General features: G+C 37.0%; 2 protein-coding genes across 3 annotated transcripts; one reads left to right on the forward strand and one right to left on the reverse strand.

The window, feature by feature from the left end:
* Positions 1-8,639: 8,639 nt before the first annotated feature.
* On the reverse strand, positions 8,640-31,889 carry HEPACAM2 (HEPACAM family member 2). Of its 2 annotated transcripts, XM_059483819.1 has the most exons (10): positions 31,795-31,889; positions 25,949-26,299; positions 24,558-24,842; positions 18,727-19,023; positions 15,760-15,885; positions 15,654-15,678; positions 15,494-15,531; positions 14,121-14,194; positions 11,896-12,008; positions 8,640-8,741 (listed from the first exon to the last, which is right to left on the reverse strand). In XM_059483819.1, the coding sequence occupies exons 1-10, from the start codon at positions 31,862-31,864 to the stop codon at positions 8,732-8,734; spliced, it is 1,389 nt and encodes a 462-aa protein (XP_059339802.1). In that variant the 5' UTR covers positions 31,865-31,889; the 3' UTR covers positions 8,640-8,731. The 2 variants fall into 2 exon arrangements, with proteins under 2 accessions (XP_059339802.1, XP_059339809.1); XM_059483826.1 differs by lacking the exon at positions 8,640-8,741 and having other exon boundaries at positions 11,892-12,008.
* A 2,503-nt stretch (positions 31,890-34,392) lies between these two features.
* VPS50 (VPS50 subunit of EARP/GARPII complex) lies at positions 34,393-116,162 on the forward strand. The gene is made up of 28 exons (XM_059469364.1): positions 34,393-34,499; positions 36,820-36,888; positions 44,648-44,770; positions 45,372-45,443; positions 49,874-49,927; positions 52,986-53,056; positions 53,468-53,585; positions 53,672-53,707; positions 56,156-56,238; positions 57,825-57,867; positions 60,638-60,736; positions 64,233-64,373; positions 67,464-67,599; positions 71,993-72,090; positions 72,780-72,874; positions 73,512-73,610; positions 76,882-76,972; positions 78,514-78,690; positions 83,100-83,218; positions 84,677-84,783; positions 92,075-92,196; positions 95,423-95,503; positions 107,097-107,245; positions 108,276-108,372; positions 108,505-108,663; positions 111,017-111,138; positions 114,049-114,238; positions 115,427-116,162. Exons 1-28 carry the CDS (start codon positions 34,467-34,469, stop codon positions 115,544-115,546), a joined length of 2,904 nt encoding a protein of 967 aa, XP_059325347.1. The 5' UTR covers positions 34,393-34,466; the 3' UTR covers positions 115,547-116,162.
* Positions 116,163-121,896: the final 5,734 nt, after the last annotated feature.

Raw genomic sequence — 121,896 nt, forward strand, 5'->3', positions numbered from 1 at the left:
TGTTTCATTTCACGGATTGAAATATTGGCATAAAATTGCTTCCATTATATCACACAGAGACTAAATGACAGACCTGAGATTTCAGTTCAGGCATTACCAGATAACACATGTGGTGCATATGGCTACCCACCTAAAGTATATTAAAGGAGGGTTATGTAAATAGTCATTGTAAAGAAATATCCACAAAAAATACTAATATGTGTTACTCAAATATTACACTCTTGCAAAAGATATGCTCAAATCTTGAAGTGGATAGCTGGAGTTTTAGAGGTTCTGGTAACAAGACTGTCATAGTCTCTTATCACAATAGCTTCTGAAGAGAAAAGTCATGCTCTTGCCACATGCTTGGACATTGAATTAACTAACATTTTCATAGGCACATTCTTTGCACAAGATCCATCTCTGCCTCTAAGAGGCTATCCTCTGGTGTTGAACAGCTAGGAGATGTCATTTGTAGTTGCTTTCCCTAGGAGTATCCAGCCTATCCCAGTCTATCACTTTTACTGATACCTTTTTTTAATTATTGTGGTATAGCTTGAATCTTTCCTATGGTGAGTTTTTATTCTCAGTCCACGGCCACCTTGGGCATGGAGAATATTTTTCTACCTTCCTTTTTACCCACTTCTTTGCAGAAGCCCTTTGTCTGTTAGAAGACACTGTATGCTCCTCTGTTTTCTCTTTCCTTGAAAATCTCTTTGTTCTGTCTTACCCCACGAGTCCTATTGTCCCTGCTCTGGCTGCAATCTTGAGAGTCTTCAGACCATGAAGTATCCCTTCCCTTCCCTTCCCTTCCCTTCCCTTCCCTTCCCTTCCCTTCCCTTCCCTTCCCTTCCCTTCCCTTCCCTTCCCTTCCCTTCCCTTCCCTTCCCTTCCCTTCCCTTCCCTTCCCTTCCCTTCCCTTCCCTTCCCTTCCCTTCCCTTCCCTTCCCTTCCCTTCCCTTCCCTTCCCTTCCCTTCCCTTCCCTTCCCTTCCCCACCATCACTCTCCATATCTCCCTCTTGTTTCATCACGTTCTGGTATCTATTTCTCAGCTCATTTTCCTTCTTGCCTAGTCTAGACCCTGCCACAGTTCCTAAATCTTACCAGCCATGCTCCCCAGTTTCCCCTAAGTTCTTCTTAGTGAAAATTTCCCTTTCTTTTACTGCTTGTGAAGGTCCTGCCATGTTCTGTACTTCCAACTCTTTTAAGACCAGGAAGATTTCCCAGTACCTTTAACTCCCATCCCCTCAATGCACTCTTCCAAGAGAGGATTCCTCAGTCCCTGTTCCTGTGCAGGAGTTCACAGTCCCTAAATGTGCAGGGAGCTGCTGACAGAGCACCACAGTGGTTTGGGAAAGTCACACAGCTCCTTGGGCCTCCCTGTCTCTGCTCCTTCCTGCAGACCTGCCTTTGGCTCCTGTACAACCAGGCTGGGTAAGGTTATTCCTCCAGGTTTGTAGACTCAGGACTGACAGTGCAGGGCTGAGCTCTTGGCACTCACCTGGCCCATCAAAGCCCAGATCTGCAACTTCTGGGGCTGTCACCTATGTGTTGACCCTGCTGTTAAATCCTGAGTTTGCACATGCCCACCTAGCCTGCATAGGAATGGCAGTATTTTCTGGCCTTGCAACTTGACAAAATTTGTCTGCCTGTGCAGACAAATTTCCCCTCACATATCCCCTTTTTCTTCTAGCAGAGTGAAGCCTTATTTGAACATGCTGCAAAAAATTCCTGAGCATGCTGGTGGAGTTGTTTAACATAGGCAATACAGTATACTTTTTCCTTGACCTCACATTTGGAGGCTACTGAGCCTTTTGGCATTAATTAGCAGGAAACACATCTGAGGCAGATGTTTGGTGTGGGACAGCTTAGTTTAAAAAAAATAAAAATCAATAAATTCACATACCATGTAAAAATGTATTACAAAGTAGTGGAAAATAGGAGATTCTTGTAAAAAGCAATTCTGTCAGTCTTTTTCTGTGATATATAATTAAATACAGTTCCACACTGTGCAATTGTGATTGTTATTAAACATCTGCATTTACTACTGGACTACTGCTAAAAATACAGTTTTATAACAAGCAAACTACTGTACACAAATAATAAATCTCTATTTCTGTAAACTAAGATAGGCATAGAGTGCAGTGTTTAGCATGTAATACATTGTGCCAGATCCCGAGGGTTATTACTAAATGTCACAGTATTGCAGGCAAAACAGTCTTGACTTGGAGAGTTTGACTTATTTTATTGCCAATTGCAACCTTTAACTACTGATTGGGGTATTAAGAAACCAAGAAGACAAACAATTAAGCAAACATGGGGAAATTCCTTTCTTCCCACCATTCCTCCTTCCCATCACAGCTGCTACACTTTCTCAAACTTGTTGGATTTCCTTGGGCTCCCCTGAATGGCAGAGGTTGGTGGGAGACAGGCTGCTCACCTCAGTGCTGAAGCTGTCTGAAAGATAAAATATTTTTTAGGCCCGTTCTAAACTTTTTTCCTCATTTCTGCATTTGGCTGTACTGTATCTTTCAGACACACTTGAAAAGAGTTTCCAATGGAATCTAGTATTTTTCAGTGTCCCAGCCTCTAATTTAGAATAGAGCTGCAGAATATTCGAATGTACGGTAGATACAACTTGTGGATGGGACTAAGCATGCCAGACCTAAAAAACTTGAAAAATAATTGAAAGTCAAGTTTTGAATTTAATATGATTTGATAAGTCAGATACAAAAAATCAGCTTGCTGAAGTTAAAGGGGAAAGTGTCACTCTAAGATAAACATATGAAAGATGCCCAACACAATTTTTGGTTTTGTTTTTTTTTTTTTTTTTTTTTCCCAGATAAGTATTTGTCTTGACTTTGCAAGACATCCTTACTCCATTAATATTAAAATGAAAACAAGTCATGTAGAAGCTACTTTTTAGCCCTACAATATAAAAGTTGTAGCTTGATCAAGATATCAGTGTTGACATTGGACAGTACTTTCCTGAATAAGAACATATGTTATATTTCGTTGGGGTATGCTATTGTAATGAGGTACCCCAGTCCCTAATTACATTTAATTGTATCTGAGTCACAACATCCTCTGTGACCAGCAGTTTGTACTTTGCCCTGGAACACAGCACAGCATGAGGAGATACATACATGTTATCTTTTTAGGTGGAGCAGGATTTCCAACATGCTGGTATTTGCATTTCATGTTTAACTGAACTATGATAGAGATTTATACTTGAAAGGACTCCTTAGATGTCTAATCCTTTATTTATCTTCTTTGCTCCTTGTCTGTTGTATATTTACCACAGATTCTAATCAAGAAACGATCCTCTGCTTTTTTCCTTATTATTTAATGACACAGCACAACTGTCACTTTTCATTGCAAGGCTGCATCAGTTTCATTTTTTACAATGGGATACTTTTAAATCTGTCTATGAAGTGTTTGGAAACTTCTGCCACAGCTCTCTCTTCTACAAAAGTCTTGTGGTCTCCACAGAAAGGCAGTGACAGAGCTGCTCCTTTGGAAGAGTTGGGCTCATTTCATACATTTAGGAGCCTTTATGAAGAGATACTTGTTGAGAAAAGCATTTCTGTACAAACTGACATGGACTTTTATATTGTCAGCCAGTGTTAAGATTGGGTACTGAACATTGAAGTTTTTAAGAGATGCTTATGAACAAAATTCTGAAGTTTTTTGTGTGTGATTAGGGAATATACTCAAAAATACATCATGATTGACTGTTCAAGGGCATTAAAAAATACTTGGTTGGATGCAAAAGTATTCTCTATTCAGCCATTTATACACCTAGAAAGTAGCTTCTGTTAATCAGGAAGCCTCTTGCAGGACACAGCACTGAGGAAACAGACCCCCTTCAAATGGACATGATCAATTTGCACATCTGTCAGAAAGTTAATATTTACTAATATTGTGTCATTTCCCTTTCTCCTTCTCACTATCTCAAGCATAGCTCCCAGAAACTCCTGCCACATTCTGTGGGAAGCCATTGCCCTCTAGCTCCCAGAAAGATGTATGATATAAATGCATTGATAGTGCCATACTGGTGACAGATTTCCAAAGGAATTGTGCTAACACTGAAGAAAGTCCATAGAAATATCTGATTGTATTTTATGTGAGTAAGGCAAAAAGTAATAAAAAGAATAAAACTACTATGATAAATGCTTTAACCTGAGATCATAAAACAGTGGGACGTTTCCTTTTCAAGGCTCAGCTTTCTACGGGTAAAGCATGGAAGTACATGCACAGTATTGTGCTTGTACTTTGCCATCCTATCTTGCTTAGCTGGCCATGCTTGTTTAAGGAGATGTTTAGTGGAAGTATATATTCTCTTGACAATAACAGGACCTCATTGTGCTTTAACTGCCAGGGACATTTTTGCTGACATCTACCTACTCATCATCTCCCTCCCTGAGTTCACAGAATCACAGCATGTCTGAGGCTGGAAAGCACCTCTAGACATCATCTGGTCCAACTCCTGCTCAAAGAGGGGTCTTAGGAAAATCTCACTCCCTATCTGTTATACCAATTAATTGTTGAAATATAAAATTGTATTAAAATGTTATATTTCTTTAAAACACATGTACAGTTTACATTGGATACTGAACAGTCATGCTTAAGCAAGCAAACTAAAGAACTCCAGCTTATTGTAAGGAGGACAACCTGGTTCCCAAGATAAGGACTCTGCTTCTTGGAATTTTAATCACTGTCCATGAAGAATAAAAGATACTCCTGGGCAACCAAGATAATGCCAGAGTTCTAGCCCCTCTAACATGTGTTTGAAACCCTCCCACCGTCTGTCACTACAGATAAATAAGTATATCAAGACTGACTCTGGGTGCATCTGATCAATAGAGAAGCAAGTGGATGATGACATCATAGAAATGTAGTTGCTTTGCAAAGTTTTACTATGATTGGTAAATATTAGTGTGTGTTTGTTAGGCAGCAATAAGTGAAATGTGCACCTGAATGCCTGCCCTGGTTTGAAGGGGATCCCTCATGCGCATGACTAAAAGAACTATGCTTGTAATTCTATGCTTTGCATCCCAGCTTGTCTCCTTATATGGCATGGTCCAGGGCAAGATTTGGTACAGAGCTCAACTACAGCAGATTGGCCAGGACTGCATCCAGTTGGGTTTATCATATCTCCAAGGATGGAGACTCCACAGCTTCTCTGGGCAGAAGTCTGTGACCACCATGACAGTATAAAAGGTTTTTCTTATATTATGAACATTGGTAACATCTCCCTGAGACATTTCTTCTTCAGGTCCCAGCTCTCTCAACTCACCATTGAATGTCAGATGATGCTCATCATCATTGTGGGTCTTTGCTGGATTGCTGTGGTGTGTCTATGTCTTGGAGAACCCAGCACTGAGCAGGTTTGACTCAGCACTCCAGGTTTGGCTTCAGCAGTGCTGAGGGGCAGGGTCATCTCCCTCAGCCTGCTAGCAGTGCTTCTCCTAATGCTGCCAAGCATACTGCTGTCCTCCTGGATCTTGCTGCAGGCTCCAAAGGACTGTGGAATATACCCTGATGGCCTGTAAGAAGGGGTTAATATTTCAAAGCCATAACAAAGTGTGAGTTGGAGCATTCCAATATGAGCAGTGATGAAAGATGATATTCTTCAGTATTCTTGTTTTGAAATTACTTCTAAGATACATAGTAAGAAAGACTAAGTACTATACACCACTTTGTGATATGGTACAAGTGCTGTGTCTGTTGTTACTGCTCCTACATGTCAGACTTCCAGAGTTTTGGCTTATCTTCCCTATCTTTGATCTCAGGTCTACAGCCTCACTTAATCAAAGAAAGTCATTCTTGACCCTCATCAGCAGGCAAATGAGATGGCAAAAGCCTCCACCAAGAGGAATGGAGGAAAAAAACGAGACAGGATTTTAAAAATTCCTCCCTGTCCCATTTCACACTGCTGTCTCATTATCCTCATCTCATATTTCAACTGCCTAGTGTATGCATCATCTAGTTCAATGAACACACACTCCATTGGGTTTGGTAAAATATGGAATAGATTTTACATCAATAAATGAAAGTTTACCAATCTCTTTTGAAATTTGTGGTAACAGTGAGAAAGAGGTAAGAGTACAATATGCAAAGGTTTTCTATGTCATCCATTAAGCTTCTGTGACATTTCAGAATTGTTTTTTCCTTGTAGTTTATTGTTTTTATACCTCCACCAAACGGATTTCCCCACCAAAAGCAGCTCAATGCACTGTGCAAATTCTGGAACAACAATTTATGCCAGTGTATTTTTGGTTAACAGTCAGTAATACACAAGACACAATGAAACAAAACCAGATGAGAACAATATATTATAAGCAGAAGATGACTTGCCTGTGTTTGCCCTCTGTCTGTTTCAATAACATATTCCTATTTGCAGAGCTAGTTCTGCTGCCATAACTAAAAGTTATTTATGCAATTTTTTTTCTTTCTATAGTAAAATAAATTTCCCTTCCAGTTGAGTTTTTCTCTGTAAATTTTCGTTGTAAGTGGAGAGAAGGAATGTGACAGCCATGACTTGCATACAGGGCCTCTGGGGACATTCTACTTGCAACAGGCAGGTTTTTGTTTCATATTTACAAACCTTATGATGGATGTCCTTTCCAGTGAAAATGCATGGACCCACAGAGCTTTTAGGCATTATGTGATGCATAAGCAGAATTGTTTCATTAAATTTACAGTTATTTTTACAGGCACTTTGCAGAAGTTCAAAAGACTGTTAAGGTGGACTTTTGCATTGGACTAATAAAGTCATCTCACATTATTGACAAATGGCTTAAACCAAAAAAGTTTTCCCCTATGTTATTGAGACATGAGCACAGATTCTGAAACAAAATGTTTTGGGACCTTTAAAATGCACTTAGGCATGGGCTTAAGTGAGCTTAATAGAATGTAGAATGGAGCTGATGTTGACCTGACTTCTTTCCCCACCCCCAAAAGCCTAAAAATGTAAACAACAGGCAGTTATAAATACAGAGGGTCCAGAGTTGGAGAAACAACTTTCTCTTAATTAATCTGCATCTCCTGCCCTGTGGCCTGCAGTGACATCCAATGGGGTAAGATGGAATGATCTCAAGCGCTTCACTAATCAGCATACTCCCTTCAGAGCAATTACAATTATTGCTCCAGCAAGAAAAGGAGGAGAAAAGAGGGTGAAAATCAGACTTTGCAAATCCCAAAGAGCTGTCCTGATTTGAAACACACATGAAGTCAGTTTTGACTGAACAATGGAGGAATTTATAAGGAACTCTTTAAGCTTCTCAGTCTTTCAGAGATCTGCCCAAATGTTTCTACTTAGAGCCTCTGCCTGATGCCTTCATGTCAGATGGCTATTTCTTAGGGAGTAAATCTGGTGAATATGTTATTTTTGAGATCATGTCACTACTACTTGCATGTTTGGGCTTCATGTGCTGCCTCTGTGTAATGCCAAATCCTATTTTCCTCACATGCAATGGTGCAGTTGTTTTCTTCCCTTTTTTTTAGCCTCACAAGATCAGAATGCTGGCTGAAAAACATGCTATTTTTTCCTTGTCTTTGAAAGATGGAGACAGGAAGAATGTTTAGTAAATATGGATTAAGGAGGTATTTTAAATAAGTGCAAATTATTTTTCATAATACAGAGTGCTTTAAATATTATCATACAGCCTGTCTTAAAGGGTGGACACACTGTCTGCTTTCTCATTACTCACAGTTATGATTTTCTGCACACTTAATTGCTCCTGAAGTAACTTTTTTTCCCTCTGTAGATTAATTCAGTTCATATTTCCTCTTTTCCCTGACTGCAGCTAACTGACACCAACTAATAGCTGACCCTGCAGAAATAATAGTGATTTTTCCTGCAGGATTCAGAAGCCAGCTAACAGAAGCTTCTGGAAGAGTATTCTTCTATTTGCAAAGGGACTTGTAACACACTGTTTAAAGAGAGTAAGATTGGTTTCATTTGCACTGGAGAATTATTTTAATGTACAAATAGCCTGAACTTCCTGTGGCTTTTGGAAATAGCTTGAATATAACTTACTCTTGTAGCCAATGAGAAACAGGATCTTCAGCAGCAAATAGAAAACCAATTCAAATGCAAAGGAAAGAGAATTTAATGAGAACACATAATTCTGAATAATATACATATGTACATTTTTGTAACTGCCTGACAGATCTGTTTCTATGCTTGAAAATTATGTCACATTAAATGAATTAAAGAATGACTTTATTTTAAACCCCAAATGTAATTTGCAATCTGACACACTGCATTTATTACTTTTCAAGCCAGTATGGAGGTCTTCTCTTGTGAAAGTCAACCCAAACAAAAAAACCCCTTCTGTTTGCTATTTTTTGCTATTTTTTAAATAAAACAAGCATGGATGGCATCTCGGGCCTGGTTCCTTCTTGTGCTTCTGCTGATTGTTTTTTAGAAAAGGCGTAGGTTTTATACTGAATTTTTAAAGATATCTCTTTGTCTTTTGTATTCGTTGATAAGAAAAAAAAAGAATTAAAATATCCCTACTTTCCCAAAGGAATTATTACTTAAAAAAAACCCCAAAAAACAAAAGGCAATTTGGAAAACCCTAAGAAAAGGGATTTTCAGTCTGAAGAAAAATTGCTATTTCAAGACAAGGTGGCAAAAGCCTTTGCTACTCTTGAAGTTGTTGGCATTTTCTTCAATATATTACAAAGAAGAAGTAGCAAATTTGGTATTTTCAGATGCTTTGATTTCCTCTTCCCGTCTCTTCATATACATCTAGGAAAGAACATACACATAGATATATATAACACTTGTTCACAATGCTGTGTCCACAATGCTTTCTTTTCTTTAAAAGAACTGTAGCAAACATGTAAGGAAACCAGCAGCTCTAAACACAATTCTTCAGCCTGAATAAGATCTGTGGGGACAGATTTGCAAGACACTAATTTTTAAATGAATTTTTAGTATGCGTAGTATGTCTAGTTCTTAAAAGACAGCACAGGTTTTAGCCATAATGACTTATATAGCATCCTGCATTGCTGCTCTTTCTGTACAGACATTTCTGTATCATATTGTATGATACAGTATCACACAGTATGATGATGTATATAGCTGTTCATACTGTATAACAATAATGTACCTGCTAAAGGGTGGTGGTAACCCTGGACTGAGCCAGTGCAGTCCACAGTACAACCCTGTGCTGAAATGCCTGGCAAGGCTTTGTATCCTTATTGCTCTTTAACAGCTGACAGAGGAGAAATCTGTGAAATGGTTAATGATTGATATGAGAGAAACAGTATGGATCAGAGGAGAGGAAGATAATGCAAAATTATCTTTATTTGGAGTGCAAATGAAACCTAAGTTACAAACAGTTTTTAGCGGAACAGTGATGAACTGTCAGTGCTTATCTGTAAAAGCTGGCTAAACCTCTCGCTCATTAACTTTGGAAGACATCTTTGGATTTCTTCCATACGTGGAAGAACCTGTTCAATTTGTCAAAGGATATCTGTTTAATAAATACTGGTGTATGTGACAATCCTGTAACTCCCTGTGACTGTGGATCCCAGGGATGGAGAAGAACAGTTGCCTCAAAATCTGATTTTGTGTTTTCCCTTTGGTTCTTTAGAAGTGCAGAAGAGGTGAGTCTGCAAAACACTTGTGAAAAACAACTAAGGGAAGCATATGAATGTAAAAGTGAAAGCCAGCTATCATCTCACCTTATGTTTTGATTGCAATTAAGTTATAAGCCTGCCAGTCCAAACCCAAGAGATTTAAACAATTTAATTATTTCCAGTAGCCCCATTTTTGATGGGGCACATAAAAAATTTTGTAATTATTTAGACTGTCAAAGGCATACGTGCATGTGTGGATGAAAGGATAAAAAGGCTGATAAAAGCATGACAAAAAGTGGAAAAAGCTATTCCCAGGTGTTAGGCATTGGCTAGTCTGAAAATCTGCTGGTATTGTCACTGGGTCTTCTAAGAGCAAGAGAGAGAACAACAGCTAATTCTAGTGAAGTTACATTGAAAGACAGGATTTGAAAGATTCTCAAACTATAAATCTGAGAATTAACATTGCTTTCGACTGATTTTGCTTTACATATTTATTTTAATAAATTTATGAAATCACAGCAGTTCCATTTAGAAGCACTAGGAATAAGAGTAAAGTGATCACTTAACTAACAAATCTGTTTGGCTCCTGTAATAACTGTTCTTTTGCTTTGTACAAAGAGAGATTCCTGCCATAAACAGAGTGCAGGCAAGTTTTGTATCATTTTTCCTGCGAATATTGCTGAGTATTGTACAGATGACTGTATACTGAGTCTCTGGGATTCATCCATAAGTAACCATTACTTTGCACTACAGGAGTTTGCAATTACTTTCCCAGCTTCATTCTCTGTTCTGTGGTGTTTTCTTTTTGCCTTATACTGAAATGGAAGCATCCTGCTGTAAGCACCAGTATCGACTTAGTCATCCTTATTTATTTATCACTCAGAGTGTTCCTTCTCAGCAGGTCAGGAATTGGAAAATTCATGAACCAGGCCCTTCTAATCTGAGTAGTTTCCCCAGTATCATGATTAGCAGATTTTGTGCTATTAGTGAAAACTTTTTCCTGTTTCCTTTTCAAAATATGAAATATGAAAGGAGCAGAAAAATTGGTTTATGCAAATGAGTCCTTTACAACTACAGAATATGTTTTGCAAAATGTAAGTTGAAATCTGAACTGTCACAGAGTTCAAGTTACCTTTTTGTTGTATTTATTCCTTTTTTCAGAGGGGTCATGTATCAGCAAGAAAGTTGAGAAAGAAGACATGTAAGAGTAAGAAAATATGTACTTTATGAATGGTATTTTTTACATCTGGCTTTAAAAATCTTAGGGTTCAAAGTGAAAAATTCTGAGCAGAACAAAAACATCATTAGTAATTCAGTTGCTTTCTTACTGACCAGCTTGTCTTGACAGGCATGGCTGCGTGTTTACATACATAACTTGGACACACAGTCGAAGACATAAACTAAGATATAAGGACATTTTTTGTAGTGTAAGTACTGCATGGGAATGCAGTCACATAAACATTGTGATTACTCAGCCAACTGATTAGCATATTGTTAAGAGTGTGTATTTTCCTTTTCAACTATAAAAGAAACAGGACACATTAAAAAACCATGGAAAATGAGATATAATAGGCTTGTTACCAAATAAAGTCTTGTGTGCTGTTCTTAATTTGTAAGAAAGACTATATTCACAATAGATTTATGGCAGCTATACCACAGTTACAAAGACTTTAGTGTATTCACCCTCCTTATGCCAGGAAGTGATACACAGGAGGTGATTTGAACAAAACCAGGTCTATGAGACATAAGCACAATGTGCTGTGGCCTTCCTGGTATTGAACTCAGCAAAAATGTTTCTGTGGAGTTCCCAGCCAGGGTACCACACAAGAATGCTTTTGCTATAGAGACATTGCTTACTTAAGTATGTCTGTTAGTATTTCAGTGACTATTTTAACAACCACTGATGATTATTCAACTGGCCAGTTTCAACATTGCAAAAACCCCTGCTCTAACTCTACTTGGCACATGGCTGAGAGGTCTGGAGGCCATGCTACCAATTAAACGGCTTTGATTGAATATTTACCCTATTCAGTAAGAAGTGCTGATGTTTCAGTGCCCTAGTAAATTCAGTGGGAATTTTAATTTGAAGCTGAGTTTGAAGATCTCACTAACAAACCTGGTGTAATGAAACAACAGACAAGTCTTGAGGAAGAGTAGGGGATTGGATAGGAAATGGTGGAGGAATTAAGGTAACTTTTACCTTTCCTTCCATAACCTCTCAGTGGAATCAAAAAAGGGCTACCAAAATGTAAATTGTTCTGGATGCAAAAGTATTTGTCTTTGAGCTACCACGTGAGTGAACACAGTCTGTAACTTACTGTTGGTGGTCTTGTTCTGGCTGCTCAGGAATGTGCTGAATAACTTCATAAACCGTACTTAGCATATCCTGGCCTGCAACAAAGTCAGGGCCAGGAACAGATTGACTTGAAACCTAAAACCAACAAAGTGTATTCCTACTGTAAGTACAAATATGAAAAGATTCAACAGAAATTAAACTGTTAATGTAACTTGTAATTTTTTAAACTTTTCATCAAAGTTTTGCTTGTGGATTGAATAGGAAATCTCTCCTAGTTTACATTTAATTTTCAGTAAGTTCTTGTCACATTAATAGTAAGGCAAGTATTAGTTTTAAATTCATTTAACCCCTTTAAAGATTTAGGATGCAGCTTTTGCATTTAATACAGCAAATGCTTCATATTATTGTACCACAAGTCAAGAAAGGAACATTTAATAAAGAGAAAAGCAGGAGAACAAACAGTAAAAAAGCAGTAAATATTCAGGGCTTGGGTTCAGCATAAAATTCCCACTGGCCCGTCAAAGAGAGACAAATGCATGGAATTTCCATAAATCAAGTAATATTGGCTGTTCAGCACGTTAAGTATATTAATTTCCTCTTATTCGTGACAACAGATTTACCTAGACTCTACATCCATAAGGAATTATCAGTCTTTCTGCCTATACCCAACCTCCAGTTCTTCATTATCTACACTTTCTAATTTTCTCCTTTCTCTGCTGACTAAAATGAATCAGTGGATCAAATACTGGCTTTACCTGCAGTGCTATACATTTGAGTAGCTGAACATAAATTAGTAGAGTTTTTCCTGTTTCTTGAAATTTTACTGGAAGTTATAGTAGATTTCATTGCTTGTACATCCATCCTGTTGTTCCTGGCACTGCTCTCTCCCTCCTGACCTGCTAAGGCCCTGATCCTGCCAGAATGTGATATTGTGATATGATCAGCTTAAGGGATATAGAATCATAGAAGGTTTGGGTTGGAAGTCCCTAAAGATCATCCAGTTCCAACCCCTCTGCCATAGGCAGGGACGTCTTTCACTAGATCAGGTTGATCACAGTCTAATCTGACTCTGAACACTTCCAGGGATGGGGCATCTGCAACTGAGACAACTTTCAGTTGCCTCGCCATCCTCACAAGTAAAGAATTTATTTAATTTAAATATACCCTCTTTAGTAATAAAATAATATTGCAGTGTGCTTAAGGCTGTGATGATCTACGGCCTGATCTCTAAACTTAATAAGCCTCTTACTGGCAGAAACTGTAAAAGAAGCAGTTCAGCTGCTCTATTTTCTAAAAGTCATTTATTTCTGCTGCTGTAAAAGTTTGCCCTCTCCACTAACATTTGCAGTAGCACTTTAGCCCTATTAATGTATATTTCAAACTTCTAACTCCATCAGAGAAGATAAATTAATCTATGGCTGTTTTTTGACATGATGTATTATGAGTACTAATCATAAAAATAAATTAGGTGTGACAACGTGACCCTGTGACCATGCTTTACGAGCTCTCCCTTACCTGACCAGATCGATGCCCTCCAAAGTTACAAGATTACATTGCTGACAATTTTCCCGAGCAAAGAGAATGCCTTTCTTCTCTTTCCTCCCAGTTTTACCATTGTCCCTAAATTTTATGGCTCTGTTTCTGATTTCTTTTTGGTCCTTTTACACTATATCAGAATGGTCTCCAACTGCTATGCAGTAATGTCAGCAAAGACAATGCAAGGAAGCAGCAAATGTTGCAGGACTTCTTTTCTGCTAGCGAAATTTCTATGCTTAACTCCTACCCTACAATACACAAAACCAACCAAATAATTTTGTGAAACACAGCCGAGACGTAGCTTACATTTACACTTAAAATAACTCCCTGAGACTTTTCTGCACTGCCAGGGCTGAATGTTGCATGAGCAGAAATATTAGGGTCAAGGGAGAAAATGGCATCACAATAGCAGGCTTGCCTGTGTGACACAAGTGGCTACTTAACTACCCAACATTACTAATATTCTTCTAATATAGGGTAGTTGAATGAGCTTGGTTATTCCTTATTCATTATGTTGATTATGAAGTACTGAACTAGTAACACAGGAAAGAAAGAGCAAGTACTGGGTGAACACCAGCCATGAATATGGTGTCATGCACACATCCGTAAAAAGCAACAGAAGAAAACCCACAGAAGGATTCTGGTACAGATATTTATTATAATTAGAGAAATAGAAGAGAAACTGTCTATTTATGATGTAAAATCACATACCCTAGAGCCACTGGTAAGATCTGGAAAAGTGATGAACTCATATATCCCAAAATCATCCAAAGCACTTTCATGTCCTAAAGTTAGAACAAAGATTTAAAAAAGAAGATGTAATATGAAACTGGAAAATAATGACTGGCAAGGTATTTTGCCCTAATTTTTTAAACACCTGAACACTGCTTATGTGATCTGCTTTAGACCACTTCCCTGCTGAGCTCCTAAACTGGTGTGGAGTGAGGCAGGACAGCAGCAGAGCTGGTGCTTGGTACTTGGTGATTTCCCACACCTTGGACCAAGTGAGGAGCCTCTTGCTAACCTCAGCAACACTTCTGGTAGAGACATTCATACTCTTCCATATTCTGGAAGGCTAAAATGACCAATTTACTTTCATTTCCCATAGAAAAGAGGCTGAATAAATAAACTCAGCATATCTAAGTGTAGTGAAGCAGTACCATCTGAATGTTTTACAATTCTGAGAATAATAAAAGGGAACATGGTACCTATAGATGTCACGTTATTATTTGGGAGTTCAGATACACCTTGTATTTAGGTGTATTTAGGTGTAGTTAGTCTACCCTCCCACTGTCCAGGAGATGTGAGGCTCTTGGTTGTGTCTTGGGCATCATTCCACATCAAAGGTTACAGCACTAAAACCAATGATGAATTTCCATCCTTTGCTATGATTTTGATGGACTCTCTGTGCTCAGGTGAATGTCCTACCTTCCTAAGCTTCATATACTTCCCTCTAGTTGTGCATGTAGCAGTTTATGGTCTGCTCTGATGCTTTGGCAGAAAGGAATGGGAGTAAAAGTGATATCCTTCCAGAGGATGGCTGGTGTCTGGCATCTCCTGCCTAGGATCAGGTGGGAAGCATAGTGGAGAGAAAAGAGGCAGTGAAAAAAACCACTCTGGGCCCTGATAACACAGAGAAAGGCAGTACAGAATATGATAGAAGGTTATATTTGTATACTGCAATGTCATTAACTCATGATTTTGATAACAACTGATGCCATGAGCATTTTCAGTTGTAATCCTCCTATGGTGTATCACCTCTTACTGCTATCCCACAATAACACTGATTTGTCATATTGGTGACAACAGTGGAATACAGGTGTTCCAGTCCCAGAATACTGGGATTAATAGGTAGAATTCAAGACAGCAGTACATACTGCTATGAGCTCCAGGCATGAGCTAAACCCATGCTGACTTCTCATTTAGGTCTGATCTTAATTAAGCTATCATAGAGGTGTGCAACGCAACATGAAAACACACATTTCTTCCTTTTGTTTTATTTTTTTTCTGTATTTTGTGATGCTCGTTTTCTTTTTCAGGAATGGACTTTGACCTTATGCTCACACTTATTTCATTAGCATTACCTGAAAATGCCTGTGCCTTTCTGTAATCAGCCTCTGCCCTAGAAAACATAAACACATTTCTCAGTTTGACGTCATAAGCCAAGGAAAGAAAATTAATATGATAAAATGCAATTCTCTGGATGGAAAGTACTTTAAGATGTAAGATGAATTGTTTTTCTACCTGCTCTGTAGCTTCTGTTGTATCACTGAAAAGAAGAAAAAAAAAATTATTCTTTTTGCTTCAAGGGTCCAAAAGAAGAGCTGGACTGTGCTTAACTTTTACATACCTTTATGTGGCTGATACTTTTTCCATAGGAATAAAAAGGCCATAGCTAGGATCAAAAATAATGAAATTCCTGTTATTACTGCAAGAGAAGACAAAGATTTTCCTTTCTGGGCCAGCTTTTCCAACCCTGTGACAAAGAAGATGAGTACTGTATTTAGTTCCTTGTTCTTTATAATGTGCTACAATGACACTGAAAAATGCATCTTTTAAAATTATTCTGAAACTAGTAAAGTTGCTTAGAGATAGAAAACAGATGCATAATTTGGGTCTTGATAATGGGTAATATTTATTTTTCCCCACAGATCTGAACTGGAAAAGCAATTATATGCATATCAGAAAAGACTTCAAAGCAGATTAGAGCCTGGAGCTAAATGGAAGTCATTAATGTAAACCACAAATTACAGCATCAAAAAAAGAAAATGTATATTATAACTTGAGGTATAGAGGAACTGAATTACCAAAAAGGAAGTGAGTGAGCAACTTGTGCTAGATTGGAGAGAAATCCTCCTAACAGTTGGGAGCTCTAAAGTAGGAGAAGACAAAAGATCCATTTGATTTGTTGTAAAGATTTTTAGATCACTGACAGTCTGGTTATTTATCAAACTGCATCTGAAAGCAATTAATTATCACAGAATCACAGAGTGAGGCTGGAAAAGACCTCTAATACCATTAAGTCTAACCTATCACCAAAGATCAACATGGCACTAAGCTCTATGTCCAGTCGTTCCTCAAACACCTCCAAGGATGGGGACTCCACCATACTGTTTGTATTTATTTCTAAATATATTAAAAATATTTCTTTCCTTTGCTCAAGTCTTTTTCTGGGATATGCATTAACAGGACTTTTCCATCAGGATATTCTGATACAACACATACACAAATTGCATATAATTACATACCTAGAAGCACATGGAAAACATTTGTAATGAATTTGCAAAGACAAGAATGTGAAAGTTAGGAAATGCCAGACGTATCTGCTTGTGCACTCTTGATTTCCTCCTTTTGCTCTGAATTGTGCAGAATTCATGTAATTAAAGGACAAGGCACAATCAATACAGGTAAATTAATGTTGCATATTTGCTAGTGCCAGATTTATTAGTACTATTAAAATGTGTATTATTCAGCTAGATGTGTTCCCAATAGTCGATGAACTCCTCTGCAGAGGGCTGCTTACATCTACTTAGACCTTTGTGTAATTCACTGGCATTGTGCTGGCTACATGTGCAGTGGTTTTCATGAAGATTAGATATGAAGATTTCTAGACAGATGTGTCCTAAAGATACGGGAAAATAAATCACTGCAATTTCACCAGTTTTTAAAATAGTCCCTTGGTGTACTGCTTTCCTTAGGAAGAAAAAGCCCAAATGCTGGAGAATCAGATGAGTCCTTAAAAATGTTCCTTGAAGTGAGTAATTTCAAATGTAGACTCAATAAATCACATCTCTATAGACATATCAGCACAGAAAACAAAGAAATGCTCTTTGCATGCATCTAACACACTCAAGCTGACTAAGCTTGAAAAGTGAGCAATGACAGGTGTACATGAGATACCTCATCTTATTTTTGAATCTTGGCTGAAAATGGATAACAACTTAGTGCAACTACTGATATAACTGTAACTTATTAAAATAATTGTTTCCTAGATAATTTTTAGGATTAATTAGGCAGCTGTCCATAGCACCATATAGGTGAGTTTCTGTCCCATGGGGAAGTTGTGTAAGGTCTTCTGAAACATCAGAGTTCCTGTTGCTTCTGAAAATGGGGTTTCCAGTATTCTGAATGCCATAGTCTAGCCTCTGTATCTAGGATTATGGGGGTAAGGAAAAGGAATATGGACAATTTTCATAGTCTTTGCTTAGTATGTTTATTCACTTGCAATGTGAATTTAGCCTGAGCAGCATCACCGAGAATGAATTGTGTGTGAATTCATACCTCTTAGAATCAGCCAGTCCTGCTCTGCAAAGTGTAGCCTTGACATCTCCATTTAGTGCTTTTTGAATAAACACTCATCTAAAAGAAAATTGCTCCAGAGGGGGGAAAATATCTTTTTCTATTTTTAAATACACTAGAAAAAATGTTTTGATAAGATGTAAGTAAAATATTTGTAATTAGGAAATCTACTATTTTAAGTGCAATCAACCATGAAGCTGTGGAGTCTTCCCTCCTTTTTGGCCTTTGAAGGGAAATCTCAGCTAAATGTTACATGAACTTCCTGGAGAAATGTCATGTTTATTTCTATAAACACATAGCTCTGACTGCATTTTCTTTCACTAGTAACCACAATATTTAGTTTTTGAGTGTGGTATTCTTACTATGAAATTGCAACCTGTATTCCTCCCAGCATACTAAAAGCCCTGGATTCATGACGAATCAGTAAATAGCCTGAATCATGGACATATCTTCTTGTTTACCAAACTAACAAATTTGTTAGCTCTTTGCTCAGCCCACATGAAATTGCTTTGTTAAATTTTCTAACAGGCAATCTAGTAATTATTGTTGAACATTAATAGCATATGTGCCTTATCTGAAAACACTTGTATCCATCTGTATTGAGAAGAGACATCAGACTTCTTTGATATCTTGTTCTTTGCTCTATGCTTCTGGAGATTTTCTGAAAAACTGCTTTGTTGCTATTGAACACAATCATAGAGGAGCTGAGGTTATACTGTAGGAGCAATGAAGGTATGTGTTCTTCAGAACCCAGCAATCAATCCAGAGGTTCATAAATATGACAAGGAAATTATTTACATGAACATTGTAATAAAATCCCACAAAATTTCAGTGTCTTAGTGGGTTGTGTTCCAAGCTGTGTCACACAGCAAAAACCTTATCCCACAGAATGTCCAAAAGCCCCTTTACCATATTCTTAGCGAGATGTAAATTTCAACACATATTCTAATAACGACTTCCTTTTTCTGGGGCATCCACTCAGATGTTACACTTTACAGCAGTAAGGTTACATTCTTACCTACAGACGTAACAACAACTGTGAAGTGAGTTTCATCTCGTTTCCCAGTCACGTTGTTAAAAGCACAGCACATGTAATCCATTGTCTTCTGGGCCACTTTATCAGATACAACTTCCAGATGGGGTCCATATTTGATTACTTGAGTGCTATTGTCATCCCTTTGAATCCATGAATAAGTATTTGGTGGGTTTGAATCTGCTGAGCAGTCAAACAGTACAACTTGCCCCACGTCCACTGTAAACACTGCCCCTATATTCAGACCTTTGTCTGATTTGACTCTAAGTCCATAAGGTCCATCTGCATTGGGGAAAAAAAAAGAGAAATACAGTGAGAAAATGAAAATCAAAGTATATAATTAAAAATTAATCAGAAGTGTATCTCTAAAGTTAGAATATTTAAGTTAGACTAGCCTTTAGAATGGCTGGTATTCAGTTATTTCAATGAAAAGGCTTTCAGTTCAATAACTGGATCTGTGCCAGGCTTAGCTCAGGCTACACCCACTTAATACTGGTCTAATTGCTGTTTAAGGAAAAAGCATGTGTCTATGTATTTTCAGTATGATAAAAAGAATGAAAACTGAAATCAGTTGGATTTCTATGAAGTAAAGGAGCATGTCTTCTTCAGGAGCATATTTGATTTCTACTTCAAAGCCAAACTTACTGGCATAAGTAATTTCCCAACAAATTTAAAAGTGAACAAATTGGCCTTGTAATGTTATCTTCACTGCAATAATTTACAGTACAAAAATTACTAAGGGAACTAACATACAGGTATAATATTAAGTGGGGTGTGCCTTAGATGAATTCAGAAAAATTTTTCCATAAATGGCTGCCAGAATAAACTTTAACTTTCCCCGTTTTAGTAGGTTTGTACTACTAAATAATATTTTAAATAATTAAATATTTTAAAATACTGAAATAATTACTACTGTAATTATGCTTTTTTCAAGAGCAAGTTATTGTACTGAAAGTTGTTTTTCTGAATATAATTAGAAGAAGCATATGTTGTTCTAAAGTCATGTGTTCATTACTCAAAAAACTGAGCAGATGAGTATTTTTAGTGCAATCTGCATAGGAAAATGAGAAGGGGAACAATATATTTAAATATTATAAGAATATTTCTCATGCTGTTTTTACTCGACCATTTCAGATCATTGGGGCTTTTACATCTTTACACATTAAAATTATTTTTACAGTTACTTAAGTATAAAAATTTATGTAGAGAATATAATAATTAAGTATGCCTTATTAAATAGCTTTTTATAGTTTAAAAAACAAAACCAGAAACCCCTAATAATTTTAATGTTGTTGATTCCCTGAGGACTTGCATGAATAATCAAAAATGCACAGACCTAATATGACAGAGCAAAAGAAGAAAATATATGCAGAGTATTCCTTTGGTAGGATCCCTGAAGATCAGTAAAGCTGTCTCATACACAATGGTGTAGCACAAAACAGGCACAGTGCTGTGCCCATTGCAGACAGTGGAATCTAGTAAAACTTCCACCTTCCTGTGGTTGTCTGGGAGAATTAAATGGGAAAATCCCTGCTACATGAAGCTGCACACTTGTATATTTCAGACTTTATTTCCCACCAGGAAATTCAGGACCATGTTAGAATGTTCTCTAATACACACTTCTATTTACTGTTTGCCTTTTTAAATGAGATTTATTTATTCTTCAAGAACACACCTAAGCCACCAGCACATAGCACAAACCATGCCATTTTGCGTGCACCTCTGTGGTTTTTTTCTGTTTGTTCAGGCCTAGACAAGAGACCACAGATCACCACATATGACCTCAGTTTAGTTCACTTTTAAGTAAATATCTATATTTCACAACATAAACTTGTCAATCTTTTAATTTTCTCTATTTATTTCCTAGGGGTAAGCTTTTTGCAGTCTCATTTTAAGGAATGGCCAACATCATGCATAATATTTTCTTGGGAAATGCAATACAAACTCACTTCAGCATGAATTACTGCTGCTCCAACCTACATTGCAGTGGCCACTCTGAAGAATCATGGCTTTTCTTTTCACAAGTTCTAGATGCTGGGCTGCTTCCTCACAGGCTCTGCAGCTCCTGAGTAATTTGGTTTATTGTCTCCAAGAGCCAGCTGGACCTGTAATGACCATTTCTGTGAAGTATAGACCTATACCCCACTCTTTTGGCTTGGCTGGCCTCACTTGAGTTGCATGTTTCTGTGGAAGGGGAGCTTGTCACAGAGGCTCACCTCTTATGGGTATTTACTTCCCTTTTTTTCAGATCTGAAAGGAGAAGGCATGTACTGGCCTTTGATGTTTTTCGTAAATGAATTAAAGCCCCTCACAAACTATGTATAGGCAGGAATGTTTTTTTTTTTTACTTTTCAGAGCAATTCAGTGGTTCTTCCAATCCAATTCTCCCTTCTTAGGAGAATTCTCTTTTATTTTCACAGGTAATATGACTTAGATAGGTGTTAACAGAGATTATTGGTAAGAATAGCTGACTGGTTTACATGTTGTCCTCACTGTAGTGGGTGGTTTGCCACAGTCTGCAAAAGAATTAGAACTGAGTTCTGCTTTTTTATCAGTATCATAACTGTGCAGCATAAGAGATAACACTGAGAACTATATTTTAATGGAAGCTGCGAGTTGAAAGAAATCGTTATACAAACGCTGACAAACACTGGCTGGGAAAGTAAGTTGGAAAAAACCAGAGGGGTTATCTTAAGAAATAGCCAAATCTTGGCAAAATCTGAAAAGTGACATTCCTTGCTGAAGTCAACACAAGGATTGGGTAACACTTCTGTTTTGCCTGGAGCAATATTTTGCCTCTCCTGGGCATTGTATCCATCAAGGTCTCTAAACAATGGGTAACTAACAGTTATACACAGCTTCAAGGATGATTCTGAAATGTAGGCAATTAACCATTCTCTCACTAGTACTAAGTATATTCTATCTTTTGGAAGGCTTGAGGAAGAAAATTCCACTTAGCCTTCTGAGTTTAACTCCATCAACACAGTACAACAGTGTCTGCTGCAGCCTACAGGAAAGCAGCTTCTTCCAGTCTTGAAATAATTTGTTTCTGAGTCACATTACTGCAATAGCCATGTTCCAGGCTGCATTATCATCATAATTAATGGAGAAGCAGGACAATATTAATAAGACATGAATTAAAAACCATTTTTCATACCCAGTAACAACCCACAATGACAGCCTTCATGGATCCCTCAGCTCTATTTTCTCTTTCCAGTATTGCTCTCTACAGAAGACTGCCTCTTGTCTCAGTAAAACCAGTTAACTAAATGATGTGTAAAAGAATAAATCAATCTTTCTGAGTAACAATTTACTGCTCCATGGGAATATTTCCAATTGCTCCCATCACTATGAGACAGGTGCAGTTTCCAAGCAGATGGCAGGTATTTACCGTGAGCGACCTTTTCTTTATCACCTCCAATAACTCCCCCACAGCAATGACATATGGCAGAGAGAGATCCTGGGGCCTGTTCTGGATTATTATTGACAACTGGGAGCTGGGAGACAAAGTACTTCTGCAGGCAGAGGCTGAACCAAATCAGGTGACTTCATATAGCTCAGGAAGTAAGACCCCAACTCCCATCACTGACTTGGATATAGAGACTTTAAATATCACAGGTATCTGAAGTCTTTCAGCATTGCATTGTTTGCTCTTAATATATTTTTTAAGCTGTTATATTATGCACAAAGCAAACCCTCAGTTCTGATGAAGGACATTCAGAAAATGCATATAACAATAATATTTACACACACAGAAAAAAAGTGACTCTCACAGTTTTTGATAAAGATGTATATCACAACCATTTAAACAGCAGAAGATACAAGAAATGCGGACACTTAAGTAACTTTGAGATTTTAAAATTCTTGTAAACAGTAGGTCAAAAACAGGTTTCTAGTTTAGAACTTAGACAGATTTTTCAATTTACTGAAAAATGCATGCAATTGAGTGAGGAAGAAGGGGGGAAGCAGTAGCAGAGCTGGGACTGAAGGGCACACACGTTGTCAGAGCAAGTGTCCCAGACACCTGCCAGTGCCATCAGTGCTTTGGAGACAATCCCATGTGTAACAGGTCAGAAATTCAAATCTCACATGAGCTGTGCAACAAACAGAGCTGTCTGAAAGGTAACAAGGGTGGCAGATGCTTTTCTAGTCTGCTCCTACTTCATTGCATGGGAAGAGGCTGTCAGGATGGATATCATGTCCCAAGCTCTGTGTAGGTACTCTTTGAAGACAGATCCGTATAAGACCAATTCACACCTCATTAAAGTGAGAAATGCAGTAGAGGAGCTGCATTCATATACCTTCAGGTCTCATTCTTAGGACTTCAAGCACATAAGTGAGCTGAGATTGTGACTCTAGAAAAGCAGGCATATAAAAATGTGCTACCTCGAGGAAAGAATGTGATGGATTTTTTTTTTTTTAATTACAGTAATGATAAGTTAAAGCTCTATCAGTGCTGGTTATTTCCTTGTTTACCATGATTCCTCTGTCTAATGAGATGGAAGCTCAATTAATATTTGCCCTGTTTAGGACTCTGCAACTGCTTCTTCATCTTCAAGTCTGCACTGCTGTCAATTTTATAAGCTCATATCTAACAATGTTCTTGTTAATCTTTTTTAATTTAGGCAGTCCTTTTCTCTTCTCCTGGTGCAGTGTGGAGACCCACCCCCTCCTCCAATACTTTAGATGGAAGTCATCCCCTTATGCAATGAATTCTTCAAGTTATAACAAAAATCTCTGAACAATAGCAGAATAGACAATCAGAAATGAAAGGAGATGAAAGGAGGAGGAGGAAAATATAAGAGGTAAAGATGTAAGAGATGTAGGCTCTGAATACGTTGGTAGTGCAATCATAACAAGTTGAGCATAGGCTGCCTACCAGCTGCCACAAAAGCAGGAAAAAGCTGCTGAGGAAAGCAGGAATGAGCACCAGCCCTTGGCAGGACAGGAATTCAGTTCCAGTCTTTGCTGTGTCCCTTCCAGACTGGGCCATGGGGCAAACTGGCTGTATCTGAATAGGACTGGTGACAAAGTAGGTCCCGGCCTTTCAAATTTCAGCTCTCCTCTGAGAAGGATAATATGACCCCTGAGGACATGAGGATTAGAGCATAGCAGGTGACATATGTGTACCATGTGCTACTTGAAAACAGTGGAGGCACTGGGAATTCCTGACATGGATCAAAATGAGAAGGCTCTAAGATTTATTTTCTAATCAATCTTGATCTTATCAGCAGAAGTTCATGTCTTTTATTCTCTGAAAGGCGTGCCCATTTATTTTTTACTAGCAAATCTCATCCCAGCTCTATTACTCTGTCAAAGTCATTCAGTCCTCCTATTTAATGTCATGAATGAACTTCATTGAGATACTGCCTATCCTCTTTCTGGTGCCATTAATGGAAGTATTAAAAAAGACTGGACTTGAAATGATCTTGAGGAAACCCACTAATACCAGTTCTTCAGCCTGGTACTTCCTGTGCTTAGCTTTTTGATACTATTTGGTGTCTTCATTTATAACAACATTTTCATGTATAATGATCTCATTATTTTTTTCTTTTGAGTCACCATCTGAAGACATCTCTGGAAATTTTGAAGTTTCTATTTGAATTCTGCAATTGAGACTGATCTTTATGACTACACAACACTAAATAATTTTATGATCCCGTCTTATGTTAGAGCTATTACAAACAAGCTCATTTTGAATGCAAGCTCACATACAATGTTGACTCCACTGTTTTCTGCCTGTTTTCATATTTGGAGGCACTCCTTCCAGCAAAATCATTCATACAAAGATAATAATTAATATTTCATATACTCACAATATATGGTTGGTGCAATTATCTCACTTTCCATTGCACTGACAGGGTTAGATACCAGACAGCTGTAATTCCCAATGTCTTCTTTTACGGCAGGAACAATGAGAAGTGTAGCATTGTTTGATGAAAAGATATAATTAGGGCCAGCATGAAGACGCTTCCCATTTTTCATCCACTGGTAAACTACCCTTGTACCTCTATCCACAGTACATTTTAGGGTAATATTCCCTACATACTCCACTACTCCTGAAGATGGTTCAGTATGTACAGTTGGCTTTGTGACTGGAACTGTAAAATAAAGAGATGTGAAGAGTTGTTAAAGTGACAAGCCATTATATAACAGTCTTCATGGTCAAGGTGATTCAAATAGCAACCATCAATCTTTCTCTAAATTACTAATACTTAACCTTTAAGTGTACTTATCTCTTAAATACACTTAAAGGTTAAAAAAGAAGACATATTCTCAGCTGGTGACTGTAAGAATTGTATATAAATAAATAAATATAAATGGTACATAAATAAATAAAACCAGACTGTTTATAATACTGGTAATAGGATGAAGTCTTCAGTCATGTGTACCACGGCCTCTTGCCTCATATACAAGTCACTGAGTCCACAGAAATGAAAAGAGCACAAAGCATGACACTGCTCACCGTGTGTGACCTCAGCACGATGCCAACAGCTTTGCCCACACTGGGCACCACTGAAATCAGGGCAACCTGTCATGAGGATGTCTGCAGATTGGGATGGCTTTCGGAGTTAAATGGCACCTACAACTTTGTCACCTCAAGATGTCATTCATCTCATTCCTTCCAACCCTGAACCCTTCAGTTACAGGATTCCCTCTGTATAATCCAGAAATTACAGAAGCCTGCTGTCATCCTTTTAGATAATTCTTTTCCATTTTTTTTTAAAGTCCCCAATACAAAGAGCAGAGGCTAAAGAGGGAAATTCAGTAAATTTATGAATTCAGATCTGGGCTTCTTTTACAGACTACAGCCACCAGCAAAAGTCAACGGCTCCTCTTTGTTACAGGAGGTAAAGTTGTTCAGGGAAAAAGACTATTTGAAATTCAATGCATCCTCGTGATAGCACAGCAGAAACTTATGAAATCTTATTTTTTGTCTAATGTCTAATATCATCTTAAATGTTTCTATGCCTCTTCAGATTTTTACTTATGATATAGAAACACCAGTCAATATATTAATTTTCTTTAAAGATGACATATTTTTGTATTCCCTCCACCAGCAGTAGAAAAAAACATAATTGTATGCATTTTTTCATGTATGGTTTCATTAAATGAGACACCATTGCAACTGGATACTCAGAACCAGGACTTCAAAACTATAGTAATTTTATTTTCAAAATGAAGATACTATCTTTTACCAACTTACCATCAACAGCTACTTGAATCTTTTGACTTGCAGCTATGGTCCCATTTCCATGGACATTGACTTTTACAATGTAATTGCCTTCATCACTGAGATGCAATGGGTTAATCCTCAAAGATGCATTCGGTGGCATAAGGGTAAACTTGTGCTGGTATTCCAAGTCTGGAATTACTCTTTGATTTACAGAGCCAAGCAAATATTTTGGATTACTTTGAGACGTCTCAAAAAGCCAAATTATCTGGATTTCAGAAGCTGTAGCATTGAAATTGTAGTCAACAGAAAGATGAAGTGGTTGCCCCTCAATACCATGGATGGTATGAGATGGTACTGTCAATTTCAAGGCAGAACAAATCCCTGCATAAAAATGAAAGAACAAACAAATAAACAAACCCAAAACACAAATGGAAACCCCAAAAACTCAAATGAGAAACTTTCACAGTGAAAAAACTCTCTAGGCTAAAACTTACATTTTTTTTGTCTGGTTATAATTCAGTTTATAAGTATGAAAGGGGAAAGAGCTCATTCACCTTGGTGAAGCTGGATCTAACTACAGAGCTCTAGCCTCATATTATACAAAAAGCCAAAGGAAGGATCTTTTACTGATGAAAGTTTGACAAAAATGAGATAATGTACATTTACCTTAATGTATAAAATATGTTCCCTTTAAAATATTTCGTATTTCTAGGTCTTACACTGTCTAACACTCTTGGATTGTAAACTGAGATTTTCTGATTTTTTCTGGGTTGGTTTGGCTACAGAGGAGCTTCTTAGGTACTCTGCCAGTTACACTAGGAAACTGACTGAAAATCTGACAAGCAGCACTTTCATGAATTCTGACTAAAACTATATATAATTATTATTGCTGACTGCTCTGTACCTGTAAGACTAAATTGAAGAAACAATATAAGGCTTGCAAAATTCAAGTATTCTAGTCTTAGGAAATTGCCAGAATTAAGCCCTGCTGTTGATATGCACAAAAGTGAAATTTGCAGCCACATGATAAATTCTGTTTTTTAAGAATTCTGTCTCTGTTATGATGCAAAAAGGCCACTCCTTGGTTAATCACTGTCTTTCCAATACATTTTTTAAAATAATTTTTTCTTGTGCTGGCCTAAGACATATTTATAGAACACTATTAAAGCTTTAGTCTTGGAACTAAGTGATTGATTTTCACATTAACTTTTCCACAGCACTCATGAGAACAGCATTGATGTAAAGAGTTGACATTAATGAACTGACCTCACAACACCATTTTAACTGATAGGACTTTAGAGATGAAGAATTTAAGCCCAGAGAAAATTAACTGCAAAAATACAGACTCATCTTGGATGATCAATTTGAAATATAAAGGATACGATTTTTCAAAATACATATAAAAATATTTTGGTATGTTCAAGATGCAACTCCAACTGACTCTAGTTGCAGGTTTAATTGCTCAGATTTGTGACTGCAGGTGGTAAAAAAAACCCTAGGAAAAAAGCAACCTCTTATAAGCAAGAAATGTAAAAACTGTGATGTAAACAATCCATCTGCTACTGCATAAGAACACACTGGAGACTGAGAATGCAGTGCCCTGGTTAGCATGCAACACTTTCACCATGCACCATCTATCCTTTTCCTGCTAATGATCACTTTTGGTTGGACTTGATGATCCTTGAGGTCCCTCAAACCTGAGATTCTGTGCTTCTTGACATGCTTCCAATTTCCTGTAATCAAAAAGTAACTTCCCAGCTGATGTACATGGAATGTATTTCTTATTTCTACCTGGAAAGAGCTGGGTGGGTAGGGAATAGCAGAAGGAGCAATGTATGAAAAATATGTGACTGTGCTCACTAATATAATGCAGCGTTAACTTTGTTTCTTACATTTCCTACTTTCATCTCATTATTCTTTATGACAGAAATTGTTAAAGATTCCTTTATGTCTAATTTCCTAGGATATGTGACAGAAAAAAAATCAATTCAGTAGCATATTATGGTATCTGTAAATGTCTTTTGGGTTAGAATAATCAAATTTCAGCGCACAGTTGTTTGCCATGAGGTAATGGCAAACCAAACTTGTTGGGGATGAGGGTGGGGACACAAAAAGGGAGTGGTGGTTACAGTGGTTACAGATACAGCAGTAATGCCAGCAATTAATGTCAGAGCTACTCTGGAGTGTGAGTAGTCTGGCTCATGGGTAGCCAGCATGCTGTACAGAATCTGCCCCAAAGAAGTAATTTTGTGGCTGGTTCCCTTTTCATAAAGCTGAGCAATATTACACTCAGCTAAAGATAGCTCGCAGCATTTCTGAGGGCACGGCAGGGCAGCCAAAGGGAAACACTGCAGAATACTAACAGGGAAATACAGAAAGACAGTGAAATCCTTTGACAGAAAGCCTGGAAAACCCCCATTAATGGGGCTAAGGAGGAAGCAGACAGAGGGCTTCAGGCTGCAGGGACTTGAATTTGCAAAGGACTGGCTGGGGTTCAGCTGAGATAGGAGAACAGGGTAAAAAAAAGAGGAAGAGTGTAGAAAAAATGTGGAGTGGCTTGAATGGAGGATACATAGGACATAGATGTTTACATGCTTAACTTTCTAGATTAAAAACCTAAACCAGCTGATGCACATCACATTGAAGCCTGCTCCTCTACCCCTTTAGAAAAGTATTTGTACCCTATTACTCTTGCAATTTTCTGACACTGCACAACCCTTCAAGGCTTGCTAGACTCTGGTTAACAGGACACATTAAGTATTTTGTTGGTTATTCTAACACTTCTCAGATGTTAATATGTTCCCTGACAACATAACAGTATAAATCAGATTTAAACTGCTCTTGTCCACTTGAAAAAGAGAGAAATATGGTAACTCCTCAGTAGAATCCTTTATGAAATATTTAATGCCAGAGATCTATTTATATAACCTACCAATTATATAAATACCCATTTCAATTTTTAGATCAACTGGAATAAAGTCAAACACATCTCTCAAACACAGAGAGATCTGTAATTAAAAGATCTGTCCATATACTTACTCATTTTTTATGTATGATGCCGTTCAATTTTTGGGTTTATTTAGCTGTCAATAGGTGATTGTGTTGTTGGACAATATGCCAGTCAAAGAAGTAGTGCAATCATAAAATATGGAAAACAAAGAATATTTCTCAAAGATCTGTTAATGCAAAAACTTAACATAACCTAAGCAGGTCTTGTGAGCACCAGGATAACTGGGACCACCAGTATGGAAGGTGACAGCATAACAGAGTAATGAAAACAGAATCAGGGCTGGAACTGATTCTGTACCTTCATAGCAGCTAAAACCTGTTGGAATAGAAACTGCAAATTAACTTTGTTCTACTTGATTTACAAAATTTGCTCTGTGTAGTGTCTTGGAAAGATATTTTGACATCTGCAAGTAAGGAAATTCTTTTAGCTGGGACCAGAGGTGGTGAGGGCAGAAAGCCCATTTTCTCCCCAGCCCCTTCAGGAGTGGCTTTGGATAACTCCAGTTCTTGTTGCTCTCTCTGGCTTTGCTGGGGTGATTTTGTGGAGTGCCAACATCCCACAGGAGCTTCCCCATGGCTGGAGGGGTGAGGGAGAAGGCAGGCTGAGACTGGGGCAAGTTATTAGATAATGGTGCTCTGTCAAAGGCAAGGGTTTTACAGTGATGGAAATATTCCAGTCTTAGCAGAGATCATGTCTTCTGCAGTCTGGAATATTCTTTATTGAGAGGGCTATCCTCTCCACCAAAAGTGTTGTCAGGCATTAGAATGGGACACCCAGGGAAGTGGTAGAGTCATCTCCCTGGGGATACTTCAAAGATGCAGATGTAGCACCCAGGAACATGCTTTAATGGAGGAATTTGCAGTGTTAGGTTTATGGCTGGACTTGATGCTCTTTAGGGTCTTCCCTGACCTAAAGGGTTCTATGATTCACTTGTAGTAGACTAATTTTGATTTTTAATTTAAACTGGAGACTGTTATGACTAATCTTTAAATTAAAGTTAATAGCAAAATCAAGCCAATGTGTCAAACTAAATTAATATTTTTCAGGCCCAAATCCCATAACATTCAAGCCTATGCCTACTGCTTCACAAATATAATACACTTTTTTTCCCAAGATGATGAAATTCCAAGATCTAACTTTTGTATAATGATTGTAAGGGCTGTACCACAACGACCTCCATTTGGAGCTCAGTGATCTATGCTTTGCTTCCATTTCACATTTCTATCATCAGTATTAGCAAGCACAACAGAATTGTTGTTGACATAAAACAAGGGCTGCAGTTTTAGTTTAAATAAAAAACTATGACATAACTTTTGAGTTTATGGCATAAACTGAAACCTGCTTAGCGAGATTTTAGGATTCTCAGAATTTAACATGCACATCTCCTTGTCAAAGTGAGTTTGGATTCTCAACTGCTTTTCACCAGTGTTCATTTAGCCCTTCAGCTCTCCTAAACTTGGTGCAAAATGTCACTAGATCAGTGAAATATATATTTTTCCCCCTTTTTACAAGTATGTTAATTTATGGAACAAAAAACCCCAAACAACCCAGATGTAAGGTCCATGTAAGCTGTAATTTCTATAATGGAAAATTTGGGAATATTCTTCCTTAGACTGGGATTTTTCCCCAAGAAAAGGTTCCATTGAGATTTGTTACAGGATTTAATTTCATTTACTGAGGTAAATGACTTTAGTGGCCTTTGTGTCATATCTCCAATGCACCAGATTTCACCATGATATGAAGTATGGGCACCACATTTCCTTCACTAGAAAATGTGTATATCTGGGTAAGGATGTAAGGCTTCATGGTGAATGAACATGTACTCTAAGCACTCTGTTTGCATGACAGTAACTCTTGCAGGATTTTAATGAAATATATCCAATAAAGTGGTAAAGTAGACAAAGCACAAAATCACTGCTTTTTATCAACCAAACATTTTTCATTTTTAAAGAAGAGATCTGATAATCATCATATAAAACATCAATCATTATGAAGCCAAAAGTCTTGAAAAAGTTTTGAGCTCCAAATCAAGGAAACTAGGTGACTCTATAATAAGCTACAACTGTGAGGTTCACAAGGAAGATAAAAGTTATTCCTATACATGAAGGATTAGAGGATGCACTACATTTGTAATATTATGTATTTCCTCAGTTGACATTTACAAAACCAATTAAATATAGAAAAAGGTAATTACAGTAGTTTGTAGAAATAAGCTTATCTAACATTTGATTACAGGATATTTCTGTCAAAGTACATAGAACATCTATTTTTTATCCATTGCATGGATAACAAATGCACACTTACAAAAACTGCACACAGACACCAAACAAACACACTATTAATGGGGAGATATTCTTCAGCTGACCAAAAGCTTAATTTTGTTTCAATACCAATTACATTTAGATGTTACACATAAATTAATTAATAGTAAAGAAGTGAAAAAGAATGTTTCAGGGCTGTCTCAGTAAATTTTTAAACAAGCGTGTAACAGCTTCTGTATAATCTTTAGTTTAGAAACTGTCCAGCCTTGTTAAAAAGAACACACAATGTATATGTTACTCAATAAAATGTAATAGTATGTATTTAATCAATACCCATGTTTTTATATGTAGATTATGTGTATTTAACCAATACCAAGTTTTACATAGAGATTATGTATAGCACTCATTTTTGTTCAGCTGCTAAAACTTTAGCTTCACCAATAAAACAAAGTGCCACTATCTGATAAAAAGCTTTTAGGCTACCTTTCTGAAATCAAACATCTGACAATACAACAGAAACATCTTTAACTTTATAAAGACAAATCTAACAGAACCAACTCACATTTCCACAACGACTACCAAATATAATTCATACTGCATCTTACCTACAAGCAGAAAATATATTTTGCACTGTAAGTCCCAAAAGAAGTTGGCTAAAGGGCTCCATGAAAGCATCCTGTCCCACACAAATGCCACCCTCTCAGCACTGAGCCAGGGCTTGGACCTGCAGCTGCTGGTTTATTTGCTAGGGAAATCAGCAATGAGTTAACAGGTCCTATCCTGTCCCCTGCCTTAGGTGATTTGAATATGTGTATACAAAGAACAAAGGGAGTGGAACACCTGTTAGATGAGGACCCATCTTCATTGCCTCTGACTTTATCATAACCCTTCCCCAGCAGTCACAGCAAATATGACACAGAATGTAATAAATGGGGCACACAATACAAAGTACATTTAATTAATGGAAGTAAGTAAACGCACCAGGTGAACAGATTATACTGTTATTAACTTCCTTTAGTTACAGTTTCATAAAAAGTACTGTGATGCTACATGCTTATTTCAAACTAAAATTAGTATTCACAATATTTTTTCAGAACTTTTAAAATGATAGCCTCTCATTTTCTGTTACAACCCCCCCGTTAAACAGCTGTTAAAGAGCCTAATTTTTTTCTTAGCACTTTCAAGCCCATAACATTTCTGTATTTTTTTCCTTAATATAAGTATAACTCAGCAAAGAGTTAACTCCCTTTACCTAAACAACATGTGATGTCAAGTGCCTATGACACATCTTTGAAATGAAAATCCTATGGCAGGAGTGGACAGCTTACTACAGTTGTTAAGTGCTGATTATTGTTTCTTCTCCATTAACTTACACCAGTTTAAATTAACATTAATGTAGGGTTTGGATTTTGTCCAAAGCTGTCACTCACCATACAAATCAGCAGCAAACTGGACAGACCCTCACAGAGCTGTGTAGTAACAGTTTGCAACAGCAAATATTAGCAGCGACAGAGACGGTTTATCCATAGAAAACCACACAATATTTTTCACTAAACAGCACTTAGGCAGACTATTATGGATTAACAAACATTAGGCTAGACTGCATTCCACTTTGTGCAGGAGCAACTGGTAGGAAGGAGTTGCCTCCCCCTCACTGTGTGCTGGGAGCAGGGGTCCAGCAAGGTGCTAAGCCCCCAACAGAAGAGATAAGCACTCAATTTTTACCTTAGTTAAAGAGAGGTGAAAACACCCTGGTGCTTCCAGGTCCAATATAAGAAATACAAAGGTTATCCCAGGTTAATAAAGCAGAAGTTTAGTGATCCTACCAGAAATATTATCACCACCTGACATATGTCAGGAGATGAAGAGGGTACTTCATGTATTCCCAAAAGCGTTCCATTTTCCTGCCAACCTGAATGTTCTTGTTTGGAAGCTGCTTAATCCACCTAACTGTAGCCTTGATATATCAAATTGCAACCTTTTATAAAACCTAGGTTAGAAATTATTATCAACCTGATTTCACCATGTAACAAAATACTGGTCATAGATTCCAACTAAGTTCTAACTGAAATAATGGGATGTTTAGTACTGGAATAAAACTTGTGTTGGCACTTTAAATGTCCCATATGGGCAAAAAAAAAAAAAAAAAAAGATAAAAAAGGAACAGATAAGCACAGTTATGTTTTTCAATTGCGTCCTGTAATTTCCAACATTTGAATATATTATTGATGTTATTAATATACTGCAAGTTTTTACACAAACTCACACAAATGCATGTGGAAAATGGATTTTATTTTCAGTAGCTTGTGTGAGTTGTTAAATGGCATTTAGACTTAATACAAATAGAAGCAACTAAATTAAAGCAACACTGTTTGCAGCACCAACAATCTGCAAATTTGAGTTATTTTATTAATGAGAAGTAACTTTGTTACATGCTAAACTTGTTAGAGGTTTTCCACGAAACAATTACACGGTATTCCCAATGGCAGCCAGAAGCAATGAGCTCCTGCCAAAGGAAGCAGGGACGGCCCATGGCTCCCGACCCTCCCTTTGCCAGTGTGTGGTTTCGAAGGCACCTGCTCTGACTGCCCTACCGGGCACCAAGCCAGCAGCTGCTGCGGCGCTGGGCAACAGCAGGACCGGGAAACACACGGAGCTGACCTACGTGCCCTGGAGAAGGAAAAAACTCCTTTTCCTACAGGCACAGCCCATGCGCAGGTGGCCTCACCCTCGAATGCTGCCTCCACTTAAGCAAAGACTGTAGGATAAATTCTTTCTTCTCTTGTGCTGATATAAATAAGATTTAAAAGGCTATCTGGTGGGTTTTGGTGTGTGTCTTTTTTTTTTTTTTTGAAGTTACTATCAATACAACTAAATAAGAGTGACACAAGCTTCTTTTGCCCACGCAAAACTCCATCCATCACCCGTGATCAGGCCAGACACGGTCTGTGCATAACGCCCGAAAGAACCCGAGACAGCCCGGAAATTCTCGCCTATTTGTACGCTGTAGCTTGTCTCTACACACAGAACCGCGTTTAATCTCCTGAGCTAAGCACGTCCGAATGTACACACCCGAGCCCCAATACCCAAACACCGCAGCTCCAGGGCCCGCCCTGCCGCCCGCGCTGCCGGGACTTGTAGTCGTGGCGGCCGCTCGGGAACTACCGCTCCCAGGGAGCCGCGGGCGGGCGCGGTCAGGTGGCGCCCAACATGGCTGCGCCGTGCCCCGGCGCCTTGCGCGGCCGCTGAGCGCAGTCGGGGCGGCGGCGGGGCCATCATGCAGAAGATCAAGTCGCTGATGACCCGCCAGGTGAGCGGCTCTTCTCGCGGGGCGGCGGGGTATCGGGCTCTCCTCGGGGCCGCCGTGCCTGCCCGGGCACTCCGGAGAGCCGCCGGTGCGCGGGCATCGCCCTCTGCCCTGCCGGGGAGGGCTCGGGCCGTGCGGGCTCCTGCTGCTCACGCATCCGCCTTGTTTGTCTGCTCCGAGAAATGGAAGCGTGCTCAGGTGCCACAGCGTAGCTCTTGTCACAACAGAGACATCGTTGTTGAAGATGACAGGGCGGGCCCGTGTCAGTTTGCTTTTTTGACATATAATTCTGAGCGCTGGGCTGTGGTTCTGTAACATGGCTTTGTCTGGCAGCAAATGCTTTTGCTCCAAAGGGAGGCGAGGCTGAGAAGGTGCCAGGGACAGATTTTGGTGGGCACACAGTGAGTGTGTGCCAGAGCACTCGGAGTGTGTCTGTCACCTCACTGCTGTCTGCTACTTGTACCGATTGTCTCCAGGATTATGTAGATCTAAGCCTACTTTTGGACCAATATTTTTAAGATTGAGAAGTGTATCAGCAGAACATTCCAGTTATTCCCATATATAAGATATCCCTGAAAATAAGCCTCTTTATTTATGTCTTATTGGAGAACTTAAAAAAAAAAAAAAATCACTTGTGTCACCCACATCAGATATTCTAGATAGTTATAGAAAATCATGGGAAAGTCAGAAGCTTTTTTTCCCCTTGAACTATGCCCTCGGAGTTGTGATCCTTATGCAGGAGGCAGGGCTCAAAAATGAATACTTGTGTGAAAGTGGAATTGCCAGAATAGTGTTCTGTTCTGCTTCAGTAGAGGGTTACAGGGTTCGTTTTCAGCTGGACTGGGAGGAGTGCTGGGAAGCCTGCCCAGTGTGGAGATGATGTTTTCTGCAAATGATAACAACTTAGGCAATTTTCAGTCATTTGAAAGGATTAGGTTCCATTTACTATTTGATAAGTGAAACATTTTATTTCTTCTGGAGGTGAGTCACTAGAACTGCATATTTTTGAGAGGACTTGGGGAAGATTTTGTGTGAAGTATGAGAAATGCAGCAGTTGCTTTGCTTATTTCTTGCTTTGAATTTCTGATGCGTAGAGGTGAGTCATCTTTGGTGGCAACTGCAGAGGGAGGATGTTTTGAAGTGATGTGTGACAAAATCTGAGAATCAAAACCAAAATGGAGAGGTTCTGCATCTTGGGAGGATGAAACAGTTGTAAAATGTAGTAGTTAGCACTGAAATGATGTACAACGCTTTGTCAGTTTCAAAGAATAAATACAAACTTTCTCACCATAAACTGATATAGTAGGTCCTTTTAGAAATATGGGTACCCAGGACCAGAAAGGGGCTTGGAAAAAATACTGTTAACATTGATCACAAGAGAAGGAAGAAAGTCTGCCTGAAACTTTTGACTCACAGGAACACACTGAAGTCTCAAGGGAAGCTGGAGTCAGAACCATATCTGAAACTTGAGTGTGTAGATTCATTTCTGCTTCTGCCTAGGGAGCTGGGAGAAAATATACTAAGCAGCCTGTTCTGTGGTATTGCTGCTTGAAATGGTGAGATGCAGTTTCAGGTTGTCAGGAGAAGTGGGTGCCCCATCCCTGGAAGTGTTCAAGGCCAGGTTGGATGGGGCCCTGAGCAACCTGATGTAGTGGAAGGTGTCCCTTGGAACTGCATGATCTTTAGTTTCCTTCTAACCCAAACCTTTCTATGAAAATTGTAAATATGTTTGATATTCAACAAACATACATGCTATTTATGTGGCTATATGTGTTTTAAGGAGTAATAATTATATAAAGCAGCTAGTGTGGATTATGCAACCTTTTCAGTTCAGTTACACATAGGGAAAGCCAGTCCTAGTAGTGGAATATGGTAAGTAGAAAAATATGCCATAAAGCAGAAATAATCTTGGAATAGAGTAGCTGGCACCTAACTTGAATTCCGCTATTTGATTCCATTAAATCATAAAGTTACTGATACAAAGTATGCTATGTTTTTTGGACACATGCTCATTCTAAAATTTAAGATAACATGTGGACATTGACAGGAGGATGTGAGTGAGTTTGATAAAGAAAATGTTAGTGAACTGTACTGAAAAGGTACATATTGCAGCATAAAACTGGAAATGCTTAGATGTTTGTGGAACATAATTTATATACCGATGGTCTTGCTGAAATGTTGCTAGAATGAGGTCTTAGCCTTCCAGCTGCATGTCAGAGTATTTATTAAGGGACATGTAGATACCTATTCAAAATCAGGTAAGACTTGATTGCAAGATGCATAAAGGAATCAAACTGAACTGATTATTAAAATTATTTTAAAGGGTCTAAGAAGTCCTCAGGAGAGTGTTAATGACCTCAGTCCTATTGAAAACTTACGGATTCCTACAAAGGTATGATACAGCATCCCTCCCCTCCCACTCCCTTGTAGTTTTTCATTTTACAGTTAAATGACAGTTATGTCTTCTTTTTTTCCTTAATACCAGCTTTACTGTTGTTCTTTTTTCAGTTTTATTTCTTGCTGAAAGTCTTTTAGAGTGTTTTAATGAAAGAGCTGTGAGACAACTCCAAATGGATGTGTATGAAAATTTTTTCTTGAAACTTATCACTGGATGCAGATCTTAATATTATTTGGGTTTCTTGCAGGAGTGAATTAAAAAAAAAAGAAGAAAAAAGAAAAATGCCTTTTTGAATTTTACTTTGGAAAGTAGATGCTGCGTGGATGGCCTGTATAGTACTAGTCTGAACATTTAGTTTCTTAATGATTTTGGTGCTCTAAGTATATTTTGTAATTTCATCGTTTTAATCTTCAGCATGTCTAATTAACTTCATGTTCTACTTTAAAAGTTAGATCTTTATAATAGCAGTAGTTTTTGCTATTTTTTTAGGTCTCACTATTTAAATGAAGCCACCTCACTGTCATCTCACAAGTCATGCTGAGTAATCTGTGTGTGAGGGTACAATTGTCACAATAATTGGGTGTTGCTTATTCCCTGTTGATCTGAGGGGAGGATTCACAAGACTTCTGTAGTTGTTGTCTATTATTGTCTGTGAATTTGGTCGTTGCCTTTAAGATACTTAAATTACTGACTTGAATTTAGATGACCTATTTTACAATAGTTAAAAAATCAAACTGAAAGACCCCTTGTGTTTCTTTGTCTAAGTACTCTGTAATATGTTGCCTGTGCTGAGGCAGGTCAGAGAATTAGCATTGCTGTATATTTCAAAAATCAGGTGAGAGTCTCTGAATTGGTACATTATACTTTGTGAAACAGTGGCCAATATATTGATATCAAAGAGCAAAAGTATTCAGTTGCAGCAATGTTGAAAAACCTGTCACATCTCCATTGCTTAAATTTCACAATTGCAGATTCCTGCCACTCCCTGAGCAGACAGATTTTTGCCAAGTTGGCTCTCCAGGTAAAAGCAGATGTAGGGTATCTTGGCTGGATTTCCATTCTGTAATGGTTTGATCTTATATGTCTGATAAGTCTACACTGTATAGCAATAACTGTTTTTATTTAACTCTTGAATCATTAAAGTCTCAAGCTGTTTTGATGACAGAATGGTTATGGTGCTGCACTTTTATCATCACACTTCCACATTCAAGTTGGTGTCTCCAGACTGATTTAGGGCAAATGTTACTGAAAACTTCAAAAGCTGCATTAAAGCTATACAGAAGTATACAGAAGGAAAGGCTGCAGGGTCAGCATTAATTAGGGCCAGTATGAATTACTGGTGAAAGGACAAGCCATTGGTTAGACAACCCTAGGTACAAACCCATGGTTTTTGAGATGAGGAACTATCACACTAGTTTGGAGGTCAAATGGGAAATAGGGAGGACAGGAAGAAGAATCTGCTGACATTCCATCCCCTAAGAGCAAAACCAGCAAAATAGCAAAATTCTTTTGGGTCTTGATATCTGAAAGTTGTTGATTTGCTGACTGTTTGCTGACTGTGGCCAGCATGATGAAGTGATGACTGTACTCAATTTTTATTTTCAGGCAATGAAATTGTTAGGCATTTGGACATTTTTGTGAGTACATGAATGTATTCACTCACTTTAACTGGTACTCCAGTAATTTCTGCAACTATTTTGAAAAAGTTCAATTTTTATCATATGAAGGCAAATCACCAGCAAACTTGTTTAACTTGTTAATACAATCTTATTCAGCCAGCTCACTCACATAGGGAAGTACCTCTGTAAGTGTACAATAGTTTGAGTCTCATAAAGTCTCATAAAGTAGAGAAGCCAAATCTGAACTGCAAGGCTGGATATGACAATTTGCCCAGAGAAGCTGTTGATGCCCCATCCCTGGCAGTGTTCAAGGACAGCTTGGATGGAGCTCTGAGCAGCCTGGTCTAGTGAAAGGTGTCCATGACTGGAACTAGGTAATCTTCAGGATCCCTTCCATCATTCTCTGATGATTCTTTGATGATTCTATGATATCTAGAAGAGAAAGTTGTTTGTAGAAGGACATAGCATCTATTTTGACTGAAATACCTTACTTCATTGGCATACCCTGATTACCCAGGGAAACTAATTCTTTTTGAACCATTCTGTTATTGTTGTTTCCCAAGCTGATAACAGTTTTGTTAGCAGATTCTGTCACAAAAGGTTGAGGTAGATATTTTGCATGCTTGAATTCAAGTGTGTTGGATTAATGGTGAATTGACTTTCAATTAGGTTATGTTTATTTTGATGATAATCAGCTCATATGCAATATATAATGGTAAATAACAGTGAGACTATTTAAAAAATGTTTTTCCTATAGATAAAGGAATGTGGGTTTCTATTTCCCAAGCAGTAGCTGAGTGCTTTTCCGGAGTGCATTAAGTAGCAGTGTGGCTAATATGTGTTCTATGGATAGAACATATCCAACTTTGTTGTTCTCTCCATTAAGAAAGTTGTTTTCAAAGTATAATGTTTGTTTTGGTAGAGTGTGAGCTTTTTAGTAGGTACTCTACACATATTGAATAAAGGAAGATCAAAAGGAGGTTCTGAGCATTTTCTATGAAAGACAGGGAATACCACAAACTTCTCTGTGGTACTGCCTTCCCTGGCTGGGGGAGGGAGGGGCAGGGAGGAAGAGCAAAGTAAGTTTATTGATATAGTTATGCATTGTATTTTATGATATTATAGACATTAATTGTTATATAAAACATATAGAGAAATATTAGATTGTTTTATATATATAGTTATGTATATTGTTATATTGAATATATACTGTTATAATATAATATATATACATTAGATTAGATTCTAGATGAAGGTTCTTCACCCAAGGGTGGTTGAGCACTGGAACAGCTCTCCAGAGAAGTGGTCACAGCACCAAGCCTGTCAGAGTTCAAGAAGCATTTAGACAGTGCCCTCAGGCACATGGTGTGACTTTTGGGGATGGTCCTGTGCACGGCCAGGAGCTGGACGTGATGATCCTTGTGGGTCCCTTCAAACTCAGTGGATTCTGTGATTATAAGACAGATATAATCTCTAAATATATCTTTGTATATAGATAGAATTCAAAGATTGTGTTTGCATGTGTGTATACAGATACATATATAGAAGCTTTATTACTTTTATTTCACAGTGGTGCATTGTTGCAGCATAGCTGCTGATTGAATCTTGAGCACAGCCCTTATCCTTGGATATAGGATTGGATTTTAGCAGAGGTGTTATTCATGCTCAGAATGGAGGGATATAAATCAGCAGCATATTCATTGGTGTGTTTTTGGTTCATAACAGAAAGGGATCAGTATAGGTATAGGACCAATCAGTATAGGGCAGACTTGGCCCCTGGTAACCTCCAGATAAGTGTGCATAGGCTGTTGCTGAGCTTCAGCTTTTAACTAGATTAGAAACTGTTTAGAATTTTTTTTCTCTAGGTAGTATCAGTTAACTTTTTTCAATGTCTTCACTTCCTAGTCTTTTAGGTGATAGTGACTGGAGTACAGAGAGTGTTTGCTTCTACTCCTTACAAGTAATGCTTCATTCAACAGGGAAATATTGGTTTTGCTGCTACAGGCAACATAGCATACAAGGAGAGTGTGATGCACTGGGAAATAGCTGGGTAGACATCTAAAACTTGCTGAACTGCATTTCAGATGAGTTTGCAATGAGATGACTCTTCTGAAATACATTTCAAGGAATTGCCACAGGCTTCTAGACTGTAAACTCCTATTTCCGTAGAACAGGAACACAAAATGATGTGAGAAGTGTGTGGATGTAAGCACTGTGTTTCATTTAGCAATGGCTTCTTGGAGCACGCAAAGCTGTCAGACTTCTTTTTCCTTCTTTCTTTTCCTTCCTAGCTGCTGTCTTTCACTGATCTATTTAGGTGACATAATGAGAGAGGCCTGCTGCTGAAGGTTGCACTAGTGGTAACCTGACAGGATAAATTGTTTTTCTGTGAAAGTATGATCCCAAAGTACTGGGGAAAAAAAGGTGCAGTTTGCACCACAAGTCACACGAGTTTTAGGTAGGAGGTGAGGCCTCTTGCTGAATAAAACTTTGGAAAAATGAGTAGCCTGTGAAACAGTATCTTACCAGGCTGTGTTGGCCCATTATTGATTGAAGAGTTCCTACTGCTGAATGCATATGTTAGCCTGGACAGGTGGATTGAAGTGCATATTGTGGTGTCCACCCTGCCAATATGCTGCTTTTCCTGACCTCCTGTGTATCTATTAATTCTGTTTAGCAATGGCAAAGTTTTCTGCAAGGGTATTATCATGAGATTCCTGCTGTCACAATTTTTGACAGGCTTTTCTGTTCAGAATAGCACTCGGAATTGCTGAATTAACATAAAATGTAAGATGTTAAATGTAAGATGTTAACTGCTGACTTTTTTTCTTTTTAAGGAAGATACTTATATGGCAATAGCTAGACGAGTTTTGGGGTGGAAAAATACTTTGAGGGATTTAATAGAGCTTCTCTCTTTTCTTCTACTAAGTGTGTGAGTACCAAATCAACAGAGCTAAACTGGCCCTTTGCCAAGACCCCTGAAACTGTGGGCTTATTTCTACATAGTAAAATTGTTTTTGTATATGTGATTGAAAGGATGAGGAAAATAGAATATCAGCAAATAAACTTTAGCTAGGGAGAGTTACCTCCTTCAGTGGTGAGTGAATAAATTTGCCTTATTTCAAACTACTGGAGCGTGATGTGCTGAAAGCTGCAGGTTATCATGGCAGAAAGTCTGGTGTCAGATAATGTAATTTATGGGGGAGCTAAAGTTTATCCTGGAAAGTTATAACTAGACTGCTTTTCTAGAAAAAAAATGAACGAGGTAAAGAAAAACCTTGTCATCTAATAAATATTTTCCTGAGTAGTGTTTTGGCAAGAAACACTCAGATGAGTGATCTTTCTGTGACAGAATAAAATGGTTTCTTAGCAATTTTCATAGGCACTCCAACATCAAATCCAGAATATGTGTCCATAATAGCTTGCTTAATATATCTTTAGCAAATGTGAATCACCACTGACCTATGGTATTGAGATACTTTTTCACCAACATGACAAGGTATCACTAGCCAGAATTTCAAATGATCCTAAGCATTTCTTCTTTGATTAGTTTTTCATCTTTTTTTTTCTTTTAGGAAACAGCCACACAGGAACTTGTAGGCAAAGATTAGATGATAAATTCAGTTATTCCATTTGCAGTGGTTCAGTGTGTGAAAAACGCCAATCACTTGTTTTTAAAAGTTATTTAAAAGTTTAATAGTAATAAAATGGTTTTAAAAATAGTAATACAGTTAGAGTAATAATAATTTGGACAGTTTGAATTAGGACAATATGAGACAATAGAAACAAAGAATTATGGATGTCCGGGTACCTTTTTCTGGGCAGCATAAGCCCAAAAAAGGACACGTTAACAAAGGATTAACCCTTAAAACTAATAGCCTGTTGAATATTCATACATCTCATACATGATGCATAAATTCCATTCAAAAAAGGATTCAGTCTGGTCATCATCAGCTTCTTCCTTCTAATCCTAAGGCGCCTTCCATCCTTAGCCAAGCAGGAGGAAGTCAGTTTCTTCTGATAAGAGAACAACAAATTCTTTTTCTCTGAGAGATTTAGGTGTCCTGTGGCTGCTATCTGGTGTGAGTACCTCATTCCTTTCTTAAAAAAATATCCCACTTACGTAGTTCCTATTTTAACTACAAAAGTTACCTTTTAACTACAAGACTACATTTATCATATTATTAAAATATTAATACGGCACTACTAATCAATACAACAAAATACATAGAGTAAATATCTGCGTAGAGCCATATAATAGGTACTTTTCACAAGTGGACCCCGTTGCCTGTCTTGGATAATTTTTAATTTTAGTTTCATATAACTAAAACTCAATGTACTGTAAGATGTGAAACTGATTTACAGTGAGGTGTACATTATGGAGCTACCATTACAGCTATATAACGATATTATTTCCTTGTTTCTCTCGGTGTGTCGGTGCAGTCCATGTCCTTTATTGGCTGGCTGTGGGTTGCTGCGTGCACCTGCTTTGGTGGCAGTGACTGCATCAAGCGTTTCAGGGGGAGACCGGAGGCGCCTGGGCGGGAGAAGGTGGCTGCTGGACAGCCCTTCTTCGGTTCCCCGCTGCCTCCTCGGTGTTTGTCTCCCGTTCCCCGCGGCCCCATCACGGCTCGGAGCCTCCTGGCTGCGGCCTGGCCCGCGGCCCGGCGGGGGCGCCCGAGTACCGCCGGCGGCAGCACCTGGGGCCTCCCTCGGCCTCGCATGCGGCCTCTCGGGGACGCGAGATACACTTGGAACCCGTTTTTCTCTGTGTCTGAGTAGTTGCTTTTTATTTCTTCACCGCCCCACCTTTTCCTTCTTTTCCCTCTTTCCCCTTCCTCTTTCCCTTTCCTCTTTCCCCTTCTTTCCCTTCCTCTTTTTTTCTTGTGAGAAGTATTTCAGCGGTGGTTCCTCTGATGCTTTTCCAAACCGCTCACTTGTGAGCCCTTGGCTGCCTCTTAGTGCGTAGAGAAGCAGTGCCTTGCTGTGTGCTGTAAGGGTCACTTTGTCTCCGAACGTCTGCACATTGACCTTATCTCAGCTGACATGCAAAATAAGCAAATGGGTGGCTGTTCAGTCATTTAATCTAAAATTGGATGCCACACTGGTGAAATAAACCTTTGAACTCTTTGTGATGAAAATACCAGCACCTTGCCCCACAGGAACAGCTCAGCATTGCTGGGAGGCTCAGGGCAATTATGGGACTCTTCAGTCTGTTACATTGCTTCACCAGAGTTTAGTTTCATTATCAAGCAGTTTTATCCATTTTATCTTTACTTTTGATGAAAGAATATTCTAGCACTTCTCCCTTTTGAGGCTCTGATAAAGGATTTTTCATTCTTTTTGTGTGAACGATGTCCAGGAGGTGACCAGTGTTAGTTGTAATGTCCAGTGCAGCAGAGGAAGAGGAGGGTCAGGCTGAGTCCTTGCTTTGCTTCAGCCACTGGAAGCATCTGGGTTGTTGGGGAGGCCTTCCAGAGGAGATCGTGACAGCAAGGAGGGGGATGCTTATTTCTGCAATATTGGCTTTCAGAAGGCTGACAGCACATCTCTGCTTAGACCACTGTGCTAAAATCTGAGAGCTGTTAATCTTGTGAAAAGAAGGCAGATCTGTTCTGGTTTTACCTGTAGAAATCAAGTGTTTAATGGCATATCTTTTATTTCAGTGAATGTGTGGGCTGAACTGAAAAGTTTTGCATTTGTAATGACACTGTCTACCTGTCATTTACAAAGAGAGTTCTTCTGTTTTAAAAAATTCAGGTTTTATTTGTTTTGGTTTTGTGCAATTTTTTTTTCTCCTTCTGGAGAAATAGTTTGCCAGTTTATTTTTAGTTTATTATGAGAATTTCTAAAGGTGAGGAGGAAAAAAACTGGACTCAGCATGCAGTTGGTGCCATAAATCAATGAAGAAGTGTTTAAGTGGCTGCAATGTTGAAGCCTACACTGTTTTTTGAGAAGTTTTAAATGTCTTGCTCTCCCTAATGCAAGCCACAGTGTACTGTACTTTCTGTATTTTGCCATTGCTTCTTGTGTTAATGTTGGAAGTTGCTTTTGGAAGATGTTAGTTTTGTTAAAAGGTCGTTCTTCCTAGGATGTGTTATTACATGATGGAAATTCTGTTTTGTTTTGTGCAGGAGGAGCTCAGAGAACTACATGAAGAACCACCTGATCCTCAGGCACAACAGGAAATAATTAACAGCATTGAAGAAGTTTATTTTTCCAATGACTCCTTTGATATAGTGAAGTATGAGTTAGAGGTAAGCTGCCATCTTGAAAGAAAAAATGGTAACATAACAAAAAATGAAGACCAAAAGTATGCTTGTTTCAATTAGCTTTTTTTTTGTTTCTTAGATCTTGTATGAATACAGCACTGAACTCCCCTAAGTTATCTTGCAGTTGTGTGCAGCTTCTAGCATAGAGTATTGGTGCCTATATATAATATATAGTCTCTTCTTTTAATGTAGTAGAATATGCTTACAGGCATTTTGTAATTTAAACTGAAGTGAAAAAGTCAAGATAGCGGAGGAGACAAATCTGTTCTATATTTTGTGTATTTTTTTACCAAACTGAGAGAGCCATTTTCTGTGATTGGGTGGTTGTGTGCATACATATATGACGTAATATGAAGTAACTTTGAGGTAATTATAATACTACATGAGGCAATTATGATCATATGTTGTATATTTTAACACTAATTGATTTCAGTATCCATCATTTAAAACAATGGATTAATTCTGCAAATTAGATTACAGAAGTCACAAGAATGTTTCTTTAATGAAACTGATTGCCTAGCTAATGCTGTGTGTGAGTTAAAAACATTTAATTTCTTACTGATTTTAATTTATTATTTAAATGCAGAGGCTTCCTCCAGTACTTAGTCTTCAAGAACTGGAAGAGTACAGAGACAAACTAAAACAACAGCAAGCTGCTGTAAGTGAAGTTTTTTCCTCTGTACCATTACACAATTTGTTGTCTTGTCTGTAAGTCTAGCAAGAAGTGTAACTGAAAAAAAATTGATTTCTTAACACATTAGATACTAAGTATTTCTTTTAACATCATGTTGTGTGCCTTTATAGTGGAAAATCATCACTAAATCATACAATCATATGAAATCATGGAAGTAAATCTTAGTGTTAAGTATTGTAACAAAGAGCAAATGTGCTAACTATTTCTTTAGAAACTTGACTTTTTGAATGTTTATCTTGTAATGTTCAACACAGTGCTGAATAGTGGAGTAGTATCTCTTAGAGGGATTCCTGGCAATGTAAGACTTAAAATGTTTTAAAAACTCTCTCCTTGAAGTTGCTGTTTTGTCTTACTTTTCATTTGCCAATATATTAATTGTTCACAAAAGTATTTAGTGAACACTGATAGAGAGTTATTATGTAATAAACCAAATGAAATTAATGAATAGTAAGTATGAGGTATGAGGCAAAATTGGAGTTGCAGCATTTGAAAGGTGCTTGTTATGTTGCAGACTTTAAAATTTTCTATTAATGTATTAATTGTTGTTCCATTACTCTTTTGAGGTGTATAACATGGTGGCATTTGGAGAATATCTGCAAGTGAATTAGAAGTAGTAATCCTAATTCATGTTTCAAATAAATGAAATATATAGGAGAATCTTGCTTTGTTAACAATACATAAAGCAAAGGCAGAAGCCTTAAGCTGCTTTCCCCATAATACACCTATGAAGTTTTGTGAAAGATTAGTGAGAAGTTGAGGAAATGAATATTCCATATTTCTCACCAAGATTTATAAGGAAAGAAGTTGGAAGAGAGTGAGAAGTAGTAATTTTTTTTGGTGTGTTTGTTTGTGTGGTGGTGGTGTTTTTTTTTTAATTTTAAGATGGTGACCTTGTTTTGCAAGGAAGTGCTCTCAAGACTGAGACAACTTCAGTGAGATATGCTGCATAATCCTGATATGTGTTATCAGTGTCTTGGCCATTTTTTGCTTGCAGGATTGGAACTGGCTGCAGCTGAGGGAGTAGTTTCAGGGCGTGGCTGCTGCCAAAACATTTGAACGGGAAAGTGCATGCAGCTAATGAATAATAGGGGAGAGAACTGAGCACAAGGCTTCCAGTAAATATGGCCAGATGTGGCTTTTAGAATATAAACAGGTAAAAAATCTCAAGGCCAAAACCTTTGACAAGAAACATGTGCCCAGTTCCTTCCTCACCAACTTCCCCCAGTCAGGATTTGTCCTTGCTTGTTTCTTTCTTAATTTTGTCAAAATGTTTTTCTGGTATAGGAAGGAATTTCCTCCTTAAGCATGTGCCAAAGTGCTAAAATGTCTTATATATTGTGTTTCATGTCCTTATGTCATATTTTCAGGTAGAGTGTGAGAGACTGTTGCATGTTTGCTTCTCGTGTCTCAGTTGTGATCCATTTACCTTGTGATAGGTCATTTTAGACCTACCTGCCATAAAACATGTTGGTGTCTTTCATGGAAGACAAAACTGTAGAATGTTGTATGTTGTTAGTTCAGTCGTAAAAATATTTTAATGGTGAACAGATTATTAGATAGAGGATTCAAGAAGCCTGTTGACATATTACACAATGGCTCTGCTTTTGCAAAAAACTAAATACTGCCTTTTTCACTTCAATGTCTGTACCTAGAGCTGGCAGAGAAATTTTTAATAATAGTTTGGAGATAATACCACATTCTGAATTTCTCTAATGCAAAGCACTTATATGAGTGTGAATTACAGGTACTAGAGGTCTGATTTTCACCGACTTACTGATTTTGCACAGCTGATCTTGGTCATCCTGTTGTTTTTGGGGTCACTATAGACTTCTGTAGTTTTCTCAATAGTTTTCCATTCCACTGAAAGGATCCCAACTTGCTCAAACATTTTCTAATGTGTGTATCATAATAACTTTAATTTGTAATTGTCTTGTTACAGGCAGTTTGAATTAGAAGGGCATTTTAGTTGTATGTCTGCTAGACTTCATTTTAATTAGCAGTCTAATATCCTTAGCTGTGTTGTTTTTTCTTCAGGAGATGAAATATTTTTTTACTGATGTGATTAAGAAAGAGAAAATTGTTTGTCCCTTCAGGAAACCATGATAACCATGGTCACATTCAGTGCTAGCAGCTGCATTTCAGGATTCCAAGACTTAGCACAATTGTATGGAAGATGCCAAAAGGCGTGTGACAGTTTGGAAATAAATGAAATAACTGGGGATAGTATTGCTCATCTGAAAAAGTATCTGAGAGTTTGGAACCTCAGAAAGAAAATTAGTACCACTAAGTACTGGAAAACTAAAAAAAGTGCCTATGGCAGGTGCTTGTCAATGTTGAGATCGTTATTAGTCAAGGGTAACTGAGGACTGCAAAACAAAAAGTGTAAAAACTGAGAAGAAATGTATCTTTTATTCATGTGTACTGCTTGAACATTGCTTAACAGTACTAGAGCATTGAATAACTAGCAGGTATATCCATGTTCTAAAGTTTTTTACAGGTACAGGACTAGTATGAAGAATATGTTGAAAAAAGAAGGTGAAAATTTCACAGTGCATAGACTGTGGAGTGAACAAAATTTAAGAGCCCCAGGGTCATGTAGGCTTGTGTAGCATTCAGCTTGATATTACCCTATCCTGACCCCTCCTCGCTCTGGAGTGGTTCTTCTGCTGTCCTGCCGAGGAAGGAGTTATTAGTTATGGAACAACTAAAAGATTAAGAACAGCTGAACAGTTTTAAATTTGCTCTGTGGTTCTGGCCTGCTTTTGATATGGAAGGAGGAAAGCATAGCTGGGTATATGCCCCTTGTCCATTGCCCCCTGATGACACTGGAATACTTCAAAGACCATTTATGTGCAAGTGCTCTTCCAGAGGATGGGAATTGAGCTCGTGGAGCCAATATAAGATTGCTGCAGGAATGGTGACTGAAGAGCTCAAATCTGTGCTATGTTTAGGCAAACATAGCAGTCAAGCAGTCAGGTTTACAAAAATCTTTATTTCTCTTTGCCAGTAGTGCATTGTGTACTGACTGTCATCACCAGCTTTATTTTATTTCCATTTCTGAGAGTATTATTCTCCCGAAAGAATATAGAGCAATACCAATATTTTCTTTGTCATGTATGAAACCATTTATTTAAATATTTTTTTAGTCCCTGATGAAAACCAAAACTAAATACACTATTCTCAAGCTGGCATTTATAAGACTGTTGCTGTTGGAATTCTTTTGAAGTGTTTGTGGACAAGAGAGGTAGCAATTAAGGTAGCAATGCCTGGTTTTTAAATTGAATGCAGACAGCAGCTCTTAGGAGCATTCTACTTAGAATTATACTCAGATCAATGGAGAAAATTTTAAAATATAGATATTCTGTGTTCTAAAGGAAGGGTATAATATGTAGAGGATGCATATTCATTTTGACATAGTGTTACTTTAATGCAGTATCAGTCTCAAAGGTAGGTGTCCTTATGTTAAATGTGTTGTGGTCTAACTCTAGATGGCAATGAAGTATCACACAGCCTCTCGCTCACTTCTCCGGGGGGAGAATGGGAGGAGTAAAAGTGAAAAAGCTCATGGGTTGAGATAAAGGTAGATAATGCAGAAGAAATAGCTAAAAAATAGGTAAAGCAAAAGCAAGTGAAGCAAAACAGGGAATTAATTTACTGCTTTTCATGGGCAGACAGCTGTTCAGCCTTCTCCAGGAAAGCAGGGCTCTATCATGTGTGGCATTGAGCATCCTTCCCTTCTTTCTTTTCCCCAAACTGCAAATGCTGATTGTGACACTGTACATTTAGGATATCCCATGGGTCAGTTGGGGTCAGCTGCCTCAGCTTTGTCCCCTCTCAAAGGTTTGTGCACCCCCAGCCCGCTTGCTGGTGAGGTGGTTTGAGGAGTAGAAAAGGCCTTGATTCTCTGCAGGCACTGCTCAACTGGAACACTTCTGTGCTACCAAAACCGGTTTCAGCCCAAGTCCAGAACAGCCCCATACCAGGTACTTTGGAGAAAATTGAATACCCCAGCCCAAGCCAGCACACCATTGTGTGTATATCATTGACTTAAATTTGAACTCTAGCAATAGCATGAGCAAAATGTAAACACTTGCAGTGCCCCAAATTATTTCTGTTTGCTTTTTTAGCTTGTTCCTTAACAAGCAGAGTTAAGTGAGTAGTCTAAAAATGTCCACTAATTGCTAGATGACTTGTGAATGTTTCTCTTATCTTGGTTCTAAGGAAAGCTGATCATAATTTTTACAATTTTTTTATATGTTGTTGTGGAATATTTATTAATAAATTTGAAAAATGCAGAACTTAATGGTAGAGAATCATAAGCTTGTAGAATTTTAGCATGGGCATGGCCTGCTTAGTTGAGATTGCTATGTATCACATGGAGTGTTCTTTTTCAGGTATCTAAGAAAGTTGCAGATTTAATCCTTGAAAAACAGCCTGCATATGTTGAGGTAAGACAACTAACAGTTTTCAAGAATAAACTGCTCAATTTTGTGCTGCTATAATGCTGCAGTTGTGTTGTTATAGTGATTTGTAGTAGGGGTGCTAGTGCCTGGTTGGTAACCAGCTATTTTTGTATGCTAAAGCTCTGTCTCTATAGTGAAAGCCAACGGTGTATTGAGTTGAAAGTCTTTAAGATGATAAAGGTTTTGTCATATGGTCATTTTACAAGACCTTCTGAAGAAATCAGAATTCAGGAATTCACTGGCTTGGCTAATACCTGTAATGGACTTGGAGCAGGAGCTGCTTTATTGCCCTTGTTTAGGAGTGGTGTCACATCTTATTCCATAAGAGAAAGCAGTAGTGGTCTTTGTTAAGATCTGCCACTAATCTCAGGCAGTTTTGAGAATCACAGAGTCACAATATGTTGTGTTAGAAGGGACCCACTAGGATCATCAAGTTCAGCTCCTGTCCCTGCAGAGAACCATCCCCAAAAGTCTCACTATATGCCTGGGAGTAATGTTCAAACAATTCTGCAAAGTGAAAATGCTGATTTTTATTAAGTTAGCCTGAGAATGATCCTGTTGTGAATACTTCTGTTTGTGTACAGCACCTTACATCACCATTGCTGTACTGGTGATTATGGCAATTCTTTGGGCAAGAAGCTGGAGAGAATGTGGAAGAGCAAAGATGGCTTCCTGGCTATTAACCTGTGGTAGATGGAGCTGCAATCATTTTCCTCTTATCCAGAGGACACAACATCCTTTTTGTTCTCTTGTTCTTATGGCCAGTGCATCCAGCCTTAGTGAAGTTGCCATCTGTGTTCTGCCATCATTGCCTGGGGAAAGGAGTGCTGCTGTTTTAGGAACCATGCGGGGGGGAGAAATGACCATTGCTTGCGTCATCTCCTGCAATAGCAGGTGGAAGAAAAAGGCTGGAACAGTCAAGTTGTTTCAGTTTTAGTTGAAGGGGTGATGAGGTGGGAGGCTATTGCAGAAGGAGGCTGGTAAGTGCTACTGGTTGAGTCTTCACAAGGTAGTGTAGAAGGGGGAGAAAGGGTAATTGTGTGGTATAAATATATTCTGGTATTATTTCACTGTTACGTGGGTTTGAAATTGATAGTTTTGAGTGAGTACTGCTTTTCCTGAAATCCAGCAGCTTCACTTTGAAAACCTCTCACTGCATAATGGAACTGCAGCAAATGTTCTTGAATTTTGCTGTGTAATGCTAATGTTCCTTTTGCAGACATCTTAGTGAACTTGTTTCATACCTAGAAGTGCTTTCGGATATTCCAAAAGGACAGTTAAAAATCTATTGTGCCAGTAAAAATCTTTTAAAAAATTTCCTTAAATGCTTTTCTGCCTGATTAAGTCAATAATCCTTCAGTGTTACTTATGGGCACAGAGTTATTCTTGTCAGTAGATTTATTGGAGATTTCTGGTGGGCATTATGGGTCTCACTTTCCCACTGATACATGAAATGAACGTCCTGCTGTGCTGTGTGAACTTGTAATGGCAGCTCCAGTTCAGTGCTAAACTACAGTAATAATTCATTACAAGAACCAAAAATGCAGTTGAACACATGTCCTGGACACATTTTTCACTGTGCTAGGTGTAGTTTAGGGTATCATGGTCTGAAGCCCATGTCTAGTGTGAAGTACTGGTCTGACAGGCACTCCTGTGGCCACAAGAGACATGCCACAGACACAGGGTAAAGGATTTACAGTTTTCTGTGCTTGGAAGAAAGACATGCTTCAGGAGCAACCAGTGGATGAAAGACTGTTTCTGAGAAGAGAAAAAATTGTATTCAGCCCTCAATGGTGGGCAGAAGACTCCCTCTTTGGAAATATTTAAGCTGCTCTCTCTCCCCATTTCTCTCCATCCAGTTGTGTTCAAAGGAGAGATTTTACAGAGTCTTTGCAAAGAAGCAGGACTGGAGTGGAGTAGCTCCTTATTGTATGTGTTTCCTCTTGAACAAGGGAACAATGGCTTTTTGAATAGCTCTGGTATTTGCAAAGTATGTTTTTAGAGAGAAGTAGAGGTAGGTATTGAGGAAAGTAATCTTCGAGTTTGGTTTCTTAAGATATTTTGCATATCAGCAACTAGGCTGTCATTTATAAAAAAGCAACACTGGTTACATAAAGGAGCAGGTGGAAGATGCAGCTTTGTAATTTGGGGACTGACCAGGAGCTGATCTAAAACTGAACTGAACTTTGAACTCATTTTTGCTTGTCATATTATTAGAGTTAGATGAGTTTTCAAAGTGAAAATCTCCCTTTTCATGGAAAGCACTTGATACATTTTGAAATGATGAGCAGAATTAAAAAATAAGAAAAACCTCCCCACCAAAAAAAAACCCAATCCCAAAAGAACAAAAAACTCTCAAACAAACAAAAAAATGTTTTTCTGTAGCCTGAGGAGAGAATGCACTTTTCTGCAGAGCTGTTCTAACAAAAGCAATCCTAATCATTATATTAAAACATTTATTTTTTTCAAGGAGTTGAGATTTCTAGGCACTTCACTCAGTCAAAATCAAGCTAAATTCAGGTCACCTCTGCTGAAGAGTTTTCAGCTGAAAGTCAACAGGATACAATTAACATTCATTATGATGTGACATCTATTAAATTGGTAGAACACAAGTGCTTCTAAGCAGGAAAATGCTGTGTGAAACATAATTTGTGTTTTTTGTTTTGCTGCTCTCTGGCATATTAATTCAAATTAAGCCCCGTGCTTCTATCCCTGAAGCTTTGATCATTCTGTTGTATGCATTAATGATGTAGAAATTCTTAGGCTAAATGCAATATATAAATGTAGAGGGTCTCACTGCCATGAAAACAGATTTCAACTATTTTATCTTCAAAAGAGAGTTGTATTTCAAAGTATAGTTTATGTTAATGTTGCATTGCAGTACTTAGTGTATATAAAATGATGAAACAAATAATAAATGAAGTAACTCCACAAAGTCATTATAACATCTCAAGAGGAATGTATTAATCAGTAGTCTTCACTGGTGTGTAACTTGTATATTTGTTTAACTTGTATATTTCTTTAACCTGTTGTCTCTCTGTAGGAGCTTGAACGTGTTACATCATTGCAGAGTGGCCTTCAGCTGGCAGCGGTTATTTGCACAAATGGAAGAAGGTATTTGCTTAAGGAACTGCAGAGATTGAAATTGGGGAAGTGTTTACAGGAAATCTGTAAACCCAGGATGTTTGCTTGCTGATGATATTTCCTGTTCATGTGCTCAATGCTATTAGCAGTAATAGTTAGAGATACTGAAACAGTTGCAAACTCTTGCAGCTCTCACTTTTGCAATTGGTAATTCTCTTTGAAACAGAAAGCTTTGGAGATATACCACTGATCCACAGACAAGTGCAGAAGGGAGGATGTACCTTCTTAGCTGTCTCTTGGTACAATCTCATTTTCTGAGTTCCTCTAACAATGCTGATAATCCTATTTTCTACCATGTATTTTGTTGGATTTGTTAGAATTGATTAGAAGTAAGTTTTATTTTGTTAATTGTTGAAGATTATGTTAATTTTTACCTCGCAGACACCTGAATATAGCAAAGGAAGGGTTCACACAAACTAGTTTGGGGCTCCTTGCAAATCAGAGGAAACGACAGTTGCTTATTGGACTGCTAAAATCTCTGAGAACAATAAAAACACTGGTATGTACAGTTGTTTTTGTTCAGTGACAAATATGTTTCTTAATTTCTGTGTAGTAATGACTGGATTTTTTTTTGTTTTTTTTTAGCAAAGAACTGATGTGCGTTTGAGTGAGATGTTGGAGGTAGGTCCCTACCATACTGGTATAATTTGGAGGTGTTCTAAGCCTACATTTGTCAGTCATCTTAATTTCTGTCTTGCAAACAGGGTGTGTGCATGGAATGAAATTATATTTTTGTTCTTCTTTTCAATTGAGAAAAGCTTCATATCAAATTAGATAGCCCTGCTGCCAGGGGAGAGTATTCTCTATCAAAAACTCATTCCTGCCTTTACATCTGGGCACTGAAGCTTGAGTTAGTTCAGTAAAAATGTTGTGGGGTCTTCACTTAGCCCTGCTCTCAACTTATACCCATTTTCTTTATCCTGATATTTGGGGAAAAACAAAAAAAAAGGTGAGATTTAGCTGATTGTTGATAATCTGGGTCTGGGTAAAGAATTTCTATTGATATATTACTATACAAATTTATAGATGGGCTCCCTGCTTAGTATTTCATTTGTAAATGTAGTAGCCTTTTGTCCTTATTCATTGCATTGACTTTTTAATTCAATTGTAGAAAAGATTGCAACAGGCAGGCCATGACACTGAAAATTCAGATGCTGTTATGTATACTGGCTAAAAATGCAGTAGATACTGCACAGAGCAAAATAGGATCTTGTCTTAAAGTGATGAATTGTATGAAAGAAAGCCTCAGGATTTTATTGACAGCTATAGTACTTGTAGTGTAACAATTTCAACGTGCAATTTTGCCAAATATTTACAGCTAATACTGGATGGAATGTCGTGATGACAGTCTTCAGTTATTAAATTGGAAATTGAATCTTAATAGTTTCAGCTTTCAAGATTCTATGAATTTAATTCTATCTTGAGTAAGTCATCTTGTGTCAGCAAACTTTCTTATTCTTCACCAAGCAAAACTGCACTCGTTTTCAGGTGGCATAAATGCTTTCTGCTCAGTAAGCCCTGTACAATGATTAGCTTTTAACTTCTGTGCTGCATTTTGCTACCCAGGAAATTAACTCTTCACTGCCCACTGGCAGGAATTGTCCTGAGGAGGTGTAGTTGTTGCATCCACACACAGACCCTAATGTCTGATTACCATAATTGGTCAGTGATTTTTAAGGGCTGGAACTGCTGTTTTGGCATTGTGCAGTTGTAGAGCTGTGCTCAGTGTCTGCTCCCAATAAATTATCCCAGCTATTTGCCCATTTATTTTCTGTACTCCTAGAAGTTAGTAGGTTGGAATATGCATGAGAGCTATTAGTAGCTGCTCAGAGAAGAGAATTTTGAAAGGGTTCCCAATTAAAAAAAGACCTGGAATGAATTTATGGTAGCTTACAGAGCTGAGCTGCATCTGGTGTATATTAGTAATATATCTTATGCAAGCAGGGTTTCTGATTTGAGCTCTGTTAGACTTGCTGGAACAAGTACCAGGTTTTCAGTGGAGAGAGATATAAAGAGCTAATAATGCTCTTTAGACCAGTGTGCTGTTCTGTTTTCATCTAATGGATTATGTATTTGGGGTTTTTGTGTTTTTTAGTTAAATTGGATCTGCATTAGAATATTGCTGTTAAAACCAATTTCATTTCAGAACCTCCTCTATGATAATAGCTGAATATAAATTACCCTTGCGTTTTTGCTCTTCAGTCAATGACTGAAATTCCAGTAACAGCTTTGCATTTGAGCTCTCTAAAGCTTGTAATATAACAGATGTAATTATGACATAAACCAGAAGCTCTTAGCTATTCAAGAGAGTTTCTCTTCTTCCAAGAATCCTTCTGGTCTCCTGTTTAATAGAATACCAGAACAGTAGGTATATGCAAGGCAATGCTGATGTCTTATTGGTAGGATCCTTGGGTTTTATGTTTTTGTGTGTATGTTTTTGTTTTGTCCTGACATCCTCATAATACTTCCTGATTGAACTGTCTACTTATTGGATATTCTTCTTAAATATTAGGACAATGCATCCATAGTGTGTTCTTTGTTTCCTGAGGCCTTCTATGAGTCAGTTGTGTTGAAGCTAATTTCTAATGAGCTGGATGTGTCAATTTAAATAGTGTTTATTTGGGCATAATGTTGGGATTGTCTTCCTTGTCTCCTTTATGTTTCATAAACAATGGGAATAGCTTGCCTGTGCCTGAATTAACCTCTTTCCATGCTCATGAATAGATTACTGGGAAGATGCTAGTTGTTTGTGATGTATTTTTTATGTATGGATAAGGAAACAATGCAGCATGTTGTTTGCATAAGGTAATGTAATGTAATACCCAGTGTTTTCAGATGTTGCTAATGCTAAATTACCTGCGCGTTAAGTGCTGCAGGAGACCCTCACTTTTAACTTTTGAAGTTAACCCTAACTCTTTAACTAACCCTTTACTTAGTTAACCCTAACTCTTTTACTGTGGAGACAGGAGAGGCAAAATATTTATTCCTAATGTTTATACATAAGCATGCAAGAAAAATGGGTATTGCACTGTTACTTCAGATGAGCTTTCAATTGTATTTTATTCTAAGGAGGAGGATTATCCAGGAGCTATTCAACTATGCTTGGAATGCCAGAAAGCTGCCAGCACTTTCAAACACTACAGTTGTATAAGGTAGGGTGACATTGTGCAGATGTCAGCTTTTATATGATTTTATTTGTGATCATTGATTCTCATTCTCTAAAGAAAGTTAAATTGAAGAGCAATTTTCAGCTGAGAAAAGTAAAATTGAGGCAGTTGTAAAAGCTTAAGTATCCTCTGTATTTTTCCGCCTCTCTCTACCATGACTAACCAATCTTCAGTAATAAGAGCACATAATGAATGTTTAGACTATATAATTGTTTTGCAACTTAAAGTGAATTATAACTGTGCTACAACCTCCCGCCTAGAGATACCTGAGCTGAGTTTTTAATGAGAAGTTTCTATTCTGGAATTAATTTGCCTATAGCAAGATTGCTTCTTCAGGATAACTAATGAAATTAGCTAGTGCAGAGTTTCATGCTGACATGAAGAAATTGCTTTCAGAACCTAAACTAATACAAATATCTGCAGTTTCTAACTTAGAAAGACTCAATGTTTTCATCGCTTAAAAAAAAAAAAAAAAAGCGGGAAATACTCATAAATTCCAGCAGGAGATGCAGTAACATCAGATTATTATGGAGGTCCATAATAAAGACCTCCATAAGAGAAAGAATAAAGAAACACTGGCTACTCTCTTTAATGTTTAATGGCAGTTGTTTTTGATGCCTTTTTTTTCTATTTAAACTTTTTTTTGCAGGATGTTGTACCCAATTTATCCAATAGAAACAAAAAAGGAGGGTGATGGGTGTATCATTTAAATGTAGAGAACTAAGCAGAGATGCTAAAATCTGTCTTTTGATAATTAATGTAGGCCCCTAAGGAGAAGATTCACAGCACAGAGGGAAGTTGTCTAAAATGAGATATGGTGATTATTTAATGAAAACTGTGATTTCTGTGCAAGAAGAGAGTATCCTGCCTATTTCTTTGTTGCTTTGACCCTTCCAAACAAAAACATAGTAGTCTTTTTGTTCTTTTTTTTTTTATTGCTGCTGAGATTTTTAAAGATATTTAAAGATATTTTAAAGATATCTTTAAATATAAAGATTTTTAAAGATATTTTCTGAGATTTTTAAAGCTGGTTGTTGCAAAGGTGCAGTGGTGTCTTTCTTTGTCCTAAATAGTTTCTCTTATGGTAGCTGTTTTTGGGGTTTTTTTATACCAAATTTTACATTTTTTTCTGAAGAAGCTTAAATTTTCTTTTTCTGATAGCATTTCTGTAAGGGGTTCCTGAGTAACAAATAAAAATTACTGTAGTTTGGAAAGATTTGACAGCCTGGCCCTTCTGGGTATGTTCTGGTGTAGATCACAGTACCATACCAAAACACTTAAATCCAGTTTCTTGGGGGTTGGGAATGTCTTTGAATTTTTGGTTAAATCCTAGCAGGATGGAGTCTTGTCTAGACCCTCTTAACACTGTTGCATTGTAAGCCTAGAATAATCTGCCTTTCAACATAGCAGTGGTGTGATGGTGCTAGTCTGACACAGCAACAGCAGCTTAATGGTTTATGATGAATTGCTATGTTGTGACTCAGCAATAGGGTTTTTGGAAGTAAGAAATGGTCTGAAATGTTTATATAATCAGTAATTTTATTCTAAACATTTTTTTCATTCATCAATAGTGAGTTAAATTCAAAACTGCAAGACACCTTGGAACAAATAGAGGTAAGAATTATTATACTGGTGTTCAATATATGCTAATATTTGACCTCTAAGTGTGTGATACTATTTAATCTCTAAGTACTAGAGCTTTCTAGTTAAATGTTGTTAGCAATTATAGAATGTGTGCATTTCTTTCAAATACTCTCTTTGGATGCTGTAGCCACTGATGTTCATGTAGACTTTAGTGCTGTAATCAATCTAAATGCTCTACAATATGTTATGACCCAGTCCACTAGTTGTGCTCACTGTAAGTGGTAGAGCAGTCAAGTTAAAGAAGTACATAACATTTGAAGTATTGAGCTTCTAAACAGTTGTGAAAAGTAAATTAATAGCAAGCCAGTAGGTTTGGATAAGCTGTACAAGAGATCCCAGTTTCACAGGAAATTTTAGAGATTAGCAAACTGGAAACTGCTGGATAGGACTGTGCTAAGCTGCTGGAAATAAGACTTGAATAGCTGTGAAGGATGAGACTAAGGTTGGTTTAAGTTGGTAGATAGCATGACAAAAGCAAAGGAATACAAAATGTTAAGTGTCTTCCCAGAAACTGGTGGAAAAAAAAGGGAATGCTTTGAACTCCACTACTAGGTAATTTTGAGCTGGAACTTGGCAAGCTTTTTGTAGGAAGTCTAGCACTGTAGGTATGTATAATGTGTATGTGATGCATGTAATGCATACACATGTAATGTTGAGCAGGAACCTGAATCAGCTGTTTGAGCAGCTGTCTACACCCGTTGTCACATGCTCTTCAGAAAGTCAGACTAGCACGTGTTTTATCATACCTTGTTATTTAATTCACTGTAAAATTAAAATTTTGTCAATTTCCTTCAGTTATGTCTTTGTACTTCAGCTTTTATGCAAAGCTTTTTTTTGTTCCTTTACTCTTTCTCTGACAGTGTTTTATTCAGAGCATGTCTGGTTCACAAAAGCTGGTGGAATGACTGTTTTCTTACCACTCCAACACAGGCTGTGTGAGAGTGAGCACTCTTTTTTTCCCTCATGAGCGAATACTGATGTTGCTTAAAAGGAGAAATGCATTTTTACTTCCTTCCAGTAACAGCTTTGAAGAGCAAATTCTGATCTTATCAAAATATGTTAAAATGTGCCATATTGGTTGGTGAAAGCAATTCACAGCTAACTAAATAATCACATTCATGATTTTTATTTATTACTTGTGAATTTATAAAAATATCTTACTTTCTTCCTCTGAAACTATCTTATTTTTTACTGGAGTTATGCCTGTGCACATGGAAGAAATATCATGGAAACATGAAGTCATCCTGGGGTCCATGGAGTATTGCTGAAAAATTCATGGTCTAATTGATATAGAATAATATTCTGCTGCTGGGCAGAAATTCCATAATGAGTCTTTTCAATAGTTGAGTGCCTCTACTTAAGTGCATTCCTTTTTCCTTTTTTAATATTTTTTTAAATTTAGGCTTTAACATAGATTTTACTTTTATACTAAGTTACATACAATGATGGCTTTTACAAATGCAAGATGGCTTTAGTGGAAGGTACTATTGAAAAATGTAACAGAAAAGATTAATGTTCTCTGTTTAATATCTCTGTTCATGGGCAGTTTGATATCCCAGTTTTTTTCTTTGTACAGGTGTTCTGCAAGAAACAAGAGAGAATTTTTTAAAAAAATCTGTAGATGTCTGAAATTCAAATTGCTGAGTAATGTTTTAGAGAAGTTCTGAGTCTTTAGGTTACTTGTCCTTTCACCATTTAGCTTAGGGAAGAAAGTACAATGCACAACCCCCACCAAATCTCTAGGATTACCACCAAAAATATTTTGCGGCTAATGATGTAATTAATGAAAATTTTCCAATGGATTAAGTAAAAGTACATAAGAGGCTGAACACCCATCTACTGTGGTTTCTATTTTTAAGAGCAAGACTGTATTGCAAGATCATTAAATAATAAGAATTGAAATGGTTTTAATATTTAGCAAGGAAAGAAAATATTTTTTTATTGTGTATGTTATGTTATTGATTCATTCTGTTTTTATTTATTGTTGGTTGAAAAAAACTAGGATTAGGTTGTGTATCTGAATATATTGCAGTGTCTACATGAGAATTTGTTATTAAGCTATGTAGTCAAATTCTTGAAAGCTTTATTAGTCATGAAATACATGATCATATTGAAGTTTTTTTTTCACTTAGTTTACATAGTAGATGAACTTCATTTTCTGCAGAGCTGTTCAGTATGCTCAGACACAGCTCTGCTGGCAGAACCTGTATTTGTGTGTCTCCTTTCTTTTTTGACTCTCTCAGGTACTGATTGTTGTGCTGATATAGTATTCTATAAATGGCTGTCTTGCCAATGAACTTTATATTCAGGCAGTGTTAGTTCCATTTAAGAGATGCAGTCAGAGGGTTAAGAAGTCTGTAATGGAATTGATTGAGCTGAAATCCCCAGATCTGGTTTTTTTTAGGGGTGGAAGTAGACCAGTTTAGAAATCCCAGCTCTCCCATATTGATGTTCCTGGCCTTCTCAAAGTAAACATCACTTTAATTTGACTGCAGAGTTCTTGCTTGTTTTTGGGAGTGGTGGAACTCTTTGGCTGACACTGAAGTACTTACACTGTGAGAACTGACACTTAAGCACCTCAGAAAAGTCCAGTCACACACAGTCTTAGTTACTTTACAACCATAATTATCACACTGTTTAAATAAACATCTTCCTCACTTGTTGTTGTTTAAGTAATGTATTACGTGACCTGTTTTTTTTTTTTTAGTGTTTAATGCATGTTTTTCTTCCATTTTTATAGGAACAATTGGACGTAGCACTTTCCAAAATATGCAAGAATTTTGATATCAATCATTATACAAAGGTTCAGCAGGCTTACAGGCTGCTTGGAAAAACACAGGTTAGTACTGTTAAAAACACAGGTTAGTACTTATCTTCTGAGGAACTCACAAAGAATAGTCATGTCACAGCATGAAGCTTTGAGTATTGTGATGGAAATTTATTTTCCTAATTGTTGTGGTTTAATCCCAGGTGGCAGCTAAGCCCCACACAGCTGCTCACTTCCTCCTTGGTGCAATGGCAAAGTCAGAGGCAGGCAGTCATGGCCAGGACAGCAGGACTCCATCATGTGTAACAGTGACTTGTGAAGATAAACTTCATCACTCCAAACGTCCCCCTGTTCTTTCTTCTTGCCCCAGCTTTTATTACTAAGCATGACACCACATGTTATGGAATATCCCTTTGCTCAATTGGGGTCAGCTGTCCTGGCTGTGTCTCCTCCCAACTCTTTGTGCACCCCCAGCCCCCTCCGCAGGGTTGGGGTGAGAAGCACAAAAGACCTTGACCCTGTGTAAGCCGTGCTCAGCAATAGCTAAAACAACCCTGAATTATCAACACTGTTTGCAGCACAAATCAAAAACACAGCCCCATGCCCCATACCAGCTACTGTGAAGAAAATTAACTCTATGCCAGCCAAAACCAGCACACTAATGCTAATGGATCTTGCCAAATATATGTATACAAAGGTTTTTATAATGCTCATGTAATTTAACAGTACTTGCTAAAGGTAAGCTCTGTGTTATTGCAACCTGTAATTTTTTGGACAGATCATAACAGTAAAAGTTGCATATTTCAGCTCTGTTTATACTGCTGTTTGCACTATTCATTCTATTTGGTGATGTGAATACTATTTTTTTATTGCTAGATCTGTTTTTCTGAGTTGTACACTACCTCTGCCTTGAGTATTTCCATTTTATAATGTACTGTTAACATGACAACAATGGAACATGTGAGGAGATTGATTTTTGCACTAATGTACATCCCATGGCATGTCAAACACATACTGTGAACATGTCTTGAAAGTTACACTTGTGTGTGCCTGGAGCCCTTTCTGTGTATGTAAGAGTATACCTAGGTTCTCCCTTAGGATGGAGTTCTCTTCTGTTTGGTGCACTGTCTTGAGGCTTCATTGTGGAAACCCAGGGCATCTGGAATATTTCTCTGTCTGCTCTAGGGTGTCCTGACCCCCAAGGCAGCACTGACTTTGACCCTAATTCATGGAGAAAGTTTCCTAGAATTCAAGATAGACTAGAATCCACAAAAGTGTAAAATAGATTATAGAGAGTAGTGTAAGTGTGTCACTTGGTAAGAAATTTAGGTCTGAGGATTTTTAGTGTGTTGTGGATGGAAGCAAGATGGAGGGCATAGGGTGTCATCCTGAGTTTCTTCTTCATGCTTTCCTCCTTCCTTCTTCTTCTTGGGTTTGGGTGGCACTGTAATTGGGTATAGAAGTCCGTATTGCAGGCTCTGTGGGATCATTATTGGGTAAAAAGGGAAAATAATCTAGGTGTCAGTTCTTAATTGGTTAATTTAGTATCAGAAGACCTTGTAACAAGAGTTTGTTGGCCATTTTGTGCCTTCTAATGAAAAGCTGCTGAACTCACAGTAATGAGACTGTTTTACTGATAAGAAATAATAAACACCTGAGTCTGAACATGAACTACTGTCTCAAGTGCTTTCAATCCAGACCCAGAGAAACCAATACTTCATACTTATTTGTTTCTCTGAGAAGGAAATTCAGTTTACTTAAGAAGGTATGAAGTATGGCAATATATCAAGATCCTGTGGAATAAGAAGGATAAGGAGACAGGAAAGTCTTGGAGACATGTTTTGTCAGTGATCAGTGCTCATAGTACAGGCTGAACATGGTGGTGCCAGTCTAACAGGGATTATTTTACTTAGGGAAGATACTCCCCCAGAAAGCTTTAGTTGCTAAAGATCAGGTCAAAGCACATGTCCCCTGGTCAAGACAGGACAAGAACCCCAATCATTTTTTATTATGCTTGGCTTTTTTAATGCTCTTTCCAGATTTCAGGAGCATATCTGATATAAGATTGCCTTTCTTGGGTTTGTTTTAAAGTTTTGTTTGTTTGTTTTGCATCTTTCGAATTAGAACCTTTCTAACAAAGTTGGGTTCATTTTTTCCTGGCTTGGCTGTAAAACCAGTGCAGCTCTGCAATAGGATAGAAGTGAATTCATCTTCCCATACTTTGTTAATGTGCAGAACTATTGGAATGCCTAAAGACTGCAACTTAAAATCAGGGGAGAAGATTTTTTTAGTGCACTGTATTCAGTTTCTTAGTTACTGAAGAAAGATAGGCACTGCATGTCAAGCACGTGGCATGTTGAGAAAGGCAGATATTTGTTGGAGACGAATGGCGTTTCTGACAAAACAAAAGTGTTACTTGCTACTGCATGATTTTGCTTGCTTTTTTCCATTATAGAGTGACTTGGTTTTGGCATTTTTTTATTACTAGTAAAGTACATATTTTGGACTTGTCCTAAAATAATTTAGTTGCATATTTATTCAAATCTCTCCCTTATTGACCTCTTCTCAGTAAACAAAATGTCAAAGTCCTTCAGTATCTTAAGTACTTTTCTTTATTTCATTTATCATTCTGTTTTCTTTAGCTAATTCAGGTTAAGACCAACTATAGGAAATCGTCTGTTTTTCCATAGGGTTTAAGCAGAATTGCTTCTTCATTTCTTGTGGTGTAATTGAGTTCTCAGCTCTTGTTGGTAGCTAAAAATGTTGAATAGGAAGTAGTTAAACTGAACACTTACAAATCTGCTGATTACATATATGTGAAAACAATGAGAAAATTCAGTTTCTGAAATGGAATAATGTTATGTATAATTTATTAAGAACGGGGACACTTGGTAAATATCCTGATCTGAAACTCAGACATGATTATGGCAAAATTAATATGTTACATAATCATTAGTCCTTAGTACATATTTCTTTTTCCTGGAAAAGGTAGTCTTTTTTTTTTTTTAAACAAATGTTGATTTTTCTACCAAAAAGAGGAATTTTATAGGAAATTTCTTTATATGATGTGCATGCCTTTCTGTAATGCTTAATTGTACTTTGTGTTCTTCACTCTGGCAAGTGGATGAAGACTTTGTGCTTTTAATTTTAATGATTGCAAAGGAAATATTTTTTATTTACTTGGCAGTGTTTCCAGTGTTCTTCCAGGGAGAAAGAGCATGAATCCCAACTCATGTTATCAGTGATTGGGAGGAGGGTAAATGAGTGAGTAAATTCTATAATTAGCTATATTATATTATTATTTACTAGTGACAGTGTACAAAAAAAGGTAAAGAGGAAAGATGGCAGAGGGAACTGACTTTACTTGCAATACCTGAACTCTTTTATGTGACCATATTCTAATAATGCCAAGATCTGTATTTGGTATTTTTGAGACAGAGGTTGGAGGACAGGCTTACAAGTGTTCAGTACGGAAAAAGATGTATGTTAAAAGATGATGGCTAAAAGATAATGGCAGATGATAAATTGAATTTTACTGTTTGGTTTTATGTTACTCCATTTCTTTCAGACAGCAATGGACCAGTTACATATGCACTTCACCCAAGCCATTCACAACACTGTGTTTCAAGTAGTCCTTGGATATGTGGAGCTGTGTGCAGGAAACACAGACACCAAGTTCCAGAAGTTACAGTACAAAGACCTCTGTACAGTATGTAATTCTTGCATATATGTATTTTTTTATCTGATTTTTTTCACTTTTATAAGTGTACGTTTTGTTAGTAGGGAGTCATTTGTTAACCCTATGGCTACTGTAGTTTCTTAATACAGCTTATGACTATTTGAGCTATTTGTTAGTTGTAACTTAATGGTAATTTTGAGTGCACTAAATGTTAGCACCTTGGAGATCTTGTGCACTCCATCTAACAAACAAAGACCAGCATTTCAAAATGTGTCTTCAGTATGATATACTATAACTATTATCTTTGAATTTCATTCCAGTGCATTTAGGTAGTATTCACAATTTCTCTGATAATGCATTTCAGTAAGAATTCTTGTAAAGATTCTAATTTAATTGGTGTCTTCCCATTATTCCTGACTTTGTATCATTCACTTTTCATTCTCACATCTAATTTTGCACTTTTGATACCAGGATGAGGGACAGCTATAATATTGAGATGAGAAAGCCTGATGATAGGCAGATCATGGGCTGGGAATATACATATATTTTCCTGTACTGCGAATTTTAAATGCAGTTTCTTGCATATTTTGTAATGTTTTTAGAATGAACGTACAAATTTTTAATTCACTCTTTTAATTTTTTCACTTGGGATTTTACTGTTACACCCTGAGAAATTTTCTGAGATTTCAGTGATGGGGAAGAAGTATGTGAGATATTTTAGGTGGTTCTAATGTAGAATTACCATTTGAAATTATGTTTCTATCTTGAATGTTCTTTAGGATATTTTTTTCAGTCACAGATGAAGCCCTCATCATACTTCATCAACTTAAGGACCCAGCCCATCAGTTGCAATTTATTAAATTGAAATGCAGTCACAAGGAGATTAAAGTTCATATTCTGATCCATTTTCTGTTCTTTCACTTCTTTTATCTCCTGGGATCATGTAGCTGCCACTAGTAATCAACACATCTGCATTGCAAACCATTTCATTTCAAAGAGGTGCCTCTTTGACTTAAAAAGTTTACATTATCTAAGAGCCTTCATATAAATAAAAGTGTGATAAACAAAATAAATTTAGTAGGAATAATTGACTTAAGTATTCATTATTATAATGAGTAAGTTTTTGGATAGTTGGTATTTCCACTTCACTGAGATGAATTCTAGTTGCAGAAAGCCAGCAAACCCTGATCTTTGTTCTCCAGACTGCAGTCCTTTCTTCTTTCTTCTGTAAGCCTTCAGAGTGTGGTTTTATTTTTGTTTTTTAGTTTCTAATGAACTTTTCTCCCAGGTTTTTCTTTTTCTTTTTTTTTTTTTCTTTATACTTCTGTACGTCCTTCAGTTTATTTGTCATTCCTTGCTAATACTAATGATACTAAGCCCACTTATTTACACTTACAAACTACTGCTGAGCTGCTTCTGACCAGTTCTAAAATCCAGGTTTAGTGTTGCTGTTTATTTTTATACTTGAGTGTGTGGAAGAATCTTTCAGGTACTTGGAAATACCAATTTTGTAATACACAGAAAGAGGGTGGCTTTAACTGCATGGTTACAAAATTATTACGTCATTACTTCTGTTAGTCTTTACTTATACAAAGTATTAATGACATGATGCTTGAGTTAATGTGACCCTGCAATAGCTGGCATTCTGTATAAATGAAGGTACTCAGATTTTAGGACTTTATTCTACTGTGAATATTGCTGCAATTGCATTGAAATTTATTTTTTAAATTTTTCATTGCTATCTTGGTAACCATTAAATATTTAGGAACAGGCTGCAGATGGGAAATGTTGGTCTCTTACTATGCTGTTCAGTATTGGTTGTTGCCTGTTGTAATGCATTTGTGAAAAACAGGGTGCTAAATAAGATGAGCTATCATAGCAATTCAATTTCTAACTTCCTGTAGAAAAAACAGCATGTTTTCATCTCATGCACTCAGTTGTTGAGGAATAAATTGTTCAAGGCTGAAATATGAGCCCTCTTTCTCTTCGTTTAGTTCAAGTGAGAACCTTCTTCAGGCAGCCAATGCTGTTAACCCAGGATGCCCTTAACATGTAAAAGGTTATGGAGTACTTACTCTAATTAAGCAAGGGAAGTCATATAAAATTTAAGTATTCCTTTTGAGGCAGGTATGCTGCTGTGTGCTTCTGGAAATCTGTCAAAGTGAACTCATCTAGCTTTCCATTGTAGATCGGTAGGGGAGGACTACAGTGGCTTTTTTCTTTGTTATGTTTGCATCTATTTGAAAGTCAGATACTGAATATTATAATAATGCGAATCTTTTAAAAAAGAGTAATATTTTCAGAAATTCTTAAGCATTTATGAAAGTTAGTGCCTGTCTACTCAGGGTCACTGATTCTTTGTTGAGTCTCTTTTCTTAGCAATATGCCATGCTTTTACATGTTTTCTCTTTTTGAATATTTCTGGAGCAGGGCAAAGTTTTGCTGCTTCAGTCTCAAGTTTTGATTTTCTTTATTCTAGTATAAGCTCAAAGAAATTCAGTTGTTTCCGTAGTTTAAATTGAATTATCTTGGTATTTAGTAAGTAATCCTTTCTTCCTGCCCACCTGAAAGTCAGTATGTCTTCAAGTATAGTGATTTGCAAAAGAACTTTAGATTTTAGATACTAAAAGCTCTGAAATACAGGAAGAATAACATGAGTTAATAGAGAAAATTGCTGAATCAGCAAGTTGCTTTTTTTTAACTACTACTTTAGAGCTCATCCAACCCAGTGGGGTATTTGCCAGGAAGGCTTCTCTGTAGCACTGCAGTACAGAAGTCTGTGTCCCTGAACTGCCACACAGGGTGGTTGCATCCCTGTGGTAGTGAGATGGCCTTACTTCTGCTTTTGTGTCACTGTGAAGTAAATGTAAAAGTAGTTAACATACAGGCCAATTGAGGAAATTTAAAAGAAGATGGTAACAAAAACACTTTGTACTGTTGGACAGCATTTGATTAGTTGACCAAAATCAGGAATCTGTCACTTCTTAAAATACATTGAAAATGAAACTGTTGTGTGTCAGCTCTGCTATATAAATTTGAAGAGTTTCTTATGGTTTGTGTTGCTGCAGCAAAAAATAAACACCATTTTGAAGTTTCCCAATGCTGTTTGTTGTTCTGTAGCACATCACATCAGACAGCTACATTCCATGCCTTGCTGATCTCTGCAAAGCCCTCTGGGAAGTCATGCTCAGTTACTACCGAACAATGCAGTGGCATGAGGACCATGACCAAGATGAGGCAGCAGTTGTGTCTTCTGGTAAGAAACCTCTGGGAACAAAACTTCTGATATTTGGAAATAACTTAAGCTCAAGTTATTAATTTATGTGTTGGTATCTTTGTGGTCTTGCCCCAGTGCCTTCAGCATTTTTGTTAATAGTGTGCAGTAAGGACTAAAGCACTCACTGGATTTTTTTACTCTCCAGTATAAGATTAATTTTTTAATGAATGTTTGTATGTGCCAGTCTTGCAGATATAAATAATTTTATTTTAAACAGTGCTTAGGGAAATGTGTTGAATCTTTTGTGTTGAATCTTAAAAAAAAGATCATAGTTACATTTTCTTCTCTTGTGTCCATCTTGCTGTGATTTTTGCAGATGTAAAATCATACAGGTACCATAAAGAACTTACTTAATGGAAAAATGGTCACAGTAAACTCCTAATTCAGCCACATTGCCACTTACAAAACTAGCTCCCCTTAGAGTCATTACATGTGACGTCCTGAGGAAAGAAAACAATCTGCACTCTAAAGCCTTCTACAGGAGCCATTAAGCCTAATAAAGTTATCTATACAGTCAGATGCATAATTTTAGACACACTGCTTTTAAATGCATGCCAGAGTGTTTTGGTATGTTTACTACTAGCCTTCTGTCACTCAGTTTTTAATTTTCTGGAGTTACGGCTTAGCTGTAATGTACAACTGAAATGTAGTGATCTGCTGAATCACTTTTTCAAATACTTCAGCAGTGATAAAGCACACAGAAGGGAATTTTAGAAGTACAGTTTAATTTCAGAGGGACTGTAAATATCTACTGGTTGTTGTTTTTCTAAAACTCATTGCTTATTCTACAGTAATTATTGAAACTGTACTGGGAATTCTCATTTCATACTTATTGATTTGATGGCTGTGATATGTGGTAAAGTCAAAGAGTAAAATTCCTGTAGAATGGGCATGTGTGTCAGAGGGAACCAGGGAGCCACTTCAGGAGATTATGCTGAAGTTGTTCTTCATATAAGCCCCACAGACTGGAGCAGTAGATGTACCACTATATATGGCTTTTGTAGTTTTGGGAACTCATGGCTGTCCCAGTATTGTCCCAGTTAATCTCAGCACTCTTAGAAAGTGCCTTAAATGTGTCAAGGGACTATTGATCTTAAGGCACAAGTACAACTGTAGAAGTGAGAAGCTGGACTTGAAAGACATTATAAATAAAGCTCTTAGTATTTTAGTAGTAAAACTTATACAAAAGAATTCCTTGGAAAGACAGAATTAAGTATATGTAGAACTTGTTTAATCAAACTGAACATAAAATTAGTGAACTAAAATTATCAACATAATGTGAAATGAATGCTGTATTTATCTATATCTGTGTGATATTTAATGAGTTACTACTTAGTCTATGATTTTGTTGTTTGTATGCTAAACAGCAAATTGCTGTAATATGAGGTTTCATCCCTCAAAATAAACTACTTACTGGAAAATTTTCCATTACACTGTTTGTTGTGGTCAGAGCATTGTTTATGTTTTTAGTAAAGAATCAAACAGAAAATTTTAAAGGGACCTATGCAGATAATTTTTGTTTTCCCTGCTCAAAGCAAAGTGATCTTTGAAGTCACACCTGTTTGTGTGAGGGCTTGCCTGGTTTCATAGCATGCAATTTACTGTGGTGTTGATGTAATTTACAGGTATTAGTGAGATAATGATTTAACAGAAGACCTGAAAGTGAGTGGTAAAATGATCACTATAGCATTTAAACTTCTGATTTCACATGTGTAATCCTAGGAGTAAAAGTTGGTAACAGCTCTAGTATCTGTAAAAGATTCAAAGAAAAGCGAGAAGAAAATTATATAGGATGTAAATTCAGTTTGAACCATTTTAATTTTTAAAATGTTTCCTTTATAGTACTATGTAAATTCTGGGCAAGACCTGCTTAGTATTCAAAGAGTGAAGCTAGAAGACAGAGATTTGATTGAGTCCTTTTTTTTGCTTTCCTCTATCATGCAGGGATTAAACAAAAACCTTTTGTTATTACTGAAAGCTGCCTTTTTGAATTTTGAGAAATACTGAAAAACATGAAGAATCACTATATTTAAATCAGACATCTAGAATAATGACTCCTGGATGGTTTTGATCCTTCTTTTTATGTGTAGTTATGAATATATGTGTTCTCTGCCTGTTTCAAATTCCTCAATGCAAAATGTGTAAATGCTTGTGCAGTCCTTGATTTTCAAGGAAATTATCCTAAATTAATGTGTTTGCATGTGTGAAATTAGCTGCAGTGCAGTTCATTAAAGGACTGGAAACAAGACCTCTTAGCATGACTGCCCATAAACCAAGATCATTGGGAGACTGACAGAGAGAGAATATTCCATTGATTATTTTAGTGAACAATAACATTTATATTGCAGTGTCTGTCCAACCATTCCTTCAAGAATGGCAGTTTGGGAGTACAGGGACTATGGTCTTAATCTAGAGACCAACAGGTAAAAGACACTGCCTTGTTGAGCATTGTCTTCAGTCTGCAGAAGTTCAAAAGAGAGGAGGTTGCAGAGACACACAAAAAGTGTGCTCTGGCTAAGATTGCCGGTTTTGTTTCCTTGATAGTCTGGGAAAGGTTAAATCCACGTAGAGGTTTTCTGTTCCTAGAAATTAGTCTTAGATTCTTTCTGTTTGTGTTTCATTTAATCTTCCATGGAAGATCAGGAAAATGAATTTGTCAGAATTCTTACTTTCAGAAGATGAGCATATTTAGGTACAGTTAGTAAATTATGATTTATGTAGGCAGTGGGTAATATTTGTTTTATTATTTTTCTTTCCTAAGAAACATTTTTTGCATGCCCTGTAACAGTAAATATAGTATAGAATTAAGTTTAGGTCTTGTTAGCACATAAAACAGCCTCTTATCATCTCATTTTGAGTTATTAGGGTAGATTCTCAGTTAACCTGCAAAACCAGTCTCACTGTCTTAACAAAAGAGGAAGTTGAACACAGATTTGCAACCTTGAAAAATGAATATCCCTAATATAAACCCATATTCCAGAGCGTATTTATTGTGTTTTTAATTTTGACGAGGAATTATTCAATTCACAGTACTGGAACTTTTACATTCTGGCTGGTTATTGTGCTGGTTCTGTGTTCTTGAGTTCCAGCCTTGTGGGAACACTAGCTCAACTAGCTTGCCAGTAGTTGTTGGTAGTATTTGTATGTCCACTCCTGTAATCCCTAGCTTACAAATAAAGCTTTCTCAGTGTTTGATGAAGTTCATAATTTAATAATGTGCCCTGCCACACCTTATGGCTCCATCTGAAAGAAATCAAGCAAGACCAGCATCCATCTCAGTATTCATAATCTGTTTTTTGAATTTAAATGGAGGTACAGATGTAGAAGATCTAATATTTTTGTTGCTCCTGTAAAACTTATATAAATATTTTTTATAATAGGCAATAGTTCTTGTTCTGAGAAACATACTCTGGAAAGGTTCAAATCAGAAACCAGATAGTTGATCAGGAGAAGGATAGTGTACATGATGCTGTTCTACTTAGAAGAGCCTGGCCTAGGACTGGGAGAATGAGGCACTGCTGAGTGCTATTTATAACTGGTGATTGTTACAGAAGAGAACTGCTCACTTGACAGTGAGCACTGGATGATCTGAAGGAGATACAATCAAAACAAGGCCAGACTGCTGTGCTCTATTGTTGTTTTGGTTTAATTGAATTGTCAGTGTCTGATACAAGTCATAACAATTCCTATTAGAGGATGTTTTTTCTTTCATTCTCTTAAATATGTGGTAGTCCAGACAATGCTGCAGGGTCTGTTCTTCATACCTGAAAAGGCTGATAAAAATCTTGTATCCAGCCTCCCATGCCTTACTGGCCTCTTTAGTAAGGTGCTCACAATATTTACATGATATTCATCCAGACTGCAAGGTCTGGATTCAGGGCAAGGCATGACAAGGAAAGAACACTTACATTGTTGATAAAAATTTCACGGTGCTGACAAATGGAGGACATATGTTCATTGTTTATGTTTCTGGGCTCTTCTTCAGTAGACAACAAAATTAGACATGAAAAATTGCTCTTTTCTCTAAGGAAGGTGAAGCTAAGCCAGGAGTTTGTCTGGAAAAAGCTGTGAAGCCTAGTAATGAAGCACTGCAAGGGTCAGTTAGGATGAGCTCTCACTGTGATCCTTGCAGTACATTACTACCTAAGGAACACTACTGGGACAGATGTTTGGTGTGCAGGTGAGGAAACTCTCCTGGTCTGCATTTACATATAATGCTTATATGTGCATTTTTCATTTCTGTTCAAAAGTTAGAGCAAAATAGTTCTGGAGTTAGCATAATCAATAATATGGCAATAGCTAAGGAAATGTAATTCTGTGTAGGATAACTTTCAAAGCTTTTGGAAATACTTAAAATGCCTTTAACCTGAAGTTTCAGATGGCAACAATGTGATTGGAGCTGAAGAGAACAGTTTTGACCGCAACTATGTAAAAAAGAAATTGGAGCATGGGCTTTCACGAATATGGCAGGTATGGGTTTTGAATTTTGTTTCCCTCTAAGTATTTATTCCCCCCCCCCCCTTCCACCTCTCCAGTATTAATTATGGTTATATTTATACTAATGTTCTTAAAGAAATGTCTCCAGATTTTTTACAGGGACTTTTTGAAAGTGACCACAGAAATATAATTTCTATGACTCAGTGATTGCAATGCTTCCAAACTCAGTCAGATACCAAAACATAGTAATAGGACTTTTTGTCTGATCTCATTTATTTCACCTTGTGTGCTGCCACACAATCTCTTTTCTTCTCATGTGCTTTTCTCTGTATACTGCTTTATATTTCTGGTTTAGCCATAGCTCTGGAGAACCTGAAGCCTTGTGAACCTGACTGGTTTCATGGTATTCCTGGTGTGATTGCTGGATCAGTTTGGTGTGCAGTGTCACCCAAAATGTATAATGTAAAAGCTGAGTTCTGTTTTTTCATTGACAATAAAGCATCTAGGATTGACTCTATCTGTTTAACAAAGTGCTAAAGAAACTGATTATAATATTGTTTTAGAGAAATTACCATGTTACAGAAAATGGAATTCTATTCTAAATCTCAAAAAACAAGTTTTTAAGTGCAGGCAACCAACAAGTGTTAATGAACCAGGCATCCAAGCCTTCACTTATTGTTTTCAGTGTATTAACTATTCAAAAATTTGTTTGTGTTTTGTAGGATGTTCAATTGAAAGTGAAAACATACCTTCTGGGAACAGATTTGTCTAACTTCAAATATGATGACTTCATATTTGTACTTGATGTTATCAGCAGGTATGCTGGTGTGGTTGTAAGACCTTTAAGTACGTGTCCACAAATGAGCTCTGATAAGATAGCACTGTTGATTAAGGCTGACATTCACGTTTTGATGCCAATTTCATTCAAATGTGCTGATAGCTTGAAGACCAATTCTTCTATATGTGAGATTTTTATTAGGATCTGTTTAGGAGAGGTAGCATGAACCACTTTGCTGCTTAAGTGTGATATGGTTTCAGTATTGTCTGCTTTTAAGATAAGGTATGTGCAGGTCTAGCAAATTTTTTTCTAAGAGCTTTTAAAGGGGGTCTGAGTCAAGCAGAGAAAATTATGTGATACTGCCAACCTGTACAATATTATCTCCTTCTTTTTTGGTAATAAAATGATGGATTGAGACTGTGAACTGACAGCTTGCCCTGTGTAGCAGGCTCTCAAAAATACATTTATTTTGCTTATGGCTCTTTGTCTCTATGTGTATGGCACACAGTGATAGCATTTGAAGGAAAATGAGACATGGGACTTTAGTGGAATGCGACCTTAACATCGCAATGCAATGTTGTCCCTCTGTGTTTATGAAGATACGTTTACACTCACAGTTGGAACCGTAGTATTAAGAAATCAATAGAAATGTCTAAACTTTGTTTTATTACTCTAGGCTGATGCAGGTTGGAGAAGAATTTTGTGGCAGTAAGTCTGAAGTTTTGCAAGAATCTATCAGAAAACAAAGTGTTAACTATTTCAAAACATACCACAGGTGAGGCTATTATATGTGTAGTAGATGATTCTAATGACATTTATTATTGTTGGGTAAATGCTTTCCAAAGGAATTCCGCTGCATAATTTTCCTGCACTGAGGTTGACTGTAGAGTATGTTTTCTGATGACAATAAGGCTCTGAACCCTGGAGGAGGGGAGAGGATAGAGAAGCCTTTGCTTCCATTGTGTTTGTGGAAAACTGGAGTTCTGCAGCAGGCAAGTCAGATAAAGATGAACAACTTTTTAATGTAGAATTTCAGTAGTTTTTTAGGTTGCTTCTTTTTTCCTGGTGTCCTGAGAAGGAATGCCTCTGAAGTCCATACTTTGTAGCAAAATTGTGTCTTCTTTTTCTTTGCTATTGTTTAAGAAGACTCATCATGATTATGACATCATGAGAAGACTTATGACTATGAGGTGTTTTTCAATGTGCAATTCTGTCTTGAATCAAGTAAGATATTTAGAACTGAGTCCAACCTTTTGAGTCTTCACGTGTCTTCACGGCTTGTTCGTTGACAGGGTGTAATTACATTTCAGTCATGTGTTGTCATATCACATGAGGCCAGTCATGTGTTGTCGTGGACAGGCATTCTCTGGACTCAGATATGATATATGGTTATAACAGCATTGAGACTTATCTTTCTGTTTTTGTTGTCTTGATTTTAGAAATGTTTTGATTTGGATGATGGACAACTTTTGTAATTCTAGTTGTCTAGCATTATGTTCTTTCTGTGTGTGAAAACTAGGAAGATGTGAGAAGATATACAGCCTTCCATGTTCTAGGAAATGCTTACTTTCCTAGTCTTGATCTGTTGCCCTCTTGTTTGGGAGCTGTCATACAACTAATACATCCAGAGCCATTTGAGAAGTCTTAGGCTTTCTGCCTAAAATCCATGAAGTATGAAAATTAGTGCAAGGAGGACATGAAACAGTGTCTAAATTCAGAAGATGAGAATGTGGTTTGTAATTTCTTCCAGCTTTAGTAGTTTGTTGCTAGGAATTCTTTCTCGTCATTTGGTAAAGACATCAGTTCCAGTTGTCTAAAAAACTTGAGCCTTAATCAGATCCACATTATGTCTTGTCAGAAGATGCCACTTATTTTTATTTCTTGAAATTTTTCCTAATCCTAGGCAGAATTTAATTAACTGATTTTGGTCTACCTAACCATATTTTAACACTGACTTATCACATAGTGCCTTGTTGGGTTAAGTAAATATAATTTTGACTGTTACAGTCCTGTGTTTGTTTAACAGTTTAAGTAATCATGGGCTAATTTTCTGAATTATCTTTGAGTAAAATAAAGGTTAAGGAACACTGCTGGAATATGTATAGAAATAGTAATTTTTTGTAATAACTTGTGTTTTTTAAGATAATGTAATTTTTGTGAAAATAAATATTTATTGACATGAATTAAATTATATGAAACTTTTTAATACTTTCTACGTGTTTTATGCTGCAAGGGTATTGTGAAGATTAATTGGCTGATGTTTTCATTATCAGAAGGAAAACCATAAAAACCCTGTCTCACAGCTATATCCCCTAGGTTGTTTTATATAAAGCTTTAAGCATCTTACCTTTTCAGATCAAGCTAAAGTGGCTTTCACTTCTCTCGGGTATTTAATTGGAGGGGGGGAAAAAAAAGTAGGAGTGCTTTTAAGGATTCATTAGTACACGAGAGCTACACAGAACTGAAATGCTCAGAGTCCAGGAGTAATCAGTTCTTTGTGTAGTTTGACATATCTGGCCTCCTGGGGAATGTGGTGTTATGGAGAACTGCCAACATAGAGAAAATATTAAAAGGAATTGGCTGTGTGATTCAAAAAACATAGAAGAGAACATAGTACTAGAGCACACAGGAAGCCTTTTTTTTTGAGTGCAAGCTGATTGTTCTGATAAATCAGAATGGGCTTTTGGCAGAGCATCAATAAGATGATTTTTGAAATGCAATTTACTTTGCACTGATACACTTGTAAAAAGATGTGTCTGATCACTTAAGCTTTTCAGAGAATGAATGCATCAGGTCTTCACGCATTCCCCTTTCTAAATGTAAGGTAAAAATTAAGAACATTTGTTTAAGTACTCTGTCAGAGCCTTGGCTTCAGATTCTAGATGCTACAAAACCTGTTGTGTGGCTTTTGAATGTTTGCTTTTCTATGACTCTCACCTCAGTCTCCCTCACAAAGACTTTTAATCTCTAATGCTGGTTTTCACTGCATCTCTGTCTGTTGTTTCTGTTGACTTTACTGTGAGAAGATCTGCAAGCTATGGGTGCTCAATGCCCTGAAAATAGCACTTAAAGTCTATTTGTGTTTAACTTGGGAATTTAAATAAACACAGCAAACTGTTGTCACAATTCAACACATTGCTTATCTCATTGTGGCAAGCAAATCTTTATTTTAGTGGTGGTTGTAGTTCATTATTGAAGTTGTGGTATTCCTAGAATATTTTATTGCCTAATTAGAAACCCAGTGCATAATTTACCAACTGTTACTTGTTAAACAAAACAATATGCCCTATATTAAGAGGAAAAGATAGAGCAGTGTGATCCCAAAAAACATTCATTGCTGTCTTTTCCTATGTGTTCCATTTATGTGGCCAATTTTTTTTCTTTATCAAAGATGTTTTTGCTTATGACAGAGTGGAGGTTTTTCTAGTGATTAAAAACAACAGAAGAAATACAGAGATGTAATGACTTGATTACTTTTCCTTATTACTGTATTACTGATACCAAAGTAAAATTAAGCTATGAAGAAAATTAGAGACTAATAGCCATTTTAAGTTTTTTCTTGGAAAGGTTGGTATGTCTGTAGAATATGATTTCTTTCCACTTCCCTTTGCTCTCTCTCACTGGCTTCAGTGTGTTTGAAAGAAACACCTGTCTTATGTGGGCTCTCAGAAGCTGTTGTGCTGCTAGTGGAGTGTTTGTGTATATTATATTGCTTTCTACAGTTTACAGAGGAAAAAGATCCAGTATTTCTGCATAATTGTAGCTGTCCCTCTATAATTTGTAATGGTTTTGACTGAAAGAATTAGTTTATAAATTTTGGAGATAGTCTCAAAGAATATCTTTCTCTGGAGGTGTCATAAAAATACTCTGCTTTGGTAGCCACAGCTTTTGAGTGGTTTGTCAGTTGGAAGAGTTGCTTAAATACTTGTTTTAAAGTGTAACTTATTGTACAGTTCTGGAAGGAGTTTTTCACTGCAGAAGTGAAGTAATTGCTAACTTTGTGATTTACTCTTTCTGCCAATTGAAAGTATTCATTTGTGTTTCAGAACCCGTCTTGAGGAACTAAGAATGTTTTTGGAGAATGAGACCTGGGAACTTTGTCCTGTTAAATCAAGCTTTAGCATTTTGCAGCTTCACGTACGTTCTATGCATAAAATTTACAAATGTATTAATATTTAATAACTGAGAGTCACAGTGTTCTAAGAAGTAGTAAGATCCATTAACTACTGTACAAATGTTTTTAATTGCTTCTAAAAACGCCTCAGTTTTACTTTATGATATTAGAAACTTAGGAGTTAAATGGTTTTGAAACAGTAGTGTTTCTGTTTCAGGCAGGCAGTGGTTTTTATGGAAGATGCTAGAGTTGTAAGCATAATGTTAGCCTCAATGTAATGTTAATTTCCATGTATTGTTAATATGTCTGTTTTTAATTTCTAAAATATTTATCTGACAGTAAGATGCTAAAACATGAGTGCCTGCAAGTACTTACATGAGCACTCACTAGCTTGTACCAACTTGGCATCTGTTTCTGGAAACATAGGTCATACAGCCTCATTTGGACAAAAAAAATAGTCTTCTGTGGTGAAGTCCAACTGAAAGCAAGTAATCACTGTACTTACCTTCTAATCATCTGAAGTGATTTTTTTATTTTTAGCATGTGGTGGATGAAATTAACTTGTTTTGCCAAATAAAACATGGTGCCTGTGATTAAAGCTATAACTGCAGTTCAGAAATGTTTTAGCACAGCAATGTTAAGGAAGATCATTTTGCAACCTCTGTGGAGTTAACTGTAGAAGTAAGCAATAGGCCACAGGGTCACTGAAAGTATGGAGGGAAAGGGAGGGAAGACCCTCAGCAGCATCCAGCAGCAAAGGAAATAATATTTTAAATAAAGAAATGGGATTATAAATCTACATACTGCTCAAGGGGCTGCAGCAGCAGAAAATGGCAGAAAGTTACTGATTTGTGTAAGCAAACCGAAATCTAACATTTTAGTCCTTTTAGCTGCATGTGTTTTAACCTTTGAACCTTTAGTTAAATGAAAATGTACATTTTACTGTTATGAATATCAATAGCTAGAGTTTAGTAGATAAAAATGGTATGTCATCTGAGATAAGTTGTGTTTTGTTAGGGGAAAAAAAGTAAAAAAAAAAAAAATCATGCCTTTTGGATCCTGCTTGGTCCATACACTTGCAAAAGTTTGTGTACTCACCTAGTGCTCAGAAACTCTGCAGTGGGTTTGAGAAGTAAAATATCTTGACAACTTTTTAAAAATAAAATATCAGCAAGAAAATTTCAGCTTTAGTAAATTACTAGGTAACTTGTGTAAAGAAAACTGCATTTTTGGATATGGATATGGATAGAATTTAAGTCACCTTATTTCTGTGAAATAAAAAACACAGTTACTTTTCACCTAGTTTTAGACAGTAAATACTTTCAGAATACAAATATATTGCATGTTGTAGTAGAAAACTTCTAAAAGTACAAAGACAAGCAGCATAAGGTTGTCACTTTTGAGGTTAACTTGAGCCAGCATGACAAGCATGTTTAAATAAGCAGCAAACTTTGGCTAAAAGTTAATTGTCCACAAGTTTGTTGTTATCCTTTGTTTTTATGGAACTGGAGTCATAATAATATTGAAAATGCCCGATGAGAACGTGGTTTATTTCTGTTGGTAGGAATTTAAGTTCCTGGAGCAGTCGCGTTCCCCGTCGGTGTCGCCGAGCAAGCAGCCTGCCTCTGCGGCTTCATCGGCCGTGACGCTGTTCGAGCAGTACTGCGCCGGGGGAAACCCCTTCGAAATCCAGGCCGACAGCAAGGATGATGAGACAGAGGATGTGCTAGCTTCCAATGGGGTATGGAGTGTTCCAGAAAAAAAAAGCAAATAGTGCTTTCAGTAAATGATGGTATATTTTGTGAGGCAATGATGGTAAAGCGCCTTAGTACAAGAATCTGTTGCCTGCAGTACTTTGCTGTTTTGCTTTTAAAAATGCCAGAAAGTCAGGCATCGTGTTTAAAGTTCAGTTTGTTTTGCACTGAATCAGTACTTTTTTCCACTGAAGTCAAGCATTCCTGACGGTTAGCAAGACATTTTCCACCTAAATTAGTATTTTTCCAGAGGCTTAAGTTAGCCTTCTTTGTGGAGGTGGTTTTATCATTTTAGGACTTGCTTTCTGGCTTCATAGGAAGGAGTCGTTGTGGGCTGCTCCTTTTGTTGTATTTGTTCGCTCAAATATGATTTGCTGTGATTTTCTGATGTTTGTTACATCACTTTTAGTTGCAATTGAAGTGCTCAGGGCACTCTCTTTATTGTGAGTTCTTCTGTAAAACTGAACAATAACTGTGTGGAGTTTTTTTAGAAGTCTGTCAAAAATCAGTGATCAAATGTGTTTCAATGTAAAACTTGGTACCATTTTCTTAAATGCTACATTATCATGTTTTTGTTTAATCTTTTGTTATTGTTTATTCCTTTGAGGACTGATGTTTTCTTGGGCTTAACTTGTGCTGCTGAGGCTGGATAACATCTTAAGAACAAAAAAGAATAATTGCTGCTTAGTGATTTCAAACTCCTCTGATACCTTGCGGATTGCTGCTAGTGAATGAGAGCCTGCATTGTTCCCATATTTTTTGTTTAGTGACTTGTAAGCAGCATACTTGTAAGCAGCAAACTTGTAGAAATTGTAGAATTGTTTGTAGAATTGTCTTCATTTCTTGGCTATGGATAGGCTGAGGTGTTTTTATTTCTCTCTGCACATTTGTATGAGACGTGAAAACTCTGAATACAAGTTAGGACAGACCTTCTTCAGTGTTTCCATTTCTAACATTTTAGCCTTCAGAATCTATTTCTCCTTGCTCCAAGAATAATTTAGAAGACATTGTCTTACTCTGTGCTAAGCTTTTGCAAGCATTAAATCATTTGATGAAAAACTAGGTAGCAAATGCTGATAAACATATTGTAGACACTGTTTTGAGGGCTTTGCCAGCATGAAGTGTCACACTGCTGCCTTCTGTCAGTAAGACAGAATCACTGAATTGTTATTGTTCGAAGGGACCTCTGTCACAGAGACTGCAGGCTCATGAGAGAAGTAGTGGTCCTGCAGGTCTTACTGGAACTCTGAAACCTGCATGAGTTACAAAACACAAGTGTAAAACAGACAGAAATTTGTCTCTCTGAATGGAGGCACAGAGCAAGTTAATTAACTTGTGTACAGGATATCTCTCAGAGCTGGTATTAGAATGAAGTATTTTATGTCTGAGGTGGCTGTACTCTACAGATAACTGTCCTACTTTCCCTTTTGACATTTTTAGTCTCCTCTCTGCATTTCTGTCCCAGAGGCAGGGTAAGTGAGGTACTTGTTAATAGATCCTTTGGGATGGATTAGAGTGAAACAATACTGAATGATTGGTGTTTATACATACATATAAATGGCAGGTTTATTGTAGAACAATTTGGTTTTAGTGGAAATGAGGTATGTAGACATTTTATCTAGCATGTTGTTAGCTACAGTAATAGAACAATATGAAAGTATCAAGATATAACTTAATGAAATATAGAAAGAAAAAAGAAGTAAAGGGTAAGAGTAGATTGTGGAAAGATAGCACAGCTCTTGGATCTAACTGTGACTTGGTTTTTACAATTTCAGTGTCAAACTGATGGCCACAATCTTGATCTGTTGGGGCTGAGGGAAACCACCAAACATGAAAGTTCGCTGGGTTAATAGACATTCGTGTTCAGGGGAGAGCAGCCAAGGTACCTCCACTGCAGGGGTGTTTTTGGCTGCTGTAACACTGTGGATTGTGTGCAGTCCTCTGGTGGAAGGCTGCAGAAATGAGTCTGGGGGCATTTTGGGGGTCTTTGATGGTTTGTGGCCCCTTCTAAATAACTTGACTGCTGTTTGACCTGGCTAAGTTGAGCCAATTATGCGTTATCAGAAGGGGTGAATACCTTAAGGCTTATGTGATTCCTCCTCATGGGAAGGACATTGTCATGATAAAAAGCATTATCCTGTCTCACAGTATCTGTTTATTACTGACCTTTTTCCCTTATCTGTGTCAAAAAATGGCTTGTTGCTAAACACAGGCTGGTTTTTCATGGTCATCCTCTGGTGGTGGGTGTGCACCTCCTCTGTCTTATGGAGATCAGAGGTTTTGCCAGCACAGCTGGCTGTGCAAACCTGGCCTCAGCAGAGCACCTGCTGCTCTTACAAATTGCCAATTGCTTGAGCCATTAACCTTTAATGTTTCACAGCTGTCTGTTCCAAAGTGCTGACACAGAAAGAACTCCTGTTTAATATGTAGAAGGTACACCTATTTTGTTATTCTTTACATAGAAAGATAAACAACCTGCTTAAATAATGCAGGATAAAATTTTTACTAGGGTTTTGTGTTTCAGTGACCAGTTACCTGACCAGTTTAGGTGGAGGCACATTTTAGCACTGAAAATTGGAATTATTTCAGATGGAGGTTGCAAAATTTTGCTTCCAGAGAATATAGGCATGTTGCCAAATATAGAAAGAAGTAGCACGATAAGGACATAAGCATTTAATTTACTTGTCAGTTTATCTGTAGGGTGGGAAGACCTGTCAGGATTTCTTTTGAGAATTTTAGAGTCTTTAAGTGCTTAGATGTTGCAAAATGGGGCCCCTGGACCCAGTTAGCTCAGCTCTGTATCTTGAGCTTTGGTGAGATGCTTTATGTCCCTTTTCTGTAGCTTCTTAAAACGTGTCTCTTGTGATACAGTTAACTTCCAGTATTATAACACTCTTCAACTTTGATGAATCTTACAGCTTCCTGGAGGTTGATTTGAGTGGATTGCCTTAACACTTCACCTCATTACTGCTACAAGATACCTGAATTCATTTTAGCACTTCAAAACTTTACTGCAGACTGTGTATATTCAAAATAGATTTATAATGTCTCTTCAGATTGAGGTCACTGTTTAATAGTTGCATACTTTAAAATACAAATGCATTTATTTCATTTAAAAAAGCTGTTTGAGATCATTAATAGCATTAGATTGAGGGGACTTAATAAAAGTATTTTTCCATGTTAAAAAAAAATACATCTCAAAATCCTTCTTATTCTATGATGTTAACACAGTTCATTAATGTCAACTGACAGATTCTTACATCAATATGAACTGTAGTTAAAATTTGTGGTCAGTTTATCATTTTACTGTCCCTGGATTTTAATTGAATCAGCACATCATTTATTATATGTTAATGCATAATAAGTGGTGGTAATTCTCTGTGCTACTGTTCCAGTCAAGTTAGATAAACTGTGGTTCTTTTTGTGCTTAGTCAAGGCTGACCTCAGCTCATTTTTGAAATAAACTGAGCTGCTTTCTTCACAACTTTCCTTTGTCTAAAATGTTCATGATGCAGATATTTTGCCTGGGAATTCTATTGGTCTGAACATTTCTTTCGAGTGTCTCATACTACATTCTCTTTTTTCCAGCTGAGCTGGTTTTGTGTTGAATTTGTTTGTTCTGTGGGGCTCTTGCTTTTGTACATAGTGCTTTCATAGTGCTAGCCTTGAAAACTCTCAGCAACTTGGGACCAAGGCATGTGTGACTGAAAAAATACATGTCCTAGTGTGTTTTGGCTGCCATTTCTTAAAGATCCTGCAACCAGAGTGTGTTACCTGTGTATTGACTGTGTGGATAAAGTGGCTTCAAAGCAGTGTATGAGTTAAGGAAAAGTGTCTCTCTTCAAGTGCAAATGCATTCTGCATAACTGCAAGTTATTTTTTGATATTGGGTTATTTTCTTAATTAAATGTGTGCAGTACAAAGAAGTATTTTGTGAAGCAATAGTTTAGTTCTTCTTGCAGTAATAATTAACTATTATACATGCCAGGAGTTTTTTTGTGGTTTTTGTTTTGTTTTGTTGTTTTGTTTTGGTTTTTTTTTTTTTTTTTTTTTTTTTTTACTGCCATTGTATGGATGAATTTTGAGGATTTATTACTGTTTTTTTCAGACTGTAAGAAAATAACAAAAGCTCAAATATGTTTATAAACCAACTAGAAAGGAACACAAATTATTGGTAGCTGAAATAGAATGATGGAAGTATTTGCCTAATCACCATAATATAATTTGCCTGCTACATTTTTAAAGAGTATTGTCAGCAGCCTTTCAACAGCAAAGTTATTTGTATCCCAATCAAGGTAAAAGCCAAAATGCGACCAAAGTGCAACATTAAATGAGTGATAATGTTATAAGAAAAATAATTGTCGTCAATTTCTTATTTATTTATTTTTTTTACCAGTATGAATCAGATGAACAAGAAAAAAGTGCATATCAAGAGTATGACAGTGACAGTGATGTTCCTGAAGAGTTGAAAAGAGATTATGTGGATGAGCAGACAGGAGATGCCCCAATAAAAAGGTAAGTTGGCTGTGTGGGTCCTTGGTCTAATTCACATGGTTTTCATCTCAGTATTCTAATTAGTTCAGTTTCTGTAATCTACAACAGTGGAATAATAATCAAATAAACATTATGCTGCCTGCACAGTTAGAAGGCTCAGCACTTAGATCTCCAGAGCAGGGAGGAACATTAAACCACTCATCATTATTGCAGAGAAAACCTGAAGAAAGGAACGTTTTGAAAGCAGATGAAGGATCTCTGAAGCAGGTAGTGGAAAACTGGTTAATAAGGACTATATGTTAACTAAAGGTCCTTCTATAGCAGCTGTTGTGCATATATGTAATTTCTGTTGTGTCAAAAGTGGTTGTTTGCAGACAAATGCTTTGAGATTTGGGCTTCTGCAGAACAATAAACTTCTACAGGTTAAGGAAAAAAAAAAGATTATTCCATAGCTTGAAGACAGTGCTTTTCAATTTTAAGTTCTCTTTTTCTTTAATATACCATATATATATATAAATAAATATACATATTCTATTTTGATGTCTATAAAAAGTATTTTACTTATATATATTCATATTTAAAAAGCCAACTTTTTATCCTCTAAAAGGATTTGAAAATAAGTTTCTGTCTAGGACACTGTACAACTTAGATGTACATTGGGACTCTGTGAAGCAGGCTAACATTTTTTATGTAGGGTTTGCAGGACAAACAGAATGCCATCACTTGGATCAAAGCAGAGTAGCAGAATAGTTACAAGATAACTCTTTAGGATAAAATATTGTTAGCATGATTCTTTCTATAAGGTTTACAATGTAAACTCCCTCCTTTCAAAGGAGTGATGGAGATATAGTTAAAAATCATTTATTTGGAACAAGCAAGAGGTGCTGTCCATAGGTTTGTGCTGTGAAATTCAAATTTTTGGAAGAATATAATTTTGAGGTATGGCAACTGGCAGAGGGTTTCTCTTAAAATTAAAATGTGTCTTGTTGGATAAATATCGAGTCCAACTTCCTGCCTCTTTCAGGACTAAAATTTGTGAAAAAGTTAATGACTTTTTTAGTTTCACCTTCCTCAAAATTGCTTCTATTTCTAGGTAGCAACTTTCAGCTGTAGCTGACAAATCTGCCTGGTTTTTTGTGACTTGTGTTGTTTTTATTCTCTTTGTGAGTTATGAATTTGATTCAGAGCAAGAGACTAAAATGAATGTTGGGGCAAGACAGATGCCTGCAGAACTCCAGCATGAGAATAAAAGTCAAAAATTCCTTCTGTAGTACAATTCTGTGTAAATTAGATCAGGCTTCTTTCTTAAATATTAGAATCCTAACCCTGTTGTGCTTTGGCATAAGTAAAATTCTGCACTGGAAGACATACTGTCTTGTGAAAGAAGGAGGAAGGAATAATGCATTTTCCACTAAATTTCATTTGTATGTCTTTGAATATTTTCACATTTTCTGTATTTTGTTTTGGTTTTTTTTTAAGTGTTTCTCGAGAAACTCTGAGGAGCAGAAAGAGATCAGATTATAACCTCAATAAAGTGAATTCACCTATTCTAACCAACACTACACTGAATGTAATAAGGCTTGTTGGTATGTAGAATAATTGTTGTTTTTTTGTGAATGTTTTTGATTTTTGTACAAACGTATGGATTATAGCAAATATGTTAAATGATATTTAAGGCCCTGAAAAATATACTTAGTTGGGCTCTATTTCTGCTCTTTGAAAATGTTAATAAGATAGAAATAAAGCACTAAACAAATTCCTTAATTAAACGGACAAATTTGCTTATATCTTGTGCATTATTTTATCTGGAAAATTAATCTGCATGCATATGTTGGTTTTAACTTATAGTGCTAGTTTATTTGTCTGAAATATTGAATGTGTTAGAAGAGTAGATATAGGAAGCAAGATTTATTTTAAAGTAAAATAGTTGCAAAAGTAAGAACTTTATGACTAGTTTTTTTTTCCATTTCATTATTCAAATTCTCACACTCAGAATAACTGTTTTTACTACATAGTAATGAACTAGAAGAAAAGAGCTCTCATACATCCTAGTAATCTCTGGGGAGTTTAGGGAATCTGTATCCCTGCAGGTCATCAAGATGTGACTGGACAGGCTGCTGAGCAGCCTTGTGGCTTTAGGCCTGCTCTGAGCAGGAGGTTGTACTTTGCCACTTCTTGAGGTCTTTTCTTGCCAAACTTTTCTATGAAAACACTTGCCTCCAATTCTAGGTGTGATGGGATTGATTTTTCGTGATCATGCCTTCTGTGTGATGATCTAGATAATTGTATGATAGCAATTTTCTGCTACTGACTTCTGTTTTATTTATAGAGAAGGGAAAGTAATTGTCTAAATATATCTGAGTAGGCAGGAGAGAGGGGAATTCTGTATGTGTTGCATTAATGAGGTTTGCCTCCAAAGTTTGAAAATTATTGTTGCACTTCAGACTAAGTGCTTTTCAAAAAGGTTACTCTGATACCTGTTATAGCACCTTTTGCTCTCTTTGAAGGCAGCATGAAAGTCAGGAATTAATTTTCTAAATCTTCTTTGCAGATTTGCTAAAACCTTTTTTTCCCCTTGAGAATTTACCATATAGACATGAAATGAGAGTTCATTCTGTTGTGACTTTTCTGTGATTGTTTTGTGACTTAGGTTGGAGAGATTTCTTTGCTCTTTCTGCTATAAGGTTTTGCTCTGAAAAAATTGAGGATTGAGTAGAGAAATCACTCATGACACTTTCTTGCAAACATCAGCCTCTGTCCCTGCCATAAAACACTGTACCAGTAGGTGAAGCAGTATTCTGGTTTTCTGATTTTACATAAGGAAAACTATTTGTAGATTATATTGATAACCCCAAAATTAAACATTATTTTAAAAGCTCATATATATGCTTTTTTCTCCTTCTGGAATTATTATTAATTTTCAAATTTTCTGCTGTTTGAGGTGTTTTATATTGTTTTGGTAATGAGTATTTGTGACATTTTGTATTATAGTGATGTTATTTAAAACATGGACTTGGAAAGGACCTCCTGCAGGGGGAAGATGTCATTTAGTACTGCCTGTAAATATGCTTGTTTTGAGCTCCAGCTTAAAAATACTTCTATTCCCAGCACTCATTGTAATAGGAATTCTATTTCAGAAGCCTTTTTCAGCCTAAAGAATTAAAAAAAAAAAAATCCTCCTATTTTCTGCTGACTTGATCTTATGACAAAAGAAATTTTGAGGTTTAACAGATAATTTTGTTTTTCAATGCATACTGTTCTGCTGTTTTTACAGGAAGTGATCCTATTCCTTCTCAGTCTGATTTGCTAAACAATGTGCCAAGATTTCTAATGTCCCCTGTGTTTACCCACCAGAAATTTACATTTTCTGCTCTTCTTATAATCTTACCAAAATCATGCAATACTTTGGTTGAGATCTTCCTGAATTTTCCAATTCTTTTATCATTGCATCATGGTCCCAAGTTCCTTCTGTTTTGCACCTCTTTTGATTTCTTACAGCTTCCTTGTACTGGCAGTGTGTAATGACCTTGTACAGCCAGCAGATTCTTCACTTTCCCAGTTTTTTCCAAGAGATAAGCTGCTAGTTTATAGTAGAAAGATGCATGTTTTTCAATTAATTGTCCCCTAAATGTATGCATTTACAATTTGTGCTACTGAATTTCATCCAATTCTTATAATAACAGTCATCAAGTACTTCTGTACATTATGTCAGTCCTTTTTGTGTTTTGATGGCGCCTCTTTATTTTTTTCTATTATCACTCTCATTTCTTTGTACCAGAGTAATTAATGAAAATGTTAATGAGATGGCTGATTGCTGGGAACTCCACCAGTAGCTTTTTTAGTTGCTTCCCTTTCCCACACATTCTAGCTTCATTTATTTACTGTGTAATGTTGTTATATTAATACTTTTACCAAATCCCAGATAGATGATATATACTGTGTCCTTTGTGTGGAAAATCAGGTACTTTAGTCTGGTACAGTTCACTTCTTTTAGATCCACAATTTATCTTAATTTTGCCTCCATATTTCTCTTTCTGACGTTTCCATAATTTCTTCAAAACAATCTGAAATTCTACATCCCTAAAGTTAAAACAGTGGATCAGTAGTTAATTTGGATTACTTTTTTCCTTCTTTTATGTTTTCCTTTGCTGTTTTTCAGTCACAGTGATGAAGATGCAGATTTAAGTTGCCCAATCAAGTAACAGAAATAATTGTCTTACTTTTTAGGAAAGTAGTAATGTCCATTGTGTCATACTGAATGAGTATGACAGTGTTTGTTGTAACCATTTGGAAGTATTTCTATGTGCTGTATGCTTTGTATGGAGGGTAAATGAATAATTTAAAAAGTAGTTTTATATTTATAAACTACATAAATGAGTTGCTAATGTATGATTGAAGTGGGCGTGGCTACAATTTTGTTTGAATTTCAAATTAACAGTTCATTTTCGAGATTTCTCTCACATTAATTAACTAAGGTAATTAGTTCTCTTTCTAGTATGAAGTAGCCATTAGACTAATTTATAAGGTTCATATTTCCTATCAAGCCATTGCATGTTGAATTAAAATGTAAAGGAAGGATAAACCAGTGTTAAATTTGTATGGAATTGTTTAACTAAGCACTGTATATCAGCAAGAATAATTAATGATTATGTCATTATATATATTGATTCGGTGATCTCTTAATTAATATTATTCTGACCTAAGAAATAGTTTAGTGCGTATTTCTTATATTGTTAGGTTTTAATGCTTTTTTTGGCCTTATTTTTGCTTGTGTTAAGAATGGGGTTTGAGGACAAATTCTTAGTTTTTGCTTGCTTTAAACCCCATTATCTTGCAAGAAAATAATAATAGTGATGACCAACCTCAAAGCAGAAGTTGTTAGCTGAAGTGAGTGATTGGTAACATAACAGAACCTCTTGCGACTTAACCTTAAATCACACAGTGTTTAACAGACTTTGCACTTCTTCCTTCAGAGCAGTGTTTTAGCTCTTAATGTGTGTCTTCCTTCCACCATTCCATTTTCCCAGTACCTGGGTCAGGGATTCCCAAGGTCTTGTCAATGGAATCTGATGCACAGAAGGCATTTGATATATCAGCCTTTTCTGTGTCCCCTCACCAGGGTTCCTTCTCCATTTAGTAGCAGGCCTTTTGTTATTGATGTATTTGAAGAAGTCCTTCTTGACCATATTTAATTCCAGGTGGGCCTTAGCTTTTTCTGTCTTTATGTCTGCTCACTCCAACAGCATCTCTATATTCATTCCAAGTGGCCTGTCCCTGCTTCTACCTCCTGTATATGTCTTGCTTTAGTGAGTTTTGACAGATGTTCCTTGTTCATCCATGCTGGTCTCTTGCCCCCTTTGCCCAATTTCTTGCTCATCAGGATGCACCATTGTTGAGCCTGGAGGAAGTGGTATTTGAATATTGACCATCTCTCTTGGACCCTTTTTTCCTGCAGAGCCCGTCCCCATGGGATTCTTCCAAGAACATCCCCAGAGATGCTGAAGTTAGCTCTTGAGAAGACCAGGGTTGCAATTTGGCTTGCTGCCTTGCTTCCTTCATGCAGGATACTGAACTCCACAATCTCATAGTCACTGTAGCCAAGGCTGTCCCCAACCTTCACACTTCTAATAAGGCCTTCCTTGTTCATTTGTATAAGGTTGAGCAACACACCATTCCTCACTGGTATCTTCCATCATCTCTGTCAGGAAGTTGTAGTCAATGCTTTACTGTTTGTGCTTTGCTGTTTTGTTCTTGTAGCACATGTCAGGATGACTGAAGTTCCCTATGAGAACCAGGGCCTGTGACCATGAGGCTGCTTCTACTTCTCTGTTGAAAGACTTCATCCCCTTCCTTCTCCTCATCAGGTGGCCTGTAGGAAACACCCCTGACAGTGTCACCCTTGCTAGTCTGCTCTGTTATCCTAACACTTGAACTCTGGACTGACTCATCATCCACCCCAAGACAGAGCTCAGTACATTCCAGGTGTTGCCTCACGTCAGCACCACTCCACCATTGTGCTTTCCAGGTCTGTCTTTCCTAAGCAGCATGTAGCCCTTCATGACAATATTCCAGTCACACAAGCTATCCCAACATAGCTCCATAGCTGCAATGGGATCAAAGCTCTGTGACTGCCTACACATCTCTAATTCCTCCTGTTTGTTCCTACTGTGTGCATTGGTGTACAGGCACTTCATAGAGGTATTTCAGTATGTCAATATCCCAGTGGGAGTGCAAGGGGATGTCCCATAGTCTTGTTTTGTGTCTTTGGCTGCTTGTACCTGCTGGAGGTATCCCACTTAAACCTTATTTTTCTGCATGCATGGTCACTGTAACTTTCCCCTTACTCCATCTTTTCTAGTTTAAAGCTCACTTTACCAGGTTGGCCTGGTAAAGATTTATTGGCAAGAATTTGTGTGTGCTAATTTGTGAGGTGCATCAGTTTTGTATAGATTAGTCTGATAAAGAATGCTCTCTACTTGCTATCCTGAAGGACAGAAGGAGTTCTGCAAACAATACTTCAAAAGAAACCTGGCAAATGTTAGCAGTTTAAGCTATCTAGAGCCTCTAGAAATTCAAGCTACTTTCAATTGCTGAATCTTTAAGTGTGTTTTTCAAGTATTTCTGGAAATTTCTATTTTGATATGGCTTTGGACTGTGTTTATGCTGTTTGGCGGTATTCTTATATATCCCTTTTTAACCCAAACAATAATTTCAGCCCAAGTATAGGTAACAATGTGTATACACTAAAAACTGGTGTCCTGTTAGAGAGAGCAACGAGGAGGAAATGTTCTTGGAACACTTGTTGTGTCAAGATGCTGAGTGATGTAGTAATAGAGAAATGTTCTTGGCACTGCAAGATTTTTGTAGGTGCAGTACTTGGGCAGTACTTGCATAGCCCTTTGGAAAAGCATGAGACACTGCCCAAGAGATTACCTTCAGTATTGATGCCAGCTGCACAGATACTTGGAAGACTTAACTGTCCAGATTGTGACTCATCACTCATATTGGATTGCAGGCAACTTGAAAAATATGCTTATCACAGAGTAAGTGGTGCAAGTCAGCCTGTCCAATACAGAATATTCAGATAGTATGGATGAAAGTGACACTTGCTTTAATTAGGGTACCAGTACTATCCTTTCACAAACATCCAAAAATTTCCACATTGGACTGTGCATTGGATATTCCCTTTTAGAATACAAATAGAATTTTTAAGTCCACTTTTCAGTTTGTTCATAATAGTATGAGTCAAAATACTAATAATTAAGTAGTATAGAGTTAACAAAAGGGCTAAGGTGACAATTATAAATTATTACAACCTGTGTCAAATCTCTAAAAATAACAAAACATATGCTTGCACGTCTCAGCAAACAGGGGCATAGTCATTCAGAAAGGAGTCTAAATTAGATAGAAACCTGGAAGGTCGCAATGTCAGGCTATTTCTTAGTTCTTACTCTAGTGCTCTACCATTTTATCAGGTATGTAGCTGTATCATGCCTGTTTCAAGTTAGTTATCTTGCTGACCTACACAATTACTTGCTTGAAAAATTCAAATAACTCCCCCTTTATTAAAAGCTAGCTTTTGTTTCTTTGCTCCCCAGTTTCTCTGATTCAACCAATATTTTCTTTATCTGTTAGTAGATTATTTCTCTGGGCAGAGTATTAACTTGAAGATTACTGTTGTTGACTACAGGAAAAAGAAATTGTTTTACCACCTTCCTGTAATTTTTCTAATCTGTCACATCTAAACGTGTCTGGAATATGACAATTTGTGAAATGACCTGCTGTATCCTGCATGTTGGGGTGGACTGGATTTGTGTTTTGGTTAAAAAATTGCTGTCTGTCTCTTACTGTAATAACCAAACAGTTTGTTGGTAACAAAATAACATTTGTTATATGTTATGTTTTTAGAACAGTAAAAGGGCCAGCAGGATGTCATTTTTGAGGTATCTAGCAGGAAATGCGGGGTCTCTGCCATATCAGGATTTTCATTAAATGTGCTTCTTTTATGACCCAATGAAGAGCCATGTCCTATGCTGGAAACAAAAATACGTGAAAACTATATGCCCTGTGAGCTAGGCTTGTAAGGAGAAATCCCTTTTGGACTCCAAATCCTATGATCAGTTTGATTCAGATAACATATAGATGAAGATCCTGAGGCCGAGGTTTATTTATTTTTTTTAAAAAAGTTATTTTCTGAAGTCCAATTTGTTACAACAGAGAATAGTAAGGAAGAGAAGGATTTCTTCTTCTCCCTGGATGTTCCAGGGTACTGACATCCTCCTTTACTCTTAGTCTCTCCCCCTGGAAACATTTCAAACTTAAAACTACTTGAGATTCTTACCACAGGATAGAAAGGAAGGAGAGCAGAAAATGCTGTATCACTGATGTGAAGCACATAACTCCTACAGTTGTTGGGTAAAATCTAATATTGGGCATTTAATTTTTATACTGTGTTTTTCTATTGCTTGAAAAATAGCCATATGTGCATATATAAACACACTAAAGCATAAAATCTTCAGTGGCTCTATATAGCATTTGCCAGACACTGTTTTAGCAGATTATTATTTTGTACCTAAATGAAGCTGAAACTTATAGAGGATCCAGACAGTTGTGTGTTGAATTTGGTACTAGAAGGCTAAGAATGGTTGAGTACATTTTGGTAAGGATTAACATCTATATTTTGAGAAGTATTGGTGTCTTAAGCCATCATTTTAGCTTTGTTTTTAAACCTTTCCAATCTGTAAACTGTTATTAATTTGTTGTTAATAAACGATGAAGGCTGCATAATACACTTGATAAAATTGGCTTTGAGTTTGTCTGAACTGTCATTGTAGCACTTGTGCTGAGGAAACTGATCTTCTGTATTTGATTTTTAAGGGAAATACATGCAGATGATGAATATTCTGAAGCCTATTGCATTTGATGTGATCCACTTCATGTCCCAGCTCTTTGATTACTATCTGTATGCAGTCTATACATTTTTTGGCCGAAATGACATGGTAGGTAGAAGCATTTTTCATTTTCAAGTATCACTGTACACAGAGAATGAAAATACAGAGGAGATCTCTTTGCTTAAAATGCTACCTAATATGTAATTCCCAGAAAAATTAGTGGCAATAAAATGGATTTGAATGTAGGAGTAAGAAAAGGCTGATTAGATCAGCAATAAAGGAAGGAAGTACTGGGAATATTATTGTTAGCGAGACATTAATCATATTATGTTTTGAATAGATAGACTCTCTATACTTTTTTCCAGCACTATTGAAAAGGAGGAAAGATACTGTGAAATACCTAGAAGTAGTAGTAGAAAGGGAGATTGCAGAAGGGTGGTTTGAGCCTAGACAGTATAAGGGGATTGAATTTTTCTATATGTATTTCTCTAGTTTACATGAGAATAGCAAATGTAGGAAAAGGGGACCATGAAAGTTAAGTAGGTACTTCAGTTTAAGAAATTCGAAAGACACTTTTTCATATCTAGTATTTTTCTGCCAAACTACTTGAATTAATGAAAACAATGTTTTTTTGAGTGATCTTGAAGTTGAAAAAAATGCTTGTTGGCAATGTCTTTACATAATATAGATCAGCTGTCAATAGAATTGTCTTAATAGCTGCACATGAAAACAACTTTCTCCTATCTTGGCCCCTAAATTACTCCACAAGGAACAGTGTTGAGGGGTGCCAAATCCATCATCATTTGTTGGCAAATTGTAATGAATTTTCAGACTCAACATATGGTTCTAAAAGGTTTTGAACTGTTTGGCAGGACAAATGTATTTGCAATTGTGTTTACAAGATGGGTGGAGGGTGTTTTCCTTTTGTTGGGTTTTTGTTTTCGTTTTTTTTGTTTGTTTGGGGTTTGGTTTGGGGCTTCTTGGTTTGTTTTTTAAGATAATTGATTTCCATTGGCTTAGTTGCTCTGCTATTCACATTGTGTTGCATTTATTGTTATTTTTTTGCACCTCCTGTTTTGTGTTTTTAAAGCCCATACCAGCTTCCTCATTTTGTGCTTTTAACAGAGAACAGCACAGTGCTAGGCAGGTAAATGTTCTAGCAGAGGGGTGGTAAAATTGTGATGGTTTTGTACTGTGTCTAGTGTTTGTTTTGACAGATTGTTTTCCATGGGAAACACAATGCTTGCAAGGGTTTGTGATTGTAATAAACCCTTTTGTAATGCTGCTTAAATGTCCTCACTCCCCATAGTGTTTCTAAACCTTTAGAAATTAGAGATGGGTGATGGTATGTGATTTAGACCACTCAGAGAGTTCTGGTTTTATTTTTATTCAGAAAATAATGTCAAATGGGATTCTTAGAGTATGCTGGTGTAACTTCCTTAAATGTTTAAAATTATTTGTGAATATTATGGTTATTTTGTATATGTGAGTTAGTACACACATAAGGAGAGTGTCTGGTTATACAGAGTTCATTGCCAGCTTAGTGAAAACCAAGGATTTAAAATATATATGTTGAGTTCTATGGCTGTTCACTATGCTGTCATTGCTTTTTCCAGACCTTGTTCAAATCATTATCCTATGTAATCAGTATTAGCTTTCTTCGCTTCCAAAAATTAAACACTGTTGTAACCAGAATTGCTTTCAAAACTTTATTTGTGGGCTGCAAATTAAGCCTACCGTGTCTCAAATTATGGAGTAATAAAAAAATATTGCCTGTATTTAACATCTACTCATTAAAATTGAAGACATTCATGAACATGCCACAAAATAGTTTTCCGTAGCAGAAACAAATTGAGGTGAGTTTTCTTTTTTTTTTTTTTTTGACAGGACATTGCACTAATTTATAAACCTACTTTTTAAAGTAACTATAGGAGATTATTATAAGAGGTAATTACTATAAGAGGTTAATGATAAGAGGTAAAATTGGTGATGAACAGAATTATTCTGCAAATTGTTTAATGCTCTGCTTACTAGCCTTACTAGGTCATCAATTTATGGAATTTAAAAATCTATAGTTCTGCAAATAGAAGTAGCAAGAACTTGTATGAATTGAGTCAGCTGTACTGATGAGTGAAATGTTCATGGTGAAGCCGTGAGGTTCTGTTCTTGTGGATGTGTCTCCTAGATCAGGTTATAGATTTCATCGGAGTGTACTTTCAGTGGGAATTCAACTCAGATGTAAATTGTCATTTAATATATAGGAGGATTGGGGCAGATGGACATTTTAAATTAGAAACTTGGGATGCAGTAAATGGTGACCTGAATTGTACCTGTCTTTATTCACACAGCGGGGAGGAGGTCACATAAACTCAAATATTTCCTTCCCTGAAGTCTAATAATGCAGCATACAACAGTGCCCTAAATAATGTTCAGCAAATTGCCTTTTGGTGTGAATCACATACCAGAACTGTATTCAAATCCTTCCAGGTTGTTGACTTAAGTTTGTGTTTGTTGCACATCCCGTTTCCACTTTCTTTGTTGTGTTAGTTTGTTGGGGGATTTTATTAACAGTAGAAAATAAGAAGTTACAATAATTATGCATGTCAAATCAGACCCTCAGCTGGTATAATCCATTGCACTTAGCAGGAAATTAGTGTAGCTATATATATGTGTGTGTGTATACATATAAAAATAAAATAAATACATATATATAGCATAGGTGTATATATTTAACTATATATCCCAGCTGAGCATCAGCCCCGTACATTTCTGAGCTGTGAGCATGAACGTGGCACATTTCTGAGGTAGATCTTTGTAGGCATTAAGTAATAATGACTGTTTGTAAAGATCAGTGGTTATAATTTTTACTTATGCAAGATATATATCTGATGATTACAAGGGATTGTAGAAAAAAGAGTGAAAACCATTTGACTTGGATGTGGTGTGAATGCAAAGCTCAGAGATGGTGTTGTGGGGAACTGTTCCAGGCTCAATGAGAAATGTGGGGAGCCATTCCAGGCCCAAATGAGAAAATCTACAGCCATGAAGTTAAATACAAAAATATGTATTTAAGATACTGGATGTTTTATTGGTATGAATGATACTTTGTCATCTTCATGGAAGATACTTAGGTCATTCTTCATACCAGTGCAGTGTTGAGTGCTGTGACCTCTGTTGATTTTCTTTTCATTTTGTGTGGCTGTGATTTTGTGCTAAAATTTTAATGTGAGCAAGTTGTAGATAGTCTTTGCAAGCTCAAGTTTTGCTGTATAACTTTAAAGTTTAAACCAAAGAGATTTCCTTTCCCATCTCAAGTAGAATGCATTTCTTCCAGTTTGAATCTACAGGACTGGGCCTCAGCAGCAGCAGATTACGCACCACACTGAACAGAATCCAGGAGAGTCTGATTGATCTGGTAAGTACCTGGATGTTGTTAATGCTCAGTGGGAGAGAGGACTGTATATGACATTCAGGAATTATATTTCATCATGGCTTTTTGATTTTTTTCCTCTTTTCGCATTCAGTGTGAATGTATCTAATAAGCCTTTGTTGGCTTCGTGATTGGTTGGTTTCGTGATGTAGAGGACATTATTGTATTAAATCACTTGTTTCCAATGCACAGCAAAACTAATTAAATAGATTTTGCTAGATGTAACAGTGAAATTCGATATTTAAATCTTCTATTACGATTCATGTAATAAAGAGAGACAATTCAGTATTATCTTTACTAAGAGACATTTTATAAAAAGAAATCGATTACTCATTTTTCTTCAGTAAAAGAATAGCAAAACTGTAAGCTCTCCTGAAGATTGTTCACCTTTCAGGATAACAGAGGTTGTATACTAAGACCTTCCTTAATTTTGAGGAACTTTCCCTGATGTACTTTTTTGGATTACATCCCACTGGTCATTTTGTGTTTTATTTTGAAAGTGTGAAAAGTAAATATGGTGCTCATGTCACACTGGCAGTAGACTACTGTCCTGCACAGGAGGATGGTAAAGGAGACTGTAGGTAGGTTTTGTGGATTCAGCTGAACACCAGAGTTTATAAAGAAATATTGCTAAAAACTACACCAAAAATGGAAGTCTGAAGTTTTCATATTCCACCTAAATATCAAACCCTTGAAACGTTTTGAAGAAATTTCCTCAGGGTATCATAAATGGGTTATGTAGTAGTTAATACCCTGGATGCTACAGAAGGGTTTTAGTTTCTGAGGCTTCTATCTTAGAAAGAAGAAAAATATGTTTTACTCTGACTTGCACAAGGATTTGACACTCCAAGAAATGTACTTCATGCTTCTTAAATTCCTTGAAGCATTATATCAAATCCTAAACTGTTCTCTCAGAGAAGCATCTTAAAAGGCTTGGAGGTCATTTCTTATACAGTCAGTAGAGGGAGTATAAGATAACTAATAACCCTAGGCCTCTGAAAAGGAGAAAAAGGCTTCTTGATATTCTTCTCAAAGGCAGTGTATGCAGAAAGAAAAATTAATTATAGGAAGTACTTCCAAATCAGTTAAAGGTTATCGAAAAATGGCAAGTTATGGAATTAATTTTTTAAATTTCTCTGTAGTGATGGTTCCTACAGTGCTTTACAGACTTCATTTTTTTAGCAGTTAAAATAATTGAAAAAAATTCTAGGAGTGAAATGGAAAAATAACAGCAGTTTGTTTTCTTCCTCAGTCATTAATAGTACTGTAATAGATAATGTTATTGCCAGTTGAAATTAATTGCTATGTTCAATGTAAGATTTGAAAGAAGAAAGAAATCTTAGCTAACTGCTGTTAGCTTAAAGACTTTCCATAAGGTTTTTAATATCTTATGAACTTAAGCCAGTCTTATAGTATAAATGGTAATTTTTCACTTTTTAATATATGAGGAAGTTAAAGTATTCTGGGTATTTTTGTTTATTGTTTGCTTATTTTTAAAAATTTTTGAAAGTCAAGTTTCATTTTCATTGTGTCATAAAAAGCGTATTTCTTGAGACTGCATGGATGGTTCTGAATTGCTCAAGGAATTCTCCTATCTTCTTTTAAATTTTTGTAAATTACTTTTTGAAAGTGTTCATGTTTGTGTTGTGGCATTCAGTCTCATGGCCTCTTGGGAATTTACGGTTGTTGCCTTGTCTTCTACCCATGGTAACTTTACTAAGGGCTTAATTTCTGTCACATTTCAGTTCCCGATGACAGCATCAATATTTTATTTCCATAAAGATGGTCTGAATCTGACAATTCTGAGTCTGTGACCAAAACTTGGCCAGAGTTGCATAGAGATGAGAATAATTTCACAAATCTGTCAGTGTCTGTGAAGGTTGAGCTACATGGTCTATATCAAGATGCTTCAGTAAGTTAGACTGGATAATTTCTAGCTTTCCTCTTGGACTTTCTCAATTACTTTTTTTGAGATATGTGTGAATGAAGGCCTCTTTACTCAAATTTATTGTCAGGATTTAGAGGAATAATTGGAGGATTGAGTGGCCTCCCCCTCCAGCTTTGTGTGGAAGTCTGGTAGTTTCTATTTAGGATTGAATTAACGCTATCTAGTTTATACCAGATGCCTTTTTTTAAAAAATAATATTCATTTTATTGTTGTTCGGCTGAATTTTAAGTTTCCTTTGGGAAGGAAAAAGTGATGTGGAATGGGAGTTCCACTTCTGGCAAGTTAAAGCACTAAGTGTTCTTTCTTGCATTTTTGTAGCATGTTCAGTATGAAGAGTATGGAGGTCGATTGGAGCATTCCCTGTAACTCCTTATGGAGCTGATTTATTTTCCCATTATTACAGTGCAAGAAGTTTCTTTAATATATACTGTGCTTACAGTATACTAACCATACTTGGAAAAGAAGTATTTTCCTGGATTTTATTTGGACCGCTGAGTGACTGGGTCAGATTTCTGCCTTGTGGCCAGTGCGCAAGGGGCTGCAGCATTTGAAGCACGTCCTCTACTCTTCCCTCCATCCCTTCTCATGCATCACGTGCCTCCTGCTTGTCCCCTCTGAGCAGGATTCAGCTGTAGCTGAATCACTTCTCCACTGCTTTGTGCAGTCTAACACTTCATAGCAAAACCAACTGTGCTTTATAAACTGCAGCAAGTAAGTCCTCCTGCAGTTTAGATTAATGTTTTACACAGCAAACGGGAAATAGCTGAAATGTGAACATGTATTTAGTCCTGCTAACTTCTTTGCAAGGCAATAATGTGACCTCAGCTGTGGTACATATTATTCAGTGTCAGAATGTTTTCCTACACTGATAAATGATAAACCACATTATAGGAAACAAAAACCCCCAAACAATAAACAGTGAACCAAACTGCTTCAGTTGGTAGTAAATGAGCTCATGCTGGTCATAATTGGGATACAAAAACATTTTTAATTTGAGCTTTTCTGAAAATTTGGATGTTCTGTATGATGTAATCAAAATGACAGTAATAAAATTCTTCATTATGACAATGATAAAAGGACTTAAAGGACTCTTTACAATTGAGCAAGCATGTTCTTAAAACACTAGTGCTTTAGATATGCTTCCAATCTCAAACTGTAACAAATTTAATAATAATGGAATCCAATTATGGCTTTTTTAAAAATACCGTACTGCTAATCCAGATACTGGTTTAAGTATGATATGAACTTTTTTTGGTAAATAAATAGACTTAGTTAAAAATAAATAAAAATGGTATACCTTTTTTAGCAAACCTTTATTTGCTTTCTTATAGTAAGTTATGTGGAAGTGTGCTGACAGCTTACAGTGATTGAGTAAGCTGTTTTCTGTATGTAACCTCCTTGTCTTAGCCTTAAAGCAATACCTTTAGGCTAAATCAAAAGTATAAGAAACAAAAGCACTGTGAGTATTTGTTTTAAAGTAGTTTAGGGTTTGAGAGTTAAGAGAACAGTATGACTTTCAAAGATTTATTTGGCCACACTGTATTGAACTTCATATGTGTATCTAACTTCACAGTCAGGTCTTTGCACATCTAGCACAGAATAGCTTTCATGCAGATCTCTGCTATGCAGCAGCTTCAGAGTTCGTAATTTAATAATTACTTCTGGATCCTCCAGAAGTAGCACTCTACACCTTCATATTTACTCTACAAATATCTACAGTCTACAGATTCGTGTACGCTCTACAAACACACTACTCATTCATATAAGCAGATTGTATTAAAAAGAAAACACAGAAAGAGAATGCTGAAAAGGGGATGAAGAAGTGCTGTTCTTTCATCCTCACTCAGATGTGACTTAGATTAGGCTAAATACATCAAAGCAAGCCCCTTTTTGAGTTGCTTGTATCTCCTCACTGGCAGTTTCCAAGTCGGTTTGTAGAGGTACCTGCACACATTGTCCTTGTGTGTGTAATTTCTAACAGAAACGTATTTTTACACAGTAATGATGTCCATGTTAGTTCACTGTGAGCTTTAAGTCTGTAAGTACAAGGCATCAATCAGTTTCTTGGGTGCTTTGGTGGGAATAATTAGTGCTTTGGAAGGAAAATACTTCTGATTCCTTGCTCTTTCTGTTTTTGAGCAGCTTCCTTATATTCAAAAAATGTAAATGTAATCGTGATACTGTCATTGCCTAGATCTTGTTTGTGAATGTCTTGTGTATGTAAATAACTGCTTTGAGTGATATTGCTGCAAAAAGAGATTTGGGGACCAAATAACCATGGAATACTCATAAATAATTCATTGTAAACAGATTTGCTCAAGCACAAACTGAAATTTAGAGTGAAGTTTCTTAAAGTTACTTACAGCAGTAGAAAATCACTGTAGTAAAGTATCTAAGTATTGCAATGCAACGTATAGAAGAGTAGATGGAAGGAATTACTTATATAAATGAGTATTGGTCAATGTATTTTAGAATCTGTCTTTACTTTGGTCTTTGGACTCCTTCCCCAGAAAGTATATGTCTTTTGGCAGAGTCAGGTTAGAGATTGATAGTGCAGAGATGGAAAATGTAGATTTTTCAGATGTACAAATAAGATAAAGATTGGTGGGAATAATATTTTCTTCATGTCTGACTTCCCATCCCATTTTGGCTTTGACTCTTTTATCCTGTGGAATGGTGCAATTCAGTTACATTAGTCCCAGTGCTGGAAACAGTTTGGTTTTCCTTAAAATGTCACATCACAGGCCTACATTTTGTAGTGTGGATGGGTTCCCTATTACATATAGTTTGGCAAAATACTAGTGGCAAACTCTGGAGACTCTTGCCTGTGGAGCTGTTTACCTGACAGGGCTGGTCGTAGCACAGGATGCAGCTCCTAAAGGGCACAGCTAAGGTCCTCAGTGAAATGGTAGCTGTGATTCTTGGTGAGGTTTTATTTAGCTGAAGAGTGCAACATTTCTAATCCATGCTTGGTCTCCTGCTGCTTGAAAGGCAAAAAAACCTGAAGAAAAAAAGAAGAAAACACTGTTTGTGGGTTTTCTCTTTCCCCTCTTTAAAAGAGATTTTTAAGTGTACATAGTGATAGTTATGTACATAATGACAATTTTTAAGGCATTGTATGAATTGCTTATCAAGGGAAGAGAACTGTGTATATACAGAGTTCTGACATGACAAGCTCTTTGAAATTATGCTAGGACTTCCTCACATTATTCATTTAAAGTTCTTCATAGAAGTTTTTTTTTTGTGTTTACTCGACTGTAGTACCAAGTGGACTGCAATGATTTATTGAAGCTTTTGAGCTTATTTAATTGGATATATTTTCTGGGTTTTGGCAATTGCTTGGTCTCTCTTTAAGCAGTCTCTGGGACATCTCATTTTTGTCACTTCTGACTCTTGCTGGGCACTAAAACTGGGCTGTTTCCAGAGGGGTGCAGGTGTCCACAGACTCACAGCTGAGCCCTTGGGAACCAGCAGCAGCTCTTCTTGAGAAAATTTCTTTGTACAAGAAAGTGGTGCAGTAAAAATGTGTATGAGCAGACCAGACCAGCTTATGTGGTTTTTTTGCAAGGTAGTGGTTCAGGTTCTAATGATGCCTGTGTGTGTGGTTTTCTGTGGAGTCTCATTTGACATTAATTTTTTTAGGACATAGTTCATGACTAATTTTCTCAGTTATCTGTCAGCAAACAGTGATTCCTCACAGAGGGATTGTTGCATTGGTTGAGGCAACCAGTAGTAAATAAGTCTTCCAAATTCTTGTATTTTTTTAATGCAGAAGATCTGACATTTACCTTTGAAAAAAAAAAAGTCAAAGATCCCAGAAGTGATGCAAACTTAATTGAACTGTTTACTAAGTCAGTGGGACTGACCCAAATGAGTTTTGGGACATGCTTGTTTTGTGACAAAGAGCATGGAGGATCCCCAGTCTTGAAACCAGAACCTCATGCTTGCTGTGAGGCAATGCTGATCGATTCAACCCTGAGGACAGTGTGAAATGTGTGCACTGTAAATGTTGGGAAGTTTGGGGATCCCTTTTATGGCTCTTCAATAATCCTATAAAGACACCATTTGCATGAAAAGGACTGTAAATAATAGAAAATTATTAGCATGGTTTCTCAAGATGGTTTGTAGTTTGGTTTTTAAAGATACGGTTTCTTAAAGCCTGTAGAGTGGTGATTACATTGTTTATGTTTGATTTACTTTCTTGCAAGTTGAGGCAAGATTACCTGCTTGGTAAGTTTTGTGCCCCTCAGCAAGGAAAGACTAATCTTGCAATTTAAAACATAGTAGGAGTATTATAAAATACCATTTAAAACCTTAACGCTTTTACAACATATTGAGGAAATACTTCTACCTTGAAAGCAATGTGCTTTTGCAATTGGCCCTACCTATAATTTTCAGCATTTAGATCTGCAAGCTCAAAGGGGAGAAAAAAAAAGCCTGATTGGTTGCTTTCAGTACATTTCATGTGATCAAAAATTCTTGTATGTTAAGCATCTACTTGGATTTAGTTGAACTATTTTCTGTCAGCTTTTGAATACAATAAGAAGTTATGCTTTCTTTGATCAGTTTGCTTTCTTGTAATTGATGCTCATGGTATTCCAGGAACTATTAATTACAGTTTTTAAAGAGAGATGATGGAGCTGTCCTGTTTTATGTAAACATTTGGGGTTAGTCTGCTTTTCCTTGTCCATCAGCACACATCAAGTTCTTGGCAGTAGTGTTGGTATGTTGCAGCTGCTGTAGACTGTTCTTTTGCCAGAACATTTTCAGATAGTACAGTTTTGTCCATACTTTTTGAACACCACTTACTCCTTTAAGATTGGGATTCTTCAGTAACATTTGGAGTTACTGCAAAATCAAACTTAACATTTTTGCTATTGTGTATGTGTATTAAATCAAAACAATTCTGAAACTGAAATCTTATGCAAAAAGTATTAGGCCAGAAGAAGAGCAGTTTTAAAAGATTATTGGTTATGAGTGTGATCTGTAGAACTTCATGTGCTGGGGACAGGTTGTAGAGTTTACTGGTTTTTGTTTAAAGTTGGTAGAGGTGGATGATTGTAATTAACTGTCAACTATTTCACCATAATTGGCAGATAATCAGTTGCTTCAGTCGTAAGTTCTTTTGGATAACTGAAATAAAAGTGTTTTTGCTCCCATGAAATCAGCCCTGTAAAAATGTCTCTCTTGCAAATTAAATGTCAGTTTTTAAAATTAGATAATTATCTTATATAGTTTATACTTCCATTTAGCTAATTAGTTTATATGTCCTCTTCCCATTGAGATGGAGGGCTTAACAAAGTCTTGCCACTGGGTTCAGCCAAACGTGAAATGAAAACGTTCTCTTGTTACAGATGACATTTTTAAAAGAGATTGAAGGAGAGGCTTGTTCCTTACACAGATAGATTTTTTTTTTTCCTACCTGTTCATTAAAAATTTTCTTCTTGGGTGTAAACAATTAAATGATGAAGTGAAGTACCCAACAATTAAACAATGTCACACTCCCATTCATCTGATACCTGTTATTTGCTGATACATACCGTTTGGTTGTAAAAACATGTTCCAGATGAGTTTTAATTCAACTGTAGGGGTCTTGCAAAGTAACTTCCCAAAGCATACACTGAACTCATACTACTGTTATTAGCAACCCTTAAATAGGTGAAACAGCCATAAGCCTGCTTTAACACTTCATCTTGATATTTTCAGGTCTTTATAGCAAAGCAGCTTGTAAAAATAATTGCCATTTGGGTATACCTATCATGTGTAGCATTAGAACCCACAGTTCTTTTCCTGTGACAGTATGAGCAAATTAAACTAAGACTAGAGAAAATTTAATAGGTAAGACCTGCTGTAAGGTGTCTGCAGGCATTACTAGTCAACCTGTCCTGCTCTGCCTACTGCAGTTCATTTGGTTATTGTTCAGATCAGAGTGGTGCTTTTAATATTTTTAAATTTTTTTTAACACTTTGAGTTTTTTCTTTTTTGGCAAGGAAGGAGAAGAGCATCTTGTAGTTTGCATCAGTTCCATGTATTCCTTGAAGTTATTTTATCAAATCTATTTTGTGCAGTTTTCTTACATGGATATTGTGTGGGCTGTGATACGTCTTTGACATTTCCCAGTTCTGCTGGATCAGCAGGACCTGCTACTCTGATGCAGGGAGGAGCTAAGCAAGTTTATTCTGCTTTAGTATTGCTCTCTGCATGCTTAATCTTGGGTGCTACAAGATGTTCTCAGTGTGACTTGACATTTCTTGAAATTAAAGTTCAACTGGCTGCTATTTAATTTTCTGGCTTCTACTCCCTTCCTCTTCCTCTTGAGGCTGGCAGTTTTACAGGACCCTGCTTGTTTGCTGTGGTACACAGAGGGAGTCACTGGCAACAGACATTTTCTTGCAGATTTTCTTCATTACTGGAAGGGTTAACTTTAACAAGTCCAGTACACTGAAAAACATCTGATTTCTTTAAATAGTCTGTAGCCTTTTTTCCTGTTCCAGCCTGTGTGTTTTGCCCCTTTATTTTCCTCTTTCCGTCATTTGATCAGTTCTGTTAATGAAGGCAGGAAGAAAAACCACATGCATCACTGAGACCCTTTCAGAGTGATCCTGTGCTTCTTTGGGGTATTGGCACACTGGCTTTTTGCTTTCAACATGCTTTTGCAGTGCCTGCTTTTTAGAACAAATTAGGAGAATGAAATGCTCATGCTGTTTGGCCACGATATTTGAACCAGAGTTTGACTCCCTAGTTGAAAGGAGCATTATCTCTGACTTGGCCAGTTCTCATGTACCTTTTGTGTTCTTCAGATGCAACACATTTTTGTCATTTAAGAGTTGTTACTTACCTTCATGGGAAGCAAAAAGGAACAAAAAAAAAGTTTAAAATGTGTTTGAAGTGCCAAGCAACTTTGAAGTGAGATAAATACAAAATGAAGTCTTCATAATATTAGGCTTTTACATAATTTGTAATTAGTCTTTGAAAGAAAGAAAGCTTCTTAAATGTTTACTACTGATACTCTTCCCCCAGCTCTGTCACTCATTGTCTCTCCTAAGGATATAGCATTGCTTGGTGAGCTGTGGGTTTGGCTGTTTTTGTCATGTGTAAACACTTCAAAATTGATTTATTTTTAAAATTTTTTGTTTGTTGGGTTTTTTGTGTTTTTTTTTTTTTTTTCCTGTTGCTTTGGGTGGTTTTTTTTTTTTTTTTTGTTTTTTTTTTTTTGTTTTTGATCTGGGTTTTTGAGAATGGAATGAAGTGAAAAAAGTAAAAGAGTGGACAGATAAAGAGGGAATTTTAATAATTAATCAATATTGTCTTTGCCTTAGTTAATGTTTTTAGAGAATTGATTGTTGTGGCTAGATGGTTAGATGTCATTCCCTATCTGCAGTAAACCTGTGGGTGTGCTCAGGAAGTACCTTAGAACTCTCTGAAAGAGATCACAGGATCTTCAGCAAATATCCAGGCCCGTTGGCTTGCTTCTCCATTCTGATAAACTCAGCAGAGTGCAAATTTCATAGTATTGTGAAGCATCTTGTAATTTTAATTCCAGATTTATCTGGCTGAGTGCGAACACAGATCAGAGCAAAGAAAATGAATTTTTCAAATAATATAACATTGTAGCTAGCCTTTATAATTGTTCTTAGGCTCATTGCAACTGTATCTCATTACATTTGCCATGAGCTTCTTTTAGAAGTTTTGTCTTCTGCTCACTGATGTATTTCTGTGAGTTCTTTTAGTGCTACAAATGATGTGTTGATGGAATTTCTCAGTCAGCAGTCCTTGTTTTTAGTGTCAGAATTTCTGTGGGGAACCATCAAGGTTCCCTGCTTTATTGGCCTTTTATGTCTGTAACCTAATTAGAATATTTTTTAAGTAAGTCTGAAGGTACTTCCTCACCCTTGGTAGTGAGAGCTCTGCTTTCCCAGACTGTGCATTGTTCCATCTGGTGTAGCCCATTTTTATGTTTGTGTTTGATGTCTCTGGAGATGCAGAACTGAAAGAGCCTTTCTGATATAGCAAATCCACCTCCTATTGCCTTGGGCTGTGACACCACAGGAGGAAACTGCCAAATAAAATCTGAGAGAGTTAAAGTGGAACTTGTGAATTTTTGTTCCTCCACACCTCAAACCACTTTTAACAGCTTGGCCGCTATTATCTTCTCAGTTGTCTTATATTCTTAATGTCACTTTTGGTTTGGCATTCATCCAGGCAGTAAACACATTCTGGTGCTGCTTTGTCTATAGCAGCAAAGTTTTGATCTTTCTGCTCATCCTGTATCACTTAAATTCTCACCAGTTCCTTACACATTTTGACATAATCAATTTTCACCTGCCCTACCTTTAATTGCTGCTACATCAATGGGTCTGTCAGATATTTTGCTATCTGAATAACTGCCCTGTTGATTTTCCAGTTTTCAACTGATTGTATGTGCAATACTTCTTCTCTTGGTGTTTCAAGGTCTGCAATGAAATATTCCTCTTTGTCTCAATCCTGACATCTAGAATGAGCGACACCACTAATTTCCACCAGTGTTTCAGGTGCTCACTGCTCTCCTCCTTAAGCAAGTGTCCAAACAAAATCTGCTTGAATAGCAAGTGTTCTATTTCAGGTAACTTCTCACAGTTGTTCTCTGCTGTGGAGCCCAGAAGAAATTCATGGCTACTGTTGCAGTTAGCTTGAGTCTTTCTCCCTCTTTCTGTAGTTACTTCAATGCAATTTCTTCTGGGTTTATTTCTATCTCTAGTTGAAACAAACAAACAAACAATTCACAAACCTGAAAGCTGCTTTTTTTCATTACGTTGTTTTTGTTATTATCATTTTCCCTTGTTTAACTGCATTTTCAGAATTACATTAATTTGTATTTTTGAGTCCAAACATAAATGTTATGTTTAAGCATTGTTATTGTCATATTGGTTGGGTGTTCCTATGCTGTTTAGAGCAACCAAGTTGAGCCATTGATGTTAGATTCCTTAAATGTGGGGGGTAGAATTTTTTTCTCTATTTTCTTCTTTAATTTTGGAACAAGGCACTGGTATAACCTGTTTCTCACTACAGATTCTACTCAATCCTACTCAATCCAATATTTCCTTGCTTTCTATCATCAGGAATTTTTCAGGATAGAAGTTTTCATGGAATGGATTAGTTGAGGTGTTAGGGCATGGGTTGGTCTTGATGATCTTAAAGGTCTCTTCCAACCTAGTGGTTGTGTGATTGAGAACATTGGCTGTTTTTTACCTAAGTTAGCCACTGCTCGTATAAGCAGTGAAGCCCATGCAGAAGTAACATTTCTTTGATATGCCTCTTGATTTGGTTGCTGTCAGATTGAAGATACTTTCTCCAAGGATGAGAAGTCAGTCTCCCGAAAGGAAATTGGGCTAAAGCCTGTTTGAGGATTAAGACATAGTGAGAAGATTGTTTGCTGCCTTTTTCTTTTAACTTATTTTTTCCTTGGCTACTGATTTACATGATCTGATTTTTTTCACCCTTTCACTATACTGTTTAAATAAAATAGGCTTGATTTAAATTACATCCTAGAATTGGAAACATTCCTTCATCTTATCTGGCATCTGAAACTGTTCAGCTGGAGCCCTCCTTGCTGGTTTTGTGGAGTGTAATTTGTTTAATCCTTTGTTTCAGGAGGTGTCTGCTGATCCTTCAGGGACTCTCACAGCTGCTGAAGAGAGAAAAGAGAAGGTGCCAAGCCCACATCTCAGTCATCTCGTAGTTTTGACATCTGGCAATTCACTGTATGGCTTGGCAGAGAGAGTGGTGGCCACAGAATCCTTGTAGGTTGTTTACTATACACGCTGTGTTTATGATCACTGAAAGATATTGATAGTTTAAAAAATTGTGGTTACATTTCAAAACCTTCTTGACAGGTCAAGAATTCCTTCCTCTCAATGTGATTTTAAGTATGAGTGATAAAGGTGATTTTTGTAATTGAAGGTACTGGAGTCTAATTCTTAGGTCTAGCAACATGCAAACACAAGAAATGAAATTTTACTGCAGATGAGCCAGTAATTTCTGACAATACATGGCCAAATGTATAATGAAAAAAGTTTAATTTCAAAGAGGCTAGTGGGAATATTTAATCTGTATGATTCATTTTCACCTTATATTAAATACTTGACTCAGAACTGCTTAGTTTGTATCAGTTTGGCCTGAATCACTGTGTTCTTTGCAATGGGTAGAAGTGTACCTATGTCACACCTCAGGAGAAGAAGACGTAAAGAATTAATGCAAATGTAACAAAGTGATTTTTATTTGATAAGAATAATAGTAAAAGTCAGCTAGGAATGATTTTTTTCTTCACATGAGATGACACTTAAAGATTAAGAGTTAATTTTTTTTTATTTATGCTTAGTTAGAAATATATTTCCTAGGAATATGAAATCAAGTTCTGTTTCATAGATCCACTAGCACAAAATTTATTGGGAATGTTCTTTTGAAATTCTAATGATGTTGATGTAGACTGTCCTGTGGTGGAAATTGTGTGACTCTTGGTCACTGACTTTACTAGACCTAGGCACGGACTTTTGCAGTGTATCCTCAGAAAAATAGAAATATGAATTTTTGATGTTCAAGCCTTAGTCTCTTCATTAAAATATTTTCTTGTTTGTAAATACATTTTAAAATTGCCAGAATTGAGACTGCTAGTTGATATACTAGCACGCAATTGATACGGTTTTTCTCGGGACTAAACTTTCCAAGGTTGCATATTGTTATTGCCAGATACATCAGCTGTAGAGTAAAAATTGTAAAGAGACATGCCAAACGTTGCACTTAGTTCACAGTAAATTTTCTTTGCTTTCAAAGGGTATTTCTGGCTGAGCAGTTTGAATTTCTTCAGCCTCATCTTGATGCAGTGATGCCAGCTGCCAAGAAGCCTTTTCTTCAGCAGTTCTATTCTCAGGTCAGAATGGTGTAATTCACAGCTGAGTTTCATACAGAAGATTTGAAACTTGTACATTATGGTGAAAATACTTCTATATCGTAGTTATATGTTGCTCCTACTGAAGTGAATTTTATTTATTTTCTATTTCAGACAGTGTCAACTGCCAGTGAACTACGTAAACCAGTTTATTGGATTGTTGCTGCTAAAGCCATTGACTATGAACAAATGCTTCTACTGATGGCTAATGTGAAATGGGATGTGAAGGAAATCATGTCACAGCACAATGTATATGTAGATGCTCTTTTAAAGGTGAATAGTTTATGGGAAGTGGTGTGCTAGAGTTTATATAAACACTGAATTGCTGTAATATTTCACTGTAACTGTTAAAGTGGCATGGCTAGGACGATATATCATCCTTACAAAGGGAAAATTACTATGAGATCTGTCCAGAAGTGTCATTATTCTTGCTTCTAAAGCATTGTTTTCAGTGATGATTTTTTGACTACATGGTGTGTGAAAGTGACCAAAGAAGTTTAATGAGTCTCACATCAAAGTTCTGAATGGTAGAGAAGTGTGTAGTAAACAGAGTAACACTGAGGGAAATTCAGTGGCCAGAGATATCATTTAAAAAAAAAAACCCAAAACACACTATTTGCTGTTCTGAATAATTTTGCTGATTGTCTTTGAGATGTATCATGGGAGCTATAGGTCAAATCAGCACCAATAATGATCATGCAGTATCTAATTGAAGTTGCTATATTTAGAAGTTAATATTTGAAAAGAAATCTAAAGAGAAGTTATTCACCCAACTTGTCGATTGCATTCAGTAGATGTCATTATACAATTGCCATGTATTAAGGCATACAAAACTAGTTTTTGGGACAATCCCTTTCTCATCTTTTTATGTATGCCTAATTTATGTTTCTAAAGGTCTTCAGAGAGAAGTTCTGGCAGTGGAAGGATTATGCTAATTAATTATACTGTATTAATTACTAGTTCTTTTCAGAGAAACTGAAATTTTTATTTTAAAGATGTGTGAAGTGTGAATCACAGAAAAAGCTACACATCTGTGTGGAAAAACAGTTTGGATAACACCTTCATACTTTGTAGCTCTTCTCTGCTATAAAAAAAAATCAAGCCAAAGAAGGAAGAATTTGACAGAGGATGTATCATTGCACTGAAATTGATGGAATCTTTGTGATTATCCTTGTTTATAGTGCTGTTACCAGTTTGTGCTTAAAATACTTGATCTCAGAGTAAAGCTTTTTGTCTTCTGTGTGTTTGCAACTGCTGATGAACTTGCTTCAGGACATTCAGAGCTAATACCATTTAAAACCAGTTTTGGTTTCTCTATTCTATAGCTAGTACTAGTTGCTACAAAAGCTTTTAAATAACTGCTAAGTAATGAGGGATTTTCAGGGTACACTGGGACTCCAGGAACATCAGATGTGAGCAGAGATTGAAGGAATAATCAACTACTTTCAGTCGTGTGCACGCATACACAAAGTTCTACATTCAGTCATAGTATGTTGGAAGCAGATAAAATGGGGAAAGAAGATGGTTGAAGAAATAGGTTATGGAGCATTAGACATCTTCATCTTCAGAAGAATGAATTGTATACCAGTTAAAGCATGACATTGTGTTGCCAAATTAATCTTTCAGAAAATTTGTGGTAAATGCCAGTTGGTTACTGTGGTTCTCTTCTGACTTTCTTCACTTACTGAATTTTTAAGAGAGTCTGTAAGAAGAAAAGGAAAAAAACCCTAGATTAACAGCCTTGGAAATAAAATCTCTGTTGGGCAAGTATAATCTTAAAAGACTGCACTGCAAATTACTTTTGCTGGTTATACAGAGGAGCTCATTACCATTCTGCTTGACATTGAAGTAATTTGATACTTTTTATATGATAAAGGCTTTAATCATTGGCAGAGGACTTCTGTTTCACTTTAAGTCACAAAAATCTTTGTAGCAGTAATTGCATCCAGTTATGACTAGTTTCTCACTCAAAATACCAGCTGAAATCCATCCAGGCCATTAATTATTTGTGTGGAAACAGGTGCCTTCTTTTAACCTGAACTGTTACCTAGTGCTGCTGTGTGGTCCTAAACTGTTGGATTTGGCCTCTTTCAGTGGCTTCTCTCAGCTCCTTCTGAAGCACTGAGGAATTACCTAATGTGAAAGGTTGAAGAATGAAAAGGGGTTATAGTGTTTCTGAGCTTCTCTTTGAAAGCCGGTGGGGGTGGGTATTTAGAGGGATAAAGAGATCATCACTGAATTTCCTTCAGTGGCTGAATTTTGACTTAAAGAAGTTAAATATGAATTTAGGGAGTAAGGCAATGAAAATGGCATTTGAAGGATAAGCTGCTTGGTTCATTTTCAGAAGTGTCAGTTTCACAGAGAACTGTGGTTCTGGGGAACAGAGCAACAGTTCCTTTAAAAAAATTCACTGAGGTAAGGTTGTGAGTGATATACTAGAAAGTGAAATGTTTTCTACTTTACACTTTGAGTTGTCTACAATCTGTGCCTATGAAGCCTCTCTTCTTTGCTCTTACTTTTCAGTATTCTCTTTCGTGTACATTTTTAATTAGTTGTTGCAGTTGTTGGATGTACAGATGTGATCTGCTTTTACCTTAAGGAATAAACATCTTTTATGTTCTATTAGGAATTTGAAGAATTTAACAGGAGGTTGAGTGATGTTTCTAAGAGAGTCCGTATTCCATTGCCAGTCTCCAACATCCTTTGGGAGCACTGCATACGCTTGGCCAATAGAACCCTTGTGGAAGGGTAAGTAATTATGAAGGTCTTGCTTTGGGATAAGTATGTCTATAATGATAATGTTTATTTTATAGAGTTAAAAATTTTATTGAGTTAAAAGTTCCAATTTTATAGTGTTGTTGTGAGTTCATGTGCTTTTGGGGACCCTAAAAACTATCAGTGCTTAACACACTCCTTAGCAGTTGTTTCACAATCTGGTGCAGCATTAAGCCCAAAGAGGGTGGTCTTGATCCTAGATACTGCTGAAGAATGACGATGAATGTTTTACTAATGTATATGAAAATGCAGCACTCCTTCAAAGAAACTTCTATATGAAAATTATCATTTGCAGCAGACCAAAGAAAGAAGTTGCAATATAATTGTCAGTACTTCCATGGTGATGCCATTTATCCTTGACAAGAAAGAAAGATGGAGTTATCAGCACTATCAGTTTTCTTAAAGTAGCAATGGAACATGATTTTTTCAAATTCATCAAGAACAGAGAGATGTCTTAGTTGGCTTGCACAAGCACCTTTGTCAGGAACCTACACCTTGCTCATCCCTTGCTCTTGTGATCAGTGTCCCATTCTTTTTGGAATCGATTTTGTAGCCTGAGTATTGTAGACTTTTCATTCCCTGAATTTGTTTTTATGGTTTTGTCCCATATGATTGGGCTACATATGATTGGGCTCTTACCAGAGCTACTTCTGCATCATTGAATATGTGCTGTCTTCCACTCCCTCTACATGTTTCCATACTTCTTTCCTGGTTATCTTTAGCCTATTCATTCCCTACTGCCTATTTTACTTCTTTCCATCCCAGTCTCCTGCTGTCTGCTCTAAATGAGGACCTCAACAAAACACCCTTCTTCTCCAAGTGTTAGCTACCTATTGAGAATCATCTGCTTCCATAAAGCCATCATTTTTTAATCTCCTGCTCATTTTTTTCATGCCATCATCCTTTTGCAGTCTCTAGCAGTCTCACAATTTCATGTTCAGGGTAACAACATCTATGCATGGTCTGTCTCTGACTTCTCAATTCCTATTCATATAATACGTGGTCTATACAACTAGCTCCTCTTTTTTAAATTTTATTTTCTACTTTCAAATAAAAGAAAGTGAATCAAAGGCCTAACTCTTCTCCTCTCAGTTCCCCTTGCCTTTCAAGTTGATAACACTGTCAATCACTATTAACCTCCTCTACCTCAGCCTTTGTGTTTGTTTTCAACTTGTTTCCTTTTCTTACATCACATCTCATTCATCTTTTGTGGCTTCAGTGTTGATGAACCATTTAATCCTTATCTGTGAAGATCATCACTCATATGTCTTGCTCCATGCCACAGTTTAGGTTCATATTTGTGACTTTCCATGAAACTTTGACCTTTACTTTTGCCTAAGCAGGTTGGATTAGGAATACTTTCCTGATATACTTTGTCCTGTACCATTTCTGAGAGTGTATAAAGTACTCATTATCATCTTCTCCCAAATATTTGCCTGTAATTTCTTATTCTTGGCCAGTTCTGTTATTTTTATGTATCTTGTAGGTTCTTTTCCCACGGTGAAAAGGAAAGGAAAGTGTTCTGAATAGCTGACTCTCTGAATGTGTAACTTCTTTTATCTCTGCATTCAATGAATGTATGGAGTTAAAAGCCATGAAGGCTTTTTAAGACTCATCCAGTTAACTGAAATTACTTTCATCAGGCTCTTCACTGAATGAAGAATTGCCTCCCCTGCAGTCAGCTATATCTTTCTTTAAATTTAGTCCTTCCCTATCTCCTAGTTCTGTGCTCTCTCCTGTTTCCCTGCTGGCTTCTTAAGCCAACTGAAAATCATCTACTAGTCTTCTATGAAGCTCCAGAGGACTTTTGCCTTGGCCCTCTTTCTTTTTGCCTCTGTTACTTTTGCATTCTGCAAATTCTTTCTGTGTACCAACTCTAAGTATGATATTTCTTCATATTCTTAACCTGACCTTGCTGTGCATCCACCTGCATGTTTCTGCTGCCTCTTCTGTATCAAACCTAATAATCTAGGGAGTGTATAATAATTAGGATTAACTTTGTGAAACAGTGAAAAACTGAGCTTATTTTGGATTTGGTACAGGGGAAGAGTGGGGCAGGGTTCTCACTTGTGGGAGCAGCTGGTGGATGAGCTGGTTTAAGTCTCTCAAGTCACTGTGCCCCTGACCCTGTACACAGTTGAAATTGGTGTTCTTAAGGGCATTGCAGTGTCACTTCCTTTGATCTTGACAAATGCAGTTCCTTATCCATTTGAAGAACTGCAAAAATTGTTTTCCTTGTTTGTTGCCTATCACTCCACTGTGATCATTGCTAGTGTTACCCTGCCATTAAACTCACCTACTGTCTCCTCTAACCTGTCACTAATTTCCTGTCAACCTGTTCTCATTAAATCCTCTACTTCTCACAGAGATGTGCCAGTGCTGCCACCCTTCATCCTCTGGCTGCTGTGGTTTTTTTTGAACAAGTAGCTTTGTGTCTTTGCTGCTCCCACTTGGTTCAGGAAGCTCCTGGTAACCATTCCTAAAGCTGCTCTGGTACCTTTGAAACTCCAGTGGTTGTGATCACTTGAAACCACTGTCCAGTGTGCTAATTAGCATTGGTTTAATTTACTCTAACTTATAGTAAATTGTTCAATGTGGGATTTTTTTGTGGCTTTTAGGAGAGGAGGGTGCGATTTTTCTAAGTTTCACTGGGTACAGTGGGGTTCTGTTCAATAACTGGGCTAAAATGTGTTGTACTAATGCAAATAAAACTCTGCAGCAGACATCCTAAGAGAAGCTGTTGTCTGCTTTTGACTTAAAACCATAACTTTGCTCCTCCTCAAGCTTCAAAATACTAAGTTAAGTAATTACTAATTAATTTTGAGGAGCAAAATTAATTTTTATTTCCTTCTAAGTTCTGCTTTTCACCATTTCTCTTTTTAGTTATGCTAATGTAAAGAAGTGCAGTAATGAAGGACGTGCCTTGATGCAACTGGATTTTCAACAATTCTTAATGAAACTAGAAAAGTTAACAGACATTAGGCCTATTCCAGATAAAGAATTTGTGGAAACCTACATTAAAGCATACTACCTGACAGAAAATGACATGGAATCCTGGATAAAAGAACATAGGGTAAGAGTTAAATTTGCATTCTTTCCCTCTCTATTGAGAAAATTCACCCTGATGATAAAAACATCCTAACAACTATAAATAATCAATTATTTTACGTGTTAAAAATGAATATAGGCATATATTAAAATATGTACATATTATAAAGTTTCATTATAATAAATATTATTATAATAATGTTTATTATAATAGAAGCAGTATAAATATAAGTGTATGTGTGCATGGATATGTTCAACTTTATGATATGAATGATATGATATAATGCTTAATCAGAATTTCTTGCTGAGATAAGTCTATATTTGTGTTTTGAAAATATTCAGATGCTTTCACTCTAGCATGACTAACAATTATAACAGATCTTTGTAAGTAATGTCACATGCTATTGGGGATACCCTTCTTTGAAGTAAAAAGTCTTTTAAAGTGAAGCACTTGAAATCTGTATTTTGGGATTAAATCCCACTAGAAATGGAGGAAAGAAAAAAGTCTGAGTGAATTTTCCTTGTATTGCCTGGAGACCCAAGAGAGATTGTGAGTTATGGGGTTTGATGACCTACAGGGAAAAACTCTTTTTTAAAACACGTTGGTGGAAGCTATGTTTTGGATATTGTTAAGACATAAAGGTATTACTGGCAAATATGATATTTTCTCAGGTGTTAAGAATTGTTTTCTTCACATTTTTGACACTTTTTCCTCCTTTATCATACACTGAAATCAAAATCATTTGGAGACTCTGCAGACAGAGGCATTTAGAAGCTTATTGGAAATGGGAAGTCAAAATAAAAAAGATCACCAACATTTATCACAGTTTGTAAAAAAAAAAAAAAGGTTTTGTGTTGAAAGCTTAATCATTTGCATACGTTTTCCCACCAAGCCTCCCAAAGAATGGAAAACACATTAAAAATTGATTTATGTACATGTTCACAGACTTACTTTATGTGAACTCTTTCCAGTACTTTTAAAGTCATAAGCATTTTCCATTATAAGCCACCATGTAGCAAAATACAGTTTTGTCCTCTGCCTCAACTATGAAAACTATCCAGACATGACTGCACTACAGCTTTAAATCTTCCCTGTGTACTGATGCTTCTATCAGTTGTGAAATCCACACTGAGTATGTCTGTGTATTTTAAAATTTTCTGTCTTTGTCTGGTGTTTTATTCTGCCCTAACTTGATCTGGTTTTGTTTGCCAGGAATATTCCACTAAGCAGCTGACCAATCTGGTGAATATTTGTCTGGGCACCTACATCAACAAAAAGGCAAGACAGAAGCTGTTAGCTACCATTGATGACACAGACAGGCCTAAGAGATAACTGGAGAAAGCTGCTTTCTTTCTGACATGTGAAGCATGCAGACATTTCTCTCATGGACTAATGACAACATTAGAAATGTTGTGCATGACCTTTCCTAGCAACATTGGAGACACTCTGAAGTGAAATTGGTCTAAAATATGACTTTTCTAATCTGTAGAATTATTTTCTGTTGTTTTTCTTTTTTTTTCTTTTTTTTTTTTTTTTGATTACTTGCCCTTAGTGAAGGGCCACTGTGTGTCATTGATGAGCTGTATGTTCTACGAAAGTGTATACTGTAAGTAAAATCAAAATCAGAAACACAATGGTTTAATATATCACTGATGCTCTTTTTAAATAAAAGGGCTACTTGAAAATATGATTTCTTTCCTCCCTGCTTTCACCTCCAGAAATTGTGCTGTATTATAGTTCAGTGTAAAGTGAAAGGATATGTATAATAATTTGATCTATGTATCCTGCATGTGGATTAAGAGTGCAGACCAACTAAGTACTCTCATGTTGGAGCCCATCATCTTCATATGTATTTAAAAATGTCTGTTTATTTCAGAATTAATTTAGTCATATCAAAATGATTGACTTCAGATTAATAGAAGATAATAAACATTGTATGCTAATACAATTTGTTTGTGAGACTTTGTTTTTCCAATTCAGCAATGCAAAATGCCAGCAATAATGCCAGGGAATCAGAGGAATGTTTTTCTGACCGAAGTTTTGGATTGATACTAAGATAGTCTTCCTGTTTCCTGCTTTGCTGTTGCATCCTGAGTGATCTTGAGCAAAGTAAAATGGCTTGATTGCATATGTGTCCTGGAAATCAATTTGTCAGAGCATCACTGACTTCACTGAAATTTTCTGCTTTACCTTTGGTTTTCAGTATGTAAATTTTCAGGAATTTTATTTTTTATTACACAGTCGACTTTCTGGAGTGCTGTCTGACCATTTTAAAGGAGCTTTGAGCTAATAGGTAAAATTAATTACAGGGGCTGCAATCCACTGGTGTGTGCAGCATGCTGAATTCTTAGTTTGGGATTCATACTTGCCATTGTTCATTAGTTCAGACATGAGGGAACCAGGAGTTAGTGAATATCAGCAGTACTGCAGTGACAGAAAGTTGCCTCATGGAGTCATCATGATTGTTCTTTTCTGTGGCCTGATTTCCTCTTCAGAAGTGTACTGAGCATCATTGTGTGAGTTTAGAGAAAGCCTGTATACAATTTTAGAATAATAATAGAGTTTACATTTTAAACATTGACTGTGTGGTATTCAGCTTCCTTGTTTATCTGTATTTCAAAGGAAATAAGATTTAAAACAAAATTTACACTGTTCTTTATTGACCATGCTGTCTTGCCTAGTTCTGTTTAAATCTTGCTTAGAGGTTTGTCACCATATATGTTGAAGCTGAATCACTTTAATCCTAATTAAAAAGGTGGGACAGATGAAAGTGTGCACTTCTGCGTCAGCCTGTCTGCCCTGGAGTCAAATCCTGAGCGAGAGCTCTTGGAAGAAACAGAAACATATTGGAGACTATTAGTGTAAAATATCGTTCCATTTTCTTCCCCTGGATGAAATAAGAAATTCAAATATCTTTACCAGAGATTTGGTGAGCTGAACACATTTAATTTCTCCTGAGCTGCTTAGGTCACTGTAATTTTAGTGTTTACCAAAAGGTAGAAGTATTATCATTGGAATGCAGGGTCAAGGTGAGCAATTGCATAAGCCACAATCAGGAGTGATTTTGTTGTAGTATATCTATAGTTTGACTTGTTATTTTTAAGTAAGCTCCCAAACAAATCCTTGCTACCCAGGATTGATGCCAAGCAAGAAGCTACATAGCTAAATGGCCTACATACACTCTTAGATACATGTTTTTAGGTTGCCCTGTGTGAAATCAGGTGTTGGACTCATTGATCCTTGTGGGTGTGTTCTAATTCAGAATATTCTATATATTGGTTGGTTCTGACTGGCTAATGAAGCTAAGTTTTCATTGAGTGCTGAATTGTTATCTCACTAAGGATATGTTCGGTAGTTGCCACCCTCTGATATGAGATTTTTTGTATAAAATTGATTTTGACCATCTCTGTGCATCTTTGTTCTCCTCTGCAATAAGCCTAATACTGCTTTTTCTGCAGTAGAGAATATAACTTAAATATCCTTTATGTTTTAGAGGAGTATTTTGCAAAACTTTGATAATAGAAGAAAATTGGCTTCAGTCTCCAAGAAGACTAACCAGCAGTGCAGAAGTGGGCATCTGCAATCCTTCTTTAGCCTGATGAAGACTAAATCCTGGTGTCCAGGTCCTCTGATATTAGTCACACTCACCTGGAACATAGATGAGCAGTTTTTCAAGTCTGGTTAGACAAAGTCTGTACCTGCACTCCACTGACAGCACACAACTGGCTTTCCTACTGTCAGCTTCTCTCAGCTATATCTCATGGTGACACTGTCCTTCCAAAAAGCAAGGAACTGGGATGAAAATAGCAGGAAGCCAGCTGATTGCTTGTATGGCCCTGATGTATGATTGAGGTCCTTGCTTTGGTATAGGTTTAATTATTCAAAGCATATGGAAAAGACCTTCTTGGATCAGCTGGTGGGACAGTACACAGAGCAGCCCCTGGAGGTGTGAATTCTACTGCTCAACAGGGTGGAACATGGGTATGACATGATTTCAGGCAAGTAGCTACATTTTCAGGTAATTGACTGTTCCATATTCCATTTTTCCCACATGCCTAAGGGTCTTCCCGTGTGTACAATAAAAACTTGGCTTTCTTCTGATCTTCAGTGGGAAAAACCAGGCTCTGTCCAGATCTGCTTAGCAAGCCCTGGATGTGGTGTGTAGATTACAGCTTGTGTTCACTGAAAGAACAGGCTCCCTTCTTTGCCCTTATGCCCTTAGGGGACAAAAGAGGATGTGTGATCAATGGCTGCCTCAAAGCTTCTGTGAAAGGTTTGCCTCCCTCTGAATTTTTTTCAGATGTGAACGATAAAGGTATGTTTTGGGATAGATACCAAATGCAAAACTGTAGATGTGAGTTGTGCTTTTATTGTGTCACAGAATGCAAAAACTCTAAGGATCCCCTCTTCTTGCCGTGAAAGTGATCTATTTGGGGTCTTTTCCTGTTTAAGACCTGCTATAGTGTAAATGACACAAATGGAGATGGTCCAAAAAATGCAGATTTATTTTATTCTTAATGGTATCTTTTTTATTTTTAACCACTGTTTGAAACAGCATAGGATAAAGGCTAAACATTGCACTGACAGTGGGATTATGGTACAAATATGGAAATAATTCAATTCACAAGCAGCAAGGTTTCTGTGCTTGATGGCTATTTAAGGATATTTGTGAGTTGTTTTTGCACTGCCAGAGCTGGTTTTCATCACAGCAGAGAGTTGGTTTTTAAGGATCTCCTGTTCATCCATGAGATCATGAAGTGTTATGTGGAACAGCATCTTTAGCTAATACTCAGGGCTTCACAAACACGTGTTTTAGTTTTTTTAAAATAGGCATAAATCAATAGCATGCCATATGATAAAACACATGTCTGAGAAAGAAATGATGACATTAGTAACCTTAGGTTTTGTGTTGTGGATCCAGTGCTTAATTTTGTGGAGTATTCTGTCCAGTCCCAGAGACTTTGTATGTATAAGCTAAATTAAAAATGGTTGTATGTGAACTAAACTTGAGTCTGCTTGGCTCTTATTCTCTACAGTATACCTCACCTGTGCTGGCTTGGTCTGAAGCTCTGGATACACGTGTGAAAAGAAAATCTACTTTCATAGCAGAGATGTACAGATCTGTGTTACAGAGATGTACAGATTTGTGGATTATCTTGCACAGATTTCAATATTGTCAGATTTAAAGTTGTCAAGTGTCTGTCTAAATGTGTTGATCTTTGAAAAACAAAATATCCAAGCGAGCTGAGGATCTAGGGGAAGAGATACAGGGAGGTACCTCTTGTCGCTAAGAACAAAATGAATGATCAGATGTGCAAAACGACTGCAGGTTTTTCTGAAGATCTTTCTTACAAATAAATCCAGAGTTTGTACCTGTATATATTTCCTGCCCTATATCACTAGTAATTTTATTCATACATAGAAAGTCATCCCATTCATTGTATTTCAATAAACAATAAAAAAGAAATGTCACTTCAGCCTAAAAATAAAAAGGATCCTTGCAAAGGAAAATTATCCTGGGGCTGCTATCTGAGAGCTGCAGGGATGGCATTTGGAATATGCACCACGAATATGTGTTCCTTGAAATTCATCCTTATATTATTATGGAAATACATACACACACAGAGCTTTGTGTGCAATGTAAGGGACTACAAGAAAAGAATGGTAAAATTGAACAAAAAGCCACATTCCCCTGGTTTCTCTGCTATCCTTGTCACTGGCACTGCAGCCTGGGTAAGTGGTGTGGAGATGTTTGCTTGTGGGAGTAACGGGTGTCCATTGAGGACAAGGTCACATTCTGAGCTCGGGGCACACCTGAGTTACTGCTCTGCTCCCTCTGCCACTGCCTGTGTGTGCTGCTCATGTGTGGTCTGCAGGAAGTGCCACACCTGAGCCTGCTGGAGAGGAGCTGCAGCACAGCCCAGAACACTGAAAGCATTGCAGGTTGGACACTTGGTGGAGCATGTTGCTCTTGCCCTTAAGGAAAGGCTCATGGATAGTCATGCTTGCTGCCCTGGCTGCTGGGGAGCATACCTGTTTTGAATGTACAGCACTCCTGGGTCAGGGCATGGGTGGATCAAGCTGAAATGCAGGGGAAAGGCACCCTGGTGAAAATGTAGCTTGCTCTGGGAGAGCTTGCTGTCCTCTTCAAACTTTGGACCGCAAGAAATGCAGGAATTCAAATGCCTGATGCAGTTTTTAGCACAGTACTAAGCATCTGTGAGTTTTCAGGACCATTTATTTCCAGAAGTGTAGGAAAATGTAATTTATGTAAATGAGTTTGACCTGGGGGTAATTCTTGGCCCTGAGCTGCTAGTTCAGCTGTCTCCTCCAGCACAGTTAGAATATTTAAGCAGCCAAATGTTCCAACCAGCTGAGTGGTCATGGGTGGTTTATAATGTGCTACATTTCACTAGAGAAAATATTTGCCAGGAATAGTAGTGGTGTGTCATGGCTGTAATGCCATTAGCTCTTCTTTCCCCTCTTGCAGATGCATCCCAGTGCTATGCTGGTGTCTCTGCTGTTCAAAAATGCCTTTCCTTCTCAGACCTTCATGCTGAGTTCTGTTTATTTTTAGTGGGGTGTTTACTTCTGCCTTCAAGTGCTCAAAATGTCTGCAGTGAGATGCAGGGCTCTGGTGATGCACGAGTTCTTTTGCCTTGTGTGCCAGGAGAGCTCTTGGTGTTTGTGGCTACCCTGGCTGGGAGAAAGGCTGCCCCAGTGGGAACACCTTGGAACTACTGCATACCACAGCAGCCAGGTCACAGAGTCATCCTGAGCTTTGATTTGGGTTCTGCTCTGTCTCAGTGCCTGGTGTTGAGAAGTTTGTTATATCTTCCTGTTCTTAACTCCCCTAGGTATAAAAGAAATGGCATTATCTATAACAGAGGTGCTGTTAGGCCATAGGCACAAGCTGTACTTTCAGCCAGCTTTTGGTGACTTAACCCTGGGGAAGCTGAAACATGAACTGTTTCTTTTCACAGGGTAACAATAGGCAAACAGCCAATGTGGATCACATTTTAATTTTCCTTGAAGATCAAGTTATATTTCTTAAGGTACTGAGTTAAGACCTAAATACCAGAATTAATGTGGAAAAAAAGCTAGACCAGGAGGTTCAAGGAGAGTGTAGATGAGGTTTAAAATCTTGCTTGCTCACAAGAAAATTAGGACATAAAATTCTTGGCCATTTATTTTTTTTACAAATATTATTTTTTGATAAAGCCTATATCTGAGACTCTTGCAAATGAATTAATCAGGTAAAGAGATTGGGGAATTTTTTTTCTATGCCTGTCCATGCTTTTTAAGATCTATGTCTTCAATAATGGGAAATGATGGGATAATATCTCTAGAGACTTTTTTTTGAGGCAGTAAATTGATTAGCTTTGGTTGCCTGGGTGAGTGTGCAGACTCTAAGCTGGTAGGCTCTGTTGAAGATTCTGTATTATTAGTTCCCATGAACTTGGGTGCTCTTATCTCATGTCTTTAGGTTGACAGTCATTTCTGTATTAAATTTCAGTTTTCTGCATTTGAAAGAAGGGAATTGTATGAATAATTAAAACACATTCATTAACCTCTAATGAATGGTCAGTGAAGCTGGAAATTGGACTGAGTGACATGCATGTGGGATGTTTTGAACTGTGCTCTTTGTAGGAATGAGAAAAAAAATCTTGAAGTAGATAAAA

This window comes from Ammospiza nelsoni, chromosome 1 (assembly GCF_027579445.1).
Source record: "Ammospiza nelsoni isolate bAmmNel1 chromosome 1, bAmmNel1.pri, whole genome shotgun sequence".
Lineage (NCBI taxonomy): Eukaryota > Metazoa > Chordata > Aves > Passeriformes > Passerellidae > Ammospiza > Ammospiza nelsoni.

What these genes read in the sequence shown, in the direction of transcription:
- VPS50 (XM_059469364.1), top strand. Translation starts at nt 34,467, where the DNA reads ATGCAGAAGATCAAGTCGCTGATGACCCGCCAG. An exon ending in TAGTGAAGTATGAGTTAGAG is followed by an intron (nt 44,771 to 45,371) that starts GTAAGCTGCCAT and finishes ATTTAAATGCAG; the next exon opens with AGGCTTCCTCCAGTACTTAG. An exon ending in AGTACAAAGACCTCTGTACA is followed by an intron (nt 64,374 to 67,463) that starts GTATGTAATTCT and finishes GTTGTTCTGTAG; the next exon opens with CACATCACATCAGACAGCTA.
- HEPACAM2 (XM_059483819.1), bottom strand. Translation starts at nt 31,864, where the DNA reads ATGCTTTCATGGAGCCCTTTAGCCAACTTCTTTTGGGACTTACAGTGC. An exon ending in AGTTGTTGTTACGTCTGTAG is followed by an intron (nt 15,886 to 18,726) that starts GTAAGAATGTAA and finishes TCTTTGTCACAG; the next exon opens with GGTTGGAAAAGCTGGCCCAG. An exon ending in CAACAGAAGCTACAGAGCAG is followed by an intron (nt 15,532 to 15,653) that starts GTAGAAAAACAA and finishes TATGTTTTCTAG; the next exon opens with GGCAGAGGCTGATTACAGAA.